We start from the raw sequence: 144,179 nt of genomic DNA, 5'->3' as shown, positions 1-144,179 counted from the left end.
ATGTGACTTTGAGGAAGTTAACCTCTGTAAAATTCCAGCACCATCCTTCACAGTATTGAAGGTTTCTTTATCCATTAACACATATTATTTATTCTTTTTTACCATTTAAAAAATACATAGTTTTAAAAGTTAGAACTCCAGAATAATTTTACTTCCTTTTCATACCCAGAACATTTTACAAAACAAATTAATTCTGATTTAATATTAAACTCAAAGGTAAAAATAGAATTCTATTTATAGAAAGTTGTTTTGCAATGGACTTGATAGAAATTACTCCCACCTCTGAAGTGAAATATGCACAAAATAGAGTAAGTTAAATTTCACTAAGTATTAGAAATTGCTCTCTTAAATACAAATATTTAGTATAGACCAAATAAATGCAGTTTTTATTATATAATCAGCAAATGTTTCATTATAGAAAATACAAATAAGCAGTAAATGTATTCATACTGAATCTCACTTTTCTCATTTGTAAACTCAGGATAATGATATATATATTACCAGGTTCTTCAGATTAAATAAAATAGATAGGTAGGTAGATAGGTTATAGATAGATAGAGAGAGAGTTAGAGAGAGAGATAGACAAATGTAGAAAGCCCAGAATCCCACCACTGCTAACCTGGTTAAAGTCAGGAACATGATAAATCAGTAATAATTTCTTGAATTTTACTAATACTTTTTCTTTTGTTTCAACTGCTTATCCAAGTTTATTTAAACAAGGAAAAAAATGAAGCACCAAGCTTGTGATTAAATAAAAAATAAAGGATAGATACTTAATTACTATTAATTAGAGGATTCTCTTCAATAAAAAAGACATTTCTGAAATTCTTCTCTATATATCAAGTGAAAGTTACTTTAGAGCTTAATTAAATTCAGGATTAAGGATGAGTGTGATTAATTAAAACAAAGCACCTCAATTTAAGGAGAGATCTCAAAGGCCCTTCTTTTGTAGCCTTTCCGCATTGTATTACTTCCTCATCTACCTGTTCTGCCTTACCTCTCTCTGTCTGCTTGTCAAAAATCAGAGGCAACAAGTTGTTCAGGCCCTCAAAGGTTACACACTCCTCTCCAGGAGGACTGGGAATAACTTTTGATGTTAGTTCACACTGTACAGTCCTCTTTTCTCTCTTCCAAAAATGGGGTAGATTGCCACTTACAATGGTAGAAAGAAGGAGAAGAGATGGAAGACTTAAGTTTCCAAACTTAATAACTATGAGAGTTGGGGCAACTCACTGATGATCCTAAGAAAGGATTTCTTTATTGATAAAATAAGAAAAATTAAATATACATATCTGGCTTGTGGAGATTAAATGAAAGCGTCTGTGTAACTTTCAAGATTCCAGACACACATTACTTTTCATTAATCCAAAAAATTAGTTTGGAGGTTAAAGTTTAGTCAACTGCTCATAAGCCTTTTTTGGTAATAAATTTTATTGAGATATAATTTACATATAATAAAATATTTATTTTATATAGATAGACTGATGATTTTTGATAAATGTATCTATCTGTGTAGCAAATATTAACCATAATCAAAATACAGAATATTTCTACCACATGCTAAAAGCTTCCTGGTGCCTCATTACAGACGGTTGGTTTTTACCAGTCCAAGCTTTAGGCCACCATAGTTCTGCTTCTCTCTCTCTAGTTTACATTTGTTTCTTCTAGATTTTCACATAAACTGAATATGTACTTCTCTGTGTTTAGTTTCTTTTGCTTAGCATAATGCCTTTGAGATTTGACCACGATGTGTCAACTGGTAGTTTTTTCCTTTTTATCGATGACTAATCTTCCATTGTAGTATATACTGCAATGTATCCTTTCATGTTTATGAGACACACACACACACACACACACACACACACACACACACACACATTTTTCCCCCAGTATGGGTATTATAAATAAGGGTGCTATTAACATTTATTTGAAGTTTTGTGTGAACGTATGATTTCAATTTCCTATGGTATTGTTGAGTTGTATGCTATATATATGTTTAATCTTATTAAAAATATGCCAACCATTTTCTAAAATGGTTGCTCTATTTTGTATTTCTACCAACAATGTATGAAACTTTTACTTGGTTCACAACCTTACCAACACTTGGTGGTGTCGATCTTTTTAATTTTAGTCTTTTTAACTCTCGTGGGTATGTAATGGTATCACAAAGTGACTTTAATTTGCATTTTATGAATGACTTTTCCAGTGTTAGTTGACAATTCCTATATTTTCTTTACTGAAGTGCCTGTTCAAGTATTTTGCCACTTTTGGTAAGTTCATTAATTTTCTTATTACTGAGTTATAATAATTCTTTATATATACTGGATATAAGTTTTTGTCAAATATATTTATTGTGAATATTTTCATCTAGTCTGTGACTTGGCCTTCTTATTTTCTTTGTAAGAACAGAAGTTAATAATTTTGATGAAATCCAGTTTATCAGTTATTTTTATGGTTCATCCTTTTAAATGTTCAATGCAGTTTTATGAGGATTTTCCCTTATGATTTTTTCTAGAAGTGTTATACCTTAGGGTCTATGATTCCCTTTTGGATTGATTTATGTATATGATAAATACATATTTATATCAAATACATGTGTTTTCATATGGCTATTCAATTATTTGACCATTTGTAAAAAGATAGTATTTTCCCTATTCTATTACCTTGGCACCTTGTCAAAAATCAATTACTCCTTTTGTGTAGGTTTATTTCTAGATTCTCCGTTCTTTTCTATTGCTTTATATGTCTATCCTTTTGCCAATACTTATAATAATGTAGCTTAGTACAAGTCTTGAAATGAAGTATTTTAAGTCCTCAGTCTTTGTTCTTATTCAAAATTGTGTTGGCTATTCTAGATTGTTGGCATTCTCATATAAATTTTAGAATCAGCTTGCCAGATTTCTATCACAGAAAAAGAAAGCTATTGAAATTTAAGTTGGAGTATTGAATTTGTACTTCATTTTGGGAAGGAATGAGTCTTTTACTTCTTTATTAATTTTCTATCTTCTTTTTTATAAAAAAAAAAAAAAAACAAGAATGTTGTAACCCCAACTGTGATTGTGTTTTATTTTTCCTTTCAAGCTTTGCTCTGAATATTATGAAGTTCTGTTATTTGGTGTATAGACATATATGAACTATATGTCTTGAATTTGCTCCTTTATTATTATGAAATTTCTCCTTTATTCCTGGCAATATCTTTGTCCTAAGATCCATTTGTTTGATATTAATATAGCTATTTCAGCCTTCTTAGGAGTAGTGCTTGTGTACTATATCTTTTTCAATCTTTTTACTTTAAACCTATATGTCTTTATATTTAAGTATATGCCCTAAGTATATATCTTTTATATTTAAGTATATTTTAGAGAAAGTATAGACTTTTGGTTTCAGATCTAACATGTAAAGTGCTTAGAAATCATCACTTATGTCCTTAAAATAAGAAAAAGCTAAATTGAAAATCTACAACTTTTCTTGGACCCAACAGAGGTTGCATGACAACAAACTACCAATACAAAATCTCAAGAATCATGTGAGTTTAGAGATTCACAACTAATATCTGCTTACCTAGAGCAGCTCTGTATACTTGCCATAAACTAGGATAAATGCTTAACTTATAATTTTGAAGAAATGCTGGAAGCTGACTGTGGGTTAAATAACTTGACAGAGAGAATCTTGGAGATTGTAGTTTTAGGAGAGGCTTCCAGAATTTTGTGAGTTTTACCTCCAGGAATCCCACCAGATCTCCTAGTGAAGACCTGAGAAGGAGTGTGGCCGAGAAGGGGGGAGAGTAATCATTGCAAAATAATTCAGGGGCATTCTTGCCAGAAAGACCTTTTCTCCAAGGGAAAGTACTTTACCAGAGACTCCTCTAACATGGAGGAAGAGAAAAATTTCCCCCATTCCAGCCCTGTCAAGTCTTGTATCACTGGAGTGGGGGGGGGGGGGAAGAGTGAGGGTCACAGCCCAGGGATATGAGTTCACTAAAAGACTTTAAATTTAGTCATTGGATTATAGAATGAGTTCCTCCCATGCACCACTGCCTCAACAGGGTTCCAGGATAACTGGATTACAGCTAAAAGAGTTGGAAGATGCAGATTCTCTGAGTAGTAGATAGAGAATTTAAATAAAAGTCAACAGAGGAAAGAAACACTACAGGAATTTGAAACCTCTGGCACCAAAAGATAAAGTAAACATTAAATACCACTCAACCCCTAGCCAGGTTAAAATAAAATCTCACAATGAAAGTCTATTTATGTCAATTGCTATTTCTGATACATCATATATTATTTCAACAACAAATTTATGTCATACTCAGGGTAGGATAAAACACAGCATGAGAGATGAAGCAAGAAGCAGAATCAGATTTAGATCAAACACAAACATTAGAGAAATCAGATAATTTAAAGTAACTATAATTAAAATGCTGAAGAACAAATATAGTGTTTTTTTCGTTTTTACCAATCTAATAATCTCTTTATTTTAATCAGACCAGTTAAGCCAATTATATCTAATGTAATTATTGTTATGGTTGAATTTAAATCCACTATCTTGGGGCACCTGGGTGGCTCAGTTAGTTAAGCAGCTGCCTTCTACTCTGGTCCCGAGATACAGTCCTTCATTGAGCTCCCTGCTTCTCCCTCTCCCTCTGCCCCTCCCCTACTTTGTGTGCGTGCTCTCTCTCTCTCTCCCAAATAAATAAGTAAAGTCTTAAAAAAAAAACAAAAACAAAATACTATCTTGCTATTTGTTTCTTTGTTGTTGTTGTTGTTATTTTTTTCTCAGGATTTCTTTTCCTTTAGTGCCCATGGTTCTTAGTCATGCTACTTTGAAGAATGAAGAGGTAGACTGGAAGAGTTGTGGGTAGTAAAGCAAAGTTTACTGAGTGATGGTACAAAGCTCCTGATGAGGAAAGGGACCTGAAAGTGTTACCAGTAGAGTGTCTAAGTCTAGGGGTTTTATTAGACTGTTGGTGGGCTGTTTTAATCTGAATAACCCTCCATGCTCCTGTCACCTGATCAGGTTTTTGTCAATGAGCTCATCTACCTATCAGATACATGTTTACCTGGGAAAGGGTGAAGGGCTCCTTTCAGGGTGGTATAGAATAAGAAGGTGAGGTCTTGTCCTTTTAAGGGTAGTTTGCTCTTAGAAGGAGAGAGGGCCTTGTTCCTGTCTACCTTTCTTTCAACTATCTTCCTTATTTTTCCTCTTTTTTTCTTTCTTTAGATTTAATTTATTAAATATTCCATGTTATCTTCCCTATCGTCTTACACTTTTTTTATTTTTTAATTGCTTTATAGTTTACAATATGTATCTTTAACTTATAACAGTCTATTTTCAGTAATATCACATTGCACATAAATGTAAAATCCATATAACATAGAACAGTATATGTCCATTTTCTTACTTTCTATCTTTTAAGCTATTGTTACAATACGTTTAACTCCTACCTGTATTCAAATTCTCTCAGTACATTGCTATAAACTTTATTAGACATCCAATTATGACCCAAAGAAGTGCTTTAAATTGGAAAAAAAATACCTTTCCTATTTAGTCACATATTTAACATTTCTGGCACTCCTTGTTCCTTTATGTAGATGCAAGTTTCCATGTGGGGTCCTTTCTTTCCATCTGAAGAACTTCCTAAAACATTTCTTGCACTTACATGTACTAGCAATAAACTTATCAGTTTCAGTGCTTTGGAAAAACTCCTTCATCTCCATACTTTTGTTTTGTTTTATTTTGTTTTTCTTTTTCTTTTTCATGCAATACATGCCTTCCTTAATACACACCACCAGGCTCACAATCTCCCCAACTCATCTCCCTTCCAAAATCCTGTTTGTTTTTCAGAGTCCACAATCTCTCATACTTTGTCTCCCCCTCTGATTCCCTGCAAAACACTTTTCCTTTCCTTCACCTAATGTCCTCCATCTATTCCTTATGCTCGACAAGTAAGTGAAACCATATGATAATTGACTTTCTCTGCTTGACTTATTTCACTCAGCATAATCTCCTCCAGTCCTGTCCATGTTGATACAAAAGTTACTCATTCTTTCTGATGAAGGTATAATATTCCATTGTATATATGGACCATGTCTTCTTTAACCATTCATCCTTTGAAGGACATCTCAGCTCTTTCCACAGTTTGGAGACTGTGGCCATTGTTGCTATGAACATTGGGGTACTGATGGCCCTTCTATTCACTACATCTATATCTTTGGGGTAAATAATCAGTAGTGCAATGGCAGGGTCATAGGGTAGCTCTATTTTTAATTACTTAAGGGATCTCCAAACTGTTTTTCAAAGTGGCTACACCAATTTGCATTCCCACCAACAGTGTAAGAGTTCCCCTTTATCCACATCCTCTCCAACATTTGTTGTTTACTGTCTTATTAATTCTGACCATTCTACATGGTGTAAGGTGGTATCTCAATGTGGTTTTTTTTTTTTTTTTTTTTTTTTAATTTTTTATTTTTTATAAACATATATTTTTTATATACATATATTTTTATCCCCAGGTCTGTGAATCACCAGGTTTACACACTTCACAGCACTCACCAAATCACATACCCTCCCCAATGTGGTTTTGATTCGATTTTTTTTTAGCCATCTCCCTGATGGTTAAAGATGATGAATATTTTCTCATGTGTCTGTTAGCCATTTGTATGTCTTCTTTGGAGAAGTGTCTGTTTATGTCTTCTGCCCTTTTCTTGACCTGATTATCTGTTTTGTGTGTGTTGAGTATGAGGAGTGCCTTATAGATCTTGGATATCAGCCCTTTGTCTATAGTGTCATTTATGAATATTTTCTCCCATTATGTGGATTGCCTCTTTGTTTTGTTGACTGTTTACTTGGCTGTGCTGAAGCTTTTGATCTTGATGACATCCCAAAAGTTCATCTTCACCTTTGTTTCCTTTGCCTTTGGAGACATGTCTTGAAAGAAGTTACTGTGGCTGATGTTGAAGAGGTTACTGCCTATGTTCTCCTCTAGCATTTTGATAGATCCCTGTCTCACATTGAGGTCTTTTATCCATTTCGAGTTTATCTTTGTGTACGGTGTAAGAGAATGGTCGAGTTTCATTCTTCTACACATAGCTGTCCAATTTTCCCAGCACCATTTATTGAACAGACTGTCTTTTTTCCACTGTATATCTTTTCCTGCTTTGTCAAAGATTATTTGACCATAGAGTAGCATGTGCATATCTGGGCTCTCTATTCTGTTCCACTGGTCTATGTGTTTGTTTTTGTGCCAATACCATGCTGTCTTGGTGATCACAGCTTTGTAGTGAAGCTTGAAATCAAGCAACATGATGCCCCCAGTTTTGTTTTTCCTTTTCAATGTTACCTTAGCGATTTGGGGTCTTTTCTGTTTCCATAAAGATTTTATGAATTTTTGTTCCAGCACTTTGAAATGCCAGTGGAATTTTGATCAGGATAGCAATGAAAGTATAGATTGCTTTGGTCAGTATAGACATTTTAACAATGTTTATTCTTCCAATCCATGAGCAGGGATTGCTTTTCCATCTTTATGTGTCTTCTTCAATTTCTTTCATGAGTGTTCTGTAGTTCCTCAAGTACAGAGCCTTTACCTCTTTTGTTAGGTATCTAACATAGATACCAAGGTATCTATGGTTCTTGGTGCTATAGTAAATGGGATGGATTCTCTAATTTACTTTTCTGAATTTTCATTGTTAGTGTATAAGAAAGCAATTGATTTCTGTGCACTGATTTTGTATCCTGCCACATTACTGAATTGCTGTATGAGTTCTGGTGGTTTGGGGGTGGAGTCTTTTGGGTTTTCCATAAAAGTATTAGGTCATCTGCAAAGAGAGAGAGTTTGACTTTTCCTTTGCCAATTTGAATACCTTTTATTTCTTTATGTTGTCTGATTGCTGTTGCTAGGACTTCTAGTACTATGCTGAACAACAATGGCAAGAGTGGGCATCCCTATCATGTTCCTGATCTCAAAGGGAAGGCTGTCAACTTTTCCACATTGAGAATGATATTTGCTGTGGGCTTTTCATAGATAGATTTTATGAAGCTGAGGAATGTTCCGTTCCCTCTATCCCTATACTTTGAAGAGGGTTTTTTGTTTGTTTGTTTGTTTTTTAAGATTTTATTTATTTATTTGACAGAGAGAGATCACAAGTAGAGAGGCAGGCAGAGAGAGAAAGGGAAGCAGGCTCCCTGCCGAGCAGAGAGCCCGATGTGGGACTCGATCCCAGGACCCTGAGATCATGACCTGAGCTGAAGGCAGCGGCTTAACCCACTGAGCCACCCAGGCGCGCTGAAGAGGTGTTTGTTTTTTTTTTTTTTTTAATTTAACAGACAGAGATCACAAGTAGGCAGAGGGGCAGGCAGAGAGAGAGGGGGAAGCAGGCTCCCCACCCAGGAGAGAGCCCAACATGGGGCTCGATCCCAGGACCCTGGGATCATGACCCAAGCCGAAGGCAGAGGCTCAACCCACTGAGCCACCCAGGCGCCCCATACTTTGAAGAGTTTTGATCAGGAATGGATGCTGGATTTTGTCAAATGCTTTCTCTGCATCAATTAGGAGGACCATGTGGTTCTCTGTCTTCTCTTATTGATTTGTTCTATCACATTGATTGACTTGTGAATGTTGAACCACCTTTGCATACCAGGGATAAATCCCACCTGGTCATACTGGATAATCTTTTTAATGTACTCTTGGATCCTATTAGCTAGGATCATGTTGAGAATCTTGGCATCCATATCCATCAGATGATCTGAAATCATCTTTTTTGATGGGGTCTTTGCCTGGTTTGGGGATCAAGGTCATGCAGGCCTCATAGAGTTTGGAAGCTTTCCTTCTGTTTCTATGTTTTGAAACAGCTTTGGGAGAATGAAATAGGTATTATTTCTTCTTTAATTCCCCAGGGAATCTGTCAGGTCCTGGTTTCTTGATTTTTGGAGCGGTTTTTGATCACTGCTTCAATCTCATTACTAGATATTGGTCTATTCACGTTGTCAATTTCTTCCTGTTTCAGTCTTGGAAGTTAATAGGTTTCCAGGGATGCATCCATTTCTTCTATGTTGCTTAACTTAATTGGCATATAACTGTTGACAATAATTTCTGATGATTGTTTCTATTTCCTTGGTATTAGTCGTGATCTCTCCCCTTTCATTCATAATTTTATTAATTTGAGTCCTCTCTTTTCTTTTGGATTAGTTTAGCCAGTGGTTTATCTATCTTATTGATTCTTTCAAAGAACCAGCTTCTAGTTTCATTGATGTGTTCTACTGTATCTCTAGTTTCTAACCTATGAATCTCTGCTCTAGTCTTGATTATTTCCTTTCTTGTGCATGGGGTTGGTTTAATTTGTTGTTGATTTTCCAGTTCTTTAAGGTATAAAGAGAGTGGGTGTATTCTGGATTTTCCTTTTTTTTTTCTGTTTGTTTTGTTTTGTTTTTGTTTTGGTGTTTTGTTGTTTGTTTGTTTATTTGTTTTAGTGAGACTTGGATAGCTATGTATTTCCCACTTTTGCTGTATCCCATAGGTTTTGGACTGATGTGTCTTCATTCTTACTGGTTTTCATGAATTGTTAAAGATCTTCTTTGATTTCCTGGTTGATCCAAACATTCTTGAGCAGGATGTTCTTTAGCTTCCAAGTGTTTGAATTCCTTCCAAACTTTTTCTTGTGGTTGTGTTCCAGTTTCAAAGCACTGTGGTCTGAGAATATGCAGGGAGTAATCTCAGTCTTTTGGTATTGGTTGAGCCCTGATTTGTGACCCAGTATGTGGTCTATTGTGGAGAAAGTTCCATGTGTGTTCGAGAAGAATGAGTATTCTGCTGTTTTAGGGTGGAATTTTCTGTATGTATCTGTGAGATTCATCTGGTCCAATGTGTCATTCAAAGCTCTTGTTTTTTTATTGATTTTCTGCTTGGATGATCTATTACTGAGAGTGGCATGTGAAGATACCCTACAATTTTTAAAAAATATTTTATTTATTTACTTGACAGAGAGATGGAGATCATAAGTAGGCAGAGATGCAGGCAGAGAGAGAGAGGGGGAAGCAGGCTCCCTGCTGAGCAGAGAGTTGATTTGGGGCTTGATTCCAGTACCCTGAGATCATGACCTGAGCTGTAGGTAGAGGCTTAATCCACTGAGCCACTCAGGCGACCCCAAATCACCTAACATTAATGTATTCATATCAATATGACTCATTATTTTGATTAACAATTGGCTTATGTAGTTGGCTGCTCCCATAATGGGGGCATAAATATTTACAATTGTTAGATCTTCTTGGTGGATGGACCCTTTAATAATGATTTAATGTCCTTCTGTATCTCTGACTGCAGTCTTTAACTTAAAATCTAATTTATCTTATATGATAATTGCTACCCCAGCTTTCTTTGGAAGTCCGTTGGCATGAAAGATGGTTCTCCATCCCTTCACTTTCAGTCTTTAGGTTCCAAATGGGTCTCTTGTAGACAGCATATGGACTGGTTCTTTCATGTTATCCAATCTACAGCTCTGTGCCATTTTATGGGAACATTTAGGCCATTCATGTTGAAAATGATAATTAAAAGATAAGTTTTGATTGACTCATGTTGCCTGTGAAGTCTTGTTTCTATAGATTGTCTCTGTAAATTTCTGCTCTATGTCACTCTTGGGCTCTTTCTTCTTTTATAGAACCTCCCTTAATATTTCTTGTAATGTTGGCTTGGTTGTCACATACTTTTAAACATTGCCGGTCTTGGAAGCTCTTTATCTCTCCATCTATTTGGAATATCAGCCTTGCTGGATAAAGTATTCTTGGCTGCAATGTTCTTCTCATTTAGTGCCCTGAATATGTCTTTCCAGACCTTTCTGGCTTGCCAGGTTTCTGTGGACAGGTCTGACGTTATTCTGATGGTCCTTCTTCTGTATGTAAGGGATCTCTTCCCCCTAGCTGCCCTTAAGACCTCTTGTCTGAAATTATGATTCATGAATTTCACAATTTAGTGTCTGGATGTCCCTATAGACTTGTTGATCTTGGGGGGCAGGGTGGTATCCTTTCTGCCTCTAGGTTATGAACACTTGTTCTACTCCCCAGATTAGAGAAATTTTCATCTAGAATTTTTTCTAGTATCTTTCTTTTTCTATGTATCTTCTAGTCTCCCTTTTTCCACCCTCTCAGGATTCCCAATAATTCTGATGTTGGAACATTTTATGGTGTTATTTATTTTCCTAATTCTGTTTTCATGGCTTCTAAGCTGTTTGTTCCAGTCCTCCTCCTGATTCTTCTTTTCTCTCAGTTTGCCTTCTAGATCCCTAATTTCATCTTCTGCCTCAGTTACCCTAGCTATTAGAATATCTAGATTAGAATGGATCTCATTGATAGCATTTTTAACTTCTTCCAGATTAGCTCTCACTTCCATCCTTAGAGATTCTATGTTGTCATTAATGGTCTTCTCCAACATAGTTATTCCCTAGATAATCATTACCCGAATTCCCTTTCTGACATACTGTTTATGTCCATATCCAATAGTTCTGTGGCAGAAGGCACAGTCTCTGAATTTTTCATCTGTTGGGTGTTTCTCCTCCTACTTATTTTGGTGAGAGGTAGTTGAGGGGATATATAGCTGAATATATCAAACACAATCCAGACAAGGTGCACCCTGGGATTGCTGCTAATAATCCTTCCCTGCATATCCTCTTTGCTGATGTGCCCTCCCCCAGGGAATGATTATTGCCAGCATTCCATCACAGGAACTGCTCCGCTAGTTTCTTTATTTTCCAGACACTGTTATCATTACACCCTCAGGTAAAATCTTGCAGACATGCACTGAGTCACTGATTAAGGCTAAGGTCTTTCCTCATCTCCATGTTCATTTATTTTTTTAACAATTTTATTTAAAAAATTTTTTTTAAAGATTTTATTCATTTATTTGGACAGAGAGAGAACACAAGCAGGGGAAGTGGGAGAGGGAAAAACAGACTTCCCACTGAGCAGGGAGTCCGATGTGGGGCTCAATCCCCAGACACTGGGATTATGAGCTGAAGGCAGATGCTTAACGACTGAGCCACCCAGGTGTCCCTTAACAATTTAATTTTAAGTAATCTCTACACCCATTGTGGGGCTCAAATTTACAACCCTGAGATCAAGAGTCCCATACTCTACTGACTGAGCTGACCACATACACCTCCATGTTTAAAAGATATCTTTATCAGATATTTCTTCTTTCAACATGGTAGAGATTTTTTTCTATTATCTTCTGAAAACAAAGTCTGAGATCATCTTTAATTATTCTTCTCCTGTGTTTTTTGTTTGATGGCTTTTAAAGTCTTCTCTTCATCACTAGTTTTCAGTAGTTTGATTATGATATGTTTGGCATGGTTTTCCTGATGTCTATCTGGCTTCAGATTCTTCCCACTTTTTTCCAGACCCCACATCCTGGCATCTAAATATTCTTTATTACTTTTTTCAGTCTTTTTCCTTCTGTGCCCTTCATTTTGGATTATATGGTCTCTATTTCTTTGGGCTCAACAGCGCTATATCCTGTAGTATCTAATGTTCTATGAATCTTAGTCAGTGAGTCTCACTTCTATGTTATATATTTTTCACATGTATTTCATGCAATTTTTGTCTTTTTTTATATTTTCTATTTCTCTTCTCATTATTGTTTGCTTTACATTCTTGAACTATTTACAAGATATATTTAAAAGTCTTTGGTTGTTAATTCCATTATCTCTGTATTTTTTTTTCTTTTTCGTAGTTACAGATCACCCTATTCTAGTTCTTGTCACATATGGTAGTTTTTGTTTGGATGATGGACATTGTGAGTAATGGCAATGCATATCTAGATTTTGTCATTTTTTTTTTTAAGAAGACTGAGATTTGCTCTAGCAAGCAATTTAGTTATTTGTGGATTATTTGATCCTTTAAGACTTGTTTTATTCTTTGATAGGGTGAGTCAAGAGCAGTCCTTATTCTAGATGTATTTTAACCTTACTATTAAAGGCATGACCTTTCTACCTTGCCTATGATTTCCCAGAGATCAATAAACACAGTTATGAGTAACCAGAACTCAAAAATCCCTTGTTGGTGATCAGATAATAGCTTACTGGTTGTTCTTTTTTTCAACTTGTGGAATTTCACTTTATGTGCACATTTTAGGATTCAGCAAAGATTCAAGCAAATTCATATGTAGATTTGACACTTTTTTTTTTTTCTTGGCTTACTCCTTTTCAGACTCTGCTTAACAACTTCAAGGTAATGCAGCCTCACTGAATTCTGATATTGTTCTCAACTCAGTAAGACTAATCTGTTCTGCTTGAGATACCTGTCCCTATACCACATTCCAAAACGTGCCTCCAGGCAGAAAGCCAGGGTAAATGTAGGGTGCGATTTATTTCATTTGTTTCTTTTCTCTCAGGAATCACATTTTTATACTGTCTGTGGTTCAATGTTTAATAACAGCTATTTCATACATTCTACCCTGTTTTAGTTGTTAGACTGTTTTCTCTTAGCCTACTCAGAAACAGAATCTAACAAATAATTTTGACTGATTTTTTTCACTGATTTAGCATAATGGTATAATAGTAATAGTATTTAGTAATAATATAAATACAATGTGTCAGGTATAATAAGGGCTTTTAAAAAATACCTCATTGGGTCATCATAAAAATACTACAAAGGAAACATCATCAACACCATTTTATGAATGTGGAAAATGGACCTGAAGAAAAGAAACACCTAGACTTGGGGTACCTGGGTGGCTAAGTCGGTTAAGCATTAGACTCTTGATTTCAGCTCAGGTCATGATCTCAGAGTCCTAAGACTGAGCCCTGTGGCAGACTCCCCATTCAGTAGGAAGTCTCCTCTTCCTCTCTCTTCCTCTGCCTCTGCCCTCCCCTCTCCCTGCTCTCTCTCTCTCTAAAATAACTTTTTTTTTTTTTTAAAGAATACTTCAACCAACATCACATAACAAAGTGACAAGTTTACAACTCAAATGAATCCTCATTTCCTTATTCCAGTCTCAACTGTTACAGACATCACCATCCTATACTTCAACTGACTTGGCCTGTCATCTATATAGGCTTTTCTTACTATTTCATATCAACATGGAGATCACATGGTTTGGTTCAATTTATAATTAATAGATTTCATGATTAACTTCCTTAAAAAAGAACTGCTTAGCGTAGCAGGGGAGTGGGTTGGAGGGAGAGGAACAAGGAATATCAATCACTCTTAGATCAAAGTCCTGGGGGAAGATGGGTCTTAAATTTGGACTGGGAAGAGCTATACTTGCAATCATAAACTGCTTATGTGGCTTTTATAAAAATAAGTGTCTAAGGAAAGAATCATGCAGCCTAAAAAGACTATTTAAACATCTGGAAACAAAGCTCTTTTTCTCTGTCTCAAGATAAGCTCTATCCCAAGACAACATTTCAATCTAAAATTTGTGGGGACTCTGGGATTTGAAATAAAATAGAATATCAGCAATTCTATGTCATATTTTTGAGTGAATGGTCTGCTATATGGAGATAGTTAGTCATAGGAGGTCAGCTGATGCTAAAGCAATCAATGCAATTGTCATTATCAATGGATGACTAGAGTCTGACGACAGTAATATGACATCCTAGGAGCATAAAAATCCATTCACTAAGGAAGTAAGAGTCAACGCATATACACAAAGAGTGCTGGTTTTTAGATTATTCTACTATTCTCCCAACTGTATAAACATAATCACCTGAAATTGCAGACTCTAAACTTTTTGTCCTTGATGATAATGTTTGAAGCAGAAATGATACAAGCACATTTGCAGAGGGTGCATTAGCATGGAGATGTAAAGCCAATGACAGCATAAAGGGAAGGTTTGAACTCTCCAAATAATGAGCAGTAATGTAATGCATACTTACCATGGAACTGAGTTTTAAAACTGTTATTTTGTTTTTGGACTGGATATCCCACAAGATGATTTTTTTTTTAAAGCCTCATTATTAGCATATGATAAGCTTAAAATCATACGCCACCCTTAATTGAAGTTGGAAGGTGGAGCAATTTTTTTGGTCTTTTTCAAAACTCTATAGAATGATTTAATAACTTATTATTTTTCTATCCAATCTTTCCAAATCACCTGAGGAAGAATAGATGATTTTATAAGCAACAATAAAGCAAAGACAAAATTAAAATAGTAAGTACCTTTTCCTTTACAGTCATCTTCATAGCTTTTGATATACTAATATATTCAAAATAAACTATTCTTGAAAGTGTGCTAGAGTATAATTCAAATACTATTTCTAAATACAAGGTAGTGCCTTTCTTCTAATTATCATAATAGAGAATCTAGTTCATTAATTTGTGTAGTATCTCAGATATGTAGCTAGAGGCACCAAATGATCAGTCTTATACAACCATATATAAATAAAGCATGTGACTTTCTCTTATGACTATTCTTAATGAATTCATATTACTTCATGTTTATATTTTATGTTTAAAATATATTTTGTGGCATATAGAAGAGCACAAAGATTACCTCCATGCAATGAGCTACTTGCTTAGGACCTAGTTTTAGAACTGAGGACTGCTATGTCTCAGTATTTACCACTTAGCCACCCAGGTGCCCCGATATGTCTCAGTATTTAAATATTTTCCATGTTTCTCTCTTATAACCTCAGGTATCTCCATTAAGAAAAATAGAACTTTACAGGAATCATAGGACAGTGAGCAAAATTTCATCATCATGAAAGTGGTCCATGTACTAAAATATATGGATAAGAGAAAAGTTCACTGTTGCCATGACCCACAAAGAAAGAAGTAAGGGCATTTGATGTCTCCTGCAGAATACAGGAGAATTTTTTCTTTAGAAACAGTGACATCTTTAACTCCCAGAAATGATTGCTGAGAGGCTTTCCTATCTGTACCATTGGCTCACTGTGTCCCTTCAGCAGAGTTATCATGGCTCTTCATTTCTCAGATTTAAATGAAAGCACAGTGGATAGTGACCCATTCTAGGCTACTACTAACTGTTCTATTTGTTAAACAGAAATTGGATGGCCTGTGTAACTTGATTGAAAACTGCTTATAAAACAATCCAACCACCTTATTTTGAAACTTAAAATAAGCAGACATAGTTGGGGAAAAGAACAATATTTATACTAAAGTGGAGAGACAATATAATTTCATTTGCAGTTAGCTTATCATCACTTTGTAGAGATGCTCAATGTAACTCTGTTTGGTGACCAATTAAATTGCTACTGCCATATACCCATGGAGGCCATTGTTTTCTAGGATCTTAGGTGAGAACATCCATCCTTAACTCCTGCAACCTACTTTACAATCTAATAGCTGCCTTCAAATTTACTCAGGAAATTCCATCATAGAAAATATCATTCAGAATGGGGCTGATTTAAAAGTCTGACTCCCTGGATAGATAATTCATAGGGAAAGGTAGAGAAAATAAGGTCATTTTCAACCCTAGCTAGAAAGGACTTCATGATCCTTTTACCCTGCCTCACATTTTACAGGTGAAGAACCTGAACTGAGGTGCCTGAGTGAGTCCCCCAGTTTTAGCAGCTGGGTTGACCCATACAAAAATCCTGACTCCCACTTACACATGCTCCTCCACCCCTGCTAATGTTCTTGGAAGCCATGAAAGAGTCCTCAACAACAATAAGAAGGTGTTGTTCAAAAAACAGTATTTCACTTCTCAAAAAAAAAAGACATACAAATTGCTAATAGACACATGAAAAATGCTCAACATCACAAGCCATCAGGGGAATACAAATCAAAGCCACAATGAGATACCACCTTACACCAGTTAGAATGTCAAAAGTTAACAAGACAGGAAACAACAAATGTTGGTGAGGATGCGGAGAAAGGGGAACCCTCTTACACTCTTGGTGGGAATGCAAGCTGGTGCAGCCACTCTGGAAAACAGTATGGAGTTTCCTCATGATGTTAAGAATAGAGCTACCCAATGACCCAGCAATTGCACTACTGGATATTTACCCCAAAGGTACGGATGTAGTGAAAAGATAGGGCACATGCACCCAATGTTTACAGCAGCAATGTCCACAATAGACAAACTGTTGAAGGAGCTGAGATGCCCTTCAACAGATGAATGGATAAAGAAGATGTGATACATATACACAATGGAATATTATTCAGCCATCAGAAACTGAATACCCACGATTTGCATCGACATGGATGGAACTGGAGGGAATTATGTTATGTGAAGTAAGCCAAGCAAAGAAAGACAATTATCATATGGTTTCACTCATATGTGGAACATAAGCAATGGCATGGAGGACCATCAGGGAAAGGAGGGAAATCCAAAGGGGGAAGAAATTAGAAAGGGAGATGAACCATGAGAGACTCTGGACCCCAAGAAGCAATCTGGGGGTTTCAGAGGGGAGGACGTTGAAGGGAGGAAGCTACAGGGTGATGGGTATTGAGGAGGGCACATGCTGTGATGAGGACTGGATGTTATACTTAACTAATGAATCACTGAACACTACATCAAAAATTAATTATGTACTATACAATGGCTAACTGAACATGAAAGAAAAAGAAAGAAAGAGAGAAAGAACAAGAGAGAGAGAGAAAGAAAGAAAGAAAAAGAGAGACAGAGAGAAAGAAAAAGAAATCATACAGAACCAACTTAAAGGGACATGCCTCATCAGATTCCAGGCCACAGGCTGGCAGTTTGAGCAAGTTATGGGCAAGGCACATGGTACTGAGATGCAGCTGTATTAAAGGAGCCATTTTTTTTTTGTCTTCTGCCTTAATGCAATGATTTTGACGCCTGGAAGAAACCATTAAACTACATAATGGTTAAACTACATAATGGTTAATAAAACCATTAAGCTACATAAACAAACAAGCAAACAAACAGTCCTTTGTAATGACTCCAAAATTTCAAAATTCCATGTGAGCATTACAACATTTCATTTAGTGCCACATTTCTGTTTGAGCTAGTCTATTAAATGTCTAATAGGTAAACAATGGAACTGAGTGGAAACAAAGATAAAGACTTCATACTATAATGGATTACCAACATGAATTTTCTGGACACATGAACATTTGCATTCTAGGAGTCTCACTTGCAATCAAAAACTGGTATCAGATCAAATAGTTACACTCTAACAATATTAACCAGAGATTTTTCCATTTATCTTAATCATCTATTTAGGGCCATATCTCTCACATACACACATACATACAATGGTAATTACATTTATGAAAATGTGCCTCACATAAAAATACATAATTTAATGTTTCACTGACCCAGAAGTATCAAAGCAAAGAACTAAAGACAAGATTTTAAAAAATTCTAAATCAAGCATAAAGAAATCATGCCACTTGAGTAGCTGAAGTCAGCTTTAACTGCTAAGATTTAGTATTAGGAAACTTTTCATAAGAAAAGTGATATCTCAACTGGTAATTTCCAATTGCAATTATAGTACTACAGCTGGAAAAATATACATATTGAATTCATAAAATTCCCAGGAAAACAAGAAAGGAAGTCTTCTTGCTTGAAGTAAATGTGGAAAAGACATTAGGTAGTGTCATAATCTAAACTGAAGCATGATATCTTTGCCGTATTATTAATGTGGAAATAATGACTTAACAGGTAAAAACTATTGCACAAGAGCAGACTCCAGCTTGTAAAAGCTTTGTAAAAAATACTAGAAACTAGGCATCCAAAAGAAGTTTTAAAAAGTAAAAATAAATAGTATTAATATTACTAAATAGGCGACATTTGTGTGTGTGTGTGTGTGTGTGTGTATACATATTTATCTATTTATATATTCATTCCAATAGGAAAGTGGGAGTAACAGTTTATTTTTTTTAAGTTTTTATTTAAATTCCAATTAGTTAACATACAGTGTAATATTAGTTTCAGGTGTACAATATAGTGATTCAACATGGAAATCACAGTTTAAAGCAAGCATCAAAAGAAAGTAAATGAACTGAGGGTTGTGGGGGGTGGGGGGGGTGGTAGGGAGAGGGTGGTTGGGTTATGGACATTGGGGAGAGTGTGTGCTATGGTGAGTGCTGTGAAGTGTCTAAACCTGGCAATTCACAGACCTGTACCCCTGGGGCTAGTAATACATTATATGTTAATAAAATTTTTTTTTAATTTTTTAAAAATTAACAAAAACGAAAGTAAATGTCTCTGAACAACCTGTTGATACATAAGATAGAGTGATCAGGCCAAAGACTGTGTAAACATAAAATATGTGGAATACATTTTTGGTTAATATATTATGGAAGCTTGGATGACAAATTTATTAATTTTTTTCCTAACTCCTATTTTTGATTATATATATCCCAGGAATCTCAAGAAAAGTAATTTTTTAACCCTTATAAAAATATTTTGAATTCTCTGAAATAAGAGAACATCACAAAGGAAAGATGAGTAGTTTATGAATATGTGAATACTACCCAATAAACCCAGATCCCAAATGAGGAAAAAAAAATTGGAAAAGAAAACCACAGATCTTGGATGACCTCTTTACCAAACCTCTGAGAGACAATGGAAGGAAAAAAGATTTGGGGAAAAAAGAAAAATTTGCAAAACCTGAGTCATGAAGCTGACTTTTAGTTGTAGGGATCTTTTCCCTTTCCTCTAGTAAAAACAATTTGTTTGTATTTTCCAGAAATGATTTATAAATAAGATTACCTAATTCAATTTTTTACATAGTCTTCTCATATTCTACTGCTAACCTCCAGACACCAAGCTATGGATTGGCTATAATAACTTTCAGTTTTACAGTTAATTTTGCTGACATACAGTGAATTTTGCTGACATACAGTTAATTTTTGTTGACAACATGAAACCATATCTCATTGTGTTGATAGCAGAATTGTTCAACAGAAGTATCCCTGAATTTTGGGGTGGGATTGGAAGGGATATTCATTTAGTAGTGTCTAGTGTAGGAGACTACAGATATCAGTCTCCTACACTAGGCTGGGAATTCTAGATGGAAATTCATTTAACTTCTTTGTATTCTTTAGCTGGTGGTATTCAAGAAATATCTGTTGAGTACTTATATCTTTATTTTCCTACCTAATAGGACAATGATTACTTGACTATTAAAAAAAAAAAAAGAAAAGAAAAGAAAAGTAAAGAAAAGAAATCCGTGTTCCAAAGCACTTATCAGTTGCCTAATTTTTCCCAACCATTCTTTTCTATCACAGACCATTTGTGAAGACTTGGTAGCTGACATATCTGTTTGATTGTCAAGGCTTACCTATACTCCACCAAACTGTTCAACCAAAAATTTTGGCACATATCATTTTTGTTCCAAGGGGTACCTTACAAGACTTCTCTATCTACAAAGAAGCTAGTAGAAATACTGTTTGTAGGATTCTTTCTGAGGAGGCATAATTAGCATTTCTCTAAGAAGCTGAGAGTTTCAGGGCACCAAACACAATCAAGAAATTCCTGTGTCTTAACAGTTTGCAGATTGGTATGGAAAAACCATACCAATTAACCATACCAAAAAAACATACCTGTTATCCCAATAGGAAGAAGCCCAGAGACCCAGGCCTGAAATGTCTAAGAGGAGACCTGAGCACAAACAAAAGTAAATTCAGGTTTTGTTGGTCCCAGAAGCCCCTTATCAGCAGCTGTCTGTTACAGATTCTGTCCCATGGGTATTCAAATGCCTGTGCTGAATGAGACCCTTTTGCTAACCCCATCTTAAGGACAAACTTGCAGGACCCCTTTTGTGTCCCAGAAAATGGCCTATTTCTAGATGTATCCAGTAAACGTGGAGTAACTTTATGTGGCATTCTAAATAGGATCACACCTTTTTTACTGAATAATTGAGATGGTCATTTTTATAGCAAAATATATTTAACTTTAAAATGAATGTCTTCAGTAAAAGGAACATGGAGTGCTTAATAAGCATATATAATTAAAGAGAGATCTGCTATATCGGTGATGAGATCACGTAGGCAAATAAACATGGGCCAGAATCTATGTTTCCAAGGTTGAATCATAACATGGACCAATCATGAATTTCCTACTTTGGAGAAATTTGTGAAATTGATGCTTTGGGGTTTGATAGATCTGAATCTGAATTGATTCAGCTTCCTAATTACCTCCAAGATCTTGAAGAAGTTAATCAGTATGAACTCACTTTATTCATCTGGAAAAAGAAAATAATACCTATCTGAGAGGGTTGTTATAAAAAATAAAGGAGGAAGAGGGTTTAAAAAAAGCCACTTGTCAAAAATATATATAGTATATTTATGTATATAAATATATATGGTATGATTCCCCCCTTCTTTTCTTCCTCCCTCCCTTCCTTCCTTTCCCCTTTGTTGAAAGCAGCAAAAATCTATGAGACTAGATATAATGAGGATTATGATGGCTTTAGGGAGTGTCTAAGTACTTGGGCCTTTGCTTTCTTGACTGGGATACAGAAACAGAGACTGGAGAAGAGTATGAATGTTTGGGTGTACACTGAGTGGAAGGAGGACAAGGACAGTACTTTTGAGAACCTCTCTCCTGTGTCATTGATTTTCTTGCCCCTGGATAACTCCCCTCAGTTTACAAACACTCTGTTGTTTTTCCCATCTTAAAACAAACAAACAAACAAATAAAAACCCAACTCTTCCTTCCCACTCTAGCTATTGCTTATTTCTAAGTGCCCCTTTATGGAGAAACTCTTTCCCCAGAGATTTGTCATACACTCTGTTTCTAATACCTTTACTCTCATTCTCTTTCGAATTTATGCTAATCCAGCTATTGTGCTACGACTCCACTAAACTGTTCTCAGGGGAGTCACCAAAGATTGTTACTTTGCAAAATACAATGGTAAATTCACAAACTCATCTTAGTCTTGGTAACATTTGACACAGTTGATCTCGCCTTTCATTTGACTTCCAGGAAACACTCTCGGTTTTTTCCCATGTCACCAGCCACTCTCTCAGTCCCAGGATTCTTTCTTTGAATCCCATACCTTCCGTCAGTGACATCACCTATTTTTGGCATCAAATGTCATATATAGGCTTATAACTCCAAATTTATGTCTTTGACCCCAATCCTTCTCATAAGATCCAGATATTTTAAATCCAAGCCCCACTTGGATGGCTAATAGGTATCTCTGACTTAAAAAGACTAAAACCGAACCCCTGGTGTACTCCTAAAATCTTGCTCCTCGTAGTTTATGTCATCTCAGGGAATGGCAATTCCAACATGTCAGTTGGTTAAGTTGAATCCTCCTTGACTCCCCTCTTGCTTTCATTCCTTTCATCTAATCCATAAGCAAGTCTTGTGGGTTCCACCTTCCAAATATATCCAAAATCTGACCACTCCTCACTGCCTTCATTGCCACCACCTTGGCCCATGTTATCATCTCTCTCTTTGATAACCTCCTTTCTGGTTCCCTGACTGCCTGGAAGGTATTGTCCAGAAGCCAGAGGGATCCTTCTTAAATGTGGTTTTCTCAAAACCCATTAGAAACTTCCTATAGCACTTAAAGTCAAAGTCTTTTCCAAGGCCCTACATCATATGGCCTCACTTTGTGTATACACACACATACACACACACACACTCCATCTTCCCTATACTCCTTCCTTGCTTTTATTTCTCCTTATGTTATATAATTTTCATATTTATTCTGTTTAATGTCTATCTCCCCTCTCCAAAAATACAAAAGAATATAAAATCTATGGGGGCTGGAATGCTTATCTGTTCTATTCACCGACATACACTTTCTGTTTTTCTGCTTAAAATGGTGCCGGGCACAAAGCAGGTGGTCAACAATATGTATTAAATCAATGGATAAATAAATCAATTTGATGTTATGAGGATTCTACATATTTGTATATCTGATAGACCTGGCCATACAAAACAATAATACCCTCTTATCAGCACATTCCAGATGAAACTTTACAAAATGAAAATATTATTGACCAATTAAATTATATCATGTCTTAGTGCTTCCAAAAATGTTTCTTATCAAAGCAAATTAGCCAAGTACCTAATTCTTTCCCAGAGCGGAAAAAACAAAGCAAATACTAGGGGCATGGATATAAACAGAATTGGATCCCCTAGATTGCCCTAGGAACTCATTCCCAGTCCATTCTCTCCATTGCCTCTAAGCTAGAATGCCTCAGCTCTCATCAAACCTGTCAGAGCTTCTTTCCCTTTACCTGCTTTTTCCTTAAAAATTACTTGTATCACTTATATGCATTGTATCTTCCAACTGGATGGATGAGCAGCATCAGAGCTTACTGGGTAAAATAACAGTAATGATGGTAGTAGTAGAGGCAACTTGATGCATATTCAGCATTTGTGTCAAGCACTAAGATCTCTATTTTGCACACATTATGTCATTTGGTGTTCACAGTAGCACCGAAAGGAAAGGAATATCATCACTCTCATTTTGCAGAAGAGGAAACTGATGCTTAGAATAGGTGAAATAACTCTTTATCTCAACACAGTAAATGACAGACTTGGAAATCTGTAAGTTCTTATAAACCAATGAATACAAATTACCTTCAGACTTATTAAAAATATCATTTTCCAGGGAATATACCTGGAGGCTGTCATTGATCAGGATCTGGGCAGAGCTGGAAATCTGTGTTTTTAACAAGCACTCTGGGCAATTCTTTTTATAAGTCTGGGCAAGACTACATTAATTACTCTGCCTCTCAGTCAGGAAGTTTAATAATTATGAATTGAAAATGACAAACAGAACTGCTGATTTATAGAGTGTTCCCTATTGCATTCTCCCCTGCTAATAAAGATGGAAGCTCTTGTCAACTGATACAACTGGTTGCCACAGATGCGTGTTTGTTGTCGTATTTAAATTTCATTTATTTTCTATATGAGTAATAGTTAACAAGTTTTTCTAGCACATTTCACTCCCTCCTATTAGGCCTTTACTAATGTGATACTCAAAACTGTAACTGAAAAGAAAGGAACTCTAAATTAGTTAAGTTTTTATAAGAAATTGTTTGCACAATGGGTGCCTTTTCTTACCTTCTTTGTGTATGTACCTTGTCCTCCTCATCTGTGCAGGGTCAGGCAGTGACATGCATGTAGGGCTATAGTTCCCAGCTGCAAGCTACAGATGATGAAGCATCCAGAGAAAGGCTGATGAAAGTTCAGGGGCCTTTACACTGACTCAGTTCCTTTTCTTACTGTGGAGACAAATAAAGAAATTGGCAAAATACACAACTAACTGAATGAACACATGGTACTAATTGTATATAAATACAATAAAAATAATGGTCAAAGAAGAAAGCAAGTTGCCCCACATCGGGCTCTCTGCTCAGCAGGACCCTGCTTCCTCCTCTCTCTCTGCCTGCCTCTCTGCCTACTGGTGATCTCTGTCTGTCAAATAAATAAATAAAATCTTTTAAAAAGAAGAAGAAGAAAAAAAAAAAAACAGAATTTTAAGCTGGTGAAATTCAAGAACAAATCCCACTACTTGTTTAATAAAAACTCGGAATCTTCAGTGACAAGAAACATCATTGTAATAATATAATTCATGGAAAACATTCTGAGACTAATTGTTGGATTAGACAGAGTCTAAGGTTAAAATGGGGTTTATGACAAAGGGAGAATTCAGTTAAGCAGCTTCTCACTTGGGGCTTTTCTCATATTTTCTGATGACTTCTTTTCTAATCTCTAAAAAAAAAAAAATCAATTTAGCCTCATTTTGCTCTTTGTCTTCTAAGAGTTAAGACATCTCCAGATAGCAATTATACATGTTAATGAGATGAATTGTGAAATGTTTGTCCTATCAATAATCATGCTTATCCACTGTCAATTCTACAAACTAACCACATACCGACCTTTGAGTATGTTCTAATCAAAAATCATCACACACTCACAGTTCATGATTAAGAGAGGTAGTATTTGTTTTCCACATTATTCTTTCCTTACAAACTACATTACTTAGTCTCTTGAACAATGGACTATAAAATGAGGTTCCTTCAGTTCTTATCTTGGCTACCCAATCCCTTGGCCTTGATTTTGTATTTGACAAGCTTCTTATAGGTCTATATCTCAATTCCCATTGGTAAAGTGAGAAAACCATCGCAAACAACTCACCAGGTAACTGAGAAGAGTTTCCAATAAAGAACTTCAAGGAGTTTGCAATGCTCATATTTGCATGGCTTCTTATTAATGCATAGCACTAGGTTGAGCCCAAGGATTCAATTTCAAAAGTGCAACAGAGCAATAGTAGGGGTGGGCAACAAACTTCGTCTTTGTAAAGGTCTAGGTGAGTTGCAAGTTTCCTTGGTTTCAAAAGCCTTAATACAAGCACTAGAAACACTGTGTCTAGATTAAGAAAGCCATAATATCAAATTTCAAAGAAAATTAGAAAGAAAAGAAATTAAAATAATAAGAATTGAAAATTAATGAAGAATTTCTTTAAAATCTGGATATAGAATTATGGTATCACATGCAAACATGGTATGTATGTAAAGTGTATCAGGCATAATGAGAAAAGGAAATGACACTGAATAAACAAAAATGCAAAAAATTATTTTGATAAATGGAGTATAATATTATAATCTAGTAGATGAAATCAATGATTAAAAATATTTGCTAGGGCGCCTGGGTGGCTCAGTGGGTTAAGCCACTGCCTTCGGCTCAGGTCATGATCTCAGGGTCCTGGGATCGAGTCCCGCATCGGGCTCTCTGCTCAGCAGGGAGCCTGCTTCCGTCTCTCTCTCTCTGCCTGCCTCTCCGACTACTTGTGATTTCTCTCTGTCAAATAAATAAATAAAATCTTTAAAAAAAAAATATTTGCTAATAATCCTTAACATTTTGGCTTCCTTCATTCCTCCACTTAACTCATACTTACTGAATACCTCCCATATGCTAATTGTAGGGAAACAACTGTAATGCGGAGTTGATGTCCCTACCTTAGTGGAATGTACTTGCTAGTAAAAGAAAGAGCTCATTTCAGAATTTCAAAAGATGTTTTACAACTTGCTAAAAAATGTATTAAATAAAACTATAAATAGTTCCTACCCTTAGTTATAGGTATTCTAAATAATACGTTAACATGCAATACTTTGCTAAAACATACTTTAAAAAGACTTCATGATTTTTCTCTCTGGCATAAAAGACCAGGAGAAAATACTAAAGAGGAAAGAAGAGATATTTATTCCAGACTTCTGGTTGGGGAGTTTGGGGAGGAAGGATGGGGTGGAATGGATGGTGCCATGGAAGTCAGAGGTCTTTCATGTGAAAGAAGGCAGTAAGCATGATTTCCCATGATCCAGAACATGTGCAGCAGTGACATCTAGGAAACACACACATTAAATAAATATGGAGCACATGGGTTAAGAACATGGATTCTAGAATCAGACTCCTGAATGCTGACTCAGACACTTAGAATCTATACAACCTTGTGTCATATAAATATATCTCAGTTCTCTCACCTGTCAAGTGGAAAGAGCTGTGCCCACCTGTGTCTACCTGCAAAAAAAGATACAGTCCTTTATGCCTCCCTATATCTTTACCTGTTACGGCTCCTATTAAAAATAAAAGTCTAGTTCCTTTCTTACTTGACTAGACTGGTCTTCTGGCAACTTTGGCCAACAGAATTCATAAGTTCCAAGCCTCAGACCTCTCTTCCAAGCCCCTGCATTGTCCTTGTGAATACAATGTGACCATCATGTAAACATACTCCTGGACAGCTGAAATCACATGGGCTAGAAAGAGTGAGTCAGCCCAGTAGTTCCAACTGAGACTGCAGAGATAGAGCAGAGCTCAACAAAAATTATCAAAGCTCCCTACCTGACCCACAGCTGACAGAAGACACACTAATCCAGCCTAGACCAGCAGAATTGCCCAACTAACCTACAAAATAGTGAATAATATTAAATGATTATGGCTGGAAACTACTGGTTTTAGAGTAGTTTCAAACACTTCAAAAGTTAACTGAAACACCTCAGGGCACCTGGGTGACTCAGCCTCTGCTTCTCTCTCTCTCTCTCTCTCACTCTCTGTATCAAATAAATAAATAAAATCTTAAAAAATAAAAAAGAAACATCTCAGGTGCGTTCAATGTGAGGATGTGAGTATTAAATAAATTCAGATAGTGCCTGGTATATAAAAGCACTATGTATGTATTTGCTTATGTTATTAAAAGAGATGAATTTCAAAATTGAGACAATTTGCCGAAGGACCTCTAAATTAAAGTCAGCTGGACTTCTCAGCTTTGCATGCTGGTGATGGATGTGGCACAATGGCTGTGAACATGACATCTAGCAGTCAGGCTAAGATCTCTGGGATCTCCTAACTTTCTGTACAAGTGATTTAATCAGAGAATGATGCTTATCTAAACAGCTTCAAATTCACTCACTAATGGCTAGGAGGAAAGAAATTAAAATTGTATAAAGGAAAGGATCAGGAAAGCTAACTATTTTATCATCACTTTTAGTCTTCCCAATAGTTTGGTTATAATCTTTATTCTTATTAATCATAAATAAGCAACTTCTCAGAGTGAAAAATTCAGAAGTAAATATGGGATAAATAATTTTTATGGATATGTTTATGATATTAGGTAGTCTCAGATTCCTGGTATTCTCAGACCAGCAGCATAAAGACAGTAAATGTTTTTGGCCAGGAGTCCCTGGTACTCTGTAGTGTTTCATTAAAAATATTATTTTTAACAGCTCCTTTAGCTATTTCACAATTATTTTGTGTTGTCTTAAACCTTAATACTAACTTACATGTCCTTTTCAACCCATTATGATACAGGGAAACTGTCTTATACATGTGCATGAGATAAACTGTGAATATCTTGCCAGATCAATTTTATGAATCTCAATATGACATTCTTATCTTTCGTTTATTAAAATTAGTTCTTGGGCATTTCAAGGCCTTTTACAGATGATTCAAATGCCCTTTGGTGGTTGCCATGCATATTGTCTTTTATGATGTTGGTACTTTTGGTTAATGTTTTCTTTTGTAGGTATAAAAATTGATTTCAGAGAACATTAGTTCTCTCTCCATATTTCTCTCGCTCTCAGAAAATGTAAGTCAGTTTGAGGTGTTGTTTCTATTTCTCTACCCAACTTAATGTACTTGTAAAAATAGAAATTTCACATTCAAATGAGGAAGATTTGGTCTAATTATAATTTTTAAAGGCAAAATTATCATATTCTTTTTAAAAAATTGGTATCATCAGCAGTTATCTGATTGTACAGAACGACAGGTGTTTCACTTTATACTAGATTCTAACCTTCCAAAAGTTTGGTGTACTGAAGGTCCATTACACACATAAAATATTTTCTGCCCAAATAACAATGTATTGTGGAGTTTATAGAGTTAGCTTATAAAAATAAATTTATAAAACTAGCACTGCAAATAATTTTAGCTTTAGAATATAATTTCTCCATTTTAAACAATTTTGAAGAATTTATAAGTCTTTTGTGATTTGTTCACTAGCATGTTCTTCATTTTCGAATTCCATGTGATTATACCATATTAAGACAAATTTTTCACTTTTAGTAGGGAAGTTAGTTCATGTAAACATTCAGAGGGAAGCATTAAGTGGCTTGGTGAAGAACTAGAAGAACATGGGAGAGAATCTTCCTATAGCTGCATAAGTTTCTTTGCACTTGGCTTCTCACTTGTGCTGAAGTAAAAAAAAAAAAAAAAGAAAGAAAGAAAGATAGACCCACACATCAGGGTCTTTTCTACATACCATCATCATTTCTTTAGTACTTCTGAAACATTATGACTTCCCTTAAATTATCTTAAGAAAGCCATGGGAAAGCAAAGGTTCAACTGGCCGCACTGACCCCATGTTTATGGAGAACTAATTCCTATGGCCTGCCAAACAGCTGGTCCCAGTAGTGGGCCAAGAAGAGACTAAATAAGATTTTATTCTTCCTGGAATAATAGTAAGCAAATTAGGAGAGAAACCATCAAACATCACAGGATCTTGGACCTAGACTGTAAGAGAATTTAGAAGACAAAGACTGACCCTGGATTTACATTCTCCAGCCAAAAAACAAGGTTAAAACCTAAGTTATACAAAATCCTCCAAGATTCCTTTTCTTACTCAGAACATGGCCTATAAGGCCCTGCACTAGCTGTCCTCCCACCTCCACCTTTGGCCTCATCCTTTGTTACTTTCTCACATTGACTTGCCTCTAGAACACGGGCCTCCTTGCCAAGACAGATTTCTAATGTAAGGTGTTTGCATTTGCAGTTCTCTCTACCTGGAATTCCCTGCCTCCACCCATTTCCAAATGGTACACGTTCTTATCTTTATAGATCTTTCTTCAAAAGTTACCAGTGAGGATTTCCCCAACAACCCCAGTTAAAACCAAAAAACAAAAATCCACCTTTTTATTTTCTATCCCCTTTGTGTTTTATTTTTTGCAAACCACTAATCACCTTCTAACATAATCTATTATATATTTATTTGTATATTTATTTTATTTGATGTGACAATAGTATGTTAAAAGACTTACTGAGATAATACAGGTGCCACTCTGAAACACAAGCCCCATAATATTTACAAAGACCTTTTTTAATCAAAAAGCAAACTTACAATAGTTCTCTTTTAATTTTCCTGACCACCATATCAGGTGTAAATTAATATCATTATTTTACAGATTATAAACTTGATGTTCAAAGTGATTAAAAGAAAGATAGGTTAAAATGGAAAGAGATTATTAAACATGGTCTCCTTCCCTCTAAATCACTACTTTATTTTGCAAAAAGATGCACTGCAGATTTCCATTCAGTGACAGTTTTCCTAGCACCATTTTTTTTTTCAGTTCTTTTAAAATTAACATATAATGTATTATTTGTTTCAGGGGTACAGGTCTGTGATTCACCAGTCTTACATAATTCACAGCACTGATGATAGCACGTACCCTCCTGAAAGTCCATCACCCCACCACCCCATTCCACCCCCTATCCCCTCCAAAACCCTTAGTTTGTTACCTGAAACTAAGAGTCTCTTGAGTTTTGTCTCCCTCTCTGGTTTTGTCTTGCTTCATTTTTCCCTCCCTTTCCCTATGATCCTCTGTCTTGTTTCTCAAATTCCTCAAATCAATGAGATCGTATGATAATTGTCCTGCTCTGATTGGTTTATTTTGCTTAGCATAATGCCCTCTAGTTCCATCCATGTTGGTGTAAATGGCAATATTTTGTGGGTTTTGTTGGCTGCATAATATTCCAGTATGTGTGTGCAGATATAGAGATAGATAGGTATAGATATAGATAGATATAGATATCACATCTTCTTTATCCATTCATCTGTTGATGGAAATCCAGGGTCTTTCCATAGGTTTGTTATTGTGGACATTACTGCTATGAACATTGGGATGCACGTGCCCTTCAAATCACTACATTTGTATCACTGGAGTAAATACACAGTAGTGCAATTGCTGTGTCATAGGATAGCTCTATTTTCAACTTTTTGAGGAACTTCCATACTGTTTTCCAGAGTGGCTGCACAAGCTTGCATTCCTACCAACAGTGTAGGAAGGTTCCCCTTTCTGCACATCCTCACCAACACTTGTAATTTCCTGACTTGTTAATTTTAGCCATTCTGATTGGTGTGCGGTGGTATCTCACTGTGGTTTTGATTTGTATTTCCCTGATGTAAGTGAGGATGAGAACTCCTTCATTTGTCTATTGGCCATTTGGATGTCTACTTTGCAGAAATGTCAGTTCATGTCTTTTGTACATTTCATGCTTGGATTATTTGTTCTTTGGGTGTTGAGTTTGATAAATTCTTTCTAGATTTCGGGTACTAGCCCTTTATCTGATATGTCATTTGCAATTATCTTCTCCCATTCTGTCAGCTGTCTTTTGATTTTGTTGACTGTTTCCTTTGCTGTGCAAAAGTCTATTTATCTTGTTAAATTCCCAATAGTTCATTTTTGCCCTTGCTTCTCTTGCCTTTGGCGATGTTTCTAGGAGGAAATTCCTGAGGCTGAGGCTGAAGAGGTTGCTGCCTGTGTTCTCCTCAAGAATCTTGATGAATTCCTGTCTCACATTTAGGTCTTTCAACTATTTTGAGCTTCTTCTTGTGCATGGTGTAAGGAAATGGTCCAGTTTCATTTTTCTGCATGTGGCTGTCCAATTTGCCCAACACCATTTGTTGAAGAGACGGTCTTTTTTCCATTGGATATTTATTCTTGCTTTATTGAAGATTAGTTGGCCATGGAGTAGAGGATCCATTTCTGGGCTCTCTATTCTGTTCCTTTGATCTACATGTCTGTTTTTGTGCCAGTACCATACTGTTTTGATGATTACAGCTTTGTAGTAGAGCTTGAAGCTGGAATTGTGAGGCTGCCAACTTTGGTTTTCTTTTTCAACATTCTTCTGGATATTCAGGGTCTTTTCCAGTTCCATATAAATTTTAGTATTATTTGTTCCATTTCTTTAAAAAACATGGATAGTATTTTGATGGGTATTGCATTAAATGTGTAGATTGCTCTAGGTAGCATAGACATTTTCACATTATTTGTTCTTCCAATCCATGAGTATAGAACATTTTTCCATTTCTTTGTGTCTTCCTCAATTTCTTTCATGAGTACTCTATAGTTTTCTGAGTACAGATTCTTTGCCTCTTTGGTTAGGTTTATTCCTAGGTATCTTATAGTTTGGGGTATAATAGTAAATAGGATTGACTCCTTAATTTCTCTTTCTTCTGTCTCATTGTTGGTGTATAGAAATGCAACTGATTTCTGTTCATTGATTTTATATACTGACACTTTATTGAATTTCTGTATGAGTTTTAGCAATTTTTGGGTTTTCCACATAAAGTATCATATCATCTGCAAAAAATGAGAGTTTGACTTTTTCTTTGAAGATTCAGATGCCTTTTATTTCTTTTTGTTGTCTGATTGCCGAGGCTAGGACTTCTAGTCCTATGTTGAATAGCAGTGGTGATAGTGGACATCCTTGCCATGTTCCTGATGTTAGGGGAAAAGCTCTCAGTTTTTCCATTGAGAATGATATTCGCTGTGGTTTTTTCATAGATGGCTTTGATGATATTGAGGTATGTACCCTCTATTCCTACACTATGAAGAGTTTTGATCAAGAAAGGATGCTGTACCTTTTCAAATGCTTTTTCAGCATCTATTGAGAATATCATATCATTCTTCTTCTTTCTTTTATTAATGTCTTGTATCACATTGGTTGATATGTGGTTATTGAACCATCCTTGCAGCCCAGGAATAAATCCTGCTTAGTCATGGTGAGTAATCCTTTTAATGTACTGTTGGATCCTATTGGCTAGCATTTTGGTGAGAATTTTTGCATCCATGTTCATCAAGGATATTGGTCTGTAATCCTCCGTTTTGGTGGGGTCTTTGTCTGGTTTTGGGATCAAGGTAATTCTGGCCTCACAAAAAGGGTTTGGACATTTTCCTTTCATTTCTATTTTTCGGAACAGTTCAGAATAGGTATTAATTCTTCTCTAAATGTTTGGTAGAATTACCCTAGGAAGCCACCCAGCCCTGGGCTCTGTTTGTTGGGAGATTTTTGATTACTACTTCAATTTCCTTACTGGTTATGAATCTGTTTGGGTTTACTATTTCTTCCTGATTCAGCTTTGGCAGTTTATAGGTCTCTAGGAATGCATCCCTTTCTTCCAGATTGTCTAATTTGCTGGCATATAGTTGCTCATAATATGTTCTTATAATTGTTTGTATTTCTTTGGTGTTGGTTGTGATCTGTCCTCTTTCATTCATGATTTTATTAATTTGGGTCCTTTTTCTTTTCTTTTTGATAAGTCTGGCCAGGGTTTATCAATCTTATGAATTCTTTTGAAGAACCAGATCCTAGTTTCATTGATTTGTTATACTGTTCTTTGGTTTCTTTTTCAGTAATTTATGCTCTGATCTTGATTATTTCTCCTCTCCTGCTGAGTTTGGGCTTTATTTGCTATTCTTTCTCTAGCTCCTTTAGTTGTAGGGTTAGGTTGTATATTTGAGACCTTTCCTATTTCTTGAGAAAGGCTTGTATTGCTATATACTTTCCTCTCAGGACTGTCTTTGCTGCATCCCAGTGATTTTTAATAGTTGTGTTTTCATTTTCATTTGTTTCCATGAATTAAAAAAAAAAATTAATTTCCTGTTTAACCCATTCATTCTTTAGTAGGATGATCTCTAGTTTCCATGTACTTGAATTCTTTCCAACTTTCCTCTTGTGTTGATTTCTAGTTTCAAAGCATTGTGGTCTGAAAATATACAGGGAATGATCTCAATCTTTTGGTACCAGTTGAGAACCTAATGTGTGACTCAGGATATGATCTGTTCTGGAGAATGTTCCATGTGCACTAGAGAAGATGGGTATTTTGTTTCTTTCGGATGGAAAGTTCTGAATATATCAGTGATGTCCATCTGGTCTATTGTGTCATTTAAAGCCTGTATTTCCTTGTTGAACCTTTGCATAGATAGTCTGTTAATTTCAGTGAAGGGGGTGTCAACATCCCCTAGTATTATTGTATTTTGTTGATGAGTTTCTTTGACTTTTGTTATTTATTGGTTTACATAGTTGGCTGCTCCCATGTTAGGGCATAGATATGTATAAAATTGTTATATCTTCTTGTTGAACAAACCCTTTAAGTATGAAATAGTGTCCTATCTCATCTCTTATTATAGTCTTTGGCTTAAAAGCTAATTTAACTGATATAAGGATTGCCATCCCAGCTTTGTTTTGATGTCCATTAGCAAGTAAATGTTTTTCTACTTCCTCACTTTAAATCTGGAGGTGCCTTTGGGTCTAAAATAAGTCTCTTGCAGACAGCATATCAATGGGTCTTTTTTTTTTTAATCCATTCTGATACTTTGTATCTTTTGATTAGGGCTTTTAGCCCATTTACATACAGGGTAACTATTGAAAGATATGAATTTGAATTTAGTGCCATTGTATTGCTTATAAGTTCATTGTTTCTGTATATTGTCTGTGTTCCTTCCTGGTCTATGTTACTTTTAGGCTCTCTCCTTGCCTAGAGTATCCCTTTGAATATTTCCTGTAGGTCTGGCTTGGTGTTTGCAAATTCTTTTAGTTTTTGTTTGTCTGGGGGCTTTTTATCTCTCTTTCTATTTTCAATGACAGCCTAGCTGGATATAGTATTCTTGGCTGCATATTTTTCTCATTTAGTGCTCTGAATATATCATGACAGTTTTTTCTGGCCTGCCAGGTCTCTGTGGATCGTCTGCTGCCAATCGAGTATTTCTACTCTTGGAGGTTACAGACCTTTTGTCCCAAGCTGCTTTCAGGATTTTCTCTTTGTCTCTGAGACTTGTAACTTTTACTATTAGATGATGGGGTGTGGATGAGGGGGGTTCTCTGTGCCTCCTGGATTTTGATGCTTATTCCCTTTGCCATATTAGGGAAATTCTACAATAATTCACTCCAATATACCTTCTGCCCCCTCTCTCTTTCTTCTTCTTCTGGGATCCCAATTACTCTAATATTGTTTCATCTTATGGTATCACTTATCTCTCAAATTCTCCCCTTGTGGTGCATTAGTTTCTCAGCTCCTTTTCTCAGCTCCTTCATTCTCCATCATTGGTCTTCTATATCACTAATTCTCTCTTCTGCCTCATTTATCCTAGTAGTAAGGTCTCCTTTTTTATTGCACCTCATTGATAGCTTTTTTTAAAATTTCAGCTTGGTTAGATTTTAATTCTTTTATTTCTCCAGAAGGGGATTCTCTAGTACTGTCTATGCTTTTTTCCAAGCCCAGCTGTTATCTTTATAATAGTCATTCTGAACTATAGTTCCAATGTCCATATTGATTAGGTCCCTAGCAGTCAGTACTGCCTCTTATTCTTTTTTTTTTTTTTTTTGAGGTTTTTCTGTTTTGTCATTTCTTCCATAGAAGAATAGATGTATGAGAGAACAAAATGCTAAAAGGGTAACAATGACCCCAGGAAAATATACATTAAGCATATCAGAAGAGATCTACAACTGGGGGAAAAGAAAGGAGGAACAAAAAAAAGCATACGATCAGGCTGGTGAATAGAACAGAGTCACACACTAGATTTGGGGTGTATTTTAGTCTTTTAGAAGAAACTGTATCCCAAAATTTTAAAGAAAGAAAAACTTATGTACATACAAAAAATAAGATTAAATACAATGAAAGGATAGAATATGACCATAATAATGAAAATTTAAAAGGATTTTTAAGAAAAAAGTATTGATAAGATGTTGGTTAAAATAGGAAAGAGGAAAAATGTAAAAAAAGAAAAAAATAAGGAAAATTTAAAATTTTATCTTTGAAAGACTAAAGAATCCTGGGGAGAAAAAAGCCATAAATTCTATATGCTGTATTCCCTCAACACTGGAGTTTTGCAATTCTCATTAATCAGTAAACTTAGTCTTGGATGGATGTTCTTGCTGATCTTCTGGGGGAAGGGCCTGTTGCAGTGATTCTCAAGTGTCTTTGCCCCAGGTGGAATTGCACTGCTTTTGCCAGAGGCCAGGCTAAGCATTATGTTCTGTTTGTTCTTGGTAGCTTTTGTTCCCTGAAAGCATTCTCAAGGACAATAATGGAGGACAAGAGGACAAGAATGAAATGGCAGCTTCCCAATTTTTGTCCCATAAGACCCAAGAGCTCAGGGCCCCACTCCTCAGTGCACCCTCCGGGAAAAACAGTCAATCCTTCCCATCTCCCTGGTCTCCAGCTGCACTCTGTGCTCACCTAGCCTGTGACCAAGCATTTCTATCTCTGGTGCAAGGCCCTTTTTGGAGTCTTGCAGATTCCTACAGTGTGCTCCCATGCCACTCCTCCTGGAGGAAGGAGGAACTGCCCCTTGTAGAGTCCCTGCTCAAAGAGAGTGGTCTGACTGTGCCTCAGATCACAGTTTATGGCAACCCAGAGTTGAGAGCCCCCTCCTTGGCTCTGTCTCTGCAGCTGACTTCCCTGCTCTGATACCCAGGAGCTCTGCCACAGTCAGGTCCCCTCAGTCTTTCTGTGACCCTGAGGGTCCTGAGCACTATCCCCACCAGGGCTCCCCCCTCCCCAACCCCCTGCCCCTGACTTAGCCACTGAAGCAACATCCCTCAGTGGAGAAAACTTCTAAAATTTCTGATTTTGTGCTCTGCTGCTCTATTGTTTGCTGGGAGCAAGCCCCTTCCCCCAAGGTCTGTCTTCCTGGGTATCACCTCAAATTCACTTCTCTTCACAATCTACCTTTCAGAAAGTGGTATCTTTTCTGTTCATAGAATTGATGCTATTCTTTTTCTCAATCTCCTGTTGAGTTTGTGGATGTGCAGAATGGTTTGATAACTATCTAGTTGAATTCCTGGAACCAGATGAAATTTAGGTCTCCTACTCCTCCACTATCTTGCTCCTCTCCCCACAGTACCAAAATTTAAATGCAGTCCAATGTGCCCATAACATTTCAGATATGTTCTTAATGCATAAAGCAAGTGTTCCATTAGTATCAGTTCATCTGGACTTCATCCCTCATTTTCCCATAAGGTTTTATAAACATAATTCTAAGGTCCGAAAATATTGTATAACAGAATAGCTTGCTTTTCTTTCTACATATTTTGATTTTATGTGGATGTGTGTGTGTGTGTGTGTGAGAGAGAGAGAAATTTGTTTTTTTTGTTTATTTGTTTGTTTTCAGTTTGAGAGGATCTACCAATCTTGAAAAGGGTCTGGACCTATTTTTGAACACTTACAATCACCCAAAAAGGTCAGTATAATATTTAAAAAACAAAAACCACTCAGTGAAAATAAAAAGAAACAGGAAGGGAAAAGAGCAGATAATTTAAAACATAATTAGCTCAGGAAAATGCAAAAGTTATCCCATTACATTCTAATAATTTTTAATGAATTATCTGCCTTCAGGCTGCAGGCAGACTGGTCTTATAAGCAACCAGTGCTGTCAATTTTCTGCCCTAGGAGAGAAAACCTTAGGTAACCTCTCATCTTACAAGTCTGCAGTCAAAAGTGTCAGGTGGAGAATTTCATTGAGTTTATTACACAGGTCCCAGTAGAAGCAGAACCTGAAATGGAGTGATAAGCTTTGTTGAATCATAGAAATGACCCATGCCAGTTGCAGGTGTTATGACTTTACCCTTCCTGGTAGTTGAGTATCTTCCAATTACAGCTTTCTCTTCACAAATCTGAGGAGTAGAGGAAAGAAGGATCCTACAAAGCCTTGGATGGAGCACTGCCAAAGGACTTTCCCATTGTTTTAACTGATTGTCACAGTTCTTTTACTTGACACCTTTAGATTTTTATCAAGCTAGTGCACAAGATGATGGCCTGGAGGTCGACTACCATGTGAACACTAAATACTACAGGAAAAGAGGAAAATTGTCTTTAATAAATTCAACCCAAATAATTTTAAGTATAAGGAATTGGAAAAGGAAACAAGCTATGATGGTGAACTAAACAAACAACAATTCCTAGGGTATTATCAAAGAGAAATATCTCTTTATTAAACATTCCAGGACTGAGATTTGTATTCATGGTTTATGATATCTCCACATTTTTTCCAATGTCTAATAAGCCATTAATGTGCCTGGGTTTTAGATACTGACATTTTCCCTTTAAAATGCACCCCAATGAAGCAGATACAAACATCCAACATTTTTGCTGAGTATAATTCTATGTCTACTTGTGGGACATTCTTGAGCCTGTGAAGATATAAAATTTATCAGACTTGACAATTCTAATAATTAGAAAATCTGGGCCTACAAGATACACTCAAGATACCGTAAGTAAATGCCTTTACACCACAGCTAGATGGAATACTCTGAAATCCAACCAAATAAAAATTTCCCCAATTACCAATTATAACTGACCTTTGAACAACACAAGTTTGAACTGCATGGGTCCATTTCTATATATGATTTTTACATTATGGTAAATGATTTTCTCTTCCATATGATTGTCTTAGTAACACTCTTCTCTAGCTTACTTTACTGTAAGAATACAATATGTAATACATATACCATACAAAATATGTTTATGCTATTGGTAAGGCTTCTGGTTAACAGTAGGCTATTAGTAGTTAACTTTTAGGGGAGTCAAAAGTTGTACATTGATTTTTCAACTGTGTGGAGAGTCAGTGCACCATGCTGTTCAAGGGTCAAGTCTACAATAAGATCACAACTAGAAACTCACAAATGTAAACTGATTTATAAGAAGAAAGTATAGGATCTAAGGTCATTTCTATGTATAAAGCATTTATCACAAAATATTTGGTTTTAAGAAAATTTTACTGGGATAATAATGTATATTATACAACACAGGTTAAGTAGCTATATGACAACTATCTTTATCAAAATGGTAAGCTGATCAATCATAGGAGAAAGTCCCAAAAAGAATGTTCCCCAATGTAGCAATTAGGAAATTGGGTATGCAACAAATTCTCTGCAAACATAAAAGTACTAAATGTGTCTTTTATGGACTTAAACTATGTATATGCACATTGTAGTATAGTTACAAGCAATCTAGAAATTTGGAAATAAGCATTTTTAAACTTTAAATATTGAAAAGTCTTTAACATAAATGGAAAAGAAAAACTAAAAACAAAAAACAAAAAACACTAAATCCATAGGATCTTAGACTCCAAAGAAATATGTACATCACTTCTATCTTTAGTGTATTAAGATATTATGATACATAAGTCATTCTAGGGGAGGAAAAAAATCATTTGTCCTATCACAACAAAAAGTTATTTAACAACCAGCCTTGAAATTCTACTGTAATTATTAACTATACATTTGATTTTTATACCTTGTTATTTCCTTTACTAAAACTAGCCAAAAATTAAGCTCTTGACTCAGCTAGATGAAGATGAATAATAGCAAGGTGCCTTCATATGGAAGAGTTATGAATGAAAACCTTTTTCTGGCTTGGTCTGAGAATAAGTTTCCCATGGATTACCCATTTTCAAAGTATTAGAAGGCACTAAAATTACATTTAGTGAAATTTAAACTTGGTGGCAAGAGACAGAGATGGAATCAAAAGCATTATAGAAATTTTCATTACTCCCAGAATCCCAGTCATGGACATCTCTTGGCATAGTGCTTGTAGCCTCATAGTGTATGGTCGAGCATAGGGGAGAGTTCTGGTCAACCGAAATAGAAATAAATCATCTCTTTGAACTCTCTCCTCTTGATATTAAGTAATCTCAGCAAGTTACACTTTCTTGGGTCTTATTTCTCTACCTTTTAAGGCTCTCCCTTTTATTTTTCAACTTTAAGGCTCTCCTCTGAGCAACTTTCAAATGTTCATCACTCTTCTCTGGCTTTTTAGCTTTAAGTTACTTGATCAAATGTCAAGGGAGCCTGTTATTAGTCTTTAGACTAGAATTTAGCATAATTCCAGGAGTAGATATACTCTTAGAAATCATGACTTATCTGAAAGTTACATAAATGAAAGCATTTAGCTGTACCCCCTCAATGGAATATGTTACCAGAGGGAATTATTTTATTAGGGTTTTATCAGTTATAGGAAAGAGTTTTTACTCAAATGCATATCATAAATTTACTTTGGGTGCACCTGGGTGGCTCAGTGGGTTAAAGCCTCTGCCTTCGGCTAAGGTCATGATCCCAGGGTCCTGAGATGGAGCCCCACATCAGGCTCTCTGCTCAGCAGGGGGCCTGCTTACTCCTCTCTCTGCCTGCCTCTCTGCCTATTTGTGATCTCTGTCTGTCAAATAAATAAATAAAATCTTTTAAAAAAATTTACTTTGTTTATCTGAAATGTTGGGGAGGAACAGAGGATAAAGTGATTTTAAATATCCACTGGCTACAGTCTTATTTTAGGAAAATCAATGAACTTATGAGTAGGAAAATATTTATAGCAAAAGTGCATATTTTTATGAGGCACACATCAACAGGGATATGGCATTTTGGTGGGAGGTATACATATGTTTTTACTAGCACATATACCTTTACTAACGTGACCTTTTGATGGGAGGTGCACATATATATATATATATATATATATATATATATATTTTTTTTTTTTTTTTAATTAACACATGTACCTATGGTGATTTGACATATATATTTTGGTAAGAGGATCCTTAACCCCTTTCTCTCAGGCCTATCAGAATAGAAAAAAGAATCCAGCTGCCCCCACCCACACACTTAGTGGGATGTCACCTAGTCTATTTTTTTTAAAATTTTTTTATTTTTTATAAACATATATTTTTATCCCCAGGGGTACAGGTCTGTGAATCACCAGGTTTACACACTTCACAGCACTCACCAAAGCACATACCCTCCCCAATGTCCATAATCCCACCCCCTTCTCCCAAACCCCCTTCCCCCAGCAACCCTCAGTTTGCCATTTTTTTAACAATAGTTTTTTTGGGGTTTTTTTCCCCCATTTCCACCTCCAAATGCCCTTTTAAATACTCATGAGCCAGGCTAGAAGACTGAAGGAGTTTCCCATTGCTTATGAAGGTGCTGGGGGCAAGAAGTAGAATCAGGAATAGAAGAAAGACAGATGGGTTTAATCCACTAGAGATCTATGCAGACCAGCTCAATTTCTCCTGTTCACATCCAGCCTACAGCTTAATTCTCAGATTTAGTTAGATGGCCTTGCATTGTCCCCAATCAGGACACTTGTGGAGCTATTAATATATATTTGCAAATTCTTTTACACTCCTCCCATCAAAAAGTGGTCTTACTCCCAAAGAGATTTACTTCTAAAAATTAAGATGTGACAAAAATAACCCTATTCAACTTTGGAAGCTAGATTAGAAAAGGTTATTGGCCTTCCACCTGGATCCCTCCCTTGAAACATGCACCTTGAGAGCCCCGACCTACTCTGTAATAAGTTTGGCTAAGCTGAAGTTGCCATGCTGGAGAGATCACGTGGAAAGACCACAGAGAGAAAGAAAGAGGTGCCAAAGAGTCCCAGCTATTTTTGCCTCCAAGTATTTGAGTCTTCCCAGATAACAGCCAGCATCAACTGCCAGACCTGTAAGTGAACAGCATTCAGATGGCTCCAGCCCAACTTTCAACCACTCTGATAGAGCAGAGACAAAGAGTTCCTGCTGAATCCTGCCCAAAAGCTTCGTTACAAAATTAAATATTGATACTCTTTTAAACCATCAGTTTTAGGGGGGGCTTGTTACATTGAAATACATAAGTGGAACACAGACCTTACTTCTACCCATAGAGAAAATCAACTTCAGGTACAAAAATGGCTAAATTGGTAGTCTCCAAACTTTTTTGATTGCACACAATAAATGTTGGCTTACTTATTTATTAATTTAACACATGTATGAAAACACTAATATATTATATACAAATATAAACCAACGAAATGGGGGATCAGCTAAAATCAGAATTCTAATATTTTTTTTCCCTGCTCCAAAAGGATTATCATGCTCACTCAACTTTGAAAACTTCTGGAGTCAGTATGTGAATTGTTTAGATAATAGCTCTGAAGTTCTGGGTGATTAGACAACCCACTAGTCAGGAACAGATTAAAAGTGTTAAGGTTTGAGGAAGCATGTTATTTATATAATCTTTTTTTTTTTCTTTTAATCACTTTAGCAAACAGTGGAGACTTTTAGAATAGGAGGCCTTGGAAATTTTAGGTAAAATTTCTCCACTCTAGTATGTTATGAAATTTATTTTTTATAAATATCAATTAAAATATAGCAATTCATGAGGCAGTCTCTTTTAATAAAGTCAGCTGGGTCCCAGAAAATATTCATAGTAAGATCTACCCAGTTGCTCATTTTCAGCGGCGATTCCTGGAAGCAAACAGCACTATGCAATGGTCACAATCACTACCTTGCAAAGACAGCGTAGCTTGGTGGTTCAATGCTCTGGAGTAGGCCCACTGCTTCCCACTTAAAGATTGTGTATTCTTGGGAAACTACATAATTTCTTTGTGCAATTTCTGCTTCTGAAAATGGGATAATAATGACATCTAACCTGCAAAGCTGTCATGAGGATTCAGTGAAGGATGTAAAGCTCTAAGCACCATGGCTAAACTAGAATGAATTCTCAATAAATGTTAACCACAGATTTTTGAGGCATTGGTTGAAAATATATGTCCTGTATATAAATATTACTATTTAAGTCAAGATCAAGACAGAAAACTAGCCCAGTTTTTGTTTGTTTGTTTTATGGATTCATTTATTTATTTAGAGAGAGAGAGCACAAGCACAAGGTGAGGACAGGCAGAAGGAGAGGAACAGAATCTCCAACATACTCCACTAAGTGCTAAGTGCAGATCCTGACATGGGGCCTGATCTCACAACCTTGAGACCATGATCTAGAGCCAAAACTGAGTATCAGATGTTCAACTGACTAAGCTACCCAGTTGCCTCCAAACTAGCCCAATCTTATGCTCACACATTTCCTCACACTCTTCCACCTCAGCCTACCCCCAAACTATTTATAAATGAGGCAGCTGAGGTAGAGAGCAGAAAAATGTCTTTTCTCAAATACTAAAGCTAATTATTGACAAAGGGTGTGCTAAAGCTACAGAACTAAATGTATAGCAGAAATACTAGTGTGTTTTGGAGTGTGAAGATGTAATTCACCAGGAGTTATAATACACGTGATACTCTTATGTAGAGTGAAGTAAAAATGTATGTAATCTATTGTTTCTTAAACAAAGGTAAGGTAGAAACACTATTAAAATCTATAGTTCTTAAAAAATTAAGACATATTGTCCTCAAACTATATCAAAAAATAGAAAAGGAAGGAAAATTCCAAGTTTGTTCTATGAGGCTAGCATTACCCTGACACCAAAACCACACAAAGACACTATAGAAAAAGAAAGCTACATGCCAATATGACTAACAAACATTAATGTAAAAATCCTCGACAAAATATTAGCAAGCCAAATTCAACAATACATTACAAGAATCATTCACCACAATGAAGTGTAATTTATTCCAAGGATACAAGGATGGTTCAAAATCTGTAAGTTAATCAACACGAAACATATAAACAAAATGAAGGATTAAAACCATATGATCATCTCAACAGTTGCAAGAATGCATTTGGAAAAATTCAATATCTGTACATGATAAAAACTCTCAACAAAGTGGATATATAGGAGACAACCTCAACATAATAAAGGCCATATATGAAAAACTGACAGCTAACATTATATGAAATGGGGAAAAGCTGAAAGTCTTTCTTCTGAGTTATGGAACAAGACAAAGATGTCCACTCTTGCCACTTGCCACTTTTATGCTACATAGTACTAAAAGTCCTAGATACAGCAATAAGACAAGAAAAAGAAATAAAAACATCCAAACTGGTAAAAAAGAAGCAAAACTGTCACTATTTGCAGATGACATAATACAATATAGAAAACCCTAGAGACTCCACCAACAATTTGTTAAAAGCAATAAATGAGTTCAGTAATACTGGAGGATACAAAACTAATATAAAAAAATTCATTGCATTTCTATACTAATAAGGTAGTAACAGAAAGAAAAGTAAGAAAACAATCCCAATTACAATTGTACCAAAGGATTAAAATACCTAAGAATAGTTATAATCCAAGAGGTGAAAAAACTTGTACTTTGGGAACCACAAGACATTTTTGAAAGAAATTGAAGATGGCACAAACAAATAGAAAGCTATGCCATGTTCATGGATTGGAAGAATTAATATTGCCAAAATATCCACACTACCCAAAGTAATCTACAAATTCAATGCAATTCCTATCAAAAGATCAGTAGTATACTGATATAAGTAATCCTAAAATTTGTATGGAGCCAAAAAAGACCTTGAATAGGCATAGCAATCTTGAAAAGGAAGAATAAAGCTAGGGGTATCACAATCCCAGATTTCACAATATACTACGAAGCTACAGTACTCAAAGTAGTATGGTATAGGCATAAAAATAGGCACAAATATCATGGATCAGGAACAGGATAGAGAGGCCAGAAATAAACCCATGCTTATATGGTCAATTAATCTATGACAAAGGAGGAAAAAATATATAGTGAGGAAAAGATAGTCTCTTCAATAAATGGTGCTCAGAAAATTGGACAGCTGCATGCAAAAGAATAAAACTGGACCATTTTTTTACACCATGCACAGAAATAAACTCAAAATAGATTAAAGATCTAAACATGAGACCTGAAACCATGAAATTCCTAAAGAAAACATGGGCAGTGACCTCTTGGACATTGGCCTTAGCAAATTTTTCAAACCGAAATAAACCACTAAAACTATGCCATGATAAAAAGCTTTTGCACAATGAGGAAAACCATCAACAAAACAAAATCCAACCTGCTGAATGGGAGAAGACATTTGCAAATGATATGTCTCATAAGGGGTTAATATCTGAACTATTTGAAGAACTCATACAACTTAACACCAAAAAATAATCCAGTTAAAAATAGGGGATCCACATAGATATTTTTCCAAGGAAGGTAACAAATGTCCAACAGACACATAAAAAGATGCTCAACATCACTGTTCATCAGAGAAATGCAAATCAAAACCACGATGAGATATTACTTGATACCTGTCAGAATGCCTAATATCAAAAAGACAAGAATTCAAAAGTATTGGTAAGCATGTGGAGAAAAGGAAACTTTTATACACTACTGATGGGAATGTAAATTGGTGCAACCACTGTGGAAAATAGATAGTATGAAAGTTCCTCAAAAAATTAAAAATAGAAATACCATATGATCCAGTAATTCTACTATTGGGTATTAACACAAAGAAAATGAAAACACTAATTCAGGAAGATATAGTGTCCCTGTGTTTATTGCAGTATTATTTACAGTAGACAAGATATGGAAACAGCCTAAGTGCCCATCAAAGATGGATAACAAAGCTGTTATTTATACACACACACACACACACACACACACACACACACACATTTATACACACAATGGATATTACTGGGCCGTGAAAAATGAGGTCTTGCCATTTGTAACAACATGGATGGACCTAGACAGTATTAGGCTAAATGAAACAAGTCAGACAGACAGAAAAATACCATATGATTTCAATTATAGATAGAATCTAAAAAAACAAATGAACAAACAACACAAACAGAATCATGAATATAGAGAATAAACTGGTTGCGGCCAGACGGTAGGGGGTTGGGAAGAAGGGCAAAATAAGTGAAAGGGTTTAAGAGGTACAAACTTCCATTTATAAAACAAATAAGTCATGAGGATAAAAAGTATAGCATGGAGGATATAGTCAATAATATGTAATAACATTATATGGTGACAAATGTTAACTACATTTACGGTGAGCATAGCTTAATGTATAGAATTGTTGAATCACTATGCTGTATACCTGGAACTAATAAAATGTTGTATATCAAACATATTTCTAAAAAGAAGCGATAGTTCTTAATTCTAGTTGTAATATGTTTTATGCCAATATTTTTCAAACTATAGGTGGTTACACACATGATTTACGGGATCCATTTGGTGGATCATAACCAGAATTTTACAAAAATTAAATACAACAGAATCAAATAGAACAGGAAATAAGATTTCCAGTAGTAAGTTTCAAAACAGTTTTGTGAAAGTATCATAGAACAACACATTTGTGATAATGTTAAAATGTTTTCTCACTAGACAAAACATTTAAAACCACCATATTGGGGAGCCTGGATGGCTCAGTGGGTTGGGCCTCTGGCTTCAGCTCAGGTCATGATCTCAAGTCCTGGGATCGAGCCCCACCTTGGGCTCTCTGCTCAGCGGGGAGCATGCTTCCCCCTCTGCCTCTTTGCCTACTCGTGATCTCTGTCTGTCAAATAAATAGATAAAATCTTTGAAAAAGAAAAAAAGTAAATAAATAAAACCATCATATTAGTGGTTCCCAAACTTCTTCAGGCCTCAAAATCATCCACAGAACTTGGTAGAAATAGAGACTTTCAAGGAAAGCAGGTTCTGTAAGAAGGTCCATGGGTGATTATGATATATGGAAAATTGAGATTTTCTGCACACTACCACTTTATGAAACAGACAAGTGAAAAAGAGATTATATTTACACATTCTTCACTTGTTCCTAACAACTGGATTTTCATTGCATCAATAAGATTTGGTAAAAAACAAGCAAACAAATAAACAAAAACCCTTCTATATTTTGAGGAGTGCTTCAAACATCATTTGAAGGAAATGCACTTAAAATTCCCAAATACCTGAGATGCCTGGGTGGCTCAGTGGGTTAAAGCATCTGCCTTCAGCTCAGGTCATGATCCCAGGGTCTTGGGGGTCGAGCCCTGCATCTGACTCCCTGCTCAGCAGGAAGCCTGCTTCCTCCTCTCTCTCTGCCTGCCTCTCTGCCCATCTCTGTCTTTGAAATAAATAAATAAAATCTTAAAAAAAAATCCCAAATACCTTATTAGATCACCAACCAAAAGAGGGCAGGAGTTGATCAATGAGTTCCTTAAATGCTTTGTACCAACCTTAAAGTGTGCAGTGTTGGTAAGTCATGAGTGAGACCAAATACTGCTCTCTTATTACTTTCCCACCTGCAAATTATAGTCTGGATATAAGCTGTTGGATATCTGTCATTCACTCATTCCATAAACACTTACCAAGCATCTTCTGTATGTCAAGTTTTGTATTAGGAGCTGGGGATATAATGGTGAGCAAACTGCTCTTACATCTGTGACTGAGTAGGCTTATTACAGTCCCAGGGACAACACACAACATGCACTACTTGAAGTACTGATACTTTATAGTTTTCCAGTTTAAAACATAGTGTAGCTGTCAAAAAGAACTTTTATACCCATTGTCTCATTAAGTCTGTGTAACAAAGAATCTAAGTTATTATATTATTGAGCATTAGTCCATTTTTACATTGAGAAAACAAAAATCCAGAGGGTTTAAATACCATGTGTAAGGTTAAATAAGTTGTGAGCGGTGGGACCAGAATTCAAACCCAAAAGCTTGACCACGTGGTCTGTGCTATTTCAACCAGTCTTGCTGCTGCTGACCTTTCCCATTCCTGGGTTGAGGACAGACAGAGATAAGGAGCAGCACATGAGGCTCAGTGCAGCAGGCTTGCACAGAGCCTGCTTTGCTCTTGGTGCTTCTAACTGCATTACAGGGAATGGAAACTGCTTCCGATATTTCCATCATAAAGGGTTTAAATGCTGAAAGAGGGTGCTTACAAAATCTTTGGAAGGGTTGAAGAAGTCAGAGGACCCTACTGGACGCTGACTCTTGAAATCACGCAACCCATACCTGCAATCTAGAACTCAAAAACACTAGTGCTGCAACCAGTATACACATCTAGGGGAACTTTCTTGGGGGCACCATAGTGACATAAGAAAGGCCTCTCTACCATGTCTCATGCAATTGTCTCCTACTGGCAAAACCTGTAATGCACTCAGACCCCTACCTGCAAGAGAGCCTAGTAAATGGAGGGTTTGTTTTATTTTGTTTTGTTTTGCTTTCCAGTTCCTAGGATACAGAGGGAAATGCAGAAAGAGGGGGAGAGATGTCAAGTGCCAGTCAACAATAGCTGACACTAATTTCCCTTTTCTTGGTATCTTCTGTGTGGCTGCCATCCTCCCAATCTTCCACTCCCTCTTTAAATCTGACTCTGTCTTCTTGGCATGCTGAAATAACCCCTCAACAGTCTCTTCCATACTCCAGGGACAACACTGCTGTTGTTGTGCTGTTGTAGGACGCAGAAGGTTGACCACCTTCTTCCTGTCTTTCTGAGTCATCACCCCACTTATTGCCAGATCCACGCCAGCTCTGGAATTGAATGAAGCAACAACCTGGAGGACATGAGAGAGACCTGTCCTCCTGCACATCCACTTAGAGCCAAATAAGGCAACTGGAAATGTCAAAGAGGTAGTTCCCCAAGGAATGAACCTTGACTAATAGAAAAATGGAGACAAAGAAACCAGGCAGATAAATTTCTCTTCCATTCTCTATCCTGTGTGCTACTCCAAAGTACAGAGCTTTCTTGCAGACCTTCTGGAGAAATCTCTCCTGTTTGTTGAACATGCCTACACATTCACCTTTCGTGTTGCTCTGTGGCACTCTGTGATGCCATAGTCAACATGGTGACACATTGCGTTCAATGAATTATACTTGTTCATTACCTCAACATCCTGTGATCATTATCTGGAAAATAAACCATTAGGATCATAATCACCACATCAGATTCTGCTTTCTAGAGGGCCTAGGATAAATGACATAGATTAGGCACTATTAGCATCTGCCAAGCAGGGGTTCTGAGCAGAGCTGTATATTATAATTCTTTATAAGAATTATATAACATCCTTGCCTCCCTTGAGGCTGTCTAAATAAAAATTGTTAAGAATGGGACTTAGGTATGCATGTGTTTCCTTAAATACCATTTTAGAAGTCCATCAATTAGTACTAGTACAGAACTAGGATCAGCTCCACAGATCTAATCTTATACTCCCCCACAATGACTCTGAAGTATTTTTACCAAGTGACAAAGAGTCTTGACGACGTTATATATTGAGAAAGGCTTATGACATCACAGCGCAGAAGTCCCAAACTAGGAGAAAAACTTTAAGGAATATGCTTGGGGTGGCATAATTGAACAGGTGTGATTAGACCACACCACAAGAAGACTAATGAACATTTCAGGAGTTAACAGAAATTTGATATTCAGAGTTTTGTAAGAGGTTACATGTCTCATTACACTTTGCCTTTCCTTTCAGACATCTTAAAAAAAAAAAAAGATTCAAAAGCAACCAGCTGGTAGCATGTGTTGTCAGTAAGAAGTGACGTAGGCCAGGCTAACTGATCACTTTTTAAAGATTAAGTGGCCTATTCTCTGTAATAGGATATACATAAAACAGCTTTGACAGCATTGAAGTAGTTTACTGAGTTCTGCCAACTGAAAATTTAAATCATGCTTATTTTTCATAAGGTAATCCACTCACAATAGGCAATTTACATGATCTTATCCTAGAAGAAAAGCTCTGATGCTCTTCTTGAACCTTCTACCTGCTGTGTTGCTATGATGCACCTGCATTTTGGATAGATGGTTGAAAGGAAAGAGTTGTAGAAGGGCCTGAAGACCAATTTGCCTTGTATGTCTCCAGCAGAAATAGACTCTCTGTGTAATCTCTGAATGAGTTCGAAAGGCCTTTATGGCTTACATGCAAGCTCCATCTCTCTAGCTCTCATTTTCTTAGCTGAAATAGGAGATGATCATGATACACTTTTTAACGAATTGTGATGATTAAATGGAAAATATAATTAGTTTATCAAATTGAACGTGTATTACTGACTTTACACATCATAAGGAAGGCCTGCTATAGAGAACAATTCACATCCTGTAATCACTCTTTCTCTTAGGGGTCACAGGGTCTCAGCTGGACTGCCACTGCTCATCCTTCCTCCTGCTCTTAAGTATAGAGGATTGAGAGAAACAGCAGCCCTGACAATCCACAGCTAAGGGTGACAAATGGAGAGTTTGGGAAGATTAGAAGAAGAAAACAAAACATTCAACATTCAAGATTTGCTTTGGAAAACTCTCTCCCTCTTCTCCTTTCCAGTTGGTTAGCTAGTACCTCATCCCTCCTAGAGTCCATTTCCTACTTGGTAAAGCGGGGAAAATAACAGTGACCCATTATGGTGTTTGGTGATTAAGGAGGATGAGGTATGTAAAGTGCTAAGCATCCCGACCCAGAGTAAAAACTCAGCAAATATCATGTCCCTTCTTCTAGGTTGCCTGTATAGACTGCACTGTGGGTTGGGGGAGGGATGAGGATTTCTCCTTATATGCACACACTCTGGTCCATTTTCCAGAAGTAAAGAAAACATATTTGTTTCTATGCTCCTCTTTTATAGATTTCTTCAAGAGGCCTTAAAACCTTAAGTTGTATAAGAACCTCCCAAATTACCTTTTTAATAGAGTTTTTTTTTAATGAACTGTTTAGTACTTTTTATGAAATGTATCATACTGTTTCATTTTTCTTTTTTTAAAGATTTTATTTATTTATTTGACAGAGAGAGATCACAAGCAGGCAGAGAGGCAGGCAGAGAGAGAGAGGAGGAAGCAGGCTCCCTGCTGAACAGAGAGCCCGATGCGGGCCTCGATCCCAGGACCCTGAGATCATGACCTGAGCCGAAGGCAGCGGCTTAACCCACTGAGCCACCCAGGCGCCCCTGTTTCATTTTTCTTGATTAACCTCCCTAACTAACCTCCTTCTTCATGTGAATCACCATGGATTAAGTGGGTTGGGGCTTAGGAAAGGATCCAGAGAATTCAAGTCAGTTTTAATGTATACAAGTGGCAATAATTAAATTTTGAAATTAACTTGTAAATGATTTTTTAAAGTCTGAGATCCTTGTATCACGAGACATCTAACTTGTTCAGTATTTATAAAATGATAGCTATGATCAGAAGGCTTATTGTGACCATATGCAACAACAGGGCAGCACTCTGAAATTGGGACACTCCTGAAAAATCAACAACAAATGATCACAGCAGGTATAATGCCCCAGGGCAAAACTGTTCTGTGACGCTTGACCAGCTAAGGACGCCAGTGGAAATGCTGATTGTCTGTTTTTAGAAAAGGCTGATGAACAGACTGGCTTTTACAATTTTTCCTTCTTCAGATAGCAAATTTCCCTCCTAATGGCCCCTGACCATCACTTAAAATATGAGACAGACCTCAGTCTTGGTGCCCATGGTCCTGAAAATTTCTCTCAGGGATTCCCTAGTTCTGAAATGTAGCACATGATGAAAAAGGGTGCAGTCATTACCCACGACAACTGTAGTTCTCAATTTACAACACTGCTAGGTTTGATTTGGACAAAGAGAACAGATCCTTGGTGCTAGAAGATTACCATCCTGTTATTGTCCTTAAGGGCCAGTGCCACAGAAATGCTATGGGCACCAGTGGCCCACTGTTCTCAACAGTCTCAAACTCAGCAGCCAAGGAGAGGTGAATACTGCCCTGAGAATGCCCGTGAAACCATCTCTCCTATTGTTTCATGCTTCTAACTTGCTTCAAGATGGGAATTTCTCCACCTGGGTTCTCATCTGCGCCCTTTCAAAGAACAAGCAGTCTCCGAGATCCTATTCTTATTTTCATAGCACTCCTGGATAGTCTTCACTCTTTCTACAAGTTCTTAACATCTTCCCCATTAGATATTTCGTGTAACTGTTCACCTGGAACCAAATGGGACTCATTCATTCATTCACTCACCAAAATTTAACAAGTACTTCCCATGTGGCTGGCACCATTTTAGACACAAAGAACACAGTAGGAATTAGACAAACTCTTAGCCTTTGTGGAATTTTTTTCTATAGTGACAAATAAACCATAAATAAATTAATTAGTTTATAATACAGTTTCAGGTAGTGACAAGTGTAATGGTAATATACATCTAAAATTAGTATAAAGACTCTAGAGAATAACTTGGTAAAAACATTGGAGGGGAAATTCTATTTTCAAGTAGAAGATCAGGGAAAATCTGAGGTAGTAACATTTCAACAACAGAAATAACAAGAACAACAACAACAACAATAATATTAATAATAATAACAAAGTGAGGGAGTAAGAGATGCAAAACTCTGGAGGACAATATTCCCAAGGAGATGGAACAATCAGCAGATACTCCAAAGTGGAAATGAGTTTGGCCACCCACACTTCCGCTAATTTCTTAATTTCACTGCTGCTCTGTGTTTTGTTTGTTTGTTCATATCCCTGTGTCACTTTTCAATTAAATGCACCAGTGAAAAGAAGCCAGTTTTGTATAACTCCTTGTAAATCTTCAGTGAGTATCAAGCCAAACGCATAAGAAACTATTTATTAAATGTTTTGATGATGGCGAAAGCTACAGATTTTCCCACCCCATGAGGTCCAGGAGAGTGCATAAACAATCAGTGACAGTTATAAATGTTCTTTAAATAAGAGCTCTATTCTGACTGAATAAGTACTCTGAATGAAAGTGCAACTGGTTTTACACAAATGTGGAGGGGCTGAAATCTAGGGTGCGAGGTGGTTTTGGTGCATTTCAAGCATCAGAGAAAGGGACTGTCACCGCTCTGGAAAAAGCAGGAAAAAATAAATTATAACACTTCAAGATGACAGTTAACCAAAAGCGGTTACGTAAGAAACATTCAAGGGAATTTTAATGTGCTGCAGCAAACAGGATGATAGGGCAATAAAATTTCAAGGTGCCTTCTAGTTAGGTCCTAAAGATTTTTGCAGTAGTTTTGAAAAGAGAATGCAAGTGCCCAGAACTATGGGGAGAATTTGTACTTCCCTCAGCAGAAATTGCAAAAATCTATGCTTATCCTTTGCTGCAAAGCAAATAAATAGCCAGTGCCTGTCTATACTGGGGCTACCTGTGGGAAATTCAGCCCTCTGACCTCCCGAAAAGGCACATTTCAAGGACTATTACCTTCATCTTGACTCTCCATTAGTCCACAGTGCCCCATGCAGAGCTAAGCCTTGTGAGTAATTAACCCCAGGGTAGCTGAAAAATTAATTTTCAGCAAGTAAGCTCTACTTGCAGGTGTAATCTAGCCTTCTAAAGGGCAATAGACCAGGTCTTTCACTTCTTCTGGGGTCTCAGGATCCAGCACAAGGCTAAACACACAAAAGGTATTCTGCAAATACTTAATGGATGAACCATGTCTCAAAGGGTTTGCTGCTATGGCTGCTCTAAGGATGCAGTATTTAATGGTCCATAAAGTTAGATATTAAGATGTAAAATGTCCTTGACTCAAACTATAGTAGAAAATTTTTCAGATTTTTGTAATTCTATATAGACTGTAAGAGTTGCCTGATAAAATATGAGACTCCCACGTAAATTTGAATTTCAGATAAATGTAGGTAAGTTTAGTATATGTCCAAAATATTGCATGGAACACAACTAAAATATTTTTCATTGCTTCTCTGAATTTATGTGTCCTGTATTTTTACTTACAAAATGTGGCAACTGTATTTTCAACCATTAGGCCTTGAACCTGATTGAATTTCTCTTTTCTCTGATAACTGAACTCTAAAATACAGGCATTTTAATAGTTCTTAATTATTCCCTTTTAAAATGAAAAGGATATGAACTATGTTCATCTTCACTTTACTTAAAAAGATATGGAAGAAGAAACTCCAGAGCATATGCAATTTGGGATTAATGCATAGAATGACACTGCCCATAGTGCCTAGTACAATTTGTTATGTTGAATTTTGCTGAAAGAAAAAATAAATAAAAGAATAAGGTTTCAGCTGTTTTCTAATGACATGCCCAGATGATGCCACAAAATCTTGGCATTACTGATAAGTACACACTGTGCTGGAAAATCAATAGTTTCAGAAGGGGATCCTGAAGGGAAGTTTCCATTATGGAGGTTAGAAATAACTTAGCCCCATACTCATAAATTCCTATTCAGGGTGATCCATGTCCCTAAGCAAGAAAGCACAGGCCTTGTCCTAACTAAGCTGGAATTAACATTTTTAATTACTAAAGGTGTCTATTTTTTAAAACTGTATTTTTAACCATTTCTAATAACAGTGATTGAATTGAGAAAGTAAATTAAAAAACAGGTGTCCCAGTGCATTTAAGAAAATTTGAGAGGCTGAAAGAAAAGCTTAGATAAGTAGATACATTTTGAAAGTGGTTATATTAAATAATAATCCATATCAACACTCCCCTAAATATTCACCTCCCCTGGTATTTAATAAAAATTATCAATTTACTCCCTTGCAAAGAGTTGCTAACCAGCTTTCCAGGGTCTTCCATATATTTGAGCTGTGAAAGTTTAGCCCCTTGCTCATTTTAGATCTCCATGTTTATAAATATCTACACAGTCATTTGTAGCTGTATTTAGTATTGGTCTTCCTTAAAACTAGAGGGGAATAGGAATTCCTCCTACTATTCTACAAGAAAACACAGCCTATAAAAAATCTCTCTTGAACTTCTTCCTTTTCTCTAAAACTTGTAGATAAAGCTTCTCTAAAACTTTGAAGCAAAACATGTTGGGGCACCTGAGTGGCTCAGTGGGTTCTCTGTCTTCGGCTCAGGTCACGATCTCAGGGTCCTGGGATCGAGCCCCGCATTGGGCTCTGCTCAGCAGAGCTTGCTTCCTCCTCTCTCTCTGCCTGCCTCTCTGATTACTTGTGATCTCTGTCTGTCAAATACATAAATAAAATCTTTAAAAATTAAAAAAAAAAATGTCACTTTACTTTCACTCCTTCACATGCTCTCCTAACACTCTTAAGTGCAGAAGACATTAAAATAGTAAAATTCACTATTCACAATTATTTTTCCAAATGGAGTCACTTCTCAAAAAATAGCAAGGAAGGGCCTACTCCATCTTCATTTTTCAATAAACTTTTGAAAATAGTTTTAGGTTTACAGATTTGTGAAGATAGTACAGAATTCCCCACATCCAACACCCACTTACCCCATTGCTAATGTCTTGTGATACATTTGTCAGACCTAATAAACTGATATTGAAACATTATTATTTTAATAATGCTTTATTCAAATTTCCTTAGGTTTTACCTAATGTCCTTTTCTGTCCCAGGATCCCCTCCAGAATACCACATTACATTTAGTTGCCATGTCTCAGTCTTCTCCTGGCTTTGGGAGTTTTCAGATTTTCCTTGTTTTGATGATTTAAAGAGTACTAGTCTGATATATTATGGAATACTTATATTTCTCTGATATTTCTTATATTTCTCTGATGCTTTTCTCATAATTAGACAGAAGTTATGGGTTTTTGGGGAGGAAGACCAGAGATGAAGTGCCATTTTTATTACATAGCAAAGCACAGTATCTTCATCTTTTTCCAAACTGTACACTTTGCAGGAAAATCACTATGTATAGCCTCACTTAAGAGGAGGGCTTTAAGTTCCATCTCCTTGAGGGGGCAGTATCTACACAGATTATTTGGAATTCTGCACAGGATACTTGTCTTTTTGCCCCATTTATCCATTCAATCATCTACTTGTCTCTGTGAACGCATGGATATTTTATACTTTGGGTTATAATCCAATATTACTTATTTATTTTGTTCGTCAAATTGTTCCAGTTTTGGCCACTAAAACTCTTCAGTTGGCTCTTGTGCTGTTTTGACATGCCCTGCATCATTGTGGTTTTTAAATTTTTTTTTTTTTTTAAGCACATCATTGCTTTCTGGAACTGCAAGATGGATTCTCCAGCTTCCTTTGGTATCTTCCCTGCCCCAGCCCTAGATTTGTCCAAGGAGACTCAGTTCTTTTTTGGAGCACAGCATTAGAAGGCAAAAACTGGGCCTTGATAGGTGAAAGCCACTGTCATTTTTAAATCATTTTCTCTTCTTCACCTCCTAACTGAATGTAATTGGCATTAGACTGAAGAACATTCGTATCGTTTATTCCAAACTTGGTTCAAAAAGGAAATTAGTTAAATTTCTGAAGTATTTGATGATTTTAACAGTTCTTATTTTACTTCATATGTATAAAGGGCTGATTTTAATTTCCTTGTTTTTTTTTTTTTTTTGGCTTTTTTGGGTATTAATTTTTGTTTTTCTTCTGAAAGGAACAAAATGGTTGGAGAATGAGCTTCCTAAGGAAAAAAAGGGTGGGTTACTTCTACCCAGGCTTAGCTAGGTGCAGCCTGGTAATTTAACTAGAAATAGCAGGGTGTATCTAAGTCTAGGAAAAGCTTAATATGCACTGTCCTTATTCAACCCTTGCTTAGAAAGAATTATATGATGACCACAGACATGTGAGAGACGAGTTACAGAAGGATGAAGAGGTTGAAACAAAGAGAATGACACATTATCAAATCAAATAACTGCCTTGTATTTTTAATGAAATATATGTGAGGGAAACTGAATTTTAATACCAGGAGTGGCTCGTTCATAGATGCAGTGCAAGCATGCATTTATCCAACATCAGGACTTTAAATGGCTTTAAAAATCACAAGTATGTCCTATAATAGCCCAGGCTTACCAAATTCTCATGCTACTAATGGAGAAAATCTCCAAAATTACATGAAGAAAAAAAAATTAATAAATAAACATATGTCCCTGGTGATCCAAACTGGCGAGAGTATGTTGAGTATCAGTCAAAGGGGCGGTTTTTTGGCACCCAACACTCACATGCACTCAAACTGTAACTTATTAGATCCTATGATTGCTCTTCCTTCCACTTCCCCTTCCAATTACCAGCTTCCAATTCTTATTCCCCTTCTCTCAATTCAGAATGTAAACACTTCTGGACAATATTATAGAGCCTAAAACCATAAACAACCACTGATGACTTTATCACAGCACTTGGGCTACTCATGAAAACCAAGGCCCTTTTAAGGTTACTGGAGCCCTGTAATCCAGAGCTGTTAGTCTCTACTGATGGTTGAAAACTTGTCTGACTTCCGGGTTAGTTAACACTAAGTTCAGACCCAGTTAAAAAAATTTGGCACTCACTAGCTAGACTGTTTTGGAGCTAATTGAGCTAGTGAGAGATAGGCTGGCTGAAAGCTGAACATTTTAATGTTACTGTAATTAAAATTTTGCGAAGGCTATTTTTTCCCCAAATATTGCCTTGTCTTTTCTCATGGACTCAAGCTGGGATTCAGAGGACACAGTCTTTAGCCAGAACAGACGCCAAAGATAAAAGACACAACTCAATAGAAAAAAATAACTTCTTTTTATTTACAAGAAAAAAAAAATCCAAATATTGGATGCTGTAAACAAAATTCACAATCTGTTCCCTCCAGCACTGATTCAAACATGTCAGTTTTTAAAAAGTTCATTCTCCATCAACTCCTTTTCTGCCTGTGACACAGTCTAAAGTCAAAAATTCCAAAAGAGTGACCCAAGGTGCAGCTTGCTGCAATAGGACATCTCAGAGCAGGCAACGGTTGTAGAGAGGTTGAAGAGAGAGAGAGAGCCAGTGGGCAGAGCCTTCTCCATTCTGCAAGTCTTTGCAGCAAATTTTGCCAAGTTACCTTAACATCTTCCAACTTTGTATTTTTTCCATGTATTTTGTTAGCAAGCCATTATTACAACAAAATATTACATAGAGATGCTTTCTTGGCACTGAAAAGGCTATGCTATGAGAAATCTTAAAGAAAGATTATATTTAAATAGGTGTTATATATGATTTTTTTTTTCAGTTTTTGGTTTCATGTAATACACTGTCTTTAAACAACAGAAAAAGCTTATTTTTGAACTGCTGACAACTTTCAACATATTACATTTCATTTACAAAATAGTTCACAATATTTATTTGACAAGCACTGTATTGAAAACAACTTTATGCACAGTAAAGCAACCAACGATAAGCTAACAGAAAGGGGTGGCAAAAATAGGATGTTCTTTTTTTTTTTTTTTTTTAAAGTTTCTTCCATGGCTTGGCTTACAGATATTCTTCCATCCTAGGATCATTTGGAGCCACATTAAAATAGTCCACCCACTACCGAAGGGAGCAGCTACTTGATCACACTTCAAGAAGGAAAAAGTCCATCTTAATGTAGGACTCCTTGAGGCAACCAGATTTACTGCATATCGACTTTTTTAAAGGGCACTGTCACAGGTCAAATGTTCTCTGACATGCCAAACTAGACAGGTGAGAAGCGCCTCCAGAAGATAAAACTTCTTCCTGCTTTAAAGTTAACAGCACGCTAGGCCAGATAAACACAAAAGCAAGCAAATCACAGGCACTAATCAGGAGTTGAGAGCTGTTCTTTTCTCTGACTTATACACACGGCTCTCTCTCACCAGACATTCAAACTTTTAGGTTACACATCCACAAAGAGAGACATATATTCCACTGTTTGTTCAACTACATATGCACAAGACTATAGTACGTACAAAAGAGAAATAAATTATGTAAGTTTTAAAGTACTGCTGAAGGTTGTCTTGAGCACAGCCTGTTCTATCTGAATGCCAGGTGTTGGCACTTCCAACTATGCTACCCACCCTGGAATAAGCAGGAAAAGAACATAAATACTTCAGAAAATGGAAAGTATATTTTCAAATAAGGCCCTAAACAAAAATCCGTGTCATAAATTAACAGCAGATTGTTGCTATGGCAGAGCCAGAGATGTCCAGATTCTTGTTAATATAGTGGACAACTCACTTGTCAAAGAGAATGAAAAGGAAGAAAGCAGATCTCCATCTGCTCCTATGTTCCCAAGTGTTCTCTTAGTTTTCTTTTAGGAAACACCAAACAGGTAAACAGGTGGAGCTGTGGCTTCTGATAGTTAAGAATGAGGCTTAATCTGCAAATGGAATCATTTCCGGGGAATTCACAATTAATTTTCAAACCCAGGGCTGGAGTGAGGGAGAATGAGCCAACATGGGAGAAAAGAGTTCCCTAGGAAACAGTGACTGGCAGTGCAGTAGCTGTTACAGCTCAGACAGAATTCACAGGGAAGCTGCCACAGCAAACCCATCAAGTTCATGTTAAGGCTTCAAAGAAAGATGTGCAAAGGTAGTTTCTGATAGATCAACCCTACAATTGAGCATCTGGGTGATGCCTAGATAACAAACAAATGACACTGCCAATAGGATGATGCTATTTTCTTTCTCAGTCCCTCTTGAATTTGATGACAAAAATCTGGTAGGTTCTTCAGAGGAATTATCATACTAAGCAGTCATCCACTAGAGTTGGTAGGAATTATGTGGCTATTTCACAATACAAAGAAAGTTTTGCATGTGTTAGTTTTGTTTTTAACAAACGCATTTTCAGAGACCAGTGTCCAAAGGAATTCAGAGCTGGGAAAAGGAACGGTTTTAGAATTAGCCGTCACTGAACTGAAATGGTAATGCCAGTTCATTTCACAAAGATTTAACTGGTCTCTTGGGAAAGAGATAATAGAGTTGGATCTGATTCAATGCAAAGTGACTGAATTTAAAGTACAGTACTAAGTATTTAAATGCAGTGTGACAACCAGATCTAATGTGTTTCATATTGGCATGAATTTATAAAATTGTATATATAATATATATCTCATATATAAATTTTAAGCAATTGTGCAAATACTCTTTAAAAAGGGTCATTTCACATTTACTAAATTCTAGTGGTCCTGGAATGCAGAATGCATTCATTAAAAAATTCATTTAAATATTAATAAGTAGTGTTCAAATCATCAGAAATTTTATTAGCAGTCAGAGATTTAAATGGACTATTCCATGATCCACTGGATTATACACCATGGAGGCATGCAAGTACTACACAAAATAAAAGGGTTTCTACTGTCCAAATGGCAGTTCAGTACAAAAAGAGTGCTCTGCCAAACAAATATTCTCCCATTTGTAGAATTCTATGGCTCACAAAAAAAAAAAGAAAAAAAAAACTCACTAAAAATGTATAATCTCTGCTCTTCCTATCATATATATTAATTGTTTTCCTCCTTCATTTGCTTTAATTTTTTAGATGTGGGTTTTAACTCATCACTGCAATATACCCACGTCTCATGTCATCCTGCTGAAAACATAAAAGCACACAGTATTTAAACATTTTCTATTTGCTACATTATTCTAGACCATAGTCAATGTATTATGTGTATATAGATATACATGTCCCAAATATGTATATCTATATGCACATCATGTACACACACATACACATGTACCTATAATAATATTACACCAACAATGTTAACTTTATACAAGTATTTGCCAAGAAAAAATAGGGCATTTCCTCCACCATTCACAAGCTTATATGTTGTTTTATTTTCCTTGAGTCCCTGATAAAATAAAATAATCATTAAACCATAAAATTTTTCCACTTCAAATTTTCAGAAGGCAACAGGCACTTTGATGTTTATTGGTGTGTAACAAATATAGTTAACTCTTTATATATTCTATTATATCTCTTCTACTTGGGTATTTTTATCTGTTAAATCTTTGGTCCTTGAGCATACTTTCTTTGCTATAGCTGTTTTTGCTTGCATTTTCATATTTTAAAAATGCAGGCTATGTACACAGCTGGAAATAATGGATTGTGTCATTAAGTTCTGCTGTTTGCTATGAGAACTGCACCAACCTACTACTGTTCATTTGGAGCAAGCTGTTTCTGTTAGCGTAATAGGATAGTTTGACAGACAGCACTTGCTGCAAGTCTCAGATAGTAATCCCAACTTTGGAGTCCCTTTCTTTACATTATTGTTACTATCTGAACTTCTGAATTGATAATTAGGTTGGGGTAAGATCTTTTTTCTGTATTTTCCCTTTTCTAAATTCCATCTTATAAGAAACTCTTTTTTTTTTTTTTTCCTATGGCAAAGCTATGGGAGCAGGTACTGCAAACCCATATTGTCATCAAGCATTTTTTTTTTCCCTTGTTTATTTTAGGAGAACCAGGTTGTTTTGAATGACAGGTCTCTTTTGTTTCAGGATAGAATCCAACTAGGTTGGAGGAAGAGATGAGAGGGTAGGTGGGTAAGGAGGGATGTTTTGAGATCATGTTCCCATACCTATGAAAAGATCCACAAGCTTTGCCAAGCTTAAAACCAGGAGCAGATCTTCATTGCACAAAGCATATCTTTAATTGGGGCTGGGTCACTCAGCCTTTGTTATTTACTTATTTACCCTATCCTGTTTGAAATGGCTTCCCCTCAGGACATTTTTAAATGATTCTTAATTGCAGGGTAGCCAAGTGGAGTATGTCTGTTGCTGGCATGTGAATACTGGCTGGACCTGTGCAATGTAGTAATTGCTGAAGTTGGCATCTGCTACATAGGGGGCCGGCTGGTAATAGCAAGTGACATTAGCCACGTTAGGGATGACATTTTGGTCAGCTAGCACCCGAATAGCCAACATTGTGATAAGGTTTAAAGTCTGTCTTCTTTCATGTCCCATCAGGCACACTGTACTCTCATTCACCACTCCATGAAGGGTCATGAGATAGTCATACTTGCGGTCTTCCAATCCCACGAAGTGGTTCTGCAAATAGGACTCCAGTTTCCTCTGTTGCTCTCCAATGTCTGAGAAGTCGATGAAAAACCTGGAACACATATACCTCTGAAGGGTCTTGATCTCATCAGAGGCGGGCCTAAAGCCCCTCACTAATAGGTTGCAGTACTTAAGTAGGCCGCCCCCTCTGATTTCCTCCGGGTTCCTGGTGGCAATGATCTTGTTACAAAGGTGATCAAAGGCTTCGTGGAAATCACCATAGACGCTCTCACCAATTATTGTGGGATGAAATGTTTCAGTCATTGGGTTCTCTGAACATTCATAAAAGAGGAGAAGAGAGTCTAATTTGATTTGAAAAGAATCTACACTAAATTCAAACTGCCTCCGGAGAGAATCCACAAATTTCAGTTCCACATTTTTGCCACTGTTGTTTGACAAGGATATAAGACTCCATCGGTCAGAGTCATTGCACACTTTAACCATTTTCTGCACATAAGCTTCCTACAATTTAAAAGATAAAACAAGAAGATGAGCAAACCTAGAAAAAATAATAAATAAACAAATACATCTTCTTCACAGTTGATAATTATTTTGTTCCTTCCCTTTTGTTTTGTCAAGTTTCAGCAAAACACTACCTACAGTCTCAAACAGTCCTCTGAAAACAGAAAAAAAAATGCATTTAACGAGTGGTTTTAGCGTCTGGGAAAGAGACTAGAAGTAACAGTTTGAGGCTTTTGGCAGACATAGCACACTACTAAGACGTTCTGTTGTCCTGTCTGACTTTTGAAATGTTATTTTTTTTAAATGGTCTTATAGGTAGAATATTCACACGATATCCACACAATACTCAGAAGACAGAAAGGCACACAGTGGAAAGTTGGTCCGCTTCTCACCCTTGTCCCTCCTCACCCAGTTCCACCTCCCCTGAGGCAACTGATGAGATTAGAATCTTGTCCCTCCAGGGGTACTCTGCAATTACAATCCAGTATGAACTAAATAAATTAGGATATTCTGGGAGACAGATTCCTCAGACAATTTTAATTGTATAAAACACGCTTTGAGCCAAGTGTGTGTGTTGGGGGGGGGGGAGTACCCACAATATCCTTCACACGTGAGTCAACCAGGAGAAGCACCACATATATCCTTCACACATGGGAGTCTGCCATGCAGCTGAGAAACCTAATCACACTATTCAATACGGTAATAAGCCCACTGACTGGATCCTGATTCAGGCTGCTCTTTCTCCAAAAAGCTAGACCATAAAATGACTCAAAAAACGATACACATCATTTCATTCTTCCACTTAATCAGAATCCACTCTGGACAAGACGCAAGCAAGAAAAGCCAGAGTTAAGAAAAAACAAAACAAAACACCCGAAAGAGAAGGGAGAACAGAGGAGAAAGAAGAGTAGTGGCGCTGAAGAACCAAGTGAACTTAAAACACTCAACACAGTCCACGCACCTTCGTTGACTCATTAAACAATTTTTTTTTTTTTAAGATTTTATTTATTTATTTGTCAGAGAGAGAGCGAGCGAGAGCGAGCACAGGCAGACAGAGTGGAAGGCAGAGTCAGAGGGAGAAGCAGGCTCCCTGCGGATCAAGGAGCCGGATGTGGGACTCGATCCCAGGACGCTGGGATCATGACCTGAGCCGAAGGCAGCTGCTTAACCAACTGAGCCACCCAGGCGTCCCGTCATTAAACAATTTTTTAAAAACAAAAAACAAACAAACAAATATAGAAGCATGCCCAAACCCAAAGCACGGCCGCAGGTCTACGGCATCAAACCGACGCCCCTCGGCCCGCCGCACCCCAGCCTTGCCCCGCGAGCGGACCCGAGCCCATTTCGGGGGGCTTTACCTTGAGCGTGAGTGGCGTAATCTTCTCTTTGTTCACCCCTTCGGGTAAGAAGTCCAACAGGCAGTCCAGCACGACGTCCTTCACAGTCTGAAACTCCTCTTCTCCACGCAGGTCGGCGCAGAAGATGAGGTCCAGGTCCTTGTAACCCAGGCCGCTGTCCTGGTGCAGAACGTGGCTGGCCGCGGAGCCGTTGAGGCGCACGTCGCGGACGCCGATACGCTTCTCGGCCAGGCGCCGCCGCACCACCTTCACGATCAGGCTCGGCTGCAGCTCGAGCGTGGGGAAGTTGCCGCGCCCGTGGATCGGGATGGTCTCGCTCAGGATGCCGTCCAGCCGCTGCACTTGCTCCCAGGTCAGCACATTGCAGTGCGCTGTGGGGCTTTCGCAATAGTCCAAGCAGTGCCCGCCGAAGTCGCCGCCGCCGCCGAAGTCGCCGCCCAACGGGATGTAAGCGCCGCCGGCTAGCTCGTCCTCCGCCATGGCAAAGTACCCTTCGCCTTCCGCCATGAAGTGCCCTCCGAACGCCACCTGGCCCTGGTCAGTCCTAAAAGCCAAAGGGAGGTAAGGAGCGCGGTGAGGACGCGCCGCGGCGGACAGGGGCCCGTAAAGAGCGCGCCCCCTCCCCGGTTCGTCCGCAAGCTCGAGGGCTCCTCGGAGACTCTCCCTCCCCAGACCCCCACAGTTCCCAGCCGCGCCCCGCGTCCCGCAGAGAAGCCCCGCACCAAAAGTATCTCTGATGCATCTGGAAAGCGTAAGCGGGAGTCCCGTCTGTGTCACCTGGAGGCGGCCGCCCCTTCGAGGAGCGCAGCGAGCGAGGAAACGCGAGGCGGCAACACTTCTAGGAGTGCGAGTGCGCTCTCGGCAGCAGCGAGCGACTTAGTCCTTCCTAGACCCCGCCGCCTGCGCTGGCCGCCCCCGCCCCTCGCCCCCGCCCGCGCCGCGGTCGCCTCAGCTGCGGTGGTCCCGGAGGTGGCGCCTCCAGCTGCCGCCGCAGCACACGTTACTGTCTCTGGAGCTTTAGCAGTTGTGCGGGGAAAATGTCTTCAGTACTTTTTTTATACCGGGCCTTTCCGCGCTTCCGGGGCCCGGGCGCAGCTCGCTCGCCACACCCTCTTCATCTGCATAGGGCACCGCCCCCCCGCCCCGCGGGCCAACGGGCTGTGCTGCGCGGCTGGCCGAGCGGTCCGTAGAGTGCGAGACGAGTAGGTGTTTGTCTGTGCATGTGTGTGTGTGTGTTTGCACACATATTTAATTTAGAGACGGTCTTCCGCTTCCAAGCCTCTTTTTTCCTTTTCATCCAACAAAAAGACACTTAAAATACCTCAAGACTTATAAGTGGCCCTAAAAACTGAGCTGGGTGAAATCGCTCAACTGCAGAAAGTCGCCAAACATAAAATTCTCTCCAGATTAAAGGTGTCGTTTTAGCTTAATGATGGGGCTCAAGGGATTCCTCAGGACCTCCCGTTTAGACAGCGTATCGGTATAAAGCGAGACCGTTTTCCCAAGCCACAAAACCGGTTCTGGTGTGAACTCAAGAGTCCACTTGTCCATGCATATTAATCTCCGCGAGTGAGGGGAAGAGCTTGCTGTGTTTCGATTCTCGAAACCTCTGGAAGTGGGAAGTGCCGGGGAGCTCCAGGCGCACCCGAGGAGACGCGGGGGCGGGGCCGCGAGCGTGCGTCCAACTCGTGCGCACGAGCAGCTCCGGGCGTCCGGGAGCTCGACGTCGGCCAGCGCGCGTCACCGAGCGGGCGCCCCGGCGTTTCGGGCGGCGGGGCAGGCGAGCGGCCAAAGGCCAAGAGCGACGCAGGCCCGAGGTAGGGCGCGGGGAGCGCGCGGCCTCTGTGTCGCGCTAAGCACTGTGGCGCGGGCCCGGACGTACCGGGGCGCGTTCTGTCTCCGACAGAAGAAGCGAAGCGCGTTCGTCCCACGCCAAGGTTTGCCTTTCTCAAGTAAATATAGATGTCCGTGTGAAATTATCTAGTTTTCCACGAAACGTGAAAGGGCGAGTCTAAAAGTTAAGAGTTCCTCTATCCAAGTTCAGTCACTTAGGCAGTGCGAAAGGATGGTTACCCCCTCACGCGCTCCCGCTCGCACCACCCTGTTTGCTAGAAAGCTCCCCCTCCCACCCCCCGCCTTTCTTCCGGCCATTTATTCCCGCCGCAGGCTGCTTTTTCCAAACTGAGTAACTGCCCTGACGTGGGGCAAAGGGGAGCACACCCTCCGGAGAAGCTGAAGACGCTCTCCCAGGGCCCTGCAAAACCCCAGCCGCCCAGCCTGGGAGGAAGAACAGTCCGTCCCGCGGGAATTGAGGGAGCCCCATCCGAGTTACCAAAGCTGCGCGCCCTGGGGAAAGCGGGTGGGGCGGGGGCGCGCAAGTAGTGGGGCAGGGAAGGACAGTAACCCGCCGAGTATCCAGCTGCGTGGCAACACCGCCCCCTGCCGGTGCCCAGCGGAGCCGTGTCCCAAAGCGGAGAAAACAGGCTGGATCTTAGACGGAAGCCATTATCCCTCAGTGCCTGGCCTGGCAGTGGTGAGATGGGGGTGACGCTAGGACGACTGCACAATACTCACAGGCCCATAACCCCCCAAAGCGCGTGCATTCCTGTCCGATCCGAATTCGCCATTCTGTCCAGGCATTCAGAGAAATTATATATGTGTATATTTAAGGTTTGATCACCCATTATGTGCCAGGCACCAAGCTAAGTGCTCAGGATATAAGAATGACTATATTTCCCACAATCTAAGTGGGCATGACTGGCAAGTACATAATTATGGTTCAGCCCTACCTCTATTAGGGAGAAGTATATCCTGACATGAATGGTGGACCACCCGATTAGGGGAACTGGGAGAGAAGCCCAGAAGAGAGGTGTCATTTCGATTGGATCTTTAAAAAGTGGACTTTACCTCCATGGTTGAGTAAGGAGGAGACAGGCATTATCAACAAAGGGAAGAGAGAATTAGAATGTTTGAGAAAGGATGTATAGACTATCATGGTAAGGAATGAGATTGGTAGTTCATTTGCATAAGGTTCATGGGCGTTCCAGGAACTTGTTGAGCACCTGTGGGCTATCCTCAGGGCTTTACACCTAAAACTTCATTTAATATTCAATTTAAAAGAAGGTATTCTGTGTCAGAAATTTGGAAACAGAGAAACTGTGGGGTAAAGAAACCTGCCCAAATTTCATGGCTAATAAGAGATGGAGCAAGACCTTGAACGCAACCCATTTGACTGCATTTAGCCATCATTTTCAGGAACGGGATTATCTGTAGTTTACAAGTATCTTCTCATTGGAAGGCAAGAAAAGTACAAATGGCAAAAATAATTAGAAGATAAAAAAACCTGTTGAAAATGTTTCTTTCAAAGACCAATGTGAATTCTGCCCTTTCTAAAAATGAGGCCATAGGGGTAGATCACGAATTAGGTACTCTGCATCAAAAAAAGCAAGTGTTTAGCTCCACTGCTATTTTTGTGTACTTTATTTTAACCCTTCCTCTAAAAAGTGAAGGGAAAAAAAGTTTCAGAGCTGTGAGCACCTAGACTTCATGCATGTCCAGGATTTTGTTCTGTGGGTCTAAGGGAATCTGCATTTAACCAAGTTCCCTGATTCTATTACAATGCCAAGCCACACTTTGCACTGTATTGACAACATTCACTGCAACCCAGTTCTCCAGGTGCTCTCCCAAGCAGAGCCTGCTCTTCTCTGCCCAGTTGTTCCCTTCAGCCTGGCTGCTCTTATGGCCTCTCCCAAAAGTAGAGGTCATGGCTGGAAGGCGGTAGAGCTTGAGACCAGACATAGAAGGCCTATGCATGAGACCCTGCGCTGGAGAAAAGATGAATTCTAGGATCAATGGGCAAGAGTCCTCCTCTTAAAAATGCCAGGGCTTTGTGGTTGACACTTCCTTAAATCTTTATCAAAGCATTTCCTGCTCCCGACCTGGGTTCCCCATCACAGCAACCTTCTGTATCTCCACAATCCAGACCCTGCTACCTCCTGCACTAGGACATCTGGGATATCTTGCTTTTGGCAGTACCTTGGTGATGCTTTGACTGGATTAATATGTGCCTGATTCATAGTGGCCACTTGATATGTACTGTTGAATGAAAACCTCTGTTGTCCTTTGTTTCTCTTCTCCCTGTCTTCGAACTGAGATAATATTTATCGGGGGGAAGGGGGACAATGTTCATCCTTCCATGAAATTGCAAATTTTGCAGTTGCGAGCATTTTTTTTTCTAGATAACCAAAATAATTATCAAATGAGAAAAAAAATCTGTATTTTTCCTAACATATTCACAGCCTAGATATCTTTCAACACAGTTACCCTTAGTTTAAATTTAGGTTCGGAGCTGTTTTTTTTTTTTTTTTTCTCTCCAGTCTTCAGCTTCTGAACTTATTTGGTATATAATTTACTTTTCTCCATTTAAAAGGAAAAAGAGAGGATACCTGGGTGGCTCAGTCAGTTAAGTGGCTGACTCTTGATTTCACCTCAGATCATGATCTCAGGGTCCTGAATGGAGCCCTGTGTTGTGCTCTGTGCTGTGGGAACTCTGCTTGAGATTCTCTTCCTCTACCCCTTTCCTCTCTCTCTAAAACAAATAAATACATCTTTAAAAAAAAAATGAAAGGAAAACATATCTATGGTAATATGATTCTGAGTCTCTAAGCTGAAATTATTATTTTTTAATATTTTATTTATTATTTATTTGAGAGACAGATCACAAGTAGGCAGAGAGGCAGGCAGAGAGAGAGAGGAGGAAGCAGGCTCCCTGCTGAGCAGAGAGCCCTATGCGGGGCTTGATTCCAGGATCCTGGGATCATGACCTGAGTCGATGGTAGAGGCTTTAACCCACTGAGCCATGAGGCACCCCTAACCTGAAATTCTTAAAAGGAAGTTTTACATATATTTTTGAGAAAAAAAACCCTTATAATTAGTTGATCTTGATTTAAAGGTTACAATAATAATCAATCTACTGAAAATAAGAAATAAAAGAAAAAATTCAGTTTGGATCTTAATAATTGTTATCATTATTTAGTTTGTTAATATGTGCCAAGTGGTGTGCTCAGTATTTTATATACATTATATCTTTTAAACTTCCTGCAAATCTCAAAGTTGTTACATATTGCATACCTGTTTTCCAGATAGGGAAAATAAAGTAGAAGGTTAAATAACTGGGAGAAGTTGCAGAGCCTTGCTTCAGACCCACATGTGTACTTCCTCTCCTAGTCCCTTTCATTCTGTGAGTCTGCTTTCTACCTGTCTACTCATTTACCTTTTAGACCTAAAACTGAACTGGAATTGTACTCTCCTCCTTCTTTCTTTCAAAGTACTGGACATTCATTCAGATTGGACACAACGTTGAAGACCAAGATGTTTTATCCTGAAACAACTGTTGAAGGCCAGAATGCACAGGGGCCTAACCGGACTAATGAGAGTGTCTTCCCCAAACAAAAGTGATCTTTCTGCCTCTATGGCAGTGGAGACCAAGCAATCTGGCAGTCTTACAGCACTTATAAGTAACAGTATACACACTGAAAAACAGTGTGAGTTGTGGAAGTCTGCCCCAGGTGCATAGCAGTGATAATACCTTTCCCATTTTGCCTAATCTGCTTCCTATCTTCTCTTCTCAAAAATGGTTTTCGAAGATAGGAAGCAAACAAATATGAAATGATTCTTCCAAGCTCATACCCAGAATGAGAGGAGAGTCCAGAAAACTACTGTTTTCTACTAAAACTACTGCTCCCACTCTTGCCCCTCTCCTGGTCATCAAATCCCATTACATAACATATGTTGTTTAAAGTTATATACCCCCTTTCTCTAGCATTCTTTTTGGAATTCTGTTTCTTTTTTCCTTCTTTTATTTGGATGCTCACTACTTCTCTGTTCTGCAGTAGTCTAGCTGTGTCTCCCCATATACTTGTCTTGTTCTTGGTGTTTTCATACCAGCTCTCTCTGCTTTCTCTGTTGGCTTTTCTACTTTCCATTGCTTCTACTCTTTGATCCCTCCCACCAAAAGTGGCATAACCCTGTGGAAGCACCTTGCAATCCAGGAGAAAATTGGCAATGTGAAGAATTTGAACCGCCCCCACCCTCTTGTGTTACACTGCCTTAGGGCAGAGCCTAGTGATTCCTGAAGCCACTGAGGGATAGGCAGACATCCTTTTCCAAACATGCACATGCAGCTTTCTCCATTGTAGGGTAAACTGGAGATATCCCTGCTGTCCAGTTAGTGTTAGAGCAGCAGCTAATCAAAATGCTTCATATAAAAATTAAAACTCACTTGGGAACCTAAATTACCTATTTTCACAGAGAAATGGTTCTGTGAATGACTTTCCCCATGCTTTCTCAGGGAAATATATGTTTTTTGGGAAATGTATTTTTTTTTTTGGTTGTTTTGTTTTGTTTTGTTTTTTAATTCAGGGCCTATCAAAGGCCAGAAATATCCTAAGCCATACAGCTTGTACATTAGTTTAGGAATAATAGTCCAACTTTTTATTATTTATATACTTATTAGCAAGCAACAGGTTAACTTTTGTAGTTTTAAACTTTTCAACCCTTTTTATTCTATAACATTTAATTTTATCTTCAAAATTATTCTGATCACTGTACAGTCCTAATTTTGGAGAAAGGTCAGATGATTTTCTCCAAGTTTAGGTAGCTAGTTATGGAAAAGTTAGTTAGACTTAGTTACTCCTAACCATAGGCCAGCACCTCTTTCTCTTGGCCATACTGTTTAATCTTTTAATCCATTTGTGTGAATGGATTTAAATGATTGGTAACAAATAGTATAAGTTTGAAGGCATCCTCCAGCTACACAGAGGGTCAATTGTATAGACTACATTCACACTTTTGAATGTCTTAAAAAAGTATCACTACTCTACTGTTAAGCATTTTATATAATTTACTAAGGTGTAATTTTTAAGAGTCTTTGAAGCCTATGACTTCATAAAAATTTTATTCACTGTCATAGATCAGTGAGCTTAGGAAATTCAGTATGCAAGCAACAAATATGGTAAACAGATGTACATCATTACTCCTAAAATCACAATTGGTATCGATTGTCCTTTAATAGTTCTTCATCAGAAAGATTAGCCAGTATTTTCTTGTTCGACTATCAGTGCTGATTATGCCATAAATTCTTCCTGTTTTGACATCTTGATGAAATGCTTGCCGTTTCATTCAATGTTGTAAGTCTATGGACCAGACATTTTCCTTACTCCAAACAAAAGAGACATTCAGAAGTTGCATTCATTTGGCAAAATGTAAATTGGAAATACATATATATTTCCAACAGCTACCAAATATGAATAAATAAACCCATCATCCCTAAAATAATATTTATATTATGAGTTTTTCCTTCTGTACATTTGTACTAGAAGAATGTTTTAATTTCTCTGAAGAAAATGTACCACAAGTAATACCTTCTAAAGCTTTGAGAAGGGCTTAAGGGGGGAATATAATAAATTCTCTCTCTTTTCTAAAAGGAATTTAGTCAAAAATATTCGTGTACCTTGTGATGAAAAAGAAAAAAAAAGAGACTATCTTTGTTGGTATAGCCAGCTCATTCTGATATTTTTTAGCCAGTTCTTAACTTGTACCTATTTTGATACATCCGACAGTTGATTGATAGTTTCTTTCCTTCCACTAATAGCTGATTTCTTTTAAAGGAGCTTTGAAATTTTGGAGATATTTCAGAATAGAGTATACCCATTTTGCTAGCACAATTTTAATATGCCAAAATCAGAAATTTTATAAGTACCATTTGAATTTATAGCAGCTTTAGAAGGTATATTTTACTCATATTCATAAACCATATATTGATTCAATAATATCTGCTTTTTTGAGAAAACTTTTTTTATACATTTCTGTCATCACTATATTTCTAAAGTCTTTTTGTACTAATGGCATCCCTTACCTCAAAATTTTCTGCTGCCAAAGAAGGAAATTACAACTTAAATAATATAATTAATCTTATCTTGATGTTCGAGAGAAATTACTAACCAAAAAACATTGTTGTTGAAAGTATGAGAAACTAAACACAATAAATAATACTTAAACAAAAATGTTTTCTTTTATTTAATATATTATTTATTTGAGAGAGAGAGAAAGAGAGAATGAGCAGGGAGAGGGGTAGAAGGAGAGAGAGAGAGAACCAGGCTCCCAGCTGAGGAGGGACCCTGATGCCGGGCTAAATCTCAGGATCCTGGGAGCATAGCCTGAGCAGAAGGCAGATGAACCAAATGAACCACCCAGGTACCCTCAAAAATATTTTGTTAAAGCTACCAGAATGAAGAACATTTTTAAAAAGACAGTTTTTTAAAAATGGTACAAACTGGACTCTGAAATAGAACACTTACTTGAAAATCCTAGGTTCCTGAAGTAAAATACGAGTGAGGAAACTAGCCACAGAGTTTCTGTAGGAGGTGGGGAGATGCCTTATTCCAGCATGTGGGATAAAAGAGATTCAAGTTTAATTTCCTAATGAAAAGAAAAGCTTCAGGATGCTGTGAACTGAGCCTTGTTTGAGAAAGTATAGGGGGAAAAAAGAGCTATCAAACTTATTGATATTTGAAGCCTGGAAGCTTCTGACTCAAGAAGATTGGTTTGTAGTAAGCCACAACTACAGCAGGGGTGCTGGAAATTAAAACGGAATTTGGACTAACACATGATTAAGTAGCCACAGTTGAGATAAGTAAGGTATCTCTAAAGGGCAATAGAAAAACTGCCCTCCAGGTTTTGAAATGTACAATTACTCAATGCAGTGAATGTTTAGCATAAAGCAAGTGACATTCTTAATTTTTCTTAGCAGAAAGCCAGGATAGAATATTAAGAGAGAAAAAAATACTGTATTGTGGCTGAGAGTATTTGCCCTCATACCATCCCTGGTTTCCATTAAAATTCTGAAAACATTTATTTTTTTCTTCACAGTATTAATTTAGTCACCACTTCCCACGCCCATCTACTTAACATGAATTCTATATAAATAGTAGTTAGCTTCCTCATACTGATCAAAAATGCATGGCTTTGCTGTGTGTTAAAAAATAAATGCTTTATGCAAGTACCTGTGACTTGTCTGGTTGTCCGCTCTTCTCCTTACATGCCTTTGAACATCATCAATGTCCTTCTGTTTGTTACAGGACTCATTGAGCAAGTCACAATACTCGGAAGTGACACAGGCACATTATACACTGCTGAGCACTGGAAATACCTGCAAGGTGAGTCCATTTCATACTTCGAGTAGTATATCCATATTTTAAATTTATTATTTGAAAAATAAAATCAATAATCATCAGAAGATAACATTAAGAATAACTTCTGTTTTACTTTAAAATTTGTTAAAATATTAGATTTATGTATTACATGCACTGTATTCTGTTTTGTACATTACAACTCTAGACCACACAGACAGATGACTTGAAAATATTTCTGACTCCAAAGTAATTACCCTTTGCATATTGGGTAGGTCATTACTTTGAATCACATTTTTTTCATAAATCAAAGAAATTGAGTTATCATGACTAATTCTTAATCTGCTCTTTGTCTAAATATAGCAAACATTTGGATTAAAAAATTGAAAAACAAACTAATTATTTAATTGATCTATCTATGTGATATTAAACAGCCAGATGTCTGGTTAAAGTTTTTGTTTTTAAATAGGGCAAAATGGAAATCTCAGTTGTCTTCTAAACTTAATTAAAGACCAATTTGATCAAAACATTTACTCTGAAACTTGCATTATCGCTTTTGAATGCCTGTGTTGATCAAATTAACTAGAGGCTTTACACACTGTACTTTATGCTGTATTCAAACTTGGGTAGTCCAAGCCTCTAGCAACCCTCAGCCCTGATGTAGTGCACTGTCCCTATTTCTCTGAGTTAAAAGAGTCGGGGAGTGGGGCAGGAGGTGGTGTTTGAACCTAGCTGTGCTGGGAGGTGAAGGTATGTGTGGACATATGTATATATCTTTCACCTAAATTTTTTCCCAGATATTTATTCATTTACTCATCCTTTCTCATTTCTCATTCCTTAACACAGATGCATGGCTATTGAATCAGACTAGTGCTATCAGCCACAATTAAGCTACTTTTTGTAAATCCTTAGTTTGATCACTGGCACCAGAAAATCAACTGGCAAATAATCTAAATTAAGTAGCTTAATATGTTCTGTGTGTCTGTAGTAAAAAAAAAACCTCTATTTAGGAGGATGTTTTCAGTTGAAATATGGTCAGCTTTAAAGTTCGAATAAATCCTCAGTGTTATTATGAAACTAAGTTTCTGATTTTATGTTCATTTAATGACTCTTTTTCCTGAAGCCCCATTTACATATGATTAATGGGATTTTATTTGGGATTTACTTATTTCTCTCTTTTGTTTTTCAGCACTTCTGGGAATACTTCAGAAGCTTCCACCACTGTTCTGTTTTTTTAATCAGGTGGGATATGAAGACTAATCAGTTTTAGGTTTCAAATTGTGCCTTCATACATGTGATATGAAATTATAAATATGCCATTTACTTTTATGAGGATGTTATGTTACAACTTAAGTTCTTCTCTCTCCCTCTCTTTTTTTATTTTTTTTAAGTAGACTCCACACGCAATGTGGGGCTTCAATTCATGAACCTGAGATTAAGAGTCACATGCTGTATTGACTGAGCCAGCCAAATACCTCCTTAAATTCTACACTACTGAATAAGTTTTGATTAAATGAGTGTTTTGATTAAAACTTATGTTCTTATTCTTAGAACATTTAAGTATTATGACTATATGTCCTAAATCAAAAATACTAGTATGCTAATAAATACTAATATTAATAATACTAATATGAGGACAAAATGACTATATTTTATATCTGCTTAGTTCTTCAGAAATCTAAGATGTATGGTGGTCATACATCTACTGTGGAGGATTTGGATTCCTCCTTTAGTTTGTTTTTCTCTGACAGTGATGTTTCATATTGGTCATTGTTAAGTTATAATAGAAACGAAATACAGGGGATTTAATCCAAAATCACAAACCCACAGAGATATCACCATACTCTGTCATTTAAAATTAAAGGCTTTTGCACACTTAGTGGAAAGCATTGACTATAAATAACCAGTTTCATAAAATTGCAATGTAGGTTAATCTCCTAAGATCTGTGGACAATTGTGATGTCTCACTGAAGAACATTGTGGTCTTAAATAGTTTTAAGTCTCTTGCCTTGACTTCTTACCTATCTGTAGAGTGTCTTTCATTTTTGGCTTTAGTCCAGCTTGCTTTCGTTTGGGGCTGATTCTACTTTATTTTTTGTGTCTTTCTTTTTTAATTAATTTTGGCTAATAAATGCCTACAATATATTTTACTATATTTAATTGCACTAGGAAATTGGATTTTGATTACAACTAAGTAGAGCATTTCAAATGTAATATCATTATAGCATAAATTGGGTTTGCATCTGTGTTAGATTACATTATCCAAACACATGAAGGAGTCAGATTTCTGACTTGGTCATTCCCTGCAGGCAGGGATCTGCTGTTTCTTGCCAGTTGAAGTCTGTTTTCTTGTTATTGCTCTCACTGTCAGTGGATCATCCTCACAATTCCATAAAAGCTGTTGAACACCCAGAGGTTTTATATAGTTCTTATCTATTACATTGTTCAAGAATATTACTTTAAACAACAACAAAAAAGAAGAAAGTAAACAAGAATAGGCCGTTCTTACACAACTTCACAAACTACTTTCTTTTTTCTTTCCTTACTATTTTCAATCAAGATTTAGGTAGTTAACTCCTAGCCCCAAAATAGCTAGTTCATTTTGTGTTCAATAAATTATAATTCAAAGAAACCTTACCCAGGAAGAAACTGAATTTGTTCCAAAGGTCCAGAAGCTCTGGAGATCAGTTGTCATGTTCCTTTAACCTTATGGCAAGGTCACCTTAGTTAATGCCACATCTCTCTTATTCATTTCTTGGGAAAATCAAAGGCTAACATGCAAACAACTGAGTACATTATTCTAAGATAAAGTTATTAAATCATGTGGTTGAGGGTTGGATGCAGGAACCCTGGGGATGGATATTTTTTCCCTAGTTCTTGACATAGAATGTTTCTATGAGAACTTACAATTAGTCTCTTTAAAAGCAGCCATAGTAAATAAATTTTCTTCAACGTTGAGCCTAGGAGGCTTTGTGGGGATGAGTAAAATATTATCACAAATCTTTGTTGAGGAATTATAGGGGATTAGAAAGACATGTTTCATAACACAGAACATGTACATTCATGTCATAACTTTGGAGAGATTGTCCTCTGATGCTGAGGTGAAAAGGAATAGACACAAGATTGTTATACATGGCCAGGCTGAGAGAGCAGTAGGCTGGGCAATATTAAATGAGAAAATATATATAAATATATCCTAAAGCACGCTTGAAATGCTTTGTAACTGTTCTGCAAGATCTGGAGTGGAGCCTAATGCTTAGAAATGGAAGCTGGTGGTAGCAGAGGGAAGGTCCAGAAACTAGGTGGCGCTTCTCCTAAGCATCAGGCCCATGAGGGTTCATAAGATACTCCTAGTATTAGGCTTCAGGGAATCCTCTTTCAGGGCATCACTTTGAGGCTCAGTCAAATTTAGCTGATTCCAAGTACCACCTGAACTCAAAAGCAAGTGTATCCTGCATCCCCATCCTCCCAAACAGCTGCTGGTGAAGGATAACACCATTTACAAATATCTGCTTATAGATCTGGAACTGTTGGAATAGACAATAGGGGCTTTTAGTCCCTAGGACAGAGTCCCTTCAAACGGACTACCCTGGCAAGCTGGCAAGTTAATAGAGTACAAAATTGGCAAGTTATTCATGATCTCCATAACAGGAAGAATCTTCAGAGTTCAAAAATTTAAGGTTCACAGATGGATATATCTTCCTTATTAAAACATTAAACTCTTTAAGAAGAGATTTTGTTTTTTTAAGATTTACTTAAAGAGAGTGCATGGTGGTGGGGGGCAGAAGAAGAGAGAAAGAGGTTTTTTTTTTTTTTTTTTTTTGTTTTTTAAGGTTTTGTTTATTTATTATATCAGAGAGAGAGAGAGTAAAGGCAGGGAAAACAGCAGGTAGAGGGAGAAGCAGGCTCCTGCAAAGCAAGGAGCTCAATGTAGGACTCCATCCCAGGACCCTTCCAGGACTCTGGGATCATGACCTGAGCCAAAGGCAAATGCTTAACCAACTGAGCCACCCCGGCTTCCCAAGAAGAGATCTTAAAGAGAACCCTCACCTGACAGGAGCTGACCCTATGGGCAGCCTCTGACCCTTGCACCTAAGCATTGCCTTTTGGTAGGGTCTATTGCTTTGCCTCTGTCACCAGATAATCCCTCTTAAAATTTGTTGGCCTACATGTAATCATGGCCTTCTTTTTCTTCATTCTTCTTAGTGAAATAGTGACATGTAGCATTTTAAAAATCAATGTGATTCAATAATAAAAAATTGAAGGGCAGCAATTACAGGCAAGGTGCTTCACAAAGCCGTGCTTCCAAAGTCTAAGATCTTGATTTTAAGATAGATACAACCTAGTCCCTAAAACCATGCAGTTTCCTGCTCTGGGTCTTCCACTTCCCCATCCTGCCTGTTACTTGGTTAAAGTTTTCTAGCTGCCAGATTTTTTCCATATTTCTCCAAAGGTGGTAAATATTCAAACAATAGGCTGAAATAGATAGCAATAGGGAAAGACTTACCTCAACTAGGTTGTCAAGAAAGGCTTCTCTGTAGAGAAAATAAAGCAAAAAACTGAAGCATAAGCAATAACTAGGCATGAGAAGTTGGCAAAAGAAGGTTCCTGGCAGAGGAAAGAGGTTGTATCCAGCAGGCAAGAATCTCGTGTCCTAGTGGGATCGTAACAAGTTCTATGGAGCCAGGGCATATCGAAGAAGGGAGACAGGACATAAGATTAGTCTGTAGAGGAAGTAAAGGGCTAGATCATGAAGGTCATGGTGAGGTGTTTGGCTTTTATTATTAAGTGCAAGAAGTTACTGAAGGTTTTGAGCAGGATAGTACCAGGATTTGATTTATTTTTTGATGTATTTTGATTTGTTTGATTGTTATTTTGATTTATTTGATTCGATTTATTTCTTGCTCTGTTTGGAATAGGGAATCAAAGAGAAAAAAATGGAAAAAAGAGAAACCACTTAATAGGCAACTGCATATATCTGGGCAATTGATGAAGCTGGCTTAGACTACTGTTTTCAGTCTTGTTTGTCACAACCCGTTAGGGTCACACAATGATTTTAGTGAAATAGAATGATATACAATAGAGAATATTAGAGGCCATCATATCATTTCATGATTTTCTTCACACTTGTTATGCATATCCACCAGATACGCTTGTATAGAATTATAATGTAATAGAATTACAATACAGTTACAATTACAATACAATACAATACAATTATAATACAAATAATAGAATTATAATATATATATTTTATATATATAATATAATATATATAGAATTATAATGTAAAGTGGACTTACCACTCTGGGTACTGGTCAGAGAAGCCATGGTGATAACAGTGGAGACAGAAAGAAGAGGGGATTCATTAACATAAAGATGTCTTCAGATACGTGGAGATGAAGAGGTTGCCTTAGAAAGCACATAAAGATAGAAGAGACAAAGTTCTGTGATATATTTCATTTCATTTTAAATATTACATTCCTATCTTTGTACCCTATTCTTTAAAAAATTATTTACAACTTAGGCAGAGTAAACATATAAAAAGATTGTACCATTAATATAGGAAAATTGCAGATAAGGAGCAATTTTTTGAAGTGTACATATAAGAAGAATCAGAATGTAACCTGACGGTCACCAGTAGTTCTTTCTCTCACCTTTTGTCTGTTTCCTTTGGGGTCATTGATATATCTATAGCAGAGATTATAAGCAAATTAACAATATTTATTTTTTTAAAAAGTATGCAGGGGAGGGAATAGTAAACTCTATTCAGTCTTCATTCCTTCTAAGAGGGAATGTTCCTTGGTCTTCTGAAGTAACAATTCTAGCTTTGCTGAACTTTTTCTCAATACAGTTTGATCTCTGTTTGGTTTAATGTACTCAAGTCAGCACCATACACCTAACCTTTCAAAACTTACATTATCACCAGTGAGTAATAAAAATGTGTGGTGTCTTGGGTAAAGTGTCATGTTTATATTTTATTTTGTCTAAAATAGGATATAATGACCTCTCTTCCAGAAGGTCATCTTAATGAATATCACTGTCCGCATCTACTTGAGCATCTCAGATTTAAACTGCTATATGGGATAAGTTTTTAACCTGATGAAAAATAGATTTATAAAAAAAAAAAAAGAAAAATAGATTTATATTAAATAATTGAAACTCAGAAACTTGCCTTGAAAAGAAAGGGTGCATGTCATGGGCAATTAGCAGATCATACCCTTATGTGGGGAACTTCATACTGTGCTGACAAAAGGCTGAATCAAATAATGCTTTTTATTTTACAAACACGTATGTACACACCCCCAATGTATGAGCATTTTTAAACCCATACATATAAACAACTCATTTACAAATTGCTAAATGAGACCAGCATTTACTTCCTACTCCCTCTCTGCCGTTTGAAGAAAGCCAGTTTACTATTTCATTACCTTTCTTCCTGGGATCCTTTGCCTCAGTTATAAAAGTACATCTTTCTCCCCTCCTTTTGTCAGATGTCTTTCTTGCTTTGTGGTAGATGACAACCAAAGACCGTAATTGTATTTTAATAGTAAATTCTTAAAGATCTAGAGAGTCATAGGAATGAGTCTCTGATTGTAAAAAATTAACTTTAATGGGAGCTATTCTAGTTGAAGTACTTGAGATGCCTTCCCCATTGCTTCTCAAACCAGACCATCCAGGTACCTTATCCGTATATGCTGAATGTCCATACATTTTAATAAAGCCATCCAGAGAGCCACTCCTGACCCAACTAGTTGTGCTGCTGACTCTACTGTAAAGTCATCCCTGTGCTAGATGTACCACAGAATTTCAGCAAGTAAGGAGCTGAAGACAGGGTAGCATCATGATTTTCAATCCGTTTCTTCATTCTCAAACTTCACAAGCTTGAACCTTTCTGCAGAATTTCAGTTTGGTTTTTATTATTCACTAAGGAAGTCTGGTACATATAAAAGCTTCCTCATAGCACAGATAAGATTAACAGGCTAACAGTTCTTTGGGTAAGTAAGATTAATTATCAGGAAGCTGTTGATAGTTCATTGTTGACCTGTAAAAACCCAGTAAGAATGAGGTCAACTAAAATAATAGGTCCATTTAAAGTTTGGGTCATATAAGACGTCATTAAGAATCACATTATTTCAGCAAAGAAAATATTGCAGAGAGCTCTCCTTTTAAAAGAAAATAGTTTTTCTGCTGGAGAGCTTCCAAACCACACCATTTCAAAACTAAACACTTCAAACCATTGAAAGCTAATGTTTAACTGTCTGGTTCTCGTCTTGAAAACCTTTTCCCATCTTAGTAATTGGTTTTTGTTGAAATCCAGGTGTCATCCAGTTTTTAATCCCAATTATGTTACTTTTGCTGGGCCAAATACTTTGTCAGGGTTACTTTTTTATACCCTACACAGTATAGAGTGAATTCTACCCTTTTCTGTGTGATTAGAAGTAGTAATCAGCATTTTACTAGAGTTTGGGAAAACAGTAAAGAGCAGGGCTAGCCCAAGGCAGCATGTGTGAAACACATGCAATTGTTAAAGCCCTAAACTCCTAATTGTCATTTAACTTTTTGTCCCCTAATCTCTGTGAAGTCTTGTTCATCCAAGAGCTATATGATCCCTCTGAGCATCAGTTTCTTCCTCTTTTGGAGGGTGGACTGGGACCGTGTGTGGTATAGTACATGACATATGGCCTGATACATAGTAGATGTTCAGAAACTATTAGGTCATCATCCTCATCTCTTAAGGCTCAGGAGTAAGGGATATTTAATACTGATTTATGTTGAAATTATTTATAAGACTGTTTGCTTTTAATAATTGCATTCTTGAGGATTGGAATGCTCTCCAAACCTGGAAGAATGTATCTCTAACTCTGACATTATAGGGCCCGTAGGAGGAGGAGGAGGAGATGTGTGAACTTGGGAGAAGCTTCACTTCTCTACAGTGATAATAGCTGGTTTTTCACTAGACTGCATTAAACTGGCCTTGCTGAGGGAAGGAAAAAAAAAAAAGTTGTGTAAGTTGGGCATGGAGGCCAGCATGTGGGACCTGAATGCTCATACCAGAGCCAGAGAGCCCATGTGCCAATTCAGTTCCAAAACCATTCCCCTCGCAGCCCACAGGTCTGGATTCTTCCACCTCCTTCCCACCATCATCCATTAACTGAAGGGTCTATTTAGTGCATTTTTTTTTAAAGATTTTATTTATTTATTTGACATACAGAGATCACAAGTAGACAGAAAGGCAGGCCAGGGTAGGGGGGGAGAAGCAGGCTTCCTGCTGAGCAGAGAGCCCAATGTGGGGCTCAATCCCAGGACCCCACTGGGATCATGACCTGAGCTGAAGGCAGAGGCTTTAACCCACTGAGCCACCCGGGTGCCCCAGTGCATTTTTTCTTTTTTAAGATTTTATTTATTTATTTGACATACAGAGATCACAAGTAGGCAGAGAGGCAGGCAGAGAGAGAGAGAGAGAGAGAGGACCAAGCAGGCTCCCTGGTGAGCTGAGAGCCCAGTGCAGAGCTCAGTCTCAGGTCCCTGAGAGCATGACCTGAGCCAAAGGCAGAGGCCTAACCCACTCAGGTGCCCCAACTTAGTGCAATTTTAAATGCTATAGTGGTGGAAGCGGATACCAAATTTGAAAGATATAAAGCTTATACATTATTGGGCCCCTCTTTAATAAAAGGATGCAAAGAAATAATAGATACAAGGTGAATATTTAGCTAACTAAATAAAAGAAATCGCCACAAAGTAGACTTAAAAGTGTATCTAAAAAGATGATAAATACCACAAAACGTCACAAAATCCATAAAAATATTCGTTAATTACCTTCCTGACACCCTGTAGTGTCTCCCCCACCCTTTTTTAGGTTGCTTACTCTGATTGTTTCATTACATATTTCCTGATAGGAGAGAACTTGTGAGTTAGCATGGCATCTAAGAAAACCAAAACATTTGCTTACAATTTTATATGTAGGATTGTTTGAAAACTTTCCACAAATGAGCTTCTGGCTCTGAACATCTCAAACCTTTTTTCTTCTCCATCATCCACAGATTTCTAGTATTATAGCATAGGCTCATCTTGCTTTACAACTTCTAACCCTGCATCTTCATTCCATGACTTCAAATGAGTGGGTAGCGGGAGTATTTATGAAAGTATTGCTACATAAGGACAGGTAACAATAATTTAGCTACACCTGAAGTGAATGCAAACCACATAAGTACATTTCACTAAACTCAAACTCAAATGATCTTCAATTCAATTTCCCATTAGCCAGATACCCAAAATGTCCACAGCCAGCCTGTGGACAATACTCAGGATGAAATGACAGGGAGAGAAATCTGATATGGAAAGAAATAGCAGTCTAACTGATTGTGGTTGAAATGTTTTACTTTTTCAAATTTTACAAAAGCCTATCCCTGTGCAAATAAGAGTCCCTTGAAAATTTAGTTTTTTTAACTTCACAGAAAATCCATTTCTGCAAAGAGGCATTAACCCAACATAGAATTCTGAGGATGAAGGAGAGGTCCTCCCCTTTCACTCTTATGGAAAGAGCTCTTTTGTGCTTGGTAACTTATACTTATACAGATGTAATAAAAATAATACCAGTATTATTACTGAAGTCCACTGTGCCCAAGCATGAAGCAATCTCAGAGGCAGAAATCACAATATTTCACTGCTTGAGGTATGGAGAAGGAATTTGAGTTGGCTTCCTCCCAAACCATGAAGAACCACTTTTTCTCCCTTCTGCTCCTTCAGCTGAAACAACCTGAAGAAGCAACTTAAATTGTTAAGAATTTTTTTTATCTTGTTCAACATTTTTAGTTGCGTGATTATTTAAATCCTAACTTGACTTTGCCCCTAACAAGTTACGTGAGCTTGGACAAATTAGTGTGCCTCTAAGTCTCTAAGCCTCAGTTTTCACATCTATAAAATGGCAATAACAATAATTTCCTTAAAGGACTGAAGAAAGTTTAAATGGATAGCATATACTACTTGGCTCCTAGTAGATGACTAAGATAGTGCAACTATTAATTCCAATGATAAGGGAAGAATCAGGGGAATGGTACACAGCCAGGAGTCCAGGGACTCCAGATGTGCTAAACACGGTATGAAAAGACAAACTCTATAAAAGTTGAAAGGGATGCTTTCAGTTTCAGCTCTTCCAGTTTTCCCCAGGGGAACACAGTAGCAACACAGTAAAAGTGACCATGGCAACATCATGACCATAGTACTCAGTGAATAGAATTTGTCAATAATCATGAGGCTATTAGGAAGCAATAGGAATTCATATCTGGCCCAGGTTTTCCTTCTAATGTATGCTTTAATTCTGAAATTACATGAGATTTGGAAATGTTCCAGCCTCAGAGAGTTTGATAATTGAGCAAGAACAGCAAATTGCCTGTAGTGATGTCTGCAAAGGATCAACATACCTGAGTACCTAGCAAGTAGTTGGGGCCCTGTAAAGATTCTTTGAATTCAACTAAAGTAATTTATCCTCAGAGGGCCTGGGCACTGCTGCTTGGGTTAGACATGACTAGGCTTTGAATAGCCTGAGACATTAGGTAATTTGAAGAAGCAAAGTACTATTATTAATGATTGGCTCTGAAGGTAGATCACACTAGGCCCCAAATCCCAGCTCTAGCATTTAACATTCTTTTAATTTAATTTGAATTCAGTTAACACATGGTGTATTATAAGTTTCAAAGGTAGAGTTCAGTGATTAATCAGTTGTATATAATACCCACTGCTTATTAGATCACATGCCCCCCTTAATGCCCATCACCCAGTTACCGCAGCCCCTATCCCCTCCAGCAACCCTCAGTTTGTTTCTAGTAGTTAAGAGTTTCTTATGGTTTGTCTGCCTCTCTAATTTTGTCTTATTTTATTTTTTCCAACCTTCCCCTAAGATCCTCTGTTTTGTTTCTTAAATTCCACTTAAATATGAGTGAAAACATATAATTGTCTTTCTCTGATTGACTTATTTCACTTAGCATAATACCCTTCAATTCCACCTATGTCATTGCAAATGGTAAGACTTTTTTTTTTTTTTTTTTGGTGGCTGAGTTATATTACATTGTATATATACCACATCTTCCTTATCCATTCATCTGTCAATGGACATCTGGGCTCTTTCCATAGTTTGGCTATTGTGGATATTGCTACTATAAAAATTGGGGTTCAGGTGTCCCTTTGGATCATTACATTTGTATCTTTTAGGTAGATACTTAGTAAGCACTTCACATCTTTATAACCTAGAGCAAGCTACTTGAATTCTAATGACTCAGCTCACTCATTCTGAAGTGAAGATATTAAGTACTACATAGGATTGTAGTGAGTACTAAAGTGAATATTAAATGAGATAATATTTATAAAATAAGTACTCAGTAACAGCTAGTTCTCATGTTAAATGGGAAGTCTGGTGCAATGTCCAGTAGGTATTTGGCTTTGTGTGTCTGGCACTGAGAAAAGAGATAACAATTAAAGATAAATTTTAGATTTCGTATTTGTGTTAGTTCTTTGTGGCTGCTGTGTAAATTGTTTTTTTTAAAATTTTTTTTATTTTTTATTAACATATAATGTATTACTAGCCCCAGGGGTACCGGTCTGTGAATCACCAGGTTTACACACTTCACAGCACTCAACATAGCACATACCTTCCCTATGTCCATAACCCAACCACCTTCTCCCTCACCCCCTCCCCCTGGCAACCCTCAGTTTGTTTTGCAAGATTAAGAGCCTCTTATGTTTTGTCTCCCTGACAATCCCATCTTGTTTCATTTTTCCTTCCCTACCCCCTAAGCTCCCTCCTTTGCCTCTCAACTTCCTCATATCAAGATCATCATATGATAATTGTCTTTCTATGATTCACTTATTTTGCTCAGCATAATATCCTCTAGTTCCATCCATGTTGTTGCAAATGGCAAGATTTCATCTCTTTTGATGGCTGCATAGTATTCCATTGTGTGTGTGTGTGTGTGTGTGTGTGTGTGTGTGTATGTGTGTGTGTGTGTGTGTACCACCTCTTCTTTATCCATTCATCTGTTCATGGACATCTAGGTTCTTTTGATAGTTTGACTGTTATTGACATTGCTGCTATATGCATTGGGGTGCACATGCCTCTTTGGATCACTACATTTATATCTTTAGGGTAAATACCCAGTAGTGCGATTGCTGGGTTGTAGGGTAGCTCTATTTTCAACTTTTTGAGGAACCTCCATGCTCTTTTCCAGAATGGCTGCACCAGCTTGCATTCCCACCAACAGTGTAGGAGGGTTCCCCTTTCTCTGCATCCTCACCAGCATCTGTCGTTTCCTGACTTGTTAATTTTAGCCATTCTGACTGGTGTGAGGTGGTATCTTATTGTGGTTTTGACTTGTATTTCCCTGATGCCAGGTGATATGGAGCACTTTTTCATGTGTCTGTTGGCCATCTGGATGTCTTCTTTGCAGAAATGTCTGTTCATGTCCTCTGCCCATTTCTTGATTGGATTATTTGTTCTTTGGGTGTCGAGTTTGCTAATCTTTATAGATTTTGGACACTAGTCCTTTTTTTTTTTTTTTTTAAGATTTTATTTATTTATTTGACAGAGAGAAATCACAAGTAGATGGAGAGGCAGGCAGAGAGAGAGAGAGGGAAGCAGGCTCCCTGCTGAGCAGAGAGCCCGATGCGGGACTCGATCCCAGGACCCTGAGATCATGACCTGAGCCGAAGGCAGCGGCTTAACCCACTGAGCCACCCAGGCGCCCTGGACACTAGTCCTTTATCTGATATGTCGTTTGCAAATATCTTCTCCCATTCTGTCAGTTGTCTTTTGGTTTTGTTAACTGTTTCCTTTGCTGTGCAAAAACTTTTGATCTTGATCTAGTCCCAATTGTTCATTTTTGCCCTTGCTTCCCTTGCCTTTGGTGATGTTGCTAGGAAGAAGTTGCTGTGGCTGTGCCTGTGTTCTCCTCAAGGATTTTGATTGATTCTTTTCTCACATTGAGGTCTTTCATCGATTTTGAGTCTATTTTTGTGTGTGGTGTAAGCAAATGGTCCAGTTTCATTTTTCTGCAAGTGGCTGTCCAATTTTCTCAATACCATTTGTTGAAGAGGCTGTCTTTTTTCCATTGGACATTCTTTCCTGCTTTGTCAAAGACTCATTGATTGAGTTGAGGGTCTATTTCTGGGCTTTCTATTCTGTTCCAATGATCAGTATATCTGTTTTTGTGCTGGTACCATACTGTCTTGATGATGACAACTTTGTAATAGAGCTTGAAGTCGGGAATTGTGATGCCACCAACTTTGGCTTTTTCAAAATTTCTCTGGCTATTTGAGGTTTTTTCTGGTTCTATATAAATTTTAGGATTATTTGTTCCATTTCTTTGAAAAAAGATTGATGGGATTTTGATTGGGATTGCATTAAATGTGTAGATTGCTTCAGGTAGCATGGACGTTTTCACAATATTTATTCTTCCAATTCATGAGCATGGAACATTTTTCCATTTCTTTGTGTCTTCCTCAGTTTCTTTCATGAGTACTTTATAGTTTTCTGAGTACAGATTCTTTGCCTCTTTGGTTAGGTTTATTCCTAGGTATCTTATAGTTTTGGGTGCAGTTGTAAATGGGATTGACTCCTTAATTTCTCTTTCTTTTGTCTTGTTATTGGTGTATAGAAATGCAACTGATTTCTGTCCATTGATTTTATATCCTGATACTTTACTAAATTTCTGTATGAGTTCTAGCAGGTTTGGAGTGGAGTCTTTTGGGTTTTCCACATAAAGTATCATAATCATCTGCAAGAGTGATAGTTTGACTTCTTTGCTGATTTGGATGCCTTTAATTTCTTTTTGTTGTCTGATTGCTGAGGCTAGGACTTCTAGTACTATGTTGAACAGCACTCGTGAAAATGGACATCTCTGCCGTCTTCCTGATCTTAACAGAAAAGCTCGCAGATTTTCTCCATTGAGAATGATATTCCTGGTGGGTTTTTCATAGATGGCTTTGATGATATTGACCCTCTATGTACTCTCTATGTACCACACTTTGAAGATTTTTGATCAAGAAAGGATGCTGTACCTTGTCAAGTGATTTTTCAGCATCTATTGAGAGGATCATATGGTTCTTGTTCTTTCTTTTATTAGTGTATTGTATCACATTGATTGGTTTGCAGATGTTGAACCAACCTTGCAGCCCTGGAGTAAATCCAGGTCGTGGTGAATAATCCTTTCAATATAGTGTTGGATCCTATGGACTTGAATTTTGGTGAGAATTTTCACATCTGTGTTCATCAAGGATATTGGTATGTAATTCTCTTTTTTGATGGGGTCTTTGTTTGGTTTGGGGATCAATGTAATGTTGGCCTCATAAAATGAGTTTGAAAGTTTTTCTTCTATTTCTATTTTTGGAAACAGTTTCAGGAGAATAGGAATTAATTCTTCTCTAAATGCTTGGTAGAATTCCTCTGGGAAGCCTGGGCTCTTGTTTCTTGGGAGATTTTTGATGAGTGCTTCAATCTCCTTACTGGTTATGTGTCTGTCAGGTTTCCTATTTCATCCTGGTTCGGTTTTGGTAGTTTATATGTCTCTAGGAATGCATCCATTTCTTCCAGATTGTCAAATTTGCTGACGTATAGTTGCTCATAATATGTTCTTATAATTGTTTGTATTTCTTTCGTGTTGGTTGTGATCCCTCCTCTTTCATTCATGATTTTATTTATTTGGGTCCTTTCTCTTTTCTTCTTAAATTGGGTTTTAAAGCAATGGAAATTAATTCTCTCACAGTTCTGGAGGCTACAGGTCTAAAATCAGTACCAGTGAGCCAAAGTCATGGTGTCAGCAGGCCATGCTTCTTCCAGAGACTCTAGGAGAGAATCTGTCCCTTGCCTCCTCCAGCTTCTAATGGCTGCAATATGTATTGTGACCTCATCATTCCAGTGTGTAGCTCATGTTATCTTTTTCTCTGCTATCTTTAAGAAATCTCCATCTTCCTCTTTCTAACAAAGACACAGTGATGGCATTTAGGACCCACCTGGATAATCCAGCATAATCTAGGATAATTTCCTCATTTCAACACCATTATCTTAATCATACCCACAAAGATCCTTTTTCCAAATAAGGTGACATCTCCAAGTTCCAGAAATTAGGATCTGATGGTTTTGGAGGTCATTATTCAGCTTATTACTCTTGTTAATATATGATACTGTAAGACATATGAGGGAAATGAAATTATGAGAAGGAGATCTAAATACAGACTCTAGGAACCATAATCATATACAGGGGAACAAAGAAAGAGGATTCACTACCAGAAAGTGAGTAAAGAAAGAACAGCAGTTAGAAAAGGAGACATTTGGGGTAGCGGTAGGGGGTTGTTTCAGATTCCAAGGACATAGTACATTTCAGAAAGGACAGCATGCCAGAAAGGATTCAGAGAATCAAGGAAAGGGCTAGAAGGAATCATTGGGTATGACCATTAGGAAAAAAAAAATCTGTAAATTTGGCCAAAGTGGATTTATTGGCATGGGGGAGAGAAAGCGAAGTCGTGGTAGATTAAGGATGGAATCACTTATCTCTGTGATAATACTTTGTGTGTAGTTATAGATAGAGGGGGAAGTGGTGCAAACATTACATCTTGACAAGCTACTCCTCCCCCTCTCTCTAAGTGGTATTTTCTTTGGATTCCTAACAACAAAAGCTCATCAAAGGCCCTGAACTTGCCAAGGTGGACATGGCCCATGATTAGAAAAGGGAGGCACTGCCTCCTTCCCATGTAAATATGTTCGCTTTCCAGCTCGAGAGGTTGATGACAGAGGCTTATTCATCCTTATAATTGTTCAGCTTACTTGCTCTCTAAAGTGTAAATTACTAAAGTAGTCAAGCAGTGATTTTTTTAAAAATCATTATACTCTTTTGCAATATATTCAGGGAACTCTAAATATTAGTTTGAATTTTTTCTAATATATAAACATTATTTAATCATCCAGCAATCATTATAGATCACAATGTACAAGGAAATGTATTGGGGATAATGTAAGACATGTTAGGCATAATATAAGATTAGTGTAATCTTAATGGGTAACATTCCAGTACCATGTATGTGACAGGAACTGATTTAATACTTTATGTATCAACATATTTCAAAATCTGATGACAAAGTAGACATGAGTATGATATTAGTTGTATTGCCCTATTTTAAAGAAAAAGGAACTGAGAGTCCCATGGCTAGGAAGTATGAAATAGGAGGCAAGGCCAATTTTCTGAACCACTATGACATTTTTTTTTCCAGCATCTGCAAGAAAACATCTCTAACACCTTATTTGGGACAGAAGCATAAAAATAAGCATTGTTTCAAAGTGATATAACAAAAATAAACTTTTGACTTTAAGAAAGCCTCATAATACTGAAAACCTGCATCTATTATTCATTTTCACATTTACTGATATCTACTATGTACTAGGTGCTGTTGTAGAAACCGAATTTTCAAAAGTGGACAAAAAACAAAAAACAAAACCCAACAGAACAAAACCCTTGTTCTCATGTTCAAGTGAACTGGCTCCACCTTTCAATTTCATGCAATAATCAATGCTGTCACCCTAGTTCCAGAACTGAGTGAGATGAAGCCAACTTTCCCCTAACTGCATGTAAGAGAACAGCATTGACTCATTGGAAGAAGAATTATAATGTATGGTAGAAACTACCAATACTCACTGCTGAAATCATCCTTCTGGAAGAAACTGTACTATACTGTACCATGGGTAAAAATTAACAGAAAAAAGAAGAAAGGAAAGGAACAGAAAGGAAAAAAGGAAGGAAAGAAGAAAGGGAGGGAGGAAGGCAGGATGGAAGGAAGGAAGGAAAAGAGGTAGGTAGGTAGGTCACACACAGAGAATGTTTTCTTGCAGTTCACTGACCTTTCAAGCATCTAAACCTATTGGTTTAGATAAGTACTAAGGTTTAGATAAGTACTGTCTTCATAATATTGAGCAACTCATTCAAAACTACTCTGAACATGTTTCCTGAGGACTGTATTACTTGACATTTAAGATCACTTTCAGTCTACTTCTTGTGACCCTGAGTAACAAATATTAGGAGTTAAAAGGACTCCGTAAAGTTCTTCGTGTTCCACTTCCCACCCACTCACAGGAAGGAATCTAGAGAAATTTCAAAACCTCAAATACTCAGAATAAGACAGCCTACTCTCAGCCTCTACAGCAGTGAAAATGGGGCCCCAGAGCTCTGGGACCTTCTCTCTTTTACACCCTATGATACCTCCTTATCACTGAAACTCATTTGCTCTTTATCCAAAAGAAAACTCATCCCTTATCTCCAGGCATGGTTACCACATAAAATGCAGGATGTTTATTGGAATTTAAGTGGCTGTCCTCCATTTTTATTTGCTGGGTTTGGCAATATACCCAAGGTCTCTCACTGCCTTAGGAAAAAAGGCACCATATCCAGGAAGACTTCTCCCATCCCCCAGCCTATGTCAAACTGCAGTTTCTCCTCCCTCAATAGTCCCTAACTTACTCATGTGTTAATTTTCTCCATAGTATTTGTCATCATCTGAAAAGTGATTGCATTTTTTTTTTTTATTCTCTGTTCTCCCCTCCTCCCACCAGGATGAAAATCCTAAAAAACTATAGATATTTATCTATTTTATTTATGCTATCCAGTGCCTGCAGTAATGCCTAGCACAGAAAATATGTCAATAAATTCATAAACTGTCGATTCATTTGATGTCAGAAATGATATTGCCATTATAATAAACATCATAGGTAAATTGAGTAATAATATCTAATCATACAAATAGCTGGTATTTACTGAGCATATAGCATCTACCAGGCAGAATACTAAGTAACTCACTTTATGTTCACAAAAATCTGATGAGGTAGGAACAATTATTCCTTTGTTACAGCTGAGCAAACTGTTGTAAAAAAAAAAAGTAACTTGCCCCAGGTCACATAGTGTAGCATTGACATTCAAACTTAGTAGCTTGACTCTAGCTAGAATCTGAGTTCTTTACCAGAGTCCTTTCCTTGAAAAGAATGATTTTACATAAGGACATTAAAAATAAGAAAAAGGGGTTGAATTCTCACAATAACTAATAAAGGCTTTTAAATGAATGAATTACTATCCCAGGCCAAAGAATTTTATTTAGTGAATTCCTATATGTGAGAGACAGACTTAAGTCATGTTAATAGAGCATTTGATTGGAGAAGAAGATGTGGGAGTATGATCATAGCTGCTTATCCTTTTTTCCTAACTTTGAAACTCAGAATCTTGACTCCACTGGGCCCCAACATGTAATGGGCCAAGATACCACATACATATATTTAGGCTGTTTCTTCGAACTATATAAAGATGGTGAAGGAAATTGTAGGTCAGAACTGAAGCCACTGTATATTCTAGAGTAAAAACTATTTCCATTTTACTGACAATTAATTTGAACACAGATATATACAATTCTGGGTACAATCTGATTTAAATTTCTAGTCACTCCTTGTTATGGAACAGGCTATACTCGTTACCAGTGACGCAAAGGGAATCCCCTCTATCTTACCCATTCAGAAAGCCCTTTTCCTCCTCCTCCTGTGCTGTTTTTAACTCACACTGCTCTGTGCTGGGTTCCTTTTATATTAGGGTACTTATTCTCATTTTCACATTATTCTTAATCACTATTAAAATTTTCCAAGTTTATGTTAAGGAATTCCTATTATTTGGTTTGAACACTAGTATACTATATCAGTATCAAGACCTAATAACAATTCATGGAAAACAGTGACCAAGGGCTGTTAACTGGTTAACTATTTTTTGCTCTTTTATGGGCATGCTCTGCTTGGTCTTCTTCAATGAATCTAACCCAAAGATTGGCAATCTATAGCCAGCAGAAATAAATCTAGCCAACAGCCTGTTTATGTATGGTTCTAGTACCTAGAAATGATTTTTACTAAAAGGCATTTGTAATTAATTGGATGATAGGGAACTCTAGAATTGAACTTCAGTTAAGTAAAATGTACTGGAAAAAAAATCCATTCATGAATAGACTTGTATTATAAAAAGTTGTACTCAATATTATAGTTTAAATTTCATCAATAAAAACTGGAAATTTGTTTTCTACTTGCTATGTAAGTACTTAGTTATTATACTCAATTTGTCCTCTTAGCCTGCAAAGCCTCAAATATTCAGTCTGTTCTTCTACAGAAAAAGTTTGCTGATCCCTGATCTAATGCTTAGGCACTATGATCAAAAAAAGGCCAACTGGTTATTATTTTATAAAAGGAGTAATACTGTTTCATCAATTGTTACTTTATTCGTATTTAAATATGCTATTTTATGACATCATTTTTAAAATTCATATTTATTTGCCACACACACTTTTTTTCTTCCTACCTACATTAATAAAAATGTTAATGATTTTTTCTTAATTGATTATCACCTAATTCAGAAAAAATACATATTTTTTTTATTTAATTTACTTGAAATAGAGCACAAGCAGAGGGGAGGAAGAGAGGACGAGGGAGAAACAGGCTCTCCCCACTGAGCAAAGAGCCTGATGTGGGGCATGATCCCAGGACCTTAGGATCATGACCTGTGCAGAAGACAGATGTTTAACTGACTGAGCCACGCAGGCACCTGAGAAAAAGAATATTTTGAACAAAGAGAACTTGCTGAAGAAAACTTGTAAACATATCTGTTTAACACTAAGGAATCCCTTTAGTTGATCCCAAGGAAAGTATGCAGCATCCTTAATGGAAATAAGACATAGTTGTGATTTTTTCCATATTAAACATTTTTTAAGCTGTCCCCTCCCCCCCCTTTGTCGACCTTGAATCGACAAGTGGGAAAGGAACAATAGGAGTAGCTGCATCCCCAAATTTCTGTCTAAAGGCTGTCTTTGGATTTAGTCAAGTTAGCTTTATGGAGCAAGTAAGTTCAGCATGGACTTCGGGCGGTTTATTCATCACTTACTAATCCACTGAACAACACCTTTACTGAGAGCTCATTGTGAGCACCAAGACAACAGTTTCTGTTTCAGTGGAAATTGTAGTTTAATCCTGTTCTGCCACAGTTAACTGTAGGAAAAACTATAGTTCAAGCAAATATAGTTAGGTGTCTCTCTTTGTTTATCTACATTGCCTTCACCTTTTTTTAAAAAAAAAGTTTTGTTTTTTTTTTTAAGATTTTATTTATTTATTTGACATACAGAGATCACAAGTAGGCAGAGAGAGAGGCAGGCAGAGAGAGAAGGGGAAGCAGGCTCCCCGCTGAGCAGAGAGCCTGAGGATCCCAGGACCCTGGGAGGCGAAAGCAGAGGCTTTAACCCACTGAGCCACCCAGGCACCCTGCCTTCACCTTTTAAAGTCACCAATATCATTGCTTCTTAGATACCAAAGATTTATAGTACAGCCCTGCCATTCCTGCCTTAGCTTCTGGAAGTCAGAACCTACTCCTCAAGACACCATTACAGCCTTTCCCATGGCTCACATCTCCAGGACATTCCTCACAGCATCCAAAAACCAAAACTCCCCTTTTATTGCTGTTTTACCTTTTTCTCATTTCATTCTTTCAGGATCGGATTGAGTATAAGAATGTCCAACTACCACTTTAGAAAGGGTACTACCTTCTCAGACTTCTAAATGAGCGTATTAGCTAACAGTGATCAGTTCTGGCGCTTACTTGTTCTGTTCTATACACTTAACCTAATTAACTCATTTCCCTATGACTGTAACCTCATACGGTGAGCAGTATTATCCTATCTTTTGAAGATGAGGAAACAGGCACAAAGAATTTAAATAACTCGCCCATAGCTGTCTACTGAGAAGTGGAAGAGCCAGGATACAAAGCCAGCTGGACTGGCCTATAGCATCTACTCTCTCCATTGCCTCTAACAAGTAGATCATGCATAGATTTTAAGAGTTGATCAGCCAGAAGCAGTCTTCTAAATTTGTCTTCACCCCAAACAGGAGCAACTTTGAGGAGGGATTTTGAATTAAGCATGAGGGGACAGGTAGCCTTCCTTATGGGGAAAGACACTTTTAGTAAAACGATACCAACACTGGTCAGTGTTGAATCTGGAAGCCCATTCATAAAGGAGTTCCATTCATAAAAGAGGCCCATTTCTTGAAAAGCTAGAAATGAACAACCTTTTAGGCTTTGATGCCTTGGCTTGGCTCACTTTGTTCCTGTGCATGATCCACTGGGGCTCTCACCTCAGGTGGTTTTTCACAAAAGCAAGAGGATAATCCAAGACTAGGCTGTGGCCAGGTTGAAAAGTTACCAAGTTCAGCTGGGACTTGTGACTCTCCTGCTCTAGTCAGAGGCCAAGTGCTTCAGAGAAATCCATTCCTGTCATATAAAGAGAAGAAGGCTGAAGCCAGTTGGTCAGTTATCCAGGGTTTTCTGAGCTAAAAAGCCCTTCAAATGTGGGATGTCATGTCAGACTAGGCTACTGAGAATTAATACATGAATAAAACTGCCAGAATGAATTTTTGGTTTTGACTTTTGTACATATGTCTGTGCCTGTCCTCCAGAAGCTGCGTTGAATGTGTCAAAAGAAGCCTTTAATTGTGAACTCCTAATAAATTACTATAAATGAGTTGCAAGAATAGCGTCCATGGCATTTCTAAGCTTTCTGGCATCCCCTTTCCATTCCCTCCCATGCATGGGCTCTGAGACTGACTGGCTTAGATTCTGAAAGAATAGAGATAATGTGACCCCTCCAAAGGGGTGACAAAGGGAGTAGTATCTTCATGTGCCCAAAATGACAAAAATCTATACTCCACAGGAATGTAACAGTGATGGAGATAGGGTGAATTCAGTTATTATCACCAGATGCCAATCATTCTTGCCTATTTAGGAAGGAGAGTTTTAACTTCAGGGATGGCTTTTCAGATTTTGACCTGTTACACATAATTCTTTACTATTTACCCTTTTATTTTTAATTGCTATTTGATGTTTAACTTGAATAAGCTAGGTAACAGGATACTAAAGTGCACAGAGAGGTTTGCCTGTTTGTATGCTTTGTCTTTCTGTTTGCAAATACCAGTCTACATTCTCCATATATAAAGCAATTTAGGAGATTATTTGAAATAGATTTTCCAGGACATCAGAGATGGCAAGAACTTTTCAGAAATTCCAGATATTCTATGAAAATGTACTTTAGGTTACAATGTACAGAATAGAATCCACCAGCTGCCCAAAGACTTACCTCCTACACTCCCCTGTAGGATACAGCTTGACTTCTCTAATGACTGAATAAGGGCAGATAGGAAGACTGTTGCAGGGGTGATGAATGCTGCATCAGTCTTATAAGAATTCAAGGAGAGTAGAGGGGGCATGATTTCAGAGCTCCTTGGAAGTCCTTGTTTCCTTCCTTTTTTCCTATTTTTAACTCCTTCCTTCCTTCCACTCTTACTAGTTATTATTGTGGAAAAAGTAAAACATTTGAAATTTGGGTTAAAAATCCTGGCTTTGCAAAAGAAAGAAAGAGAGAGAAGGGAAGAAAGAAAAAGGAGAGAAAGAAAGAACAACAGACAGACAAAAGTCAGTCCTGGGTTTGCCATTTCTATTTGCTAGGGTCTTTCTCATATGTAAAATAGGAATGATATTCACCTCTCAAGTTTCTTGTGAGGATTACATGGAACATTTGGGAAGCTGAGAATAGCCTGATGCTTATTCTCAATGACCTAAGCCACAAAAGCTGGAAACCTCTTTAGTTTTGAAGGAAAAGCCTTTTGATTAGAGATAAAAAGTGCTAAAGTGATAAAATGATGTACTATATGGTGACTAACATAACAATAATAAATAAATAAATAGATAAAATAAACTAGTAATCAGGCTAGGGCTTTTTCCTTTCTTTTGCTATCTACATTTTTTTTTAAGATTTTTATTTATTTATTTGACAGATCACAAGTAGGCAGAGAGGCAGGCAGAGAGAGAGGAGGAAGCAGGCTCCCCACTGAGCAGAGAGTGCAGAGATCCCAGGAAAGCAGAGGCTTTAACCCACTGAGCCACCCAGGTGCCCCTGCTATCTACATTTTAAAGAGATTGTAAAGATAACATATTAATGTAGTATTTTGAAGTATATTATATTTTCAAAGATTTATGTTATTAAATAGCGAACCGGGAAAGGAACAGAAGGCATATAAAGTAAAGGCAATAAAAACTACCAGTATTTATTGAGCTCTTATCCTTGCCAAATACTGTTCTAAGTGTTTTTCATGTGTGAATCCATTCCATCTCACAACTTGATGATGTTAGATATTATTATTTCCATTATACAGGCAAGGAAATTGACTAGCCCAAGGTCATAAAGCTAAGAAATAATAGGTCTGGATTCAAGCCCAGGAATTCTGGATCCAGAGCAATACACCCTTATCAGGACATACATGCTTAGTCTTCAGTTCCAAGATATTGACTAATCAAACAGATGGAATAGTTATACGGGGAGTATTTTATTCAACTTGAAAGTCATCCTTTGGTGACCAACTAATCCTAGATTTAGGTCTATACTGCATATTTTGAAAAGGGGAATTTGTGATTGTCTTGTTTATTCATAATCATATAATTTTAGAGCTCAAAAATATAGGTACCATCTAGCCAACTTCCTAATTTTACTGGTAGAGAAATTAAGAGTCTTGACTGTAGTTACAGAATTAATTAGTAGCAGATCCCATACAAAAATTTGGGCTTCCTAATATATTTTCCAGTTCAGGACTCTTCTTTATTGTACTGTATTATTTTCTTTTACTTTTGTATCCTTTTACCAACCTTTCCCTATTTCTCCAACCCTACCCTCCAGCAACTGGCAACCATTTTTCTGTTCTCTTTTAATAGGAGTTTGATTTTTTTTTTTTTCATAAGTGATTCCATGCAATATTTCTATTGTCTTTCTCAGTCTGACTTCTCTTAGCATAATGCCCTCAAGGTCCATCCATGTTGTTGCAGATGGCAGAACTTCCTTCTTTCTCATGGCTGAATAATATTCCATTGTGTGTGTGTGTGTGTGTGTGTGTGTGTGTGTGTGTCCCACATCTTCTTTATCAATTTATTTATTGGACACTTAGATTGTTTGTATATATTAGCTATTATGAATAATGCTGCAATAAACATGGGAATACAGGTATCTTTTCAAGATAGTATTTCATTTCCTTCGGATATATACCCAGAAATGGGACTGTGGGACCATACAGTGGCTGTATTTTTAATTTTTTAAAGACCCTCCATACTGTTTTCCATATGAGTATACCAATTATATTCCTATCAAGAGTGCACAAGGATTCCCTTTTCTCCACATCTTCACTAATGCTTGTTATCTCTTGTCTTTTTGATGATAGCCATTCTAAAAGGTGTAAGGTGTGATGTCTTATTATGGTTTTGATTTGTATTTCCCTGATGGTTCCGTGTATTTCTTGAGCATTTGTATGTCTTCTTAGAGAAATGTCTGTTCAGATTTTCTGCCCATTTTTTAGTCAAATTGTTGGGTTGTTGTTTGCAGTCGAGTCATATGAGTATCTTATGTATTTTGGACATTAACCTATTATATAATGATTTGCAAATATTTTCTCCCGTTCTTTAAGTTGCCTTTTCATTTTGTTGATGGTTTCATTTGCTGTGAAGAAGCTCTTTAATTTGATGTAGCTGCATTTACTGATTTTTGCTTTTGGTATCAAATCCAAAAATCATTGCCAAGGCCAATGTCAAGTAACTTGCCCTCTATGTTTTCTTCTAGGAGTTGTATGGTTTCAGGTCTTAAGTTCAAGCCTTTGTCTGTTTTGAGTTTGTTTTTGTGTACGGTGTAAGACAGAGGTCCAATTTCATCCTTTTGCATGTGTCTGTCTAGTTTTCCCAGTACCATCTATTAAAGAGACTGTCCTTTCTTGGTTCCCTTGCTATAAGTTAATTGACCATATATTCATAGGTTTTTTTCCTGGGATCTCTATTCTGTTACATTGATTTTTATGTCTGATTTTTAATACCAACATCATACTGTTTTGATTACTATAATTTTGTAATATTGTTTGAAATCAAGAGGTGTTATGCCTCAAGATTTGTTTCTCTTTCTCAAGATTGCTTTGGCTATTTGGGGTCTTTTGTGACTCTACACAAATTTTAGAGGACTGCCTTTTCTTTCTGGAAAATGCCATTGGAATTTTGATAGGGATTGCACTGAATCTGTAAATTGCTTCAGGTACCATGGACATTTTAGCAATATTTATTCTTCCAATCCATGAACACAGAATATTTTCCATTTGTTTGTATCTTCTTCAATTTCTTTCATCAATATTGTATAGTTTTCACTGAACAAACTTTCCACCTTCTTAAACTTACCCTATTTTATTCTTTTTGATGTAATTATAAATGGGATTGTTTTCTTAATTTTTCTTTTGATGGTTCCTTATTTATGTATAGAAATGCAACAGATTTTTGTATGTTGGTCTTGTATCCTGAAACATTAAATTTATTTACTAGTTCTAATAGTTTTTAGTATAGTCTTTGAGGTTTTCTGCATATCTTATCTGCAAATAGGGACAGTTTTGCCTCTTCCTTTCTGATTTGGATGCCTTTAATATATTTTTCATTATTATTTGCTCTGGCTAGAGTTTCCAGTACTGTGTTGAATAAAAGTGGTGAGAATGGGCATCCTTGTATTGTTCTGATCTTAGAGGAAAAGTTTTCAACTTTTCAGCATTTAGTAGGATGGTGTGTGTGCATCTGTCATATATTGACTTTTTTGTGTTAATGTACATTCCCTCTATACCCGGTTGTAGATACTCTACTATATTCTAATAATAATGATAGTGAAGCCTCACTGTGTTGTGTTAAGCCATTGATTTATGTGTTCCTGTGTAATCTTTCCCAAGATCTTATTGAATATTTTAATATTTGTTTTATAAGTGAGGAACTTATATGGCCTATGGGTCTATGTGTATGTATATGATCTAAGGTTCACACTGTAAACTGTACTTTAATAGAATCATATTTTATAGATCAGATTTATTATTTAATTTAAATAAATGAAGACCTATAAGACTCCTGTCTAGTTTTGTTTCAGGTTATTTGATGTAGCTCTCTGTTAAATTCACTGAGTAGCAGTAAATCTCTCTGTAAGACTAAATTGAGAACATTAGTAATCTATGCTACCTGTTGGTGTTCCTTGTTTACATAAGAAAAGAGAATGAAGCAGAAGGTTCCCCAAGCTAAAAAACTTTTCTTCTAAGTACTAGGACCTATTTTTAGTTTCATGATTCACTTCAAGAGCCTTTGTTATTTAGAAAGCAAATGTTAGGAGCAGAGCTGAATGTCGTAGTGTATGCAATAAAGTCTAGCTGGTATCTGTGTGCTTTTCAAACACATGAATCTGACCACCATTTTGCAGGAGGTGGGAAGTTTTTCATTGTATTCTGGTTTCTCCATAAAGAGGGTAAAATGGCAGCTGTAATTAAGAAGCAGTGCAGAATCCTGTGATAATTTTTGCAAATAATACAGGCTTATCTGTTTCGGCCTTTGCTTTTGTATATTATTAGTCTTACTGTTTTGTATTTTCTCCACTCTAACCATACACTTCAATTAACTGATTATCAAATGATCTGTTAATGTGGCATTCAAAAGATGCTTTCCACCTATAATCCAGGGGAACATACTGGATTTATATATAGATACTTTGAAAATATTTAACATTACATGCAAATTAAAATTAAATAATTGTTATTTATTGATTATTAAATAAACCAAGTATAAATGAAAATAATAGTTTGTATTAATAAATTAATATCAAAGTGCAAAGCATCTGGACAACTGAAACTCCAAAGATGAAGTACAAAGCAATGCAGGCTGAACATTTAAACTAACTACATTGACAATTCCTATTCATGTTTAAGAAAAAAGCACATTATAGAATCTTAGAGACCTTGAGAAAAGCTTATAATGAACATTTATTTCAACCTATTACCCAGTGCCAAAACCATGATTACATCATCCACATCAGAAGGTCTGTTCATCTTTCCTTGATTATTTACAAGTTATACGTCACAAAATGTGCTGAATTTTTGAGGACCTTTTATTGTTTTTGAAAATTTTCTTTATATTGAATAAAAGTTACTTTGATAATTTTTATCAAATAAACTTTGGTAATTAATTTCTCTTCAGCAGTTCTGTTCTGGCTTCTGAGGCTGCATATCTAATCTTTCTGATGTAATGGCTGCTCAGAGCTTTTAATATACAATGAATGTAGTTTCCCTATAACTCCATCCTCTGTGACCACTACCACCACCAATTTTCCAGGTTGAGCACCCCAAATTCCTTCAGTTGCTCCTTGAAAGTCATGGTTTTCAAAAATTTAGCCACTATAACAAATTATAAGCAATTGTTGACTTTATGACTTTTCATAAATCCCAAACCTTACAATATATTAACTCACAATAGACTATATGCTTCCGATATGATGTGACCAATACACAGTGCAATAAGACTTGTTTAGTCTTATTCTACATTATATATTTTTGTGAAAGCAAATTAAAATTGTTATTCTTTTTTTTTTTGTTTGTTTGTTTTTAATTTTTTTATTTTTTATAAACATATATTTTTATCCCCAGGGGTACAGGTCTGTGAATCACCAGGTTTACACACTTCACAGCACTCACCAAAGCACATGCCCTCCCCAATGTCCATAATCCCAACCCCTTCTCCCAAACACCCTCCCCCCAACAACCCTCAGTTTGTTTTGTGAGATTAAGAGTCACTTATGGTTTGTCTCCCTCCCAATCCCATCTTGTTTCATTTATTCTTCTTCTACCCACTTAAGCCTCCATGTTGCATCACCACTTCCTCATATCAGGGAGATCATATGATAGTTGTCTTTCTCTGCTTGACTTATTTCGCTAAGCATGATACACTCTAGTTCCATCCATGTTGTTGCAAATGGCAAGATTTCATTTCTTTTGATGGCTGCATAGTATTCCATTGTGTATATATACCACATCATCTTGATCCATTCATCTGTTGATGGACATCTAGGTTCTTTCCATAGTTTGGCTATTGTGGACATTGCTGCTATAAACATTCGGGTGCATGTGCCCCTTTGGATCACTACATTTGTATCTTTAGGGTAAATACCCAATAGTGCAATTGCTGGGTCATAGGGCAGTTCTATTTTCAACATTTTGAGGAACCTCCATGCTGTTTTCCAGAGTGGCTGCACCAGCTTGCATTCCCACCAACAGTGTAGGAGGGTTCCCCTTTCTCCGCATCCTCGCCAGCATCTGTCATTTCCTGACTTGTTGATTTTAGCCATTCTGACTGGTGTGAGGTGATATCTCATTGTGGTTTTGATTTGTATTTCCCTGATGCCGAGTGATATGGAGCACTTTTTCATGTGTCTGTTGGCCATCTGGATGTCTTCTTTGCAGAAATGTCTGTTCATGTCCTCTGCCCATTTCTTGATTGGATTATTTGTTCTTTGGGTGTTGAGTTTGCTAAGTTCTTTATAGATTCTGGACACTAGTCCTTTATCTGATATGTCGTTTGCAAATATCTTCTCCCATTCTGTCAGTTGTCTTTTGATTTTGTTAACTGTTTCCTTTGCTGTGAAAAAGCTTTTGATCTTGATGAAATCCCAATAGTTCATTTTTTCCCTTGCTTCCCTTGCCTTTTGCGTTGTTCCTAGGAAGATGTTGCTGCGGCAGAGGTCGAAGAGGTTGCTGCCCGTGTTCTCCTCAAGGATTTTGATGGATTCCTTTCGTACATTGAGGTCCTTCATCCATTTTGAGTCTATTTTTGTGTGTGGTGTAAGGAAATGGTCCAATTTCATTTTTCTGCATGTGGCTGTCCAATTTTCCCAGCACCATTTATTGAAGAGGCTGTCTTTTTTCCATTGGACATTCTTTCCTGCTTTGTCGAAGATTAGTTGATCATAGATTTGAGGGTCTATTTCTGGGCTCTCTATTCTGTTCCATTGATCTATGTGTCTGTTTTTGTGCCAGTACCATGCTGTCTTGATGATGACAGCTTTGTAATAGAGCTTGAAGTCCGGAATTGTGATGCCACCAACGTTGGCTTTCTTTTTCAATATCCCTTTGGCTATTCGAGGTCTTTTCTGGTTCCATATAAATTTTAGCATTATTTGTTCCATTTCTTTGAAAAAGATGGATGGTACTTTGATAGGAATTGCATTGAATGTGTAGATTGCTTTAGGTAGCATAGACATTTTCACAATATTTATTCTTCCAATCCAGGAGCATGGAACATTTTTCCATTTCTTTGTGTCTTCCTCAATTTCTTTCATGAGTACTTTATAGTTTTCTGAGTATAGATTCTGTGTCTCTTTGGTTAGGTTTATTCCTAGGTATCTTATGGTTTTGGATGCAATTGTAAATGGGATTGACTCCTTAATATCTCTTTCTTCTGTCTTGCTGTTGGTGTAGAGAAATGCAACTGATTTCTGTGCATTGATTTTATATCCTGACACTTTACTGAATTCCTGTATACGTTCTAGCAGTTTTGGAGTGGAGTCTTTTGGGTTTTCCACATATAGTATCATATCATCTGCGAAGAGTGATAATTCGACTTCTTCTTTGCCGATTTGGATGCTTTTAATTTCCTTTTGTTGTCTGATTGCTGAGGCTAGGACCTCTAGTACTATGTTGAATAGCAGTGGTGATAATGGACATCCCTGCCGTGTTCCTGACCTTAGCGGAAAAGCTTTCAGTTTTTCTCCATTGAGAATGATATTTGCGGTGGGTTTTTCATAGATGGCTTTGATGATATTGAGGTATGTGCCCTCTATCCCTACACTTTGAAGAGTTTTGATCAGGAAGGGATGCTGTACTTTGTCAAATGCTTTTTCAGCATCTATTGAGAGTATCATATGGTTCTTGTTCTTTCTTTTATTGATGTGTTATATCACATTGACTGATTTGCGGATGTTGAACCAACCTTGCAGCCCTGGAATAAATCCCACTTGGTCGTGGTGAATGATCTTTTTAATGTACTGTTGAATCCTATTGGCTAGTATTTTGTTGAGTATTTTCGCATCTGTGTTCATCAAGGATATCGGTCTATAGCTCTCTTTTTTGGTTTGATCCTTGTCTGGTTTTGGGATCAAGGTGATGCTGGCTTCATAAAATGAGTTTGGAAGTTTTCCTTCCATTCCTATTTTTTGGAACAGTTTCAGGAGAATAGGAATTAGTTCTTCTTTAAATGTTTGGTAGAATTCCCCCGGGAAGCCGTCTGGCCCTGGGCTTTTGTTTGTTTGGAGATTTTTAATGACTGTTTCAATCTCCTTACTGGTTATGGGTCTGTTCAGGCTTTCTATTTCTTCCTGGTTCAGTTGTGGTAGTTTATATGTTTCTAGGAATGCATCCATTTCTTCCAGATTGTCAAATTTATTGCCGTAGAGTTGCTCATAGTATGTTCTTATAATAGTTTGTATTTCTTTGGTGTTAGTTGTGATCTCTCCTCTTTCATTCATGATTTTATTTATTTGGGTCCTTTCTCTTTTCTTTTTGATAAGTCGGGCCAGGGGTTTATCAATTTTATTAATTCTTTCAAAGAACAAGCTCCTACTTTCGTTGATTTGTTCTATTGTTTTTTTGGTTTCTATTTCATTGATTTCTGCTCTGATCTTTATGATTTCTCTTCTCCTGCTGGGCCTAGGGTTTCTTTCTTGTTCTTTCTCCAGCTCCTTTAGGTGTAGGGTTAGGTTGTGTACCTGAGACCTTTCTTGTTTCTTGAGAAAGGCTTGTACCGCTATATATTTTCCTCTCAGGACTGCCTTTGTTGTGTCCCACAGATTTTGAACCGTTGTATTTTCATTATCATTTGTTTCCATGATTTTTTTCAATTCTTCTTTAATTTCCCGGTTGACCCATTCATTCTTTAGAAGGATACTGTTTAGTCTCCATGTATTTGGGTTCTTTCCAAACTTCCTTTTGTGGTTGAGTTCTAGCTTTAGAGCATTGTGGTCTGAGAATATGCAGGGAATGATCCCAATCTTTTGATACCGGTTGAGTCCTGATTTAGGACCGAGGATGTGATCTATTCTGGAGAATGTTCCATGTGCACTAGAGAAGAATGTGTATTCTGTTGCTTTGGGATGAAATATTCTGAATATATCTGTGATGTCCATCTGGTCCAGTGTGTCATTTAAGGCCTTTATTTCCTTGCTGATGTTTTGCTTGGATGACCTGTCCATTTCAGTGAGGGGAGTGTTCAAGTCCCCTACTATTATTGTATTATTGTTGATGTGTTTCTTTGATTTTGTTATTAAATGGTTTATATAGTTGGCTGCTCCCACATTGGGGGCATAGATATTTAAAATTGTTAAATCTTCTTGTTGGACAGACCCTTTGAGTATGATATAGTGTCCTTCCTTATCTCTTATTATAGTCTTTGGCTTAAAATCTAATTGATCTGATATGAGGATTGCCACTCCTGCTTTCTTCTGATGTCCATTAGCATGGTAAGTTCTTTTCCACCCCCTCACTTTAAATCTGGAGGTGTCTTCGGGCTTAAAATGTGTTTCTTGGAGGTAACATATAGATGGGTTTTGTTTTTTTATCCATTCTGATACCCTGTGTCTTTTGACAGGGGCATTTAGCCCATTCACATTCAGGGTAAGTATTGAGAGATATGAATTTAGTGCCATTGTATTGCCTGTAAGGTGACTGTTACTGTATATGGTCTCTGTTCCTTTCTGATCTACCACTTGTAGGCTCTCTCTTTGCTTAGAGGACCCCTTTCAATATTTCCTGTAGAGCTGGTTTGGTATTTGCAAATTCTTTCAGTTGTTGTTTGTCCTGGAAGCTTTTAATCTCTCCTTCTATTTTCAATGATAGCCTAGCTGGATATAGTATTCTTGGCTGCATGTTTTTCTCGTTTAGTGCTCTGAAAATATCATGCCAGCTCTTTCTGTCCTGCCAGGTCTCTGTGGATAAGTCAGCTGCCAATCTAATATTTTTTTGCTAGGTATTGAATAGAATATATATGTGTAAATGATAGTGTTTCATTTAGCTCTCTCATCAGCCCTATGAGGTTAGGCTATTATTAGTCACATCTCATAGACAAGCAAAGCTGTGTCTTAAGGAGGTCAGTGAATTGCCCAAGATAATCAGGCATATAGGTAAACGCTGGAGGTCAGACTCAGTTCTAATTCCAAGTACGTTCTCTTTCAACTGAACCATTACAGGGAGTAGTAATGGGCCCATCCTGGGTTGATCGCCTATGGAACAGTCTTTGTAACAGAAGAATTGTCTGTTTAGGTGGTAGAGCCATTCCCTAGCCACTCCAAAAAGTTAAGCATTAGACCAGAGCCTTCTTTGAAGGACACTTTTTTAATCTCTCAGATTGCTTCCATGGGTAAGTTTGCCATAAACATTACACATCAATGGATCATATGATTGCAAAGTTTTTGTATATAGGCATTTGGAATTTCTCTGATTCTGTAAGTGGATTGAAATGGAAACTTGGAGCATTAATAGGCATTTTAACCTTTACATTTTTTGTGAATGATGAGTTATATGGGCAACAAAATGTTGGTATTTACTTTTTAATTAGCTTTTCTGGAATAAGCTCACCTTTTCATTTAATCTTCAAAAATTTCTTGGTTGCCTATAGTTATATGGTTTTACATTTTCTGAACTAGAGACATTATTAAAATATCCACTGATGCTTTGTGCCTTAGTGTTTTAGTTTCTTTTTTCTTTTAGTAAATTGGTAATATTTTTAAGTCTATTAGAGCTATTTTGTCTACAATGTCAATGCAGTTTTGTTCTTGTTCTTATTTTATGTGAGTTTTTTTTTGCTTTGTCTACTCACACACACATCCTTGCTTATTTTTTCGTGCTTCCCAATCCATTGTTTTTTCTTGTCCAGTGGCTATTAGCATTTTGCCTTTTTCAAAAATTACTGTCCATTTTAAATAGATTTTTAAAAAAGAAATTCTTATATTTATTTTTTCTAATACTTTACTAAATGAAGAGTGTTCTGTCACATATCTAGCAACTCATTTACCAAGATTACTTTCTCATCATCTCCCCAACGCAGGTTTTCCTCAGGATTTCATATTACCTCAAAGAATCAGAAATGACTGGACAGAAAACTTATCAGAAAAAGAAAATGGCCATTATGTAACTCCTTTTAAATAGCATTATTGGCAGTAGAAGAAAAAAAATCTGTTGATGATGACATTATAACCAACTGGGAATATTGCCATTTTGATTGATAAGACTACTAGATAGTCATAAGTAGTATCAGTCCTGGAAACTGTGATTCTCAGGTTGAATCTGGAAATAAAAATCTAAAATTTCTATTATTTTTTATTTTCCTAATTCTCAGGCTGATATTTTTAAAAAATTGTAAAACAAATTTGGCTATTTGACAGTAGTAGCACCATAGTTCTAGATCATATAGTTCCACTGAAATATGATGCTTTGAGGATAAAATTTTGACACAGAGCTTAGCTATTTAAGGTGTATGATATCCTACATTTGGAGAGCATATTTTAATTTACAGATATTGCTTTGATAGTGGCAGCAACCTTAAGAGCTTTGCAAAGAGCACACCCTATTAATCCCAATTTAATGCTGAAGAAAGTGGAGGTCAGAGGGTCTGAACAACTCCCCAAAGGACAGACAGTTAATTAGAGGAAGATCCGGGTCTCTGGATTCCTAGTCCATGTTATTTCTATTTGAATTGAACCATTGTTAAATTGCTGATCCTAGAACATTTTTGAGCCAATCAAAAGTATAAATTTGTATGATTTCTTAAATGAGCTTCCTACAATAAATGTTAGTTTTTGTTGGTTTTTTTATTGGGGGAGGGGATGAAGTAGGAGGAAATAGTTGTGAATTTTATAAAAGTTGCTAATTAGTTTGAAAATATTAGGCAAGCGTGTAACTTAATTTCATGTACTCTTTCCTCCTACAAAGAAGAGTTCAGTTAATTGTGATAATTATTAAAACCAAAAAATAACAAATGGTGTTGGAAAAAAACTAGACAGTTACATGCAAAAGAAACACCACTTTCGTACACCATACACAAAAATAAATTCAAAATGCATTAAAGACCTAAATGTGAAACCTGAACCCATAAAAATCCTAGAGGAGAACACAGGCAGTAACCTCTTTGACATCAGTGATAGCAACTTCTTTCTAGATATGTCTCCTAAGGCAAGGGAGTTATGTAGTTATGAGTTAAAAATTAAGAAATTTTTATTTAATTAAGAAAATTAAGGCAAGGGAAATAAATGTAGGAATAAATTGTTGACTCTACATCAAATGAAAAAGCTTCTGCACAGCGAAGTAAATAATCAACAAAACTAAAACGCAACCTATGGAATTGGAGGAGATATTTGCAAATGACATATCTGATAAAGGGTTATATCCAAAATCTATAAAGAACTTTTTTTTTTTAAGGTTTTATTTATTTATTTATTTGACAGGCAGAGATCACAAGTAGGCAGAGAGGCAGGCAGAGAGAGTAGGAAGCAGGCTCCCTGCTGAGCAGAGAGCCCATGCAGGGCTTGATCCCAGGACCCTGGGATCATGACCCAAGCCTAAGGCAGAGGCTTTAACCCACTGAGCCACCCAGGCACCCCTATAAGGAACTTCTAAAACTCAACACCCAAATAATGAATAATCCAATTAAAATGGGCAGAGCACACAGACTTTTTTTTTCCAAAAAATACATATAGATGGCCACCAGACACATAAAAAAATGCTCAACATCACTCATCATCAGGGAAATACTGATCAAAACTACAATGAGATATCACCTCACACCTGTTAGAATGGCTAAAATCAACAATATAAGAAACAACAAATGTTGGTGAGGATGCAGAGAAAGGGGAACCCTCATTTACTGTTGGTGGGAATGCAGACTGGTGGAGCCACTCTGGAAGACAGCATGGAGGTTCCTCAAAAAGTTAAAAATAGAACTACTCTATAATCCAGAAATTGTACTACTAGGTATTTACCCAAAGAATACAAAAATACTGATTTGAAGGCATACCTGTACCTGTACCCTGATATTTATGTTTATAGCAGCATTATTTGTAACAGCCAAATTATAGAAACAGCTCAAGTGTCCATCAACTGCTGAATGGATAAGAAGATATATCTATATCTTGGTATAGATATATCCACAGTGGAATATTGTTCCGCCATCAAAGAATGAAATCTTGCCATTTCCAATGACATGGATGAAGCTAGAGTATTATGCTAAATGAAGTAAGTCAGTCAGAGAAAGACAAATATCATATGAATTTACCTATATGTGGAATTTAAGAAACAAATGAACAAAGGGGAAAAAAAGAAAGAGAGAAAGACAAACCAAGAATAAGACTCTTAACTATAGGAAACAGACTGGTGGTTATCAGAGGGGAAGTGGGTGGGGGGATGGGTTAAATAGGTGATGGGGATTAAGGAGTGCACTTGCTGTGATGAGCACAGAGTGTTGTATGCAGGTGTTGAATCACTGTATTGTATACCTGAAATTAATATTACACTGTTTATTAACTAACTGGAATTTAAATTAAAACTTAAAAAAAAAAACAACTGAGAAGTAACAGTTTCCATAAGTAAGGTCTGGATGTGTTTAGCTATACAGTAATGCAGATTAAAGTATTTTAATGTAAGGTTCAACCCCAAGCAGATTTGACACCACCTTTCTGAACCATGTATCCCTAACTATGTCCAGCTAGCAATCTTTCGGAGTATCAACAGGTCTGTACGTCTGCAGAAAAAATCAGAGAAACAAATCTACTCATCATTTCTAGATTAGTCCATTTGAAATGGGTCTATGAAGTAAAAGTATCAATTTTGTGGTCAGACTTCATTATCAAAGCAGTCCATGCTGTGCTAAGAAATTTCAAAACTTACAAACCTTTGGGCTTAGCAAATGGGTATGAGGAAGATACATCATCAACCTATGTTGCCAATGAAATATTTAATCCAGATACCCACTTGCACTCTGATATTCCTGAACCCAGTTTATTTCTTTTTATATCTGAAATTCTGCTGCCTTCTGGACGCTCTATCTCTGATTGATTGCTTTTAAATTTTAGTAGTAATCAGAATGGAAAGTCAATAAATTTAATGGAATTGAGAAGGAGATTGTGGGAAGAGTTCTAATCTAGGAAATTGTCCCCATTCAGTCAGGAAATGGACATTCTTGATCTAAAGGGAATGCATTCTCCCAATCAGGTGACAGAGATTTTGTTGCTCTGTTGCTTGAGACTCTCCCTGTGCAGTGCCTTCCCTGTAATCCCATCTGCCGACTCTGTCTTCAGAGAGCAATTTTAACAAAACACTCTGACCTGCATAGAGCAGTAGAGAAGCCATTCCTCTTTAATCAGTTATTCAAGTGTGTCTTGCTCCTTGACCAGTAGGGTCACACATTCTCCATTCTTAATGCCAGAAAGATGTCTTTATTTGTAAACAGCATGTTCCAGGAAGCTTCATACACCTGCCGTCAATAAAGCACCACTCAGTACCTTGGAAGCTGGTGATTCAGTGGTGTTTGTTCTCTTAATTTTATTGCTGTTTATGGAAGACTAATGTACAAAGAAAATTAAGGCCTTAAAAAGCAAAACAGTTCTGCCAATACCGCATTGATAAAAACTGTGCTACTGATCTCTGTTTGCCTCAAGGTTCACCCAGGATTCTTCTTACCTAGTTAGTCTCGGTGGAAACTCACTGATTTGGTGTTTTGAAGGACAAATTGTGCCTTATAGCCAGAGCAGGCAGAATATTATTAATGGTTAAGAGTGAGGGCTTTGAAGTAGACCACCTGCATTTGAATGCTAACAGCACAACTTACTAGCTGTATGGCCCTGGGCAAGTTCCCTAACATCTATGCCTCAAATTCCCCATCTACAAATGGATATAATAATAGTATCTACTTAATAGGAATTGTATGAGGATTCTGTAGATTAGTAAGTGCCAAGCTCTTAAATAGTGAATAGCACATGGACCTGTCACTGTCATCATTTCAGGTGCCCAACTATCCTGGTGTTAATATATTAGAGAGGTAACACCTCTGCGTAAGCATGCTCATGGTGGCCTCTCATGGATGATGACCACAGAGGTTATAAATCATAGATCACCTCAGCTCTTCATTTAGTGTAAGCAGCACAATATACTGAAAGAGCTCTCTTCTGGAGGTGGGAAAAAAAAAAAAAAAAACAGATTTTAGTCCATGTTTGCTATTAACTCAGGGAGGTTACTTTATCTTTCATCCCAGCTTTTTGAACTATAAAAGTAAGGAAAATTTTCCGAGTCCTATATTGACTTACTATACTACAATTACTTGACCTTTGAGGGGGAAGGAGAAAACCTACATAAACTGGAAATAATTTATTCAGTGAACATTTGCATACGTTGTGGCTTTGGAGAATGATGCCCTCCTGGAGTTACATTTTAGAAAAGGGAATTCATCACTCAATAATAGACTAACAGATAACAAGAAAATTCCAGGCTGTGCTATCAGGAAATTAACACATGGTGAAGGGACATGGAGGGAAGATTACATTAGTTTGGGTGGGAAGGAAAGTTGTCTTTGAGGTGTCTTAATTTGAGAGCTAAAGGGCAAGAATCAGCCATATAAAGACTAGTGGAAGAGCATCCCAAGCAGAGGGAACAATGGTTCAAGGCCTAAGACAGGAACTCATGTAGAATATTTGGGAACAACGGGAAAACAAAGAACATAGGAGAGAGTGGAAGGCAGGGCAGAATCCTGTAATCTTCATAGTCATGGTAAGGAATTAAGGTTTTATCCTTAATATGATGGAAGCCACTGGGCTGTTTTAAACAGGGGGGATTGATGACTCTTTCTGATTTATAGTTTATAGTATATATTTTAAATGGAGACTGGTTCTAGAAACCTCACTGAAAGAGGAAGTTATAATTTCCTGACTAGAGGAATGAATTGATTACTTATTAATTCATTGGTTATGAGTTTTTATCTCAATTTAGATCTTCAATGAGAACATTTGGGAAGGTCCTATGATTCACAATTGACTCCTTTAATATTGGAAAAATAAGAATCAAAATATTTTCTCACCGTGAGTTTGGAGGTATGACAGATTACAGCTGTGAAAACCTTTTGGGTTTCTTTAAGGATAATGTATCCCACACATTTCTGATTCAATGTTATGAAGTGTTCCAGATTCCTGGGGGAGTTGTGGGGGGAAAGTCAAGGAATTGACATCTGCATTATCTGCATTATCTTCACATCTGCCTTAGCAAGTCATTAAAAATATAGACTCAGGAGTCAAACTATCAAGTCAGTATTTCTGCAATGCTGAAAAAATTACATAACCCTATTTGTAAAATGGTAAAATGGTAATGATAATAGTACCTAACTCATAAAGTTACTGTGACTATTAAATAAAGCCCATATAAAGTGCTAAGAACAGTAACTTGTCCTTATTAGGTGCCCAGTTAATAACCACTAGTCCTTTTGGGATCTCCAACTTGCCAACCCCATTCCTATTGTGGGGGACTCCAATAGTGCTGTGTTTGTGGATGTCCCACCATCCACTGTGGAAGCTGGGGACATGGTTTTCTCTCTCTCCCACCTCTGGCAACCAAATATATGTGACCTAATCTAGATCAGAATTAATATGGTACAAAGATGATGGCATTACTTGATTTTATTCACATTTACGTTGTTGTTGCTACTTTTTTTTAATTATGATATATTAGTCACCATACACCAATGTTATAGTACATAATTAGCTTTATGTAGTGTTCCATGTTTCATAGTTTGCATGTAACACATGCAATCTGTTCCCTCCTTAATACCCATCACCAGGTTCACCCATTCCCCCACCCTCCCAACCTTCTAAACCCTCAGTTTGTTTCCTGGAGTCCATAGTTTCTCATGGTTCTTCTCCCACTCCAATCCCACCCCCCAACTTCATTTTTCCCTTCCTTCTCCTAATGTCCTCCATGCTATTCCTTATTTTCCACAAATAAGTGAAGCCATGTGATAATTTACTTTCTCTGGTTGACTTATTTCACTTAGCATAATTTCCTCTAGTCCCATCCATGTTGATGCCAAAGTTGAGTATTCATCCTTTCTGATGGCTGGGTAATATTCCATTGCATATATAGACTGCATCTTCTTTATTCATTTGTCTGTTTAAGGGCATGTTGGCTCTTTCCACAGTTTGGCTATTGTGGACATTGCTGCTGTGAACATTGGGGTACAGGTGGCCCTTCTTTTTACTACATCTGTATCTTTGGGGTAAATACCCAGCAGTGCAATTGCTGGGTCATAGGGTAGCTCTATTTTTAATGTCTTGAGGAATCTCCACACTGTTTTCCAAAGTGGCTGCACCAACTTGCATTCCCATTAACAGTATAAGAGGCTTCTCCTTTCTCCACAACTTCTCCAACACTTGTTTCTTATCTTGTCAATTTTTGCCATTTTAACCGGAATGAGGTGGTATCTCAATGTGGTTTTGATTTTGAATCTTCCTGATGGCTAATGATGATGAACGTTTTCTCCTGTGTCTGTTAGCCATTTGTATGTCTTCTTTAGAGAAGTGTCTGTTCATGACTTCTGCCCAGTTTTTTACTTGATTATTTGTTTTTCGGCTGTTGGGTTTGAGAAGTTCTTTATAGATCTTGGATATCAGCCAAATGAAAGTTTGTAGTGTCATTTGCAAATATATTTTCCCATTCCCTGGGTTATCTCTTTGTTTTGTTGATTGTCTCCTTATCTTGATGAAGTCTCAAAAGTTCATTTTAGCTTTTGTTTTCCTTGCCTTTGAAGATGTGTTTTGAAAGAAGTTGCTGTGGCTGATGTCTAAGAGGTTACTGCCTATGTTCTCCTCTAGGATTTTGATGGATTCCTGTCTCACATTGAGGTCTTTCATCCATTTTGAGTTTATCTTTGTGTATTGTGTAAGAGAATGGTCGAGTTTCATTCTTCTGTATATAGATGTCCAATTTTCCCAGCACCATTTATTTAAGAGACTTTTTTCCATTGGATATTTTTTCCTGCTTTGTCGAAGATTAATTGACCACAGAGTTGAGAGTCTGTATCTGGGCTCTCTATTCTGTTCCATTGATCTGTGTGTCTGTTTTTGTGCCAATACCATTCTGTTGGTGATCACAGCTTTGTATTACAGCTTGAAATTAGGCAACGTGATGCCCCAGCTTTGTTTTTCTTTTTCAGCATTTCCCTGATGATTCAGTGTCTTTTCTTGGTTTTATATAAATTTTATGATTGTATGTTCTAGTACTTTGAAAAATGCCGTTGGTATTTTGATCACGATGGTGTTGACAGTATAGATTGGTCTGGGCAGCATAGACATTTTATCAATGTTTATTCTTCTGATCCATGACCATGGAATGATTTTCCATCTTTTTCATGTCTTCTTCAATTTGTTTCATGAGTGTTCTGTAGTTCCTCAAGTATAGATTCTTAACTTCTTTGGTTAGGTTAATCCCAAAGTATCTTATGGGTTTGGGTGCTATTATACGTGGAATCAACTCTCTAATTTCTCTTTTTACAGTTACATTGTTATTGTATAAGAAGGCAACTGATTTCTGTGTATTGACTTTGTATCCTGCCACATTACTGAATTGCTGTATGAGTCTAATAATTTGGGGATGGAGTCTTTTGGGTTTTCCATATGAAGTATCATGTCATCTGCAAAGAAACCCGAATATACAAACTTTACCCCTTAAAGATCTGAAAAATCAACAGCAAATTAAACCTAAACCATGCATGAGAAGGGAAATAATTAAGATTAGAGCAGAGATCAATAGATTATAAACCAGAAATACAGTAGAGCAGATCAACCAAAATAGAAGCTAGTTCTATGAAAGAATTAATAAGATTGATAAACAACTGGCCAGACTTATCTAAAAGAAAAAAGAAAGGGCCCAAATTAATAAAATTATGAATGAAAGGGGAGAGATCACAACTAACACCAAGGAGATAAATAACGATTATCAGAAATTATTATCAGCAGTTATATGACAATAAATTAAGCAACATGGAAGAAATGGGTACATTCCTGGAAACCTAGAAACTACCAAGACTGAAACAGGAAGAAATTGACAACCTGAATAGACCGTTAACCAGTAACGAGATTGAAGCAGTGATCAAAAGTCTCCCAAAAACCGAGAGACCAGGGCCTGATGGATTTCCAGGGGAATTCTACCAAACATTCAAAGAAGAAATAATACCTATTCTCTTAACGCTGTTTCAAAAAATAGAAACAGAAGGAAACTTCCAGACTCTATGAGGCCTGCATGACCTTGATCCCAAAACCAGGCAAAGACCCCATCAAAAAGGAGAATTTCAGACCAATGTCCCTGGTGAATATGGATGCCAAAATTCTCAAGATCCTAGCTAATAGGATCCAACAGTACTTTAATAGGATTATCTACCAGGACCAGATGGGTATTATCCCTGGGATGCAACGGTGGCTCAGCATTCACAAATCAGTATGATAGAACACGTAAGTAAGAGAAGAGACAAGAACCACATGGTCCTATCAATTGATGCAGAAAAAGCATTTGAGAAAATAAAGCATCCTTTCCTGAATAAAACACTTCAGATTATAGGGATAGAGGGAACATTCCTCAATTTCATAAAATCCTTCTGTGAAGAACCACAATGAATATAATTCTCAGTGATAAGGCTCTCAGCCTTTCCCTTAAGATCAGGAACATGACAAAGATGCCTACTCTCGCCACTATTGTTATTGCTAAATGAAAGGTTTTGTGCTCTCTTCCATCACCAGCATCACTCTTACTGTCTCAAGATGCTTGCTACCTACCTATATTTTCCAAGTTCAGTCTTCCAGCCTCCACTGATACCATAAGCTCCATGAATATCCAACCAATTCATTCCTCTTGGTTTTAGTAGCTAGGGTCAGTTTTAATTGCAAATAAACCACTCCTAATTAATACAGGCTAGAATCTTGCCTCTGGTTCTCCTTCTAGCATCTTCCTCTCACCCCCTGGATTTTAATATGGTTGAACTGGCAGATAAAAACTAGTGATACTACCAGAGCTGCCCAGTCTTCCCAGCTAATGATAAACCCAAAGCCCAGAATGCTATACAGTAGAAAGTTTTGTTTGTTTGTTTGTTTGTTTTTCATTAAGGACACTTTCACTAAACCCTTCCACCTCCAAGTAGTAGAAGGACAGATCCCTTCCACTTTCATATTCCTACCACACATAGTTTGGATATAACGATAGCACTGACCACAATGTGTTTTGTATTAGAATTATTTGAGTATGTTCTGTTTCTCCTCTGGATTGATAGCACTAGACAGCAGTAATCACTCATTACTTTTAAATTAATATCTAATGTACATTTCACTAATCATCTTTAAGAATAAAAATGCTGTAGATAATTCCTAAGGCTCTATTTGACAATTAGGTTTTTTTTTTTTTTTTAAGATTTTTATTTATTTATTTGACAGAAATCACAAGTAGATGGAGAGGCAGGCAGAGAGAGAGAGAGAGGGAAGCAGGCTCCCCGCTGAGCAGAGAGCCCGATGCGGGACTCGATCTCAGGACCCTGAGATCATGACCTGAGCCGAAGGCAGCGGCTTAACCCACTGAGCCACCCAGGTGCCCCGACAATTAGTTTTAATCCTGGTCTCCTTCACTCCCCTGGGCTAACCAGTCATCAGGTTGATGTAGGGCCATCAGTGATGGCTGCCAGACTGTCACTGAATAACCTGCCTCCAGTAGGAATAACACTCTTGCCACTGTGCAGTAGGGAGACCTACTTTGAAGGGTATTCTTCCAGGGTTGTTTCCTATGCATCTAATGCTTATGGAGAAAATACGTAATGTTGTGTGTGTTTACATAGAGTACTATACTGAATGTTTCACTTTGTATAGTTTTCCTCTAACATCAAAGGTCTTCGACACTTTTCCACATACAAACCTACCTCACTCTTTACAAAAAATGGATGATTTTTCCATTGTATGGATATCTCATAGTTTATTTTGCCAGTCTCTTATTGATAGACATCAGGTCATTATTATAGATAGTACTTCAGTGAACATATTGGTACATGTCCCCTTTGGTTCAAATGTACGTTCTAAGCTAGATAAGAATCACTGGTTTTCCCATTCATATTGTGTCCCCATCACATTGTCCAGCACAAAATCTGACTTGGAGTGAACCCTTCGTAGATACTTCTTTTTAGACTGATTTGAATGATCCCAGCACACAACCTCTTCTAGGTTTTTTTCCCCAAATGGAAATCCAGTGCAGAGACAAAGTGAGATGAGACCCCTAATGCCTGTGCTAAGAACAAAGGAATCTTCTTAATTCTGGAGAAATCTGGGAAGTCTTTTTACTACAGGGCATAATCAAGTCCAGTATTAATCATTGTTTTCAAAGGACCCTATTGAAACAGAGAGAAAACAAAATTTAAATGAGCCTCAAAAAGATACTTCATAAAAGCAAGCAGAGTCATTTCTATATAGCAACCAAACTTATCAACATCTCCTTTTTAGTTGCCCAAATACCTACTATTTGCAGATGAAAAAATTGTTGTCTCCTTCATGAACAGTTAATGATATTTATATAATGCCCGTCTGCTTCACAACTTCCATACACTTCATGTGACTTCATTTATTCACAACAGAGGTATGTTAATAGCAAATGCTGAATGATGAATTATTTCTCACGGGAAAGATATTTAATTTCACTGACCCTCCCCCATCTCATGTGTCATGATTCAGTGCATCACCCTGTATGAGGAAGCAGACCTATGGAGAGGAACCACAAAAAAGCCAAATCAATTCAAAGCTCTGTGATCCAAAGCTAAGGTCATTTTTAATGGAATAAAAGGGCACTCCAGGGCTTTAGTTATTATAGCACAGTCACATGTCACTGTGCCCTCAACTGTAATTAGAGCATGATAATACCATCCTAGGAATTTTTTTTAAGTGGCATTGAAAGCTGAGAGGGATGAAAAAGATCTACATTTCAAGTAAGTACCAAGATTTAAAAATAATAATAATAAATGCAACACTGATGGAAACAATACATTGTGTTTCTTCTATGGCAGTGTCTTTTACTTTGCTCCTTCTTCTAGTCACCAGATGCAAAGTATCCTTCCTTTAAATAATGTTGATTTTAATGAGTTTATTATTGCAGAGTTTCAGTTAGCAATCATGAAGTCATTCCTTATTTTAATGGTTATATAGTTTGACTGTGAACTTTCTGGTAGTATCATACCATGCATTTCTTCGGAGCAGCAGCAGAAATGTTGATGGGAACTGGATCCCTCAGTATCAGATTCAGTATCAGTATCAGATTCCGTAGCATTTTTTTTAACCTTTTATTTTACAGTAACTCTAGACTCACAAAAAGTGCAAAAATAGTAGAGTTCTCATGTACTTTTCAGGCAGCTTTCCCCAATGTTGACACCTTACTGATTATTATCAAAACTAGGAAACTGACATTTGTTTTGCTATTAACTAAACAGCAGACCTTATTAGGATTTCACCAGTTTTTATAGAAACTCATTTATGTGCATTACATGTGTGTATTTGTGTGCAATTCTGTCCAATTTTATCACATGCATAGATTTGTGTAACCATTACCCCAGTCAGAACATAGACCTATTCCAGTACCACAAAGAAAATTCTTCATGTCCTTTAACAGTAACACTCTTACCTCTAATTCTGACTTTTAGAAATCACTGATCCATTCTCCAAATCTCTAATTTGGCACTTAAAGAATGTTAAATAAATAGAATCAAACAATGTGCCATTTTTTGTGATTGGTGTTTTTCATTTAGCACAACACCCATAAGATCCATCTAAGTTGTTGCATGTATTAATATATCGTTCATCTTAGTTGCTGAATAGTATTCCACTGAATGAATGTGCCATACTTTATTCATTTCTCTGCCAGTTGAAAGGACTTTGGAGTTGTTTCTACTACTTAGTTACTACAAATAAATCTGCTATAAATATATACAGGTTTTTGTGTGAGAATGTAAATTTTTATTTCCGTAGGACAAACACACCCAGGAATGTGATTACTGGATCATTTGATGAGATTTTAATACATTTATAGTTCTCAATGACTATAAACATTCTTGCATAAGCTTTATTTATGAATGTTTTCAATTATTTATTTGAGATAAAAATTAGAATTGCTGGGGCACCAGGGTGGATAAATCATTAAGTGTCTGACTTTGACTCAGGTCATGATCCCAGGGTCCTAGGATTGAGCCCCATGTGGGGCTCCCCATTCAGCTGGGAGTCTGCTTCTTCCTCTCCCTCTGCCTCTGCCCCTCCCCCCATTCATGCATGCGTGTGTGTGCTCACTCTCTCTCAAATAAATAAATAAACTCTTTACAAAATTAGAATTGGTATGTCAAGGGGATATACAATTTTTAAATGCTTTCAATAAATATTTTGTTATCAGGAAAAGTTATGCTAATTTCTAATCATTCCCACTAGAATTATGTGAGCAGATCCATTCTCCAATTTCACAAATATATGAGTATTATCCTTTTTAACAGCTGCCAGCCTGAAAGTCCAAAGTTGATGTCTTGTTTTAATTTGCATTTTGATCACTTATAAGAAAAGCATTTCTATTGAACACTTGCATTTCTTTGTGAATTTCTTATGTATGTCTTTTGCCTGCTATTATATAAGGATTTATTTTTTCTTACTGATTCCAAATATTTATGTGAGTGTATTTATACATATAAAGGGATGTCATATTGTCATTTGTGCTACAAATATTTTCAAATATTTCAGTATGATCTTTTTTGAAGCTTTCCATTGTATACTGCCATAGAGTTTTTTTGGAGGAAGTCAAGGAAGTAAAATTTCCAAATGCGTCCCAAACCTGAGAGTCTATTGAAATGAATGTGAAGGTTTCTTGCTGTTGCCTTCTCACATCCTTAGTTAAGAAATTAACCCTTATACTTCACTATTTTGTTGGATCAGAGAGACAAGAACATTCTCTTATTTACAGTTAAAATTAAAAAAAAAAATTTCTCTCATAAGGTAAAAGAGGCAATTTTATATGGTATTTTTCTGTCAGAAGGCATTTTGGCAGAAATTATATAAATTCATATATGTCATGTTATATGACTATAAAATAATGTAAGCTCAAAAATAAGTAATTTGGAAAGAAAAAGAAGAAAGAAAGAAAGAAAGAAAGAAAGCAAGCAAGCAAGCAAGCTAAACATTTCTAAAATCCAGCAATTAAACAAATCCTGAATAGTTCAGTTTATTTCCTTCCAGTCTTTTAAAATTTTGTTTATGCACACAGATACCCCATACACTTTACCTGTTCAAAATTTAGGTCATAACTCTTACCATCATTTTATATCCATCTTTTTACCATTCTGAGCATTTTCTTATGACATTAAGTATTATTTGTAGATATGGTGTTTAATGATTAGACATTATTTTATAGTCAACTTATAAAACAAGTTCTTACGTACATAAATATGTGTCTGTTTATATATGTATATTTTTTTCTTCATTTGCTACTAGAATTGTAGGCATTAGGAAGGGCATACATACCATTTTCTTTAAGAGAAATTTTACCTAGGGCAATGATTTTTATTGTCTTATAGTGTTATATGATTTCTAGGCACAAAATTATCAAGGGATGCTGGATGGAAAAGGTAATTTATATTAAGTAAATTTATATTAATTAAAAATTTTACAGAAGAAAAAAATTATATAGAATTCTATAAAATTGAAATATTCCAAGACTTTAAATAGAAGCCAATCCTTGTCAAGATAGAATAATAATTATTAAAGTAATAGAAATAATTCCTACTATTTCTATAGTATCTTTTATTTTTAAGCCCCTTGCACATACAGCAGTTCATTTTCTTTTCTTAGTACCCCAGGGAGAGCTTTGTGTCCACCATCCACTCCCCTGTAAAATTTTAGCACCATGCAGACTGAAGTACAGACATTTAAAACTCTAAAATATACTGCATATTCAGTTTCAGGGTTGACTCAATGTGATTAATAAATTTACAGTCTTTGGGACGCCTGGGTGGCTCAGTTGGTTAAGTGGCTGCCTTGGGCTCAGGTCATGATCCCAGCGTCCTGGGATCGAGTCCCCCATTGGGCTCCTTGCTCAGCAGGAAGCCTGCTTCTCCCTCTGCCTCTGACTGCCACTCTGTCTGCCTGTGCTCCCTCTCTCTGACCAAAAAATAAAAAAATAAAAAAAATACAGTCTATGGTTAACCCAATATCCTTCAGAAAAACACTTTGAATACATAAAGAGGAGCATTGTGACAGCAATTTCTGACTGTTTTATAGTCTAATAATTTTTTGTAAGAAAGGAGATATTTTTTAAAGATTTTTATTATTTATTTGAGGGGGAGAGGGGCAGAGGGAGAGAGAGAAACTAAAACAAACCTCCTGCTAAGCCCAGAGCCAGCCAGCATGAGGCTAGATCCCAGGATCATGACCAGAACCCAAATCAAGAGTCAGCCACGCAGGTGCCCCAGGAAGGGAGATTTTATTCATTGTTACACATTAAAAGAGTCAGTTAACAAATAATTAGGAATGAGTAGCAATGAGAAAAGCATTCAGAAAATGAGCCAATAAAAAAGATAAAGTTAGAACTAGTTATCATGACCTAATTAATATGATGCTGATTCCTGGGATTTAATGATTGTTTGATCAGTGATATAAATGCTAACAAATAGAATAGATTTTTCCCCCAGGATTTTTTTGTTTTGTTTTGTTTCAATTTTTATTCTAAAGTTTTATATCAGGGTACGTTCATTATAAGGTCTAATGAAATAACATACTCTGCCATAGGCAGCTAATAAAAGCAGTTTAGAAACAGGATACCTAACATTTTCTCCTGCTCAATCAGTCTGCCACACTGCTCTATATTTAGTTCTAGTCTTTACATTTTGTTTCCATAAAATAAATTATCATTGTAAAGAGTAAAAAGTAAAGCAATTGGATTTAATTAAAAAGTAACAACTTTTCCATTCTTCCATACCAAATCTACTCCTCTGCTGTAATCACTACTAAAAAATAGTTCGGGAGAAAAAAAAAAAGTTGTATGTGTATTGCACCACGATTTTATTTAAGCGTCTGTGTGTGTGTGTGTGTGTGTTCCTCTGTTCCTTTTCACAAAAATCAATCATACTATTCACATTGTTCTATAATCTAAGTTTTTAAAATATGTAACAATATATGATAGACATTTTTACTTGCCAGAGCATATTAGTCTACTTCATTTTCCCTTCCCACCATATTTATCTCATTTTAAATTGTGCAAATATACATAAATATACTTTTTTTTAATAAAATCTGTTACAGTTTTCACTACTACCTATCCAGGACATGCATGAGGAAAGATAATGTCATTAGAGACTCCACATTATGAACCAATTTTTTCCTCCTTCCTCTACTTCTCTACCTATGCTTTCTCGGTATATTGTATATTACACTCTAGCACAGGTGGCAAGTACAAATGCGTGACATTATTAACTGTAAAAACGATGGATTTCCAGGAAAAAACAATGCACTGTTGAGGCTAAATCTCAACCAGAATTGCACATTATTTTGTTTCATTGGTACCAATATGAAGCATTCTGGGCGTGGTCCCACTTCCTACCATTTTTTCCTCATACATACGTATCTTTCTCCTGACAGCTGTCTCTTACCAAAATCACATCCAGAGCTAGAGCAAACTCTGTAAGTAGAAACCCTAATAAGAAAATATTATAGAACTCTGCATTTCTCCTTTATACAACTAAAAATAAACCAAAAATAAACCTCTAAATAAATATTATATGTATTTCTGGATTTTGTAGAGTTTGTTGTACTTTTCTCCTTCTTTATAATGTTTGTGATTTATTGTCTTAAAATTTTAAAGCAATTTCCTTTTTATATCTAATTTTATGTATTTATACCTAATGCCTTTTTATATCTAATTTTGTATTCATGATTTTGTCTTCTTTAAAGAAGGCCTCATAAACTCCATAGAACTTAGATATATCTCTATTATTTTTCTTGTACCTATACATATTTTACAGATATTTCCAGATATATTGAATATTTATTTATAAATATAATTTTAAAAAGAAAAGTGAAGGCTTTTGCCTTAGAACTGCTGATCTTTCTCTGCTGTTCTATTCTATTCCAGTTCTAGGTTTGTTTCGGTCCTCATGCCTGTTTTTATCCTATACTTAGTTATCTGTTTCTTATTTTTCCTTCTTACTCACCTATCATCCCATCATACCTCTCAATGCACAATCTTCCTTCTTCTTATTCCTTTAAGTCCCAATTTTCTATTCCTCTGGAAAATCATCTTTAGTGAAAAAAATACCTGCCTGTCTCTGAAATCTTGGCCGCCACTTGACTTCCCTGAAACTTTGGAACCTTCTGTTGCCTTCTTGAAGTCAATACACCCCTCACCTTTCAGATCTGAGGCAGATACTTCCCGCAGGATGTCTTTGACAGCAACTTTCTACCATATTGCCTACTGCTGAGCACTCCCCTTCCCACTAGTCTCACCGCACTTCAGTCTCCACGGCTTTTATGGGAGTTTGCCCATTTCTGATCTGGTCTTAAGGAGAATACCAGTCCCTCCCTTCTCAGAGGAAGTGTAATGGAAAGATTGATTAATCGCCTCTCTCCTACCTGCCTTATTTTCCGTGAATACTACCTATACCATCTGCTTTTGTAGGCTCTAAACTTGAGTCCACTTTGATGTCACCTTCTCTGTTGCCTCCTACATCCAGACTAGTCTTGCCAATATTTTGTTTTTCCTTCCATTTAATTTCATCTACACTTCCATCACTTGTTTTCAAACATTTATTGACAACAATTTAATGATGATGATTATTTTTATTATATCTTTCTCTGATCCAGACACTGTGCTAAGTGTTTTGTCTTTATATTTTACTTAACTGTCACAAAAACATGATGAGAAAGATACTATGTTACTCTTCTTTTTGTTTTGTTTTGTTTCGTTTTGGTATGAGAAATGCAGGTTTAAAGATATGAGTAACTAGCCAAAGGTCAAACATCAGGATATTTGCCAGGAGTATCCTAAATATAATTCTGTCAGTCACGCCACTATTTTTTTTTATTTGCCTAATCTATTACTTCCATATTTCTATATATTAACTTTTCAATAGCTTTTCAGTGTCTGCATAATAGAGTTCAAACTTAATTACATTAACCCTATAGTTAAGCTCTCTCGGTGTACTTTGTGTATCCATGCTTTTCTCTAATTATCTTAGAGATATCTAATTATCTCTCTTAATTATCTAACCTTAATTTAATAATTCTCATCCATCTTTCAAAGCATTTCTCAGATCTCATCTTCTTTATGAAGCCATTCTCAAGCCTCCAACCCATAACCATCTCTTTAATTCTTTAACAGTTCTCATATGCTATTTTATTTATTCATTTATTACTTCTTCCTGTGATCATGTTTTTCTCCCCAGTTACTCTGCAACATCTCTAAAAGTAGGTTTTAAAGGTCTTACATGTCTTTTTATTTTTTATAACACTTATCAAGATATCTATTGCATAGTAGGAGCTCAATAATTATATGTTGATTGATTTCCTAAATTTTCTACAGCAAACTGTCGAGTCTTATTTTAGTAATTCACAACAGATATGTAAATTAATTTGAAGAGTTTTTAATTGTGGTGTTGTGGCACATTTCTTTGTACCAGACAACCCTTCAGTGATATTTCTCACTTGTAGCTAGTCATGCCCCCTGAGGCCACTCAAAAATAGTTTAACACTAGGGACTGAGTTGTAGTGTCAGATGTTCTAAAGTCCCCAGAATGTCTTTGTCACTATTTCTTAGAAAGAAAATTGAAACTATTGTTGAAAAGGAGCATAAGACTAAAAGAAGATAAAAAGTGCAGTGAACCTGAAAACAACCCAAAGGACCATTTTTATGGATGCTAGAGCAAACACATCATTGTGCTTTGAGTAGCTTTCAGCCTCACAAAAGACTTTGAGAAGACTTGGTCACTAAAAAATCAGGACTATGCAAAGGGAAAGGGAATAGCTAAAGGGGCCAGGAGATTGTGTCATTAACTCCCATTTCTTAATTCTTTTCACACACTTATAATCACTGCAAAGGCAGTCATACTTTTGTTTCAGTGAGACCATCGGGTTGATAGGGATGGGTAGTTGGCCCATGGGAATTTCCATCCTGTAGCTACACCAATATAGTAATCTATAGGAAGTTGATGCTTTCTTTTTTTGCTTACCTAAGCAGTGTGAATACAAGCATTTTTAGAAAACTTGTTAATTTTATTAACCCAAAACATATATGAAGTAAAAATACTAGCAAATTCAACTTCCAAATGAGTCCACAATTTACCTTACAGGTCATAGTATTGCCATTGAACCCTTTCTAGATAGACTTTGGGAGCTGTTTTCAGTGAATGGGCAAATCTGTTGTCATCCATATCACTTGCCTTGCAATACCTCTTGAAGAGGAAACATATTCTGTTCCACACTCACTTTATAAAAATTGTATCTTTTTGGCGGAGAAGTAGCAGATGACAGATGCTGACAGATGCTGGAGAGGATGTGGAGAAAGGGGAACCCTCCTACACTGTTGGTGGGAATGCAAGCTGGTGCAACCTCTCTGGAAAACAGCATGGAGGTTCCTCAAAATGTTGAAAATAGAACTGCCCTATGACCCAGCAATTGCACTATTGGGTATTTACCCTAAAGATACAAACGTAGTGATCCAAAGGGGCACGTGTACTCGAATGTTTATAGCAGCAATGTCCACAATAGCCAAACTATGGAAAGAACCTAGATGTCCATCAACAGATGAATGGATCAAGAAGATGTGGTATATATACACAATGGAATACTATGCAGCCATCAAAAGAAATGAAATCTTGCCATTTGCGACAACATGGATGGAACTAGAGCATATCATGCTTAGCGAAATAAGTCAAGCAGAGAAAGACAACTATCATATGATCTCCCTGATATGAGGAAGTGGTGATGCAACATGGGGGCTTAAGTGGGTACAAGAAGAATAAATGAAACAAGATGGGATTGGGAGGGAGACAAAACATAAGTGACTCTTAATCTCACAAAACAAACTGAGGGTTGCTGGGGGAAGGGGGTTTGGGAGAAGGGGGTGGTATTATGGACATTGGGGAGGGTATGTGCTTTGGTGAGTGCTGTGAAGTGTGTAAACCTGGTGATTGACAGACCTGTACCCCTGGGGATAAAAATATATGTTTATAAAAAATAAAAATTATTAAAGACAAAAAAAAAATTGTATCTTTTTGGAGTCACCAACTTCCTTCCAGACCACTGTTCCACTGTCATTGAAAATCCCATTTGTTTGTAAGCTCATACCATCTGGATTCCCATATTTCTTCATTTTTCTCTGTCACCTCTTCCTGGTCACCTCACCGTAGTCCTAGGACACCTGACTCTCACCATTTTACTCATTTTACTCTCTTTTTACTTTGTTCCTTAACCGTTTAATCTGAGAAATGGCCCAACCAACAACCTACTCTCAATTTCCTCAATTTCAATGGCTTTTATTTCCATTTATGTTTAAAAATATATATATATGGTCACCTGGAGCTCCTTTACTTTTTAATTCTCACCTCAGAAGTTCCCTTTTGTGCCCATAGCTTTCCATGCTGGCTCCCTCTCCACTATTCTATATTGTCTCAGAATTCTCTAGAGAAACAACATACAGTATGTGGTTGGATGGATGGATGGATGGATAGATAAGTATGTAGGTCTGTCTATTTTAAGGAATTAATTCATGCAGTTGTGGAGGCTGATTAAGTCCAAACTATGGAGGGTAGGTGTCTTAGTCCATCAAGGTTGCTATAACAAAATAGCTTATAAACAACAGAAATTTATTGCTTAGAGTTCTGGAGGCTAGGAAGTCCAAGATCAAGGTGCCAGCATTCTTAGGATGGTCCTCTTCCTGGTTCTTAGCCAGTGCCGCCTTGCTGTGTTCTCACACAGTAGAAGGGGCTAGGAATCTCTGTGGGGTCTCCTTTATAAAGCACTAATCCCATCGTGAAGACTGTACCCATGTGATCTAAGCATCACCTAAACACCTCGCTTCTTAAAACCATCATCTTTGTAATTAGGATTTCAACTAATAAATTAGGGAGTGGACAGCACAAACAGATGACACCAGTAGGACAGCAGGCTGGAAACACAGGGAATAGTCACAGTTTAAGTCTAAGACAGCTTGCTGTCATAATTCCCTCTGCCTTGGGGAGGCATCTTTTTATTAAGGCCTTTGACTGATTGGATGAAACCAACCCACATTATGGAGGGCAATCTGCTTTACTCAAAGTTCACTAATCTAAATTTTAATGCCATCCCCCAAAAATGCCTTCACAGAAAGGCATTACAATAGTGTTTGATTAGAAATAGGGTACCATGGCCTAGACAAGTTAACACATAAAAGGTAGCATAACACACATAACCGAAGTCTGCCCTTTGAACTCACCAAGGCTTCTGTTAGCCCACAAGCTCCTATTAATCAGTTCCAGTTTGGCTTTGCTTCTTTCCCTTTCTTGGCTGCATATGTGTACTTTGTGATCACTCTCAAAACCCTTACCTCAAGCTTTTGGCCTTATCTGCTCCACATTAACTCTCCATCTTCACTGCCGTCACTTGCTCATACTCGGCCTCTACTCCAGTGATACCAAACAACTCAACTTTCAGCCTTCTACGCATGCATCTTGAACTCAACACAACTTTTTCCCTGTAATGCCTTCTTACTCATTCAACTGATATGTCTCAGCAAAAACTTAAGCAAAATCCCATTCTCCTTCCCTAGGCACTATTTATGCCTCCTCTCATAAATGGCCTTGAATCTTTATTCACACTGCTGTTAGAGCTGTTGTTCGCATTACCAAATTATGAGCCTCATTAGGATATTGATTCCATCTTTATAGGCACAATAAATTTTTGATAAAACATATCCATCCTTGTGGGAGGCCAGTGTAGTTTTTATGAACTTAGCTAAGCTAAGTTACTCTGTTGCTTCTGTTTCTTCATTTGTAAAATAAAGATACAAATAACAATACCTACCTCACTGAGCTACTGTGAGTAATAAAGGAGATTATGAATCTAAGTACTTAGAACAATACCTGGGATCTAGAGAGCACTAGATGTATTGGAGCTATTATTAGTATAACTAGATAATAATAATCCATTATGCTAATTTTTGTTATATATATGGCTGTTACTAGTATAAGTATTATCATTGTAACTATTTTAACAGCTGTTTCCAGCATCCTTCAGCAAGGTGTACCAGAGCCAGCTCATTTGATTATTAATATTTTGGGGGAATTTTGTGAGCCAATTATTAAACATGCCTAAAAATTAAATTTTATAAATGTATAATTCAATAAATTATATTAAAAATAAAGGTCATAAGTACTCCAAGCCCATTGCATTCCAGTTATTTTACTCTATTAATATTATCTATGTTCTTGAGGTTCACACTATTATATCAGCATGGTAGAAATGCCATTTGATGATGTGCTACTGAGCATCTCTTCCTAACCCCATTTTAGTGATACTGTGTTGGTAGCTTGAAAATGGTCACAATGGCAATGTTTCACTACAGAAAGCACTTAACACTACAAATCAAGGCCTGATTTATTGTCTTATTGATTGCTTAGACTAAAGAAAGTAATGGAGAAAATGCAAATTATACCTAGTGTGTTGTGTCTAATGCTGAAGATGAAAGATTTCAATTTAATGACTATAACTTTTGTGTAAGAGTTACAATTAGCTCAACGATAAATCATATATTAAAGAGAAAAATTAATTGGGAAATGAGGTAGCAGGTTGGGATGTGACTTTGTCAAATCATAGTTGAATGACATAAAAAATTCTGTAAAAACTAACAAAAGCATTCTGTGGGAATCAATTAGATATCTAGAATTTACAAAAGAGCATTGCATATTTTATTATTTATAAGTTGTGTTACACATTCTCTATAAATATAAAATCTGTAATAAATTTAAACACAGACACACACACACACACATTTTTTTTTCCTAAGAGCTTTGTTGTGAAATATTTACCAGCACACCACTGCCTTTAGATTTTCTTACCAACCAGAGGATTAAAAAAAAGAGAAAAAAATAGTTTTACTGAGGCTGGGATTCATAGTGAAAGGAGACGATGAAAAGGAAAACTTAGTATCACATCAGGTAAACCATGGAATCATTCAAATGAGAATATTTGTAGTTAGTTACTATTAAATAAGAAACTACCCCAAACTCAAACTTCAAATAAAGCTTTTTTTTTTTTTTTTAAATTGGTCGTGAGTATACACTTCAGCTGTATAGTTGTGCTCATCTGGTCCAGGATTGACTGGGCTTACTCATGCATCTGCAATCATCTGGTGTGTCACTGGCACCTACCTCGTCTAGATTGGCTTTGCTCACATGTCTGGCTGTTGGCTAGGGTCATAGAAGTAAGAAGGCCATGTGACTCTGTCTATTAGGATAGTCTCAACTTATATTCATAGCAGCTGGGTAGTATTAACAGGAGGCCTCTTGAAGCCTAGACAAACTGGAATAAATTCACTTCTTCCTCATTCTGTTAGCTAATGCAAGTCACAAATCCAGCTCAAGTTCAGTCAGTGGGGAAATAAAATTCTCTTCTTAATGGGAGTTTGTGAAGTACATTGTGAAGGGTGTGGATATTAGAGAGGCATGAACAATTAGGGTCATCAATCCAGCAGTGTTTTCTATATCTACATGTATTTATCCCAGGATAGAGCTGAAATATTGTTTACCTTGGTTAAACAAACTGCCTGTGAATGGAATCAGGCTAGTTATAAACAAACGAAAAGCCTTTATCTCTGAATTGTGGTCCTACTGTCCTTCACCATTTTCTGAATACCAGTGATTTACTAGACCTATTCTAGAAAAGGGTAAAATAGCTAGAATTTATAAGGAAACAAAATCAAGTTATAAAAGAAAAATTTGAAAGAGATTTAGTAGAATTAAGGAAGCTGAATAAAATTTAACATCCCAAATGCCAAGAAAAATATACTCAAAATGCTGCGAATTTACAAAGGGGGAGAGATAGACACCCAAATCAAATATGCAAAGGGAAAAAAAAAAAAAAAAGAAGTGGCGGCGGTTGGGGGGGGTGAATAGCTTTGCTTTCAGATACAAAGCCTAAGATTAGAACGAAACTATATTGTCATAAAAGCCCTTTCTTTCTTGAATTGGATGGCTGTTTGTTGGCTTCTGTATTTTTGGCATCTAACGCAATATCTGGCACGGTAAATACTTAGATATTGAATTAATGCCTGAAAGGATGAGACAAAATGATGTTCACAGAAAAATCAAAATCACGTATGCATTTGAGTAACATTTTCCTTTTAGAATCACTTCCTCATAGACCTCCATAATCTTCAAAAATAAGACAGTAGGAAGGAAGGGCCTCTTTTAAATATTGGAAAGTACTTGAAGATGATATGGTTCCATCCTTTCAGAGGCTGCAGAGGAATTCCAGTATCATACCAACCTTCACATTTATTCAAACTAATCAGCCCTGTTCTGTCAGTATTTCAGTGTAATTTGCACAAATAATACTCATGCATCTGTTTATAATGCTTCTGTGTGCAGATCACATTCACCCCTTTGATTTTCAATCACAGTAGTAACCATCTCTCAGGTTGTTTAATCAATCATATAAAATAATCCTGCCCGTTGATTCAGAATAGAATTAAGGAAAAAAGGAGAAAAGATATTTAATATTCAGTGGGTGAATAAGTACCAGGACTTATACTAGAGACTGTAAATACATCATCTCATTTGATTATCTAAAACAATTCTTCAAGATAAGTATGAAAATTGCCATTTTACAGGTGAGAAATCTGAGGGTCAGAGAGGTCAAGCATTTCAGCCATGTTTATGATTTATAAATAGGAGATGTGGGATATGAACTCTAGTATTTCTGTCTGACTTTATAGCTTTTATTCTCTCTACCCTGTAACTATATTACCTCATCTGCTCTGTCCTCAGTCAAGATGAGTCAGTTTTCCTTATTTGAATTTTGACTGAGAATAAATTTTGTATTTTATTAATAGAAGTATAATAGTAAAGAAAAAAATAATTCCAAAGTATCTCCTTCTACTAACAGTGCTTCTGGAAAGCACCATAGGCCAAGTATGCCATGTTTCAGCCCTCAGAGATATATATTCTCCCCAGTTACAGTTCATGCTGAAGAAGAATTCTGCATTACCCATGACTAAAATATGCGCCTCTTTCTGCTAATGAAGATCCCTAGTACCGCGTTACTCCAGTATCATTCATCCAGTTCTGGCACTGGTCCATGGCTACACTCCCAGAATCCGTACATTCCTAAGCCAAACCATTCTTCTATTTCATATTATGTCTGCTTTTATGGAGGGAGTCTCAGAGAAAAGGAAACAGATATAGGCTGTGTAAATAGAGCATATTGTAGGGTTGGGAGTGAAGTAATTTTAGAGGAAGTTTGAAATTTTGCTAAGTAGTAGCAATTATAAAGTTTAAGCACAATTACATGTAACCACCATACATAATATGAAAGAGAATGATACCATAAACAAGTGGTAAGTAAAGACAGAGGCAGACATCAGTGCACACACAGGGATAAGAAAAGAGCCTCTGGAGGATTAATATAATTTCTTTCAGAGGCAAGCACAAGGTATTTTGATTCCATTCACTCATGTATTTGACTAACATAATTTTATGACATATGCTATTTCTCGCCAACTATTCTCCAATCCAGTACTTCTCAAACTTTGATGTGCATGAAAATCACTAAGAGAGCTTGTTAAAATGCAAATTCTGTTCCAGTAGCTGTGTGTGTGGGGGGGGGGGAGGTAGTTCTGAAATTCCTTATTTCTGTCAAACTCTCAGGTGATGTCCATGCTACTGATTCAAAACCTCAGTTTGAGCAGCAAGGCTTTTATCTGTAAGACACTCTACTGGGGAGTGTGGGTGAAGACAGCAGTAAGAAGATCAAATACATTAGCAAGTGAAGTAAAAAAGAACATTTACACACTTCACATTTTTAAAACTTTTTCACTTTGGACTATAAGTTTTGACATTCCATGTAAGACTGATTTCAGAAATCTATTATGTTTATCTTTTAAAAATAAACAATATTTACTTATTTTGCTGACTTCTGGGATTTGAGACTAGTTACTTCCTCAAATGTTAAAGCTGTGTTTATGTAACTGAAAATGAAACTAGGCTTTTACTTTCAAGAACCCAATAAGATTATTTTTTCTTATACAGATGAATTTGTGAAGCCACAAAAATAAGCATCAATTTCATTCATTTTGTATGGATGTATATACGTCATCTAAATCAAAATGATCACCCTTAAGATAAAAATGCATACAACACAATTTTGGGCTTTCTTTTTGAAAAGCAGTAATAAGTTTCAGTCTAGCCAGGGATAACCTAATCTAAGAAAAGGCTCCAGGGGCGCCTGGGTGGCTCAGTGGATTAAAGCCTCTGCCTTTGGCTCAGGTCGTGTCCCAGGGTCTTGGGATCTAAGCCCCTCATTGGGCTCTCTGCTCATCAGGGAGCCTGCTTCCCCCTCCCTCTCTGCCTGCCTCTCTGTCAAATAAATAAAATCTAAAAAAAAAAAAAAAAAAAAAAAAAAAAAAAAAAAAGAAAAGGTGGATAAATGTACGAGGGACACAAATTTGCTCACTGTTTTATAGAAGCTTCAGACTAGAAAAAAGAATCCTGAAATAAGAGTTTTATTTGCAAAATGAAGCAATATCTTTATGAGTGATGCAGTCACTTCTGAGGATTCCTACTTCCCAGTTTGGAAAAGCAAGGCACAGGGAGGTTAGGCAACTTGCTCAAGATGGCACAGCCATAAACTCCAGAGGAGGCAGAAGGATGAAATTCAGCCCACCAACAGAGATGGTGAGTTCCCACCTCAAACCTCAGTACAGGTGCACTTAGAGTCTGTCCAACTTGGCTTTTCAGTCCCCTCAACTTCTTGCTCTAATAACATGCCATTGGCCACTTGGAGTCTTTTATCATTGATATGCTGGAGTTTTTCCAGGCAGTTTTTAACTCAGTTTGTCAATGAAATGTTAAGATCTGGATCTCAAGAAGAGTGACTATCTTACTTCTCATGAATATTTTTGCCCTGATCCATAGTAGAGTTCACTGGCTGCTTCTACAACTCCTGTTATCTACAATTAGGGTTTGAAAATCTCTAATCTTCCTCCCCCACTCCAACTTTCTCCCACTCTTTTCCCATGGCTCTTCCTATCCTAACTAATGGAAGCAAACGATTCTGCCACTCCCCAGTTCAGTTATTCAGAGTCAAGAATGAGAAAAAAAAGTGAATTGTCTTATTTTGTAGAAACTTTCCCCCTCACAGCATAAACATTTGCTCTGACTCTCACAGCTAGGATGATAAGGTGACTTATCATCTAAACCAAGACATTTTTGCAAATGGAAGGGATGAGATTAAAATGAGGTCCATATTATAAGCATAAATTGGAACTGTCCTAAGCACACAGCATATGGCTTGCATGGGTCCCATACACAGACATCTCTTAGATACCACTAGAAAAGGTCTTGAATGCCAGGATGTTTGGTGAACCTGAGCAGTTCTCAATGAGTGAAATGTGGTTGTACCTCTGGAGTTTCCAGTACATTATAACCTTCAGATACCAACTGGTTTAATAACTTTCAAGAATTTATAATGAACACACGCAGAGATATGCACAAAGCAATGGATTAAAGGAATAGCTAAGATTTATTTTAATCTTAATGTTTTTGTTCTTGCTTCCAGCTGATTCAAAACCTCTTACTGTTGGATGTAAAACATTGTATTTTCTGAACACTTACATCAGACACCAGTGTTGGTCAAGAGAGGAAAACCAGAAAAGTTTATATTTAATTACTTTGGCTTCCCATTCTGACTCCTTGTTTAAAAGCCAAGTTTGTGTTTAATTTAAAAAGGAAGTAGGGTTTAGACTTATTAAATTAGGTATTATAATGCTTTTATTTTATAACACAGTTTAAAATACAAAGGTTCTCCCTGTGGAGTGACATTTAGTCACCTAGTGGACAAATGCAACAAGAGGAATGGAGAGTTGTATCATTTTAAGCTGCTTTATGGATTCCACTTCTAAAATATTTTCCCATCTATTCCTTAACTCTAATCTTTGTTGCTGTTAATCTCCTAACTCTGACTCCTCTTCAGTTCATCTGCAGACCCTGTTATGTTTTCAAAATGCTAGTCTGAACCTGTAACTCTGTAGTGTGGATCCTTCCAAGGGTACCCCATAAAGGAATTCCAAGATCTTTAATCTGGTTTGCAATTCCCTGTATCATCTCCACCAATAGCCTTATCACTAAAAAAAGAAATTTGCTCTCACTTGTTGAATGTTTATAATGAAGATGAAAAAAAGACATGCCAAGGCCTTTAGTAGCCTTAGTAGCCTTTAGGTAATTAGCCTACTGGCATTGAGATGGATGGAGACTCCCCAAAAGTTTGTTTGTGCATAGTTTTTATTTTTGTTTTCCTGAACGTGGTGATAATTGGGGAAGCAAATAAGAGGAACTGAGAGGGGACTGAAGTGTTTTGGTCTAGAAAGCAGGTCAGGGAAGTAGGTCCTAAACTGTGAAGAGCTGAAAATTAGATAAGGGAGAGGAAAGACTAAGAATGGAGAAGAACTTCTTGAACTACTCTTAAATCTTTTTCAGGTTGTAAGAGCTCACTCAAACAAGTTTAAATGTCATGTGCCATAGATGTAGACCATCTGGCTCACTGATACCCAGTCTTGGCTGTACATTAAAATCACAAGAGGCTCTTTAAAATGCTAACTCCTAGGATTCCTCTCCAGATGTTCTGATATCGCTGGTCTCAGGTAGGGATAAAAAATGTAGTGTCTAAAAGCCCCTAGGTGATTCTTGTGAGGATTAAATGAAATTACACATGTGAATGCACTTTGCACAGAGCTCTCTAAAGGTTAGCTTGTATCGATGGGATTACTAAATCAATAGCCACTGAATTTCAAAGCAAAGGGGGAGAAATAGCACAGTTATGGATTCTGCCATGGCACAAACTCAATTCAGAGTAAGTTTTGTACTGAAGCCCAAGTTAGGTGAAGAAGAGAGTCTTTAGCCCAAGAGAAGAAAGCATATACAAAGGAAGAAAGGTGAGAAATAACATATTCTGTGCAGGATAAAAATTTCATTTTCTGATTGATTCAGCGACCATTTATTGCATATTTAATTATACTTTCCCTTGTCCTGTTCCCCGGAGACATAAAGGGAACTCACAGACCAAGGCTGTCTTCCCCTCTAGGATGCTTAAAAGGATAGGTTGGTCAAATTGAATTTTAAAAAACGCCTTTAGGAATAAGCAGGGGATAGGAAAGGCTTCCTACAGTGATATTCTCATTCATCAGCTAATCCTGAGTCAAAGAGATGGATGTTAGGAAGAATGAACTGAAAAGTTCCAGTGTAATTAGACCTCAGAACTAAAATGAGTGATGGAGTCTTACATACATCCCCTTTTTGGCACACTGTGAAGTACTTTTCAAATCTAAAACAACATTATTATTATTATTATTATTAACTCTTCAAAATGAATGTTAATAAATTATTAAAGGAAAAGCTTTTTTATGTGCTTTGGTGAGTGCTGTGAAGTGTGTAAACCTGGTGATTCACAGATCTGTACCCCTGGGGATAAAAATATATGTTTATAAAAAATAAAAAAAATAAAATAATTCAGACCCCCCCCCCAAAAAATGCCTAGTAAATAACCTACAGAATGCATCTAATATTTAATACATTAAAATGGAAACATTTATTCAGATCTTTAGACGTGAAGTAACCCAGTTCTCTCAAATTTTAGTAGTTGCTGCAAATTGTTTGTAGAAAGATACATAAATTCACAAACATATATACAGACTTACTGAGATTGCAACTATTCATAGATGCTCCTCCACCAGAATTTCTTTCCTAAGGAAATAAATGTGTGAATCAAGGTCAGCTGATTTGGTCAGCCCAGGGAAGTGGGGATCAAAGACCAGGGAACCCCTGGGCACTGAAGCTGTTCTGTAAAACAATCTGGAGACTCAAGGAAGACCAACTGCACAACATAAATTAGTGCATTGGTTTGCAAATATGGTCCTAGGACAAGCTGCATTAGTATTATCTAGAAATTTGATAGAAATGCAGCTTCTGAGACCCCACTCAGGGATACTGAATCAGAAATGTTAAGGTTTAGATTCAGTAACCTGTGTTTTAACAAGCTCTCTAGGTGATTTGATGTATGTTAAAACTTCAGGACCAGATTAGTGGTTCTTACTCCCAACTACTTATTGAATCTATTTAAGGACTATATTAGCTTTTCTAGGACTACCTTAAAAATATTACAGACTGAGTGGCTTAAATAGCAAAAGTTATTTTCTCACAGTTCTGGAGGTTCAAAGTCTGAGATCAAGAAGCAAGCAGTTTGTTTCTTCTGAAGTCTTTCTCTTTGGTTTGTAGATGGCTTTTTTTCTCCCTGTGTCTTCACATGTCTTCACACACTCTGTGCATGTCTGTGTCCCAATTTCCTCCTCTTATAAGGATGCCAGTCATATTAGATTCCAACTCACCCTAATGACCTCATTTTAATTTAGTTACCTATTTAAATACCCTATCTCCAAATGCAGTCACATTTGAGGTACTGACTGGGGGTTAGGCCTTCAACATATGAATTAAGGGAGTGTATAATTTAGTCCATAACAAAGGTCTTTAAAAAAATTATCAATGTCCCACATAAGACCAACTAAATCCAAGATTTTAGGGGTAAGAGCCAGACATAAATATTTCTTAAAAGTTCACTTGTTTTTCAAATATGCAGCCAGGTCTGAAATGCAGGTGGCTGTAATATGTGAAAAGCCAAACAGGTAGTCACATATCAGGGGATCTGGTTATCAGTGGTCACATGCTGCATAGTCAGGCAGGGGACCCTAGCAAGGATAAAGAGTGTTACAAGGTAGTAGGAACTCAGACATGAAAGTCTGGTTTAGGGTAGCATATCTAGCCAAGTCCTGAGGAAAGAGTAGACAGGTTAAGAATTCAGATGAAGTCCAGTTCATAAGAAAGCCATATCAGAGTGGGTGCAAAAGATGGGAACTCCCCTGTGACCAACATAGCTGATATAACTCTGGGAGCACAAGTTTCTGACCAGAGCTTCTGGCCAGGAAGTTGTTTCCAGGTCTGGAGGATGTAGATGTAAGAGCCCGAAAGATGGCAGTGAAGGAAGTCAGATGGAGTCTGAAGCTTCCATAGGATATCCTGACTCTCATTATCACCAATGCATCACTTTAGAGGGTTTATAGAAAGAGAAAACAAGACAAATGGCAACAACAACCAAACCACTGACCTGAAGCTATAATGTTTGCATGGACTTCTGATAATGTGTGAAAAGCTATACAATTCTAGTGAGTTCCTGGACTTTATTTCATGTGGATGATGGGGTATCTTAGAGAGTAGATATTGGGGTGTCTCACAGAGTGTCTGATTAAGCTTCTAATCACTTTTGTCAAAGCCAATAATCTCTGCTTTGTTCTCCCGCACAGAGAGGAAGCCAGTATTGTTCAACTTGTCATTATTAGCTCCATTTCCAACACCACAAGATTAAAGGATCGTTGCAAATGGGACCCAGGAAGAACATACAATCTCTTTGAAAGGGCTCACCTCCTCACCTTCTTCCACCCACCTGGCCCAGAAATGGAAGAATTACAGGGAATCCAGCTGAGTAATAGTGTTATTGATTCCCTGCTAATCGGATTTTTCTCAAGTCCAGCAGCAGTCAAGTGTTTGTAAGACTTCTCTTTTCAAAACAACTCAAAAGTCATTCCCAACATAGAACCTAGAAACCATAAAATCAATAATACAGGAATTGCTACTAAGGATTTTCATCTACCCAGTGAGGAGGATATTTATTTATAGAAAAACTGGCCACTCCAGTTTAGTGTGGTAATAACATGGTGCAGCTAGTTCAAAGAGTGGCATGGTTGAACACAGCCTTGTATTATGCCCACTGTAAATGGTCTCTATGAGGAAAAGCCTATAATTTAGAGAGATTTGCCATGAATGGTAAAGCTCAGGTCATTGTAACAGATACTTTTTACCAGCTCTATTTGTGGATAGAACATGTAAAAAGGAAGGAAAAAGGTTAGCTTCAGGAAACTTGAAAGGGAAGAGTTAGTATCATTTGGTTTTACCTGTGTGAGAGCTATATGACAACCAACCTGAACCCTTGATGGTTGAAGACAAAGACATAGAATTTATAAAAAATGGAATACGTATGTTTCATACCCTAAAGAACCTTTTTCCCACTGTCCTACTTTATCTCTCTTCACATGCTTCTGGAACTCTGAGGAAAACTATGTACTCTTTTCAATTGCATTTTTATAATAAGGTTTATCATTGGATAGAAGTCAGGAAACACTGACTCAGAATGTCAAGCTATTTTCCAGGGAACTCCTTGGAGTATGGTCTGTTGACCTTCTGCAATGCATCCCATCAGTCTTCATAGTTGCTGCTGGAAAACCAAGAGTGCAAATTGTAGGTGCAGATTCTCAAAAGCCAGTTTTAGAGGATACATGCAACAATCTCATAGACTTATTTTAAAGAATAATCATCAAAGAAATATTCTGTTAAGAATTAGGGAATAGTGAATCTGAACTTTAATCTTTACATGCCTGTCATTGTCATTTCCAGTTTCTTTCAGCTGTGATGAATTCCCAAGGATGACATTTGCACAGTGGTATGCTAACAAAAATTTTAAACTGGAATTCTATAGAAAATAGCCCTGATTTGTATTGTTTGACAATTTTCATGGTGTAAATATTTGCATGTGGCCCATTTAAAGCTACTGATGTGAAGTCATAGAAAGCTGAGTGATGATGAGAATTATAACTATGTAGTATTTCTAGAATACAGATACAGTTGAAGTTTAAAAAACCCTCAGAAGTACACATAATAATAAAATGTAGTAAAATAATTAGGAACTAATGCGTTCTGATTACTGGTGAACTTATTTTTAATATAATTTACCTAATTTAATTGTAATAATGATTGTGTTTATTTTTTTTAAAGATTTTATTTATTTATTTGAGAGAGAAAGCACAGAGGGAAAGTGAGAGGAAGAAGCAGACTCCCTGTTGAATGGACAGCCCAAATACAGGGCTCTGTCCCAGGACCCTGAGATCATGACCTGAGCCAAAGGAAGATGCTTAACCAGTTGAGCCACTTAGGCAGCAATGACTGTGATTATTATCTAGTTTACAAAATTCTGGCAAATATAAAATTGGCAGTAGAAATTAGTACCAGCACACCTCTGGTCCTGCAGAAGATAAAGCCTGGATTTATAAATTAAAGAAAAATTCAGCCCCACAACATCAAGCAATTGGTACTATGCAAAATCTGTGCTTGTGAGCAGAGATGAGGCTAACCAAATAAAATGATGGGGTTGGGGAACAAACCCAGAACCAAATTTTTAGATTCCTGCTCTAAGGCAGAGGTTACCAACTAGTTATATCTAGAATTATATTTTTCTGATGCCAATTGGCCAGCTGGTCCATTTTTCATGGAAGAAATGAGCTAGATCTGAGAGGTGGCTACCAGCTTTGGGCAAGACTGGTAAACTCCCATTTACCACTGTTCAAACCATTCTTTGTTGTCTCTTCCCCCTTGCTTATTTCACTCCTGTACATGCCTGTGAAAATTGAAGCACTTCAAAATCAACACTTATACACCAACTGTCAAGGCTTTTCCTTCACAGCCTTAAGTAACATCTGCATGCTAATAACTCCCATGTTTATATCTCCAGATTGGACTTCTTTCCTGAACTAGACCTTCATATCTCACTGCCCACTCACCATATCTGCCTGGATATTAATGGGCATCCCGAACCCAACATGTTCAAAACTGAACTGCTCCTGCCACCGTCTTCACCAGCTCAGAAAATGGCTACTCCATTCTTTCAGCACCTTAGCCAAAACTCATAACTCATCTTGACTCTTTCATTTCTCTCTGTCCCACATCCTATTCATCAGTAAATCTTGTCCACTCTACTTTCCAAATCCACCAGTAACTCCCTTTTTCTTTTTAATTACATCCAACATAGCTTCCATAATCTCTCCCCAAGTTATTTCTATAGTCTTCTACGTCTGTCCTTACCCACCTACAGCCCATTCCCACAGCAGCCAGTGTGAGAATTTTACAATATGATTTGAGTCATGTATTTTCTCTGCTGAGGAACTTCAGTGTCTTCCATTATACTTTGAGTAATGTAGGTCTTCAAGCCTTTGCTTCTGCTTCTGCTTTTCTCTATCTGGATGTTCCTTCCCAGATGTTTCCTATAGCTCTTTTTTCCTATCCTGTAGGCTTCCCATGTGATCTCCTGACCTCTCTATTGGAAACTGAAACCTCCATCAAAAATTCCCATTTTAACTTTTCTCTCCATGGCACATAACATCTGCTAAAAGATGATAATTCTTTTTCTTGTTTTCTCCCTGCTAAAATTTAACCTCCTTGAAGACAGAAGCTTTTCTCTCTTTTGCTCACTGTCAAATCCCCAGCACCTAGAAACAATGCCTATTATATTAGGGACTCAGTAAGAAACAGTTAGGGGAATGGATATCCTGCTTGTATGCATAGAGATATTTCAACACAATTAAGGAGGACGGTAGGATGGGACTGAAGAAAAGGTAAAGAAAAAAGGAGTTAAGGGAATAGTAGGACAATAGGTCATTCCATTAGGCATCTAAACCTAACCTCTTCAGGTTTCCTGCTGAGAGTCCAGGAAGGTCATGTAGAAAACTCTCTCTTGGTGCTGAATAAGGGAGTATATAAAGACAGGCTACATGCTACCCTAGAAAGATTGTTACTTTTGAAGTCAAGTAAATGCTGTTGCTGCTCTTAACTGTTTTTTTCTTGGTTATGTGACTTAATCCCTCTGAGCCTTTCCTAGTTTTCTTCTTTGAATTTTCCTCTGCCTTTTAAGCAGCTGGCTTCTCTGGCATCTTTTGACCTCCTGGTCTCATAAACGCTATCTCCTTTACCCTCTTCTCTAGCCTGATCAGACCACTTTCCATCTCAATGATTTTGCCCATGCTATTTCCTCGGCCTGATAAAAACAGACAATACAAACTCAGGCCCACTCCCATTTCACATTAAATTGGCTTTGTGTTTCTTTCTTCATCTTTCTTTCATCCCTTTCTTAGTCATATCTCTCATGACTTGAAGATGTCATTGGAAAGTGTGAGACTTAGAGCTGAGTCCATCACGGGATTATTATTTCATAGCCATGTTGACTTGAATCAATCTCTTAGACTTTCTAAGCTTCAGTTTTCTCATGTAGATAATAGTAGGCATTAGAGATGGGCAGATAGAAAGACCCCGTGGTTCTCGTGACAGATTCCTAGGGTTGTATTGAAACCCTACTACTTTAGCTGGGTAAAGGAGCAAATGAATATCTCCAAACCTCAGTATATTCTTCAACGGAAGTGTGAATAATAGTACCCATCTCATAGGGTTGTAATGATTTATTAAGGTATACAGCACTGACACACTGTCTGATACATGGTAAGCATTCAGTCCAGGGTAATTATTACTATTATTATTATGTGGCTGTTGTAAAGACTCATGAACCATGTATTTGTGCTAGACATCTGTTTGCCTCTCTAGATCTAGCCCTCCCCATCCCCAGCTTTCTGCATCCTAGTTTATGCTGGCTCTAGGCTGAGCTCAAAGGCCTGTATTAGAGAGATCTTTGTCCTCTGACTCCAGTCAGGCCTCTGACTTCAGCAGGAGATGGGCTTCTTCCCTGGGAAGGTTCCACTGGTCTTCTCTCTCCTGAAGACCACAGCTCCTGTCAGATGGCTCTCTCCACAGAACTCTCTATTCTCTTTCTGAGAACTCTAACCACTCTCTCCTTTTGATAATGACCTCCTGCTATTATGAACTATGGGGTACTACATTATCTTGGTTCTCCTTCACACTGTCTGCTTCCTTGTTTGTAAATAGTCCCTTTGTTAAACTCTGCACAATTTGATCATGTGAACTGCTTCCTGCCTGAAATCCAGTTGATACAGTATACATCAGAGTAATTTGTAAAGTTACAACATACATGCCTTTAGCCTTCATGCTTATTTTTCTCTGCATCCTGAGCCACTAGCAGTGGTAAGCACTTGCAAGAATAATTTTTTTTTAATCCATTGTTCCAGATTAAAAAAAAAAAAAAATCTCTACAAAACGTTTCCTAGATATCACGTAGGAACCTCCAATTCAACATGTTGACTCATCATCTGACACCTCATCAACCTTCTCCTCCCTTTGTATTCCCAAACACTGTCAAGATATCACCACCTTTCTGGGGTGCCTGGGTGACTCAGTTGGCTGGGCATCTGCCTTTGGCTCAGGTCATGATCCCAGGGTCCTGGAATAGAGTCCTGCATGGGCTCCCTGCCTTTCCCTCTGCCCCTCTCTTTGTCTCTCTGTCTCTGTCTCTGTCTCTGTCTCTCTCTCTGTCTCTCATGAATGAATAAATTAAATCTTAAAAAACAAAAGATATAACCACTATGCTGACTACCCATTTGAAAACCTCAAGTCATGTCATCCTCTCCCTAGGACCTCATATGCAATATATATGAGGGGAAGGCAAATATCAAGAAAACTGGTTAGACAAAGTAGCATTCCATTTACTTCTACTTCATAGCTACTTCCTGTGTTACACTTTCCAACACCCTCTGTAGCTCTGGTCACAAATTATCATCTGGTAAATATCATACAACTCTATTTTAACCCACAGACAATAAAAGGTAAAAATATCCCCCACTACAGGGCAAGGATTTTTGAGGAAATAAGTATGTCTTATTCATTGGTTATTCTGAGCACAATTCTGAGCTCCTGGCACATAGTAGATATTCAAAAATGAATAAATAAAAGAGATGTAGAAAGAATTAACTTGAAAAAAAAAATGACACTTCATCTTCTTATTAGGTGTTCTTGGCTGAACCTTTTGTAAGAAGTTTAACATTTCTCATCAGCACCAATGGATGAAAACCATTACCAAGTGCTAAATGAACACCTTAAAACTATTGGAGAACTGGGGATGCCAATGTTGTTCCATAAGACTTTTCCCCTGTGACTTCCCTCCAACACCCTCATTCTCTGGCCTCTTTCTCTAAGCTTCCAGGTTAAAGTCCTTTTGCTATTGTCACTTGTTTGCTTGAACCATAGTTGTTTCCAGCTGTTAGCTGTAGTGCAGTAACCATTTAAAGGCCTATCACACTTCCTCCTAGAGATAATTGATACTAATGAGGCATGAAAGAATCCATTGGAGTAACTGGTAGACAAGTTTCAGTTTCTTTTCCTGGAAAATCTTCAAACTTGATCATATGTGAAAGTAAGCCATTTCAGTGAAAGGAACTGATTTTTAAAAATCTTCTATTGTCATTAAACTATCTGAACAGAGAGAGTGGTTGGGCCAAGGAAACATAATTGAGATTCATGTTTATTATTCCTTTGGTCTTGCCCTAATGGGTTCATGAGAAATGACTATAATGAACAAACAATGGTTCTGATGAATGAGTTTATTGGTTAATTCATAAAACATATGGCAGGCTTCCTCTGCCAGAAGTATTTGGGCAAAGGAAAAACAAATGAAAATCAAGAATAAATAGATGATATGACATAAAAACAATGTTTTGAAGCAGACCAGAAAGGTCAACTAATTAGGGTTTTATTGATCTGGAAAAAAGGAAATCCCAGTTCGATTCTAAGCACATTTGTGTAAAGCTCAGCTTAAATTGGGTATAAAGACTTTCATTAAAACCCAATGGATGATGCTCCAATTCTCACATTCTTCTCTATGTTATCACAGCTTTGCTCTATAAAATTCATGCTACAAAATTGATGAATGCTATACACAAGGAGCAGTTACTATCCTCATATTAGTTTGCATAGGTATGCCTATGCTGTTCTATTTTTAAAAAAAAAACAAACTCAAAAGCACAGTGGTTTAACAACAAAAAATTATTTGTTTCATATAAAAGGAACTGCTAGTCTAGGTAATTCTTTGATTTTGTTTTACTTCCATTTTAATGTGTATTTTCAAGATGATTGATCACATTACCAGAGAAAAGGGTGCTAACGGGTCTTCTACCAAAAATTAAATACTCTGGCCGGAATATGTCACATAACACCTGTTGTCCAAGGCTCAGAACCATTACCATAATACAAAAGTCCCATAGAACTGCAATGAGGCAATGAGTACTGCCTCAGTTCCCTCCAGGTGCAGACCATCGTCAAGACCCCTCTAGGCTTGTGTCTTTTTCTGCCTTAGAGGATGCTGCCTCTTTACCAGAAGATTATAGTATGAAGGGCCTCAATTTAACTTCATATTGCACCATTTCCAAGATGAGTAAGCCTGGACAAATTATTGAACTTCTCTCAGTCTCATTTTTCTCATTTGTTAGATGGGAATTATAGTATCTATTGTATAGTATTGTGGGAGTAAAAAGAATGATAAATGAAAAGTGGTTAGCACTGAATAAGAACTGAATTAATGCTAGGTATTTACCCCAAAGATATAAAAGTAGTGATTTGAAGGGGCATCTTCACCCCAATGTTTATAGGAGCAATGTCCACAATAACCAAACTAAGGAAAGAGCCCAGATGTCTATCAACAGATGAATGGATAAAGAAGATGTGGTATATATATTACAATGAAATACTACTCAGCCATCAAAAAAATAAAATCTTTCCATTTGCAACAACATGGATGGAACTAGAGGGTGTTAGGCTAAGTGAAATAGTCAAGGAAAGAATTATCATATGATCTCACTCATATGTGGAATTTAAGAAACAAAACAGAGGATCGTGGGAGAAGAGAAGAAAAAATAAAACAAGACAAAATTAGAGAGGGAAACAAAGCATAAGATACTCTTTTTTTTAATATAATTTTTTATTTTTTATAAACATGTATTTATATCCCCAGTGGTACAGGTCTGTGAATCACCAGGTTTACACACTTCACAGCACTCACCAAAGCACATACCCTCCCCAATGTCCATAATACACACAATGGAATACTATGCAGCCATCAAAAGAAATGAAATCTTGCCATTTGCGACAAGCATAAGATACTCTTAATCATAGGAAACAAACAGGATTGCTGGTGGGGAGGGGAGTGAGGGGATGGGATAACTAGGTGATGGACTCAAGGAGGGCACATGAAGTAATGAGCACTGGGTATTATATAAGACTGATGAATCACTGAACTCTACCTTTGAACCTAATAATACATTATATATTAATTAATTGAGATTAAGTTAAAAAATAATATGGTTAAAAAACAAAAAGAACTGAATAAATGCTTGACCACCCCAGAAAGTACAATCAGACCCAAATACACACTTTCTACCCATGTTTTCATACCTTTCCCATCCACTGAGTAATGACTCTGAGAGAAAGAAATTAAGTAGCACTGGCCAGAGAAGACTGAACTAGGGGACTTGCAAATGTTTGGATCTAATATCTCAGTATAGACTATGAAGTGTCTGTGTTATTAGAATGAGAGCTATCCCTGATCTCTGTAAATGCTATACTATAAATGAACTTCAGTGAGAGCTTTGCAAGTTCTTTGAAAATGATGGATAGAAAATAGGCAACCTAATTCTCTGGAACCAATGCAAAGCTGATTTAAGTTTACTTTGAAATATAAACCAGACCATAAATATATGTTGTATTAGCCTTGTAGATAAAGCTTACACAAGACTTTACTCAAAAGTACACTTTGCTTTTTAAACTTTCTTTCAGAAAGAGGTATAGATATAACTCTACTTAAACAAAGCCTATTAAATGAAAAATTTAATATATGTAAAATAATTGCAAGTATAATTACTTTACAAGATTCAGGATAGACTCTAAATATCAATATTTGCCTGCACTTTAAAGCATTTTGATTTGCCAACTAAATTTTCAGAATACAACTCTTAACTGTATAGACATCTGTGAAGGCTGTGGATCATGACTAGAGACATCATTTCCCTTCTCCCCTTCTACAGCTTTCCAAAAGAATCATGTCAGTATGCAAGTAAGCATAATCATAGGAATTTAAGTTATGATTTCCAACCCCCAGAGAAAAAGATTATTTCTGGAATTACTGTATTATATTATTGAAAATGTCTGGTTTTCAACAACAACAACAAAAAATGTGAGGCATGCAAAAAAATGAGTACAGCCCATATTTAGGGGGGAAAAAAAGAATCTCTAGTTGTTGTTCCTGAGGAAGCCCTGATGTCAGATTTACTGGACACAGACTTAAAATCAGTTAGTTTAGATACATTGAAAGTGCTAAAGGAAACCATGTCTGAAGAACTAAAGGAAAGTTTGAGAACAGAATCAC

At 37.0% G+C, this 144,179-nt stretch overlaps 2 protein-coding genes across 3 annotated transcripts; one reads left to right on the top strand and one right to left on the bottom strand.

The window, feature by feature from the left end:
- Window positions 1-56,482: 56,482 nt before the first annotated feature.
- On the bottom strand, window positions 56,483-63,655 carry TENT5A (terminal nucleotidyltransferase 5A). 2 transcript variants are annotated; one of them, XM_059177215.1, is made up of 3 exons: window positions 63,297-63,655; window positions 62,575-63,118; window positions 56,483-61,216 (listed from the first exon to the last, which is right to left on the bottom strand). In XM_059177215.1, exons 1-3 carry the CDS (start codon window positions 63,314-63,316, stop codon window positions 60,440-60,442), a joined length of 1,341 nt encoding a protein of 446 aa, XP_059033198.1. In that variant the 5' UTR covers window positions 63,317-63,655; the 3' UTR covers window positions 56,483-60,439. The 2 variants fall into 2 exon arrangements, with proteins under 2 accessions (XP_059033198.1, XP_059033200.1); XM_059177217.1 differs by having other exon boundaries at window positions 63,352-63,654.
- A 351-nt stretch (window positions 63,656-64,006) lies between these two features.
- On the top strand, window positions 64,007-123,776 carry LOC131834582 (uncharacterized). The gene is made up of 5 exons (XM_059179276.1): window positions 64,007-64,054; window positions 64,157-64,511; window positions 71,712-71,789; window positions 72,952-73,004; window positions 123,260-123,776. The coding sequence occupies exons 1-5, from the start codon at window positions 64,007-64,009 to the stop codon at window positions 123,710-123,712; spliced, it is 987 nt and encodes a 328-aa protein (XP_059035259.1). The 3' UTR covers window positions 123,713-123,776.
- The last annotated feature ends 20,403 nt before the right edge of the window (window positions 123,777-144,179 follow it).

This window comes from Mustela lutreola, chromosome 6, assembly GCF_030435805.1.
Source record: "Mustela lutreola isolate mMusLut2 chromosome 6, mMusLut2.pri, whole genome shotgun sequence".
In the NCBI taxonomy this organism is placed as follows: domain Eukaryota; kingdom Metazoa; phylum Chordata; class Mammalia; order Carnivora; family Mustelidae; genus Mustela; species Mustela lutreola.
This window is presented reverse-complemented; position numbering and strand designations above follow the sequence as displayed.

Bases quoted from the DNA above. Each gene is read 5' to 3' on its own strand.
- TENT5A (XM_059177215.1), bottom strand. From the start codon at position 63,316: ATGCATCAGAGATACTTTTG. The intron at 63,119-63,296 runs GTGCGGGGCTTC...TTTGGCTTTTAG, and splicing joins ATGCATCAGAGATACTTTTG to GACTGACCAGGGCCAGGTGG. The intron at 61,217-62,574 runs GTAAAGCCCCCC...TTTAAATTGTAG, and splicing joins TTACGCCACTCACGCTCAAG to GAAGCTTATGTGCAGAAAAT.
- LOC131834582 (XM_059179276.1), top strand. From the start codon at position 64,007: ATGGGGCTCAAGGGATTCCTCAGGACCTCCCGTTTAGACAGCGTATCG. The intron at 71,790-72,951 runs GTGAGTCCATTT...TTTGTTTTTCAG, and splicing joins GCACTGGAAATACCTGCAAG to CACTTCTGGGAATACTTCAG. The intron at 73,005-123,259 runs GTGGGATATGAA...GCGGAGAAGTAG, and splicing joins TGTTCTGTTTTTTTAATCAG to CAGATGACAGATGCTGACAG.